The following is a 144,179-nucleotide window of genomic DNA, read 5'->3' as shown; positions in this document are numbered from 1 at the left end:
AAAATCAACTAGGGAGTGGAGACACTATGTTGGAAAAGCGACTAGGGAGTAGAGACCCTATGTCTAAAATATCATCAACTATGGAGTGGAGACCCTGTGTTGGAAAAGAGACTATGGATTGGAGACCCTATGTCTAAAATAACATCAACTCGGTAGTGGAAACCCTATGTTGGAAAAAAGACTAGGGAGTGGCGACCCTCTATCTAAAATATCATTAACTAGGGAGTGGAGACCCAATGTTGGAAAAGAGACTAGGGATTGGAGAACTTATGTCTAAAATATCTTCAACTAGGGAGTGGAGACCCTATGTTGGAAAAAAGACTAGGGAGTGGGGACCCTATGTCAAAAATATCATCAATTAGGGAGAGAAGACCCTACGTTGGAAAAGCGACTAGGAAGTGGAGATCCTATGTGTAAACTATCATCGACTAGGGAGTGAAGACCCTATTTTGGAAAAGAGACTAGGGAGTGGAGACCATATGTCTAAAATATCATCAATTAGGGAGTGGAGACCCTATGCTGGAGAAGAGTCTAGGGAGTGGAGACCCAATGTCCAAAACAAAATCAATCAGAGAGTGGAGACCCTATGTTGGAAAAGCGATTAGGGAGTGGAGACCCTATGTCTAAAAAATAATGAACTAAGGAGTGGATACCCGATGTAGGAAAAGCGACTTGGGAGTAGAGACCCTATGTCTAAAATAAAATCAACTAGAGAGTGGAGACCCTATGTTGGAAAAGCGACTAGGGAGTGGAGACCCTATGTCTAAAATATAATCAACTAAGGAGTGGAGACCCTATGTTGGTAAAGCAACTAGGGAGTGGAGACCCTATGTTGGAAAAGCAACTATGGAGTGGAGACCCTATGTTGGAAAAGCGATTAGGGAGTGGAGACCCTATGTCTTAAAAATAATGAACTAAGGAGTGGATACCCGATGTAGGAAAAGCGACTTGGGAGTAGAGACCCTATGTCTAAAATAAAATCAACTAGAGAGTGGAGACCCTATGTTGGAAAAGCGACTAGGGAGTGGAGACCCTATGTCTAAAATATAATCAACTAAGGAGTGGAGACCCTATGTTGGTAAAGCAACTAGGGAGTGGAGACCCTATGTTGGAAAAGCGACTATGGAGTGGAGACCTTATGTCTAATATAAAATCAACTAAGGAGTGGAGACCCTATGTCCAAAATAAAATCAACTAGTGGATGGAGACCCTTTGTTGGAAAAGCGACTAGGGGGTGGAGACCCTATGTCTAAAATAAAATCAACTAGGGAGAGGAGACCCTTTGTTGAAAAAGCGACTAGAGAGTGGAGACCTTATGTCTAAAATAAAATCAACTAGGGTGTGGAGACCCTATGTTGGAAAAGGAACTAGGGAGTGGAGACCCTATGTCTAAAATAAAATCAACTAGGGAGTGGAGACACTATGTTGGAAAAGCGACTAGGGAGTAGAGACACTATGTCTAAAATAACATCAACTAGGGTGTGGAGACCCTATGTTAGAAAAAAGACTATGGAGTGGCGACCCTCTGTCTAAAATATCATCAACTAGGGAGTGGAGACCCTATGTTTTGAAAATAGACTAGGGATTGGAGTCCTTATGTCTAAAATATCATCAACTAGGGAGTGGAGACCCTATGTTGGAAAAAAGACTAGGGAGTGGCGACCCTATGTCAAAAATATCTTCAACTAGGGAGTGAAGACCCTACGTTGGAAAAGCGACTAGGAAGTGGAGATCCTATGTCTAAAATATCATCAACTAGGGAGTGAAGACCCTATGTTGGAAAAGAGACTAGGGAGTGGAGACCCTATGTTGGAAAAGCGACTATGGAGTGGAGACCCTATGTCTAAAATAAAATCAACAAAGGAGTGGAGACCCTATGTTGGAAAAGCAACTAGGGAGTGGAGACCCTATGTCTAAAATAAAATCAACTAGTGAGTGGAGACCCTATGTCTAAAAATAAAATCAATTAGGGAGTGGAGACACTATGTTGAAAGTGCGACTAGGGAGTGGACACACTATGTCTAAAATAAAATCAACTAGGGAGTGGAGACTATATGTTGGAAAAGCGACTAGGGAGTGGAGACCCTATGTCTTTAATAAAATCAACTAGGGTGTGGAGACCCTATGTTGGAAAAGCGACTATGGAGTAGAGACCCTATGTCTAAAATAAAATCAACTAAGGAGTGGAGACCTTAAGTTGGAAAAGTGACTACGGAGTGGAGACCCTATGTCTAAAATAAAATCAACAAGGGAGAGGAGACCCTATGTTGAAAAAGCGACTAGGGAGTGGAGATCCTATGTCTAAAATAAAATCAACTAGGGAGTGGAGACCCTATGTTGGAAAAGCGACAAGGGAGTGGAGACCCTATGTCTAAAATAAAATCAACTAGGGAGTGGAGACACTATGTTGGAAAAGCGACTAGGGAGTAGAGAACCTATGTCTAAAATATCATCAACAAGGGAGTGGCGATCCTATGTTGAAAAAGAGACTATGTATTGGAGACAGTATGTCTATAATAACATCAACTAGGTAGTGGAGACCCTATGTTGTAAAAAAGACTAGGGAGTGGCGACCCTCTGTCTAAAATATCATCAACTAGGGAGTGGAGACCCTATGTTGGAAAATAGACTAGGGATTTGAGACCTTATGTCTAAAATATCATCAAGTAGGGAGTGGAAACCCTATGTTAGAAAAAAGACTAGGGAGTGGCGACACTATGTCAAAAATATCATCAACTAGGGAGTGAAGACCCTACGTTCGAAAAGCGACTAGGAAGTGAAGATCCTATGTCTAAAATATCATCAACTAGGGAGTGAAGACCCAATGTTGGAAAAGAGACTAGGGAGTGGAGACCCTATGTTGGAAAAGCGACTATGGAGTGGAGACCCTATGTCTAAAATAATATCAACTAAGGAGTGGAGACCCTATATTGGAAAAGCAACTAGGGAGTGGAGACCATATGTCAAAATTAAATCAACTAGTGAGTGGAGACCCTTTGTCTAAAAATAAAATCAACTAGGGAGTGGAGACACTATGTTGAAAAAATGACTAGGGAGTGGAGACACTATGTCTAAAATACAATCAACTAGGGAGTGTAGACCATATGTTGGAAAAGCGACTAGGGAGTAGAGACCCTATGTCTAAAATATCATCAACTATGAAGTGGAGACCCTATGTTGGAAAAAAGACTATGGATTGGAGACCCTATGTCTAAAATAACATCAACTCGGGAGTGGAGACCCTATGTTGGAAAAAAGACTAGGGAGTGGCGACCCTCTATCTAAAATATCATTAACTAGGGAGTGTAGAACCAATGTTGGAAAAGAGACTAGGGATTGGAGAACTTATGTCTAAAATATCATCAACTAGGGAGTTGAGACCCTATGTTGGAAAAAAGAGTAGGGAGTGGCGACCCTATGTCAAAAATATCATCAACTATGGAGAGAAGACCCTATGTTGGAAAAGCGACTAGGAAGTGGAGATTCTATGTCTAAAATAAAATCAACCAGGGAGTGGAGACACTATGTTGGAAAAGCGACTAGGGAGTAGAGACCCTATGTCTAAAATATCATCAACTATGAAGTGGGGACCCTATGTTGGAAAAAAGACTATGGATTGGAGACCCTATGTCTAAAATAACATCAACTCGGGAGTGGAGACCCTATGTTGGAAAAAAGACTAGGGAGTGGTGACCCTCTATCTAAAATATCATTAACTAGGGAGTGTAGAACCAATGTTGGAAAAGAGACTAGGGATTGGAGAACTTATGTCTAAAATATCATCAACTAGGGAGTTGAGACCCTATGTTGGAAAAAAGAGTAGGGAGTGGCGACCCTATGTCAAAAATATCATCAACTATGGAGAGAAGACCCTACGTTGGAAAAGCGACTAGGAAGTGGAGATTCTATGTCTAAAATAAAATCAACCAGGGAGTGGAGACACTATGTTGGAAAAGCGACTAGGGAGTAGAGACCCTATGTCTAAAATATCATCAACTAGGGAGTGGAGACCCTATGTTGGAAAAAAGACTAGGGAGTGGCGACCCTATGTCAAAAATATCATCAATTAGGGAGAGATGACCCTACGTTGGAAAAGCGACTAGGAAGTGGAGATCCTATGTGTAAACTATCATCAACTAGGGAGTGAAGACCCTATGTTGGAAAAGAGACTAGGGAGTGGAGACCCTATGTCTAAAATAACATCAATTAGGGAGTGGAGACCCTATGTTGGAGAAGAGACTAGGGAGTGGAGACCCAATGTCTAAAACAAAATCAACCAGGGAGTGGAGACCCTATGTTGGAAAAGCGATTAGGGAGTGGAGACCCTATGTCTAAAATAAAATGAACTAAGGAGTGGAGACCCTATGTCTAAAATAAAATTAACTATGGAGTGGAGACCCTATGTTGGTAAAGAAACTAGGGAGTGGAGACCCTATATCTAAATAAAATCAACTAGGGAGTGGAGACCCTATGTCGGAAAAGCGACTATGGAGTGGAGACCTTATGTCTAAAATAAAATCAACTAAGGAGTGGAGACCCTATGTTGGAAAAGCGACTAGGGAGTGGAGACCCTATGTCCAAAATAAAATCAACTAGTGGATGGAGACCCTTTGTTGGAAAAGCGACTAGGGAGTGGAGACCCTATGTCTAAAATAAAATCAACTACGGAGAGGAGACCCTATGTTGAAAAAGCGACTAGAGAGTGGAGACCTTATGTCTAAAATAAAATCAACTAGGGTGTGGAGACCCTATGTTGGAAAAGAAACTAGGGAATGGAGACCCTATGTCTAAAATAAAATCAACTAGGGAGTGGAGACGGATCCGTGTTTTGACGGTCTCGGTGAGTCCGTATTTAATTATAGGACCTGGGCGTATGCCCGGAATCAAATTCGGAGGCCCCTAGCTCAAGTTATGAATTTTTGATGAAAATTTAAAGTGTGAAAATCAATTATTTCTAAAAATTGATTGATGTTTGGCATTGTGAGTACCAGGTCCGTATTTTGGTTTCGGAGCCCGGTACAGGTTCATTATGATATTTAAGACTTGTCTGTGAAATTTGGTGAGAAACGGAGTTGATTTGACGTGATTCGGATGTCCAGTTGTGAAGATATGAATTTTAAAGTGTTCTTGAGAATTTTATTCGATTTGGTGCTAAATTCATAGTTCTAGGTGTTATTTTGGTGATTTGATTGCGCGAGCAAGTCCGTATAATTTTTTAGACTTGTGTGCATGTTTGATTTGGAGCCCCGAGGGCTCGGGTGAGTTTCGGATAGGCCACATGATGTTTTGGACTTTGGAAAATCTAATATTTTGCTGCAGCAGGTGTTCTGGCAGGTCCTTCTTCGCGTTCGCGAAGGTACTATCGCGAACGCGAAGAGTAAACTGGGCAGCTGAAGTTTTCTTCTTCGCAAACGCGAAGGCTTTGTCATGAACGCGAAGCGATGGGGGTGTTACCCTTCGCAAACGCGTAGTGTTAGGAACACCTGGGGGAGGGTTGGTCGTTCCTTCATCCCGAACGCAAAGGCCAGGGGGAGTAACCATCGCGAACGCGACAGTGGCCTCGCAAACGCGATGCACACTGTCGCCCAGTGCATAAAACAGAATCAAACACTGGTTTAAGCCATTTCTTCAACATATTTCAAGAACCAAATGGGTAGAGGTGATTTTCAAAAGTCATTTTCTTCCCCAAAGTGTTGGTAAGTGATTCTACACCATTTTCTTTCAATTACCCTTTACATTTCTTGAATTATCAACCTAAAATCTAGAGTTTTCATGGTAGAATTAGGGGTTAGGGTAGAAACTAGAAATTTTGGAAATTTGGGGATTTAGACCTCAATTTGAGGTCGGATTGCAAAACCAACTATATATTTGGGCTCGGGGGTGAATGGGTAAATGAATTTTGGTCCGAACCTCGGGTTTGACCAAGCGGGCTCAGGGTCGATTTTTTGACTTTTTTGAGGAAAAATCGAGAAATTTAATTTATGCAATATAATTGATTTCTTTAGTAATATTTGATATTATTGAGTCATTTTTGAATAGATATGAGTGGTCTGGAGGTGAATTCCAAAGTAAAAGTTGTGATTGAGAATTAAGTGGCCTTCAGATCAAGGTAAGTGTTGTGTCTAACCTTGACTTGAGGGAATTAAGAACCTTAGATTATTTGTTAAGTGAAATTCATATGAGCGGCGTATATGTGAGGTGACGAGTACTTATGCGCTGCCAATTTACCTGTTTTTCCATGTTTCTTCCGTTTTCTTATATTGTCTCTTCCTATGCCTAATTGCTACATGTTTATACTAGTGTTGTTAAATTGATCGTCATTATCATGTTTACGGATTTTCTGTTGGTAATCGAGTATTTATTTAAAAGTTGAGATTTATATTGTGGAACCAAATGTTGAAGTAAGGTTTGTACTTGTTATTCTATCTCCCTGTTGTTATTTATGCATTGCATTATGGTAAGGGAGAGTGTTAATGCACGAAGGGTGATGCCGTGCCATATTATGAGTGTTAATGCACGAAGGGTGATGCCGTTCCATATTGTGAGTGTTAATGCACGAAGGGTGATGCCGTGCCATATTGTGAGTGTAAAAGCACGAAGGGTGATGCCGTGCCATATTGTGAGTGTAAAAGCATGAAGGGTGATGCCGTGCCATGATACGCGAGTTAATGCACGAAGGGTGATGCCGTGCTGTTTCTATTGATTTTATGGTGAGATTGAGAGTAAAAGCACGAAGGGTGATGCCATACATTTTTTCTTATTGTATTCACTATTCCTGTTGATTCATGGTATATTGATTGATCCGGTGATCATTTTGTTGTAGTTCTTTATCTTGTATTCCCCTCAGTATGTTCCCCTCCTGGCATTTCCTATTTAGTTCTTCATTTATGTTATTTGTGTTTACTCATTTAAATTGTACAGGTGGATTTGTAGGTGCCTTGCCTTAGCCTCGTCACTACTTCGTCGAGGTTAGGCTCGACACTTACCAGTACATGGGGTCGGTTGTACTAATACTGCACTCTGCACTTTTTGTGTAGATTTTGGTACCGGCTAGGGTTGATCGAGATTTTTGCTATTGGTCCGCTGTCTGCAGACTCAAGGTAGATCTGTCGGCATTCACAGACCTTGAAGTCCTCGTCTATCTTCTCTGTCCTACTGTTTCTTTCATTCAGACAGTTGTATTTCTTTCAGACTATTACTTGTAGAAAATTCTAGAATGCTCGTGAATTGTGACTCCAGATCCGGGTGGTAGTAATTAATACAGTTTTATAATGTTCCGGACTTATTATATTTTATCTTAGTTAATTATTATTAATTACTGAATGAGAATAAGATATTGGTTTAATGATTCTCTAACGTTGGCTTGCCTAACAAGTAAAATGTTATGCGCCATCACGGTCCCGTCGGTGGAAAATTTCGGGTCGTGACATAGAAAGATGAGAATACATATTTTTTTCTGGTCCGAGAGAATATATATGTTCCAATATAATAAGGAAAGGACAAAATTTATTAAGGGTAAAATATATGGCAAAACTTAGAAGATTTCGGGCTCTAAATATTAGGCAATGATATAAAATTGTTATATATTCAACATAACAATTTTATTTAGTATAAAATTCCTTCAGTATTAGACAATCAATTTTATAGGCTTGGTAGGCTACGTTCAAGATGTACCAAAAGTATTTGACCCAAAATTAACTTTGTAGGCTTGGCGTATATGTAGTTTAATTTAAATCGAAAAAGAGTTTCAGCCTTAAGTGATTTACGATTATATCCTTAAATTATACAAATATTTAAGGGTATAAAAGTCTATCAATATTTGAGGGATATTTTAGTCATTCTACATTTCGCATAAATTATTCGTGCTTTTATAATAATATAGATAGATACTAATCTTTTTTACTTTGTGATCTTTCTTTTTAAATCTCAAACACTCTTTTTATGGAATAAATTTATGTACCCTAAGATATTTTTTAAACTTGAAAAATAATTTTACTCAGATGATGAATTTAAAAAAATAATTTAATTGGATTCTCTTGCTAAATAATCAATTGAAAGATTCGATTATTTGGTTTTACCATAAAATATAATTTATTTTCTGTTTATTTAGATTCTTAATATTAGTTCATCTCATGTCTGAATATTTAATCGTAATTATAATTTTTTATCCACCATAAATTTTATTTTTAAAGAATAAAAAGATCAATCTCACATTCCACTTTTAGATCTTTATGTTTGCAAAATCATTAGTGGTATTGACTTTTACCGACCTTTTTCTTTCTTTTCTCACACATTTATATTCTTAAAAAGTTTCTTAGTTGTGGTTTAATAATTGGGTATATTTTTCTATATTAAACGAAAAATTAATAATAAAAAAATATTATTTGAGTAGGAAAGCAGTTCAAAAATAATATAATAATATATTATCGTGGGGATGTTTTTTCAATTTCAACGCTTTATGCAGTCCGTTTAGCATTACTTTTAATTTTTTGGTATTGAATATTATAGAATGGTAATATATTACCAAATATTGAGGATTCTTATGAAATTGCTTTTATTAAACCTTCCTACATATTTTTTAATAAGAATTCAATAGACAAGATTGTATTAATTTTAAATTTTTAAAAAATTAATATAGAAGTTATTGTAGTCCAAAAAAAAAAAGTTATTACAACTTTGTTATTTCCCTATGAGTTCTTCTGTTTAATATTTTAGGGTTATTTTGGTCTATCAATACTATATTCGTGCTTTTATGATAATATAGACTCTCCTTTTTCTAAATGGATTTGGACAATATAATATGTTTTCAAATTAAATTAGTAATAGAAATTTTTTAAGAAGTATATCCTAAACGTAATAGGATTACATGGCTAAACGTATGTCCATATCCCATAAGTAATTATACTAATAGAAAATATAACATGTTCCTAAAGGTATTAGGTTTACATGCTAACATGTAGCATTATATATTTATGCCCGAAAATAATTATACTAATAGAATTCCTAAAGGTAATCATGTAGGATTCCTAACATGCAGTATTATGTCATAAAACTAATAGAATTATTATGCTAATGTCTAGAATTCCGATTATGTTCTTTTATTGTGAGTTATTATGCTTAATATTAAAAGGTTATTTTTGTAATCCAATATTTTATTCATGCTTTTATAATATTATAGATATAGATTATAGATAATGTAGACTCTCCTTTTTCTAAATGGATTTGGACAATATAATACGTTTTCAAATTAAATTAGTAATAGGAATTTTTAAAGAATTATATCCTAAAAGTAATAGGATTACATAGATAAAAATATGTCCATATCCCGAAAGTAATTATACTAATAGAAAATTTAACATGTTCCTAAATGTATTAGGTTTACATGCTAACATGTAGTATTATATATCTATGCCCGAAAATAATTATACTAATAGGATTCCTAAAGGTAATCATGTAGGATTCCTAACATGTAGTATTATGTCATAAAACTAATAGGATTACAATGCTAATGTTTAGAATTTTGATTATGTCATTTTATTGTGAGTTATTATGCTTAATATTAAAAGGTTATTTTTGTAATCCAACATTTTATTCATGCTTTTAATAGATTAGACAGCCCGAAAGTAATTATACTAATAGGATTCCTAAGGTAATCATGTAGGATTCCTAACGTATAGTATTATATCCTAAAACTGATAGGATTACAAGGCTAATATCTAGAATTCCGGTTATGTCCTTTTATTATGAGTTATTATGCTAAATATTATAAGGTTATTTTTGTAAACCGACATTGTATTCATGCTCTTATATATATATAAAAATACTTTGGTTCCGGACTCCTTTATATTTATACTAATAAAATTATGGGGATCTTTCAGAAATGACTATCTTTTAAGGAACTTTTAACAATCCATAGCTACATTTTATGTATTTACGTTTCGTAGCTAGTTTTCGACAATTCGCTCTATTTAAGTGTATTTGAATACATTGTTAAGCTGTATCTTTTTATTTTTTATTTTTGTGTATTTGAGTGTATTTGAATATACAGTTCAGTTGTATCCTACCTTATTTGATGTCGCAAGGTTGAACGTATTCGACTGTATCTGAATGTACTAGTCTTAATGTACGCGCGTTGCGCGTGTATCTCATATCAATGAATATAAATTTTATAAAAGTTACATGGATATTATTGACAAAAATGTCTGAATTATTAAATAAAAATTATAAAAAATCCAAATTCTTGAAAAACAATGATGAATGTTAATCACATTCAATAGAAGAAGATCTCTACTCTACAAAATACCTTAGTATTTGAACTTTCGTTTGTCACGACCCAAAATCCATTAAGGGTCGTGATGGTGCCGGACACCACTGTCAGGCAAGCTAAAAATAACTACTTAATTTGGTTCTCATTTTAATATTTCTGAAATTATATTTCCTTCAATTAAATAGTAAAAGATGAAATTTACAGAATAAATAATAATATTTTTAACAATTTCAATACAGGACAACCCATACTTACCCCAAAATCCGGTGTCACAAGTGTATGCGCATCAAATAGGAAGTAAAATAAAATACAACATATGTCCGGAATATAAATTGGATAGAAATAATATAAATACTCTGAATGAGACTCTGTTGGCTGCGGATTGTGGTATAGAATGCAGCTCTCTTAAGTCCCCGCAATAACCGTATCTCTGCGCCCACAAGGCCTCTAGACATATATATACTTGCACAAAAAAATGTGCAGCAAGTGTAGCATGAGTACGTAAATCAACGCGTACCCAGTAAGTATCCCGCCTAACCTCGAAGAAGTAGTGACGAGAGGTCGACTTCGACACTTACTATGGGTTATAAATAAAATATCAATGATATAATTAAGCATGGATTACGTAGAACGGCTGTAAGCTCAATATTCATGAAATAAGTAAACAATTCTTTTGTTAATAAGAAATTTCCAAATTTATTTTTCATCGTTTAACATTTTTTTGTATCTCGGGCCAATGAAAGCAACATCAATTATCATAAATTCCAAAGCAACAATTCAATCATGCGCAAATCATGCTGAGGTCGTACGATCCGATCCAACATAAATATCTAAATTGTGCACTGCCGAGGGTCAAACGGCGCGAACCATATATGGATCTATCTGCTACCGAGACGTTCGGCCCGCTCCACAAAAGAGAAAAATATATTAAACAACCAATTCAAGATTTATTAAGGGGCAAATATTCCAAGAATTACAAATTCCCATTTAACGGTCAAGTAAATGAAGTTTAACCTTTCTACAATTTCGTTATTGAGTTTCTAAATGTTTTAAATAATTGAATTACAAGTAGGGTGCAATATCGCAAGTACAACATAATATGGGTCCTAGACTACCCGGACATAAGTATAATAGTAGCTACGCATGGACTCTCATCACCTCGTGCGTACGTAGGCCCCACAAATAAAAGCACATAATGATTTGATTCACTTATGGTGTTAATTCCCTCTTACAAGGTTAGAAAGGAGACTTACCTCGCTCCGAAATTCTATAACCGGCTCCCAAGCCCTTCCAACAACTCAAACCGATGCCCATCGCTCTAAAACTAGTCAATAAAGGTGCAAATCCATAAATATATACTCTAATACTCATTATAAATCAATTTACAATAATTTCAGACTCCGCTCGTAAAGTCGATAAAAATAACCCTCGGACCCACATGCCCGGATTTTAAAAATTTTCGAAGACAAACACTACCCATAGTACTACGAACTTAAATATATAATTTATTCCCAATTCCATGTCCAATTTCGTGGTCAAAATCTAAAAATACCAAATTTCTAGGTTTTTCTTCATAATCCCATATTTCTACAAATTTTCATGTTTAAATCCATATATAAACCAAGTATTTAACTTGAAATAGGTGGGAATCACTTACCTTGTCATAGATGATGAAAATCTCCCCTTGAAACTCTCCAAAATCACCCCAACCAAGTGAAAAATGGGAGAAAAATTAGCCAAATACCGTTCTTAAATCAATTTGCCCAACTGACATTATGCACCTGCGGTACATCAGCCGCATCCGCGGCCTCGCAGGTGCGGCCAAAACCTCGCACCTGCGCATATCCTCTTCCCAACACAGCTCCGCACTTGCGATGCCAAACGCGCCCCTGCGGTCTCGCACATGCAGAGACTTTTCGCTTCTCTGATTCCAGCTGCCAGCTCACATTCCGCTTCTGCGGAGCTTTCCTCGCATCTGCGGGCTCGCAGATGCGGAAACATCCTCGCATCTGCGGCCATCCCAGCTCCGTCCAAATGTCGCTTCTGCGACCACATCGCTGCACCTGCGGGCTCGCACCTGCGGCCCTTTTCACGCAGGTGCGATTGCACCAGATATCAGCTTCCTCAATATTTCTTCCAAGTCCAAACTCGATCTGTTAACCATCCGGAATCCATCTGAGGCCCTCGGGACCTCAACCAAATATACCAACACGTCCCAAAACACATTACGAACTTAGTCGAGCCTTCAGATCACATCAAACAATGCTAAAACAATGAATCGTACCCCAATTCAAGCTTAATGAACTTTAGAACTTCAAACTTCTACCTTCGATGCCGAAACCTATCAAATCACGTCCGATTGACCTCAAAATTTTGCACACAAGTTACATTTGACATTACAGACCTACTCCAACTTTCGGAATCAGAATCCGACCCCGATACTAAAAAGTCCACTCCTGGTCAAACTTCTCAAAACCTTCAAATTCCAACTTTCGCCAAATGACCTCAAAATGGCCTACGGACCTCCAAATCCACATCCGGACGCGCTCCAATACCAGAATAACTATACGGAACTATTTTCAAGCTCGAAATTTCAAATGGACGTCGATAACATTGAAATGCACTTCAACCCAAATTTATGAAATTCTTCCAAAATGCCAACTTCCATAATAGGCGCCGAAATACTCCCGGGTCAACCAAAACCCGATCCGGACATACGCCCAAGTCCAAAATCATCATACAAACCTGTTAGAACCTTTAAATCCCGATTCCGAGGTCGTTTACTAAAAATCAACCCTTAGTCAATTCCTCCAACTTAAAGCTTCTGAATTTAGAATTTTCTCTCCAAATCAACTCTGAACTCCCCAAAATTCAATTTCGATCACACGCACAAGTCATAATACCTGAAGTGAAGCTGCTCATGGCCTCAAACCGTCGAACGACGTGCTAGAGCTCAAAATGACTTGTCGGGTCGTTACATCGTCAGGGATAGATTTAAGTTCTCACGCCATTCTTTCTACGTAAATTCGGTCATTATCATGATAAAGATATTCTATATGCTAATAAACGTTGTTACTTCCTTTAGCTCAATATTGATGGGTAATATTAGTAGCCATATATCGACACTTTGAGAAACTACAAAATTCAATGGCAACACTTTTGAAAGATGTCTTATTAATATTTTCTTTAAAAAGAATAGCTTGAAATAGCTAACATTTTAACATTACCAACCTTAAATATTTAGCAATCTGAAAATAACCCTGAGATTCTGCGTATGATTTCTATACTATTTACTTTAAGTTTTCGTCTCTTGGTATCTTGAAGTGGAACACTTCTAATATCACCTGGATTATTATTGTTCTGGGTGAAATAATAATTTCTAATAAAAAATCCTACTGGATTTACATCCCCAAAAAATTAGGAGTTCCTGTATAGTTTAAATAAGAAAAACATTAATAGTCAAACTTTAGTTAATTTCAATTTCACTAATATTAGAAAATATTAATTAAATGATAATTTTGTATAATGTAAAATTTATTTTTAAATGATAAAAAAGTCAATCAATTTTACTTTGAAGTTTCGAGCTTTTATAATATTCTAGATTGATTGAAGAAGACAAAATTAATAGAAAAGTGGAACATTAATTTCTTTTATATTTAGTAGTTTTTAATTTTAGTCTCACATTATTTATCACATAATTAAAATAAATTAATTTAATTATTTGCAAATATTAAATGAAGTAAAATAGTTCTTAAAAAAGTACTCACTAATATTAAAAAATTATTTTGTTCAGCATAAATACAATTTGATTACCATTAGGATTTCACAATTTAATTTGTTGCAAATATTAAATGAAGTAAAATTGTTCTTAAACAATTACTCACTGATATTACAAAATTATTTTGTTCACCATAAATACAATTTGATTACCATTAGGATTTCACTTTCCAAAGGCCATGTTCAAATCAAACGAACTCTATAAATTTTATATTGATGTTCCAAATAATTGACTTTTTAAGCATTTATTTAAGGTAGTATTTTAATCGATAAAGTCCTAAATTTTAGGTACCTAGTGTAAATAAAGAAAGATTTAATAACGAAATTTCAAGGAATTTATAGGTCCTAAATATTAGAAAATAATTAAATGACTATTTTATCTAGTATGAACTCTATTTTTAAAGTGTAAAAAAGGCGAACGATATTTTACTAATGGGCTTCGTGATTTTAATATAGTATATATTTACACTAAAAAATGACGAAATAAAGAATACAGTCAAATCTCCGAAAAAAATACAAAATACACTGTATTAAAAAAGAAAGAATACAATCATATCCGGTCGGATCTCCGACAAAATATAAAATACCACTGTATTTACACTAAAAATGAAGAATACATTCAAATCCTTTTAAAAATACAATGTATTTACACTAAAAATGAAGAATACAATCAAATCCGGTCAAATCTCCGACGAGAATACAAAATACACTATATTTAAAAATAGAAAATACAATCAAATACCGAGTATCTCCAACGAAAATACAAACTACATTTTAGATCTCTGACAAAATACAAAATATACTGTATTTATACAATAATTTTCTAGCGTGAAAGGCAGTGGAGGGGAAAGAGGCGGCTCCTTTATCCGGCATAAAAAGAAGTGGTGGAAGAATGAGTTTTTGGCCAAACGAATACACTCAGATGTGAGATACAAATAAGGAGAAGAACCCATGAATTCCAGTATCTTCGTCAGATCTAGATCCAGTTGTCACGACCCAATTCTAACTATAGGCCATGATGGCGCCCAACGTCGCCGCTAGGCAAGCCAACGGTGAACTATTCATGTAATTGTTCATTTTAATATTCTTAAAATTATTGGTTTTATCAATAAGAGAACGATTAATCGGTGATTGTAGTAATGTAAAGCATGAAATAAACGAAAGGGCAAAGTAATAAATTTAATAATCAAACAATAAAAATATCTACTATAATCTTTCAAAATTCGGTGTCACAAGTGCACGAGCAAACTAGTAGACTATACAAAACCCTCTATACTATTGTCTGGAGTAAGATAGACAAAAAAATAAATACAACAAGAAGAGACTCGGGGCGCTGCAGAACAGGTATAAAGAGCAGCTCACCACTAAGTCTCCGGGTAGCGGAGGTACGTGCCTGAATGGCCGCCAGATGCACCTGCCTCAGATTCTGCACGATTAGTGCAGAAGTGTAGCGTGAGTACATAAATAATATGTACCCAAGAAATATCTAGTCTAACCTCGAAGAAGTAGTGAATAGGGGTCGACATCTACACTTACTAAGGGTCAATAAATATAGTGCAAAAATTATAAATAGGCATGGAATACATTAGTAGTAACGAATTAATGAACAATAAATAAGTGGTTCTTTAACTAAATATCATTTAGAATCTCCAACTATCACATACTAATTTCAATAAATAAGATCCATCAAGTAATTATAAATTCTCAAGTCATGGAAGAAATATCAAGTATAACCGGACTCCGAGCAATATCACGCATGATTTATGCCGAGGTCGTACGGCCTGATCCAAAATAATGTATACACTGCCGAGGGTCGACCGACGCGAACCATAGATGCATATATTATACTGCCGAGGCGTTCAGCCTGATCCACATGAAGAGAGAATACTATACGAACTCCGATTAATGGCTACTAAAAGAATACTACACAATGAGGCATAATTTCCACTAACGGTCAAGTAACCCGCCAAAAACTCAAAGTAATGAAGCTCAGTCTTTACAAATCCTTTATCTAATATAAAATATAATTTAAATAATTAAACTAACAAGTTGAGTACAAATAATACAAGTAATACATGATAGAGTCTTAAAACTACCCGGACATAAGTATGCTTTTTAGCTACATGCGGACTCTCGTCACATCGTGCGCACGTAACACCCACAATTATTAGCAAGCAATCATTTATAGCATCTACGGGGAAAATTTCCTCTTATAAGGTTAGGCAAGAGACTTACCTCATTTTCAAGTTCTCTTCCCGGTCCACAATTCACACTAAAGCCTCAAATCGGTGCCACACAATCCGAAACTAGCCAAATATCGTATAAATTAATCAATATATGCTCAAAAGTTTATACTTTAACTATTAGAGTAACTACCCAATTCAAAATGGAAGATTCCTAAAATTCACCCCCGATCCCACGTGCCCAGATTCCGAAAACTTTTGTAAATAAAAGTTACCCATAACCTCACGAACACAAATATATAATTTCTATTCAATTCCATAATCATTTTCGTGGTCTAATCCCATTTTTTATCAAAACCTAGGTTTTTCACAAAATACTAATTTTTTTTTACAATTTCCAAGTTAAGATCTACCAATAATCTATGTATTAAACTCACATTGTGTAGAATACACTTACCTCAAGATTCTAGGTGGATATTCCTCTCTAAAAAGCTCCAAAATCGGTCACAAGATGATAGAAATGAACAAAAGAGGCCAAAGTCCCATTTTTAATGAAGTCTCTGCCCAACGATCCTTCTTCGCGATCGCGGAAGAGGCCACGTGATCGCGAAGGTACACTGCCCAGGCCCCAGAAAATATATATCGCGAACGAGAAGAAGGCACCACGATCGCAAAGGCTTGCCTGACCAAAGCTTCACGAACGCGGCCCTACCTTCGTGAACTCGAAGGGCAATTGGCTAGCGACCCCCCAGCCCCAACTTCTTCTACGCGAACGCGGGCACAGGTATGCAAACGCGAAGAATAATGTCCCAAAGCTTCGCGATCGCAAGCTCCTCTTCGTTAACACGTAGAACAAAACCTCCCCCAGTCCCATTCCTTCATCGCGAATGCGAGGCAATCTCCACGTTCGCGAAGAAGGAAACCATAACCAGCAAGTGCAACAGTTTTGGACTTAGCTCCGGGCGGTCCGAAACACACCCGAGCCATCGAGACCCTGTCCAACTACACCAACAAGTCCATAAATATAATACGGACCTGCTCGAACCCTAGGAATGCATAAAATAACGTCCAAACTAAGAATCGTACCCCAAAACCAATTGAATCAAATTATGAACTTCAAGCTTTTCAACTTACTCCGAACGCGCCGAATCATACTTAGATTACTCAGAATGACACCAAATTTTGCGTACAAGTCATAAATCACCATACAAAATTATTCTTAGGCTCGGAATCCCAAATAGACCTCGATAACACCAAAGTCTACTCCAAACCAAATTTAAAGAACTGGAAAACCTTCAATGCACCAACTTTCAACATTAAGCGCCGAAACGCTCCCGGATTATCTGAAACCCGTTTCGAACACACGCCCAAGTCCAAAATCATCATACAAATCTATTGGAATCGTCAAATCTCAGTTCTGAGGTTGTTTACTAAAAATGTTGACTCGAGTCAAACTTGGCCATCTTAGGCCACTATTAAGGAACCAAGTGTTCCGATTTCAACCCGAACCCTTCCAAACCCATGTCAACCATCCCCGCAAGTCATAAAATAGTACATGCACATATGGGGAGTCTGAATTAGGGGACCTAGATAGCAAAATGACCAGTCGGGTCGTTACATTCTCTACCTCTTAAACAAACGTTCATCCTTGAACGGGTCTAGAATCATACCTGGAGTGCTGAATAGGTGTGGATAGCTACTCCGCATGTCCTACTCGGTCTCCCAAGTCCCCTCCTTGACTGGTTGACCCCTCCACTGGACCTTTACCGCAGAAATATTCTTAGACCTCAACTGGCGAACCTGCTTGTCAACAATGGCAACTGACTCATCCTCATAACCCAAGCTCTCATCTAGCTGAACCGTGCTATAGTCTAACACATGCGACCTGCCGGCATGATATTTCCAGAGCATAGATACGTGGAAAATCGGATGAACTCCCGATAGACTGGGAGGAAAAGCAAGCTCATAAGCAACCTCCCCAAATCACCTCAATACCTCAAATAGGCCAATAAACCTTGGGCTCAACTTTCACTTCTTCCCGTACCTCGTGATCCCCTTCATCAGTGAGACTTTCAAGAGAACCTTCTCGCCCACCATAAATGATAAATTACGCACCTTCTGATTCGCTTAACTCTTCTATCTGGACTATGTTGTGTGAAGTCTCTCTTGAATCAACTTTACCTTCTGCAAGGCATCCTTCACTAAATCAGTGCAATATAACCTAGCCTCGACGAGCTCAAACCATCCGATGGGCGAACGACATCGCCGACCATATAAATCCTCAAATGGAGCCATCTCGATGCTGGACTGATAACTATTGTTATAAGCAAACTTGGCCAAAGGCAAGAATTGATCCCACCACACTCTGAAGTCAATCACACATGCTCTAAGCATATCCTGCAGGATCTGAACTGTTCGCTCCGACTGCCCGTCGGTCTGTGGATGAAAGTCTATGCTGAGATCTACCCGGGTACCCAACTCACTCTGTACTACTCTCCAGAAATGCGAAGTGAATTGAGGGCCTCTATCTGAAATGATGGAAATAGGCACACCATGCTACCAGAAAATCTCCTGAATGTAAATCTGGGCCAACCTCTCTGGCGAGTACGTAGTCATCACTGGAATAAAGTGTGCCGACTTAGTCAGCCTGTCGACAATGACCCAAACGGCATTAAACTTCCTCAACGTCCGCGGCAACCTAACTACGAAATCCATAGTGATGCGCTCCCATTTCTACTCCGGTATAACCATCTGCTGAAGTAGGCCACCTGGCCTCTAGTGCTCATACTTAACCTGCTGGAAATTTAGGCATCTCTCAACATACTCAACTATGTCCGTCTTCATCCGCCACCACCAATAATGCTGCCTTAGGTCGCGATACATCTTCGTAGCACCTGGATGAATAGAATACCAAGAACTATGTGCCTCTTCTAGAATTTTCTCCCTCAATCCATCAACATTAGGAACACATAGGTGACCCTGGAGTCACAGAACACCAACCTTACCGATAGTAACCTCCTTGGCACCACCCTGTAGTACCATTTCCCTAAGAACCAGCAAGTGCGGATCATCATACTGACGAGCCTTGATCCACTCCAATAATGAAGACTGAGCCACGACGTATGCAAGAAATCGACTGGGCTCTGAAATATCCAACCTCACAAGTCTGTTAGCCAAGGACTGAATGTCCAAAGCCAATGGCCTCTTCTCTGCTGAAATGAATACCAAACTACCCATACTCTCGGCTTTTCTGCTCAAGGTATCCGCAACCACATTCGCCTTGCCTGGATGATAAGGATGGTAATATCATTGTCCTTTTGTAACTCAAGCCACCTACGCTGCCTAAAATTGAGATCCCTCTGCTTGAATAAATGATGTAAGCTGCGATGATCGGTGTAACCCTCACAGGACACCCCATAAAGATAATGCCTCAAGATCTTGAGAGCATGAACTATCGCGGCCAACTCCAAATTATGTACGGGGTAATTCTTCTCGTAGGGCTTCAGCTGACATGAAGCATACGCAATAACTTGCCCCTTCTGCACAATACACAACCCAGGACAACGCGTGAAGCATCGCAATACACAGTATACATCCCTAAACTGGAAGGCAGCACTAACATCGGTGCTATAGTCAATGCAGTTTGAGCTTCTGAAAGCTCGGCTCGCAATCATCGGACCATCAAAACGGAGCACCCTTTCTGGGTTAATCTAGTCAAAGGTGCCGCAATAGAGGAGAAGCCCTCCACGAACCGATGATAATAACCTGCTAACCCTAAGAAGCTCCTGATCTCGGTTGCTGTGGTAGGACGAGGCCAACTCTGAACTTCCTCGATCTTCCTGGTATCTACCTTAATACCCTCGCCTGATACAACATGCCCCAAGAATACCACAGAATCTAACCAAACTTCTCACTTGGAGAACTTAACATATAGCTTCTGTTCTCGCAAGGTCTGGAGCACAACTCTCAAATGCTGCTCGTGCTCCTCCATACACCCCAGTAGATCAATATGTCATCAATGAAGACAATGAAAAATGAGTCAAGATATGGCCTGAATACCCGGTTCATTAAATCCATAAACGCCGCTGGAGCGTTGGTCAAACCGAAGGACATCATTAGTAACTCATAGTGGCCATATCTAGTCCGAAAAGCCATCTTCTGAACATCCAAAGCAGGAATCTTCAGCTGATGATACCCAGAACTCAAGTCGATCTTAGAGAACACTCTGGCACCCTGTAACTGGTCAAACAAATCATCAATACACGGCAACGAGTAATTGTTCTTAATGGTAGCTTTGTTCAATTGGCGGTAATCAATGCACATCCGCATAGTCCCATCCTTCTTTTTCATAAACAACACCGGTACACCCCAAGGCGACACACTCGGCCTGACGAACCTCTTCGCTAGCAACTCCTCAAACTGTTCTTTCAACTCCTTCAACTCTTTCGGAGCCATGTGGTATGGTGGAATAGAGATAGGCTGGGTACCTGGCGCCAAATCAATACATAAATCGATATCAAGATTTGGTGGCATGCCTGGTAGATCATAAGAAAACACATCGGAGAACTCCCACACCATAGGCACTAAATCAATCGTGGAAGTCTCTGCAGCAGTATCCCGAATGTAAGCCAGATAAGCCAAACAACCCTTCTCGACCATATGTCGAGCCTTCAATAAAGAAAAAACCTGATTGGATGTACTGATAGATGAACCCCTCCACTCCAATCTAGGCAACTCTGGCATTGCCAAGGTAATAGTCTTGGCATGGAAATCAAGAACGACATGGTACAGAGGCAACCGGTCCATGCCCAGGATGACCTCAAAGTCAGTCATGTCGAGCAACAGAAGATCCGCTCTGGTCTCATAACCACAGAAAGTCACAATATAGGACCGATAAATCCGATCCACAATAACAGAATCGCCCACTGGCGTGGATACATATATAGAAGCACCCAAGGACTCACGAGAAACATAAAGAAAATGAGCAAACAGAGATGAAACATATGAATACGTATACCTTGGATCAAATGCGACTGAAGCATCCCTACCGCAGACAGAAATAATACCCGTGATCACGATGTCTGAGGCTACTACATCTAGTCTGGCTGAAAGGCATAGAACCTGGCTAGAGTGCCACCTGACTGGCCTTCACCTCTAGGGTCACCCCTACCCACCCGCCCTCCGCCTTTGGCCAGTCGGCCGGCTGGTGCAGCAGCTGGTGCGATGATCATGGGCTGATGGCCCTATTGTACTGCCTTTCCCCGAAGCCTGGGGAAGAATCTCCTCATATGACTAAGCTCCCCGCACTCATAGCAACGTCTCGGTGTGAAAGATGACTGACCCAAAGTCTGACCCTGGGGACCTGAACACCCACTGAAAGAACCATGAATAGCCGGTGGACGGTAGGAGCTCTCAGGAATGGCGCTGAAATAGGGCCGCACTGGAGCACCCCGAGAAGGTTGTGGTGCTGAATACATAGGCGTGCTAGACTAGCATCTCACAAACTGACCTCTGCCCCAGACAGAGCACCACTGAACCCTCCAGAATATCGAGGCCACTTGTCCCTCGGCACCTGCTCTCGGCCCTACTGACGAATACCCTCGTTCCTTCAGGCTATCTCAACAACATGCTCGTAAGGAGTCCCCATCTCGATCTCTCGGGCCATAGTGACTTGGATACCATAGTGCAAGCCTGCAATAAACCTCCGCACTCTCTTTGTATCGGTGAGGAGTATCATAAGTGCTTGGTGAGACAACTCAAAGAATCTCGCCTCATAATCGGTCACAGACATCTGACCATACTAGAGCCGCTCGAACTAACCCCGTAACCCTTCCCTCTGAGAGGGTGGGATATATCTATCTAGAAAGAGACGTGTGAACTGGTCCCAAGTCAAGGGAGGAGAACCTATTGGTCTGCTGAGAAGATAGGACTTCCACCATCTATGGGCCCTGCCCTCCAACTGAAATGTGGTAAAGTTCACCCCGTGGGACTCCAATACTCTCATGTTGTGCAGTCTGTCCCTACAATGATCAATAAAGTCCTGGGGGTCCTCATGTCACTCACCGCCAAAGGCAAGATGATGTAGCCTGGTCCATTTATCCAATACCCTTTGCGGCTCGTCGGTCATGGCTGGTCTGGGATCTAGTGTAGCAGCTGCAACTGGTTGAGCCCCGCCCGTAGGTAGTGCACTCGGGGTCTGATATACGACAGCAGCATGGCCTGGAGCCTGAGTGGTATGGGTCTGTGCTCCTCCTCCCGCCTGAGATATGGCTGGGTCTGCTGGAAATAAACCAGCGTGCGTCATAGAGTCTATGAACCGCAGCATACGACCCATGACCTCCTGGAATCCCGGTGCGGACATAAAATCACCGGGGTCGACTCAGCTGCAGGTACCTTGCCCTGATCCTCAATAACATGATCTTCCACTAGATCTATTGGTGGTACAACAGGAGAAACTCTAGGATACCAAGCAAGATCTGGAGCCCTCCCTCGGCCTCTAACAATATGGGGAGCAGCTCCTCCACTACCGGGTACATTTGTGGTGCGCGTTCTCACCATCTGTGAGAGAATAAAAGAAAGATACTTAGCATAACATCAACTGCATGATAGGAGATGAAGAAAGAGAAGTTTCCTATCACCCTATCGCCTCTCGAAGATAAGTACGGACGTCTTCGCACTGATCCGCAAGACTCTATTAGGCCCGCTCATGACTTGTGAGATCTATGTGAACCTAGAGCTTTGATACCAAGCTGTCATGACCCAATTCCCAATATAGGCAGTGATGGCGCCCAACATCGCTGCTAGGTAAGCCAATGGTGAATTATCCATGTAATGTTCATTTTAATATTTTTAAAGTCATTGATTTTATTCAATAAGAGAACGATTAATAGGTGATTGTAGTAATGTAAAACATGAAATAAATGAAAGGGCGAAGTAGTAGCTTTAATAATCAAACCATAAAAATACCTACTAGAATCTCCCAAAACCCGATGTCACAAGTGCACGAGCAAACTAGTAGAATATACAAAATCCTCTATAATATTTTCTGGAGTAACATCGACAGAAAAATAAATACAACAAGAAGAGACTCTGAGCGCTGCAGAATAGGCATAGAGAGAAGCTCACCACTAAGTCTCCAGGTAGCGGGGGTATGCGCCTGAATGGCTGCCATATGCACCTGTCTCAGATCCTGCACGATTAGTGCAGAAGTGTAGCGTGAGTACATAAACAACATGTACCCATAAAATATCTAGTCTAACCTCGAAGAAGTAGTGACGAGGGGTTGACATCGACACTTACTAAGGGTCAATAAATATAGTGCAAAAATTATAAATAGGCATGGAATACATTAGTAGTAACGAATTAATGAACAATAAATAAGTGGTTCTTTAACTAAATATCATTTAGAATCTCCAACTATCACATACTAATTTCAATAAATAAGATCCATCAAGTAATTATAAATTCTCAAGTCATGGAAGAAATATCAAGTGTGACCGGACTCCGAGCAATATCAAGCACGATTTATGCCGAGGTCGTACGGTCCGATCCAGAATAATATGTACACCGGCGAGGGTCGACCGGCGCAAACCATAGATGAATCTATTATACTTTCGAGGCGTTCGGCCCGATCCACAGGAAGAGAGAATACTCTACGAACTCCGATTAACGGCTACTACAAGAATACTACACAAGGAGGCATAATTTCTACTAACGGTCAAGTAACCCGCCAAAAACTCAAAGTAATGAAGCTCAATCTTATTATTACAGTAATTATTAATTTAGAACCCAATAACTTAAAATGATTAGATCTTGAAACCAGGGGCGTACACAGGAAGTTTTGTAAGTGGTGTCGAAATTTATAAAAAAAAAGGAATAATAACTTTAATTATCATATTTCTAGACAAGAAATAATCTTAGTCTATTGATTTTGTTGAGTCTTAAGTTAGAAAATGTCCCGAGTTTAATTATATTTCATCACAATTTTTAACCACATAGGCTTTCTTAAATATTTGTAAAAACAAAGTGTTAGTTAAGGTTCGAACCTCTAACCTTTTAGAGAAAAATCAAGCACATAGCCAACAAACCAAGAAATAATTCATGTCAAGTGGGGTCATTTTTTCTTACTTATCCGTTGTCTCACAGTATTAATACATATATTTAGCAAAATATTTTGACGAAGAAGTGTCGTGTGACACCGCTTCGTTAAGCGTGCATCCGCCCCTGCCTGAAACTATAAGAATCAAATTCAGGCTCTGCCTCTATTTATAGAAGAAAAAAAATTCATTCTTTATATTTAATTAGTGATAGTACGTAGATGTCGACAAAAAACTGGTTCAAAATGTCAAAAAATTATGACTATTATTTAAAATGTCATAGTATTAGTCCATAACTACCAATTTTTACATCTAATGTTGGAAATTTTATTACATTTTAATTGTTAATAATTCTTTATAGAAGAAAATAAGTCATTCTTTATATTTAATTAGTGATAATAAATGTCGACAAAAAACTGGTTTAAAATATGACATTTAATGATAATGACAGAATAGTGTAAAAAAACGATAACGCCAGAATAATTTTTACTTTTGATTTTAAATTACAATAAAGTAGAATTTAGCGACGTTTAGAACTAAAAATGAAAATTTTACCGCATTTGTAACTTAAGCTTGATAGACGGATATTAAGAAAATTTTAACTCTTAATACATACCTCACTTTAATTTTTTTCTCTCAAAACCCTAACCGCCTCTTGCCTTTCCTTAATTCTTTCTCACGATTGTTCTTGGATTCCAAGGGAAAGTCCAGATTTCCATATGCAAAGTGAAGAAAATATGGAATTGGTAAAGGACATTGTATTCGATCAAAATTGAGCTCGCCTGCAACATGGTAGGTCAGGCTCGAAATGTGGCAATAAAGAACTGCAAATCGACCCCAAATCTCACCGGGTTAGAACCTGGGGGCAGAACGCCTGCCTTCGAAGAATATCGAGACCGTGATCCCGGAGTCGGTCCTAGTCTCGAATGAGTTCGAAGAAACATTGTTAGCATAGCCAACAGAAGGCCGAAGTATCAGTGACCGGTCGGAAATTATGACGGGAATCACGATACGTATCGATAAAGGATCGTCAATCAGTAAATCAAGAGATTTATTTACCGTTTATAGACTTGTACCTAAAGTAGGACTCCTCTACTATATAAAGGGGATCTTATAATTCATAAGACACATTATAACACACACTCAAAAGCAATTCATTATTATTTTTCTCTTTAAAGCTCTTATTCATCTGGATTTTAAGACCAATCAAAATACATCCGGTTCGAGGGTGACTGGTCTTCCAAGATTGAAATTGTCCAATTCGTGTAGTGTCACGATCTGAAATTTCCCACCGACGGGACCGTGATGATGCCTAACATTTCACTTGCTAGGCAAGCTAACGTTAGAAAAATCGTTAAACCAATTCCTTATTTCCATTCGGTAAATAACAATAATTAACTAAGATGAAATATAATAAGTATGGAATATCATAAAACTGTATTAACTGCTACCACCCGGATCTGGAGTCACAATTCACGAGCATTCTAGAATTTACTACAAGTAATAGTCTGAAAGAAATACAACTGTTTGAATGAAAGAAAACAGTAGGACATAAAAGATAGACGGGGACTTCAAGGTCTGCGAATGCCGACAGATCTACCTTGAGTCTCCGGACAGCGGACAAGTAACAAATCTCGATCAACCTGAGCCGGTATCAAAATCTGCACAGAAAGTGCAGAGTGCAGCATCAGTACAACCGACCCCATGTAGTGGTAAGTGTCGAGCCTAACCTCGGCGAAGTAGTGACGAGGCTATGACAAGACACCCACATATAACCTGAACAGTATAATCATGCTAGTGGCAACAACAGTAAATAAAGCAATAATGCAGAAATAATGGGAATGAGACATACAGTGGGGGAATACAACATAAAGAGTGAGAATAATGAAAAGACAAAATTAAACAGAAAATCCTTGAACGAATTGAGCAATTAAAATACTTGAACGAGTCCTTCTACGCGTTCGCGTAAGGCAGCTCTCCCCAAGCCTCCGCGTTCGTGACACAGTGGACGCGTTCGCGTAGAAGAACATGACCCCTTAAACTATCGCGTTCGTGTGAGACAGATCGCGTTCGCGAAGGGTACCACCCCCAACGCTTCGCGTTCACGACCAGTCCTTCGCCTTCGCGAAGAAGAAAATTCCCCTGCCCCCATTTTACCTTTCGCGTTCGCGACACTACCTACGCGAACGCGAAGAAGGGCACACCAGAACAACTGTTGCAGCAAAAATCTCAGATTTTCTAAGTGCAAATCACCCCGTAGCCTATCCGAAACATATCCGAGCCATCGGGCTCCAAACCGAACATGCACATAAGTCTAAAAATATCATACGGACCTGCTCGCGCGATCAAATCGCCACAATAACACCTAGAACTACGAATTTAGCACCAAATCAAATGAAATTTTCAAGAACACTTTAAAATTTCTATTTTGTCAACTGGACGTACGAATCATGTCAAATCAACTCCGTTTCTCACCAAATTTCATCGATAAGTCTTAAATATCATAATGAACCTGTACCGGGCTCCGAATCTAAAATACGGACCCGATACTAACAATGCAAAATATCAATCAATTCTTAAAAATAAATAATTTTTTAACTTTTAATTTTCATCAAAAATTCATAACTCAAGTTAGGGACCTCTGAATTTGATTCCGGGCATACGCCCAGGTCCCATAATTTGATACGGACCTACCAGGACCGTCAAAGTACGGACCCGGACCCGTTTTCAAAAAATATTGACCGAAATCAACTAAAATCAACTTTTAAGGCAAAAATTCTTATTTTTATTAGTTTTCAACATAAAAGCATTTCGGAAACCTGCCCGGACTGCGCACGCAAATCGAGGAGGGTAAAATGAGATTTTTAAGGCTTAAGAGCGCAGATTCGAGTTCTAAAGTATAAGATGACCTTTTGGTTCATCACATGTAGTTTGAATTTACTTTGTCGTTATCTATTTCAATTGCAACTTAATTTATCATTCTGTATCAAGTTAATCCGCATATCCTTAAAATCACTTACAAATTCAATTGTTATTCGATTTTGAGGGTAAACAGACATCAACAAGATATTATGAATTATTTATCTTTTCATTTGTTTATGTTTTAACTAGTTACAGGTTCAACTAGTTTGGATTTATAGATCAGTGACATAGATTGTGAAACCTGGGTGACGATCTGTTTCAAGGAAGGCCTCCGTTGGCCGATTAATCTGGAGAAGTTGGCCCCTTTCGATGTTTTTCCAGTGAATATGATGAGAAGTTCGATTATTATGGAAGATTTGGTTTCAGAAATAATCTCCAACACTATCTCTGGAGATGGACATGGGCAAGATTGAAAATGTTTGAAACCAAAGATCCTGGCCATTATTATTTTCCTTAGACTAAAGAGGATCTTAACTTGTTTTAGAGATGTATAAAGAAAATTATATTTGCTTGAGAATAATTATGTATTGTTATGTTCCTTACAATATTTTAATAATTATAGTTTGTAGTTCTGTAGAAAAGAGTATGTAAAAGTGGCTACATGTTTTATTTTTGTGGTGTGTGGTGTTCTGAAGTATCAAATAGTAATTTTATCCTTAACGAGGTCTTGGGTTCGAGCCCTGGGTATGGAGTCGCCTTTTTAGGGAGCGCTTTACCCTCAATGTGGGACTTTCCGGCGCGAATCCGGATCTAGTCGGGTCCCAATGCGAGTACCAAACAGCGGGTGGGAAACCCAAAAAAATAATAATTTCATCATGAAAAATTTTAAAATTCATCATACTGTTTTAATATAAAAAACAAAAAATAGAAAAACTATTGACAAGACATATTTTCCGATATTTATGTTTTATGTCGCAAGCATTTATGAGTAGAGAGTACCTGTTATTGACGTTTGATAAAATTTGGTAAAGCAAATGTCACTAATTATTCGCCGACACTAATTTAAATGTCGGAAAATTTCCAACATTGAAATTTTTGATATTTATTTTAAGTGTAAAATAAATATCGTTTAACGATTTTGTGACATTTATGTGATCAATAGTGACGTTTATAAAATGTCGTCGTAGCCAACTAATTTTATGAAGCCTCATATTAAAGTGAGACGGCACCTACCCTACCCAATTAGGTATTCTTATTTTTGTACCAGAAAATGAAAGTGCTTGAGCGTTAGGTATCTTCGACATAATAAAACCTTGCAACTCATTGAGACGAAGTTTTTTTCCCCATTACTTTGAAAAGCTAACCAGTCTTACAACTATGAAAATAGTTACAATTAACATTCAATGTCTATACTCCGTAGTGTAAGTACAATGTAAAATATTTTTTCATACTATTATTCTAGCAACTTCATTTTTTCATTTTTCAATTTTCTTTTTTGGTTTATGTACGTTTGCCCCTTTTTCGAGTTTTTAAGCACACATATTATAGACTTTTTGAGCCATAGTGAACTTTTGAAATCTCATTAGCAGAACATGTTAAAGTATAATGTATTGGTTCCCACTAAAAATAAGGTCTTATGAAATTAATGGTAGATAAAAGCTTTAATCAAGCATGAGAATTGAAATACAATTGAAAAGTTATATACGACACTTAAAAGTGGACGAAGGGCATATTATACATGCACATATATATGTTGTCTATTATATATTATTACGTATATTTTTCAATTCCTCTTGGGATAGAAACATGGAACATGATATTGGTTATAGTGAAGTTCTTCCAAATTATCACGTCTACCTTATTTAATTATGTCTCCTCTAGAAGGGATCCCACGAAGTATTTCTCAATTTCATACTTTGTTATCAAATATTTAACACCATTTTAGTATTAAAAAAGGCACCTCACTAATTTTAATCGAGTAAAAGGACGCATCACATTTTTTTCACACAATTTAATATTGATTAAGTGAGAGACTCTAACTTGTGGTATAACTCAAACTATGATTCTTAATAATCTAATTTAAGTTATATGTGTTTCCTTCTTATTTTCAATTTTTCCAATAGAATAACAAAAAATAGCTCAATGATTAAGTCTTATCTTGACCACGTCGATGCTGGTATGTATTCGGTGCAACTCTGCGATAGCGTTGCACTTGCAGTGAGTACTCGTTTCCTTACGAAATAATTTAATTAAGGAGCAACCTTAATTAAACTTAATTCGTTAGCCTCAAAAAAGATTATACAAATTGAGGTTCTTGTTCCATAATCTTAAATTATCACTAAGATCAATGTGGACATTTGTGACGTGATTAATGAGTACACTAAGTAGAAAGTAAGGGGTTGGGTTGGGAAAGTGGGTCTGTTTGGGGGATGCATATCAGTAAAAGGGTAATTTGGTGAACAGAGCAAATATTTTACGTAGGAGTTACAGTAATTAATTTTTTCAGCCAATAGATTTGCTCAATTTTGTTATAGTTACATAAATGCTCTCATGGGCCCAACTTTTAAGCAAATAGTCTAGGAGAGGTGCCAAGTCATTTCTTCCATTCCCTCTTTATATATATATATATATATATATATATATATATATATATATATATATATATATATATATATAACAAAAAAGCATGATGATTAGTCTAGCCAAGGCTAGCTAAGACTTATGCTGATATTTAGGGGTGTCAAAATAATTTTTAAAACTAACTGAATCGAACCTAAACGTACGATTTATTATGTTTTTATAAGTAAAATTATAGTTTTCAATAAAAATTTACCGTACCAAAAATTAGGATAATATATATATATATATATATATATATATATATATATATTATAAAAGCATGAATACAATATTGATGGACTAAAATAACCTTATGTATAAAATATACTTTATATGTTAAGTTCATTAATATTTTAGACTTGAACCTTGGGCCTTGGGGTAGATTCAGATGGAACAACTATAAGATACAACCTACCTTAGCTACAACTATTAAAACAAGGGTAAACATTGTACATTGTTTAAGCTTCTTCAATTGCAGCAAAAAAGCGAAGGTATATACTTTCTCTTCCTCATTTACTTTTTCAATTTCTTCTCCATTAATTTGTGAACTATCTTGTTGATTTCTTAATATATGATGAATTTTCAATAGTTTGGTCATAATCATGTCACGATCCAAAATCCCACCATGATCATGATGATATCTAACATAACCTACTAGGTAAGCAAATATTCATAATCAACGAAAGCAAGACAAGTAAAGGATAATCTGTTGCCATGATATAGATAAAACATAATTAAGCCTCACATCATCAACCAAATACTAAATATACCACAATAATTTCTCAAACCGTAGATGGGTCATCCAATAGCTCTTCTGTATCTGAGACAAATTTTAGATCTTATTCCGGTTTGCATGCAGAAAGATCAACTTTTGATAATAAATTCAATGAATACTTGCACTGGGTTTCAAAACTCTTTGCGTCCTTATCACTTTAATCGCCAGAAGAGACTTTGAGTCTCCTAAATCTTTCATATCAAACTGGGTTCTTAATCTTCTCTTAAGCTCATTTATCGAAGCTAAGTCATTACTAGAGAAAACAATGTCATCCACATGAAGCAGTACGAAATCATGAGCAACTAAATACTGTAAAAGTGAGTCTCAAATGTAAAAGTACTGCCTGATACAAACAACAATATGATAAATAAGAAGGGGACTCCGTAAGCTGCGAATTAAGTACAACAGCTCACCACGAAGTCTCCAAATTAAGTTGCTAAGCCCTCCTGAATGTCGTCAGAACCAATACCAGGATCTGTACAAAAATATTCAGAAGTAAAGTATGAGTAAGAAATCAATATGTATCCGATAAGTATCATGTCTAATCCCGGTGAAGTAGTGGCAAGGTTTAGACAAAGGTGACATAATGTCATAACCCGTTAAACTCATAACAATGTACCATAAAAGTACAACTACAAAACTATGGATATAAATAGTAAGGTACGCAGCCAATAATCAACTATTAAGTATAATTTCCAGGTAAGTTGATCAAGAATGCAAGTAACGCACAACATAAACATATATGAATGATATGCAAGTAGCATGTATATGCATGTCTTTACATGAGTCTGACGAGCGCAAAACACACACTTAAATATGTTCACTAGTCGAATATAGTATAATATAATATCGTATCCATAGGGATTGAAGTTAAATAATATTATCATAATTTGTAGCTAGATTCCTATCCAAGATGATTAACAATTTAGATTTATGTGATTTAAAACTAAAATTAATTAAGAATCTAAAGCTAATTGATGAATGACACTCGAACAAAAGTAAGCAAGGAAGATATCAATGGGAGAAAATAGGGATTAATTGGATAGGTGCAAGATAAATATCTGGGATTTAACTCTAGTTAATTCACTTCTAATGTTCAAGTGAGTCTCTCGAATTCACTCAATTATTAGTTCAAATATTTAGTAGAAACTTCTCTCTCGATTAAGTCTCAACCTCACAATATGAACCAATTTAAGCTCAGTGAAGATATGCAAGAATTCACAGTGAATTGGTCTTTAGGAGAACCTCTCTCGATTATCCTCCTAACTAGGGTTAAACAATAATTTAACTAGCCTCTTTCAATTACTAAGAAGAATTAATGAACTCAACCAACAAGATAATGTAACGATATCACAAGTTATGCCTCTCTCGATTACATGAATATGTGAATATAGATGCAATAATTAAATCATCCAAAATGATTCAGTACATAAAAACTAGAGTTATAATCCACAAACAAATATCAATACACCAAATCCTTCAAACCCTAAAGAGAACTACTCCATAGATATGGCGTAATTCATCACAAATAAGTTTAAGTTAAAGGAAAGCATAAACGATCCAAACTCTTGTCTTGAGTGAGGATTGAATGATGAAATCCTTGTGCTCTTGCTTCTCCTACTTCTCCTTAGCCTCCTTAGGTCTTAGATGTGTCAAAAGTCCAAAAAATATCGTTTTCTATGTATATATACCAAGTAGGGTCGAGCCCAAGAGAAAACACCTTTACTGACGTCCAGCAGTGATCCTCGGCCCCCGAACACGATCCCGACTTATTCATTTGGGCTTTTACTCAGACTTCAAAGCACAAAATAACTCGAATTAGTTGCACAATATCTATATAACTCGGAATCACTCCTACCAGGCATAAAATATATAATTAGTATAAAACACTAGCAATTGAAAGCTCAACTCAATTAAAGTGCGATAAGCAACTAAAACACGCAATTATAGCCTACTATCAGAGTCTACTATGTCTATGCATGTGAAAGACTCCATCTCTTCCTCAACCAACACCTCCCAGGTGGCTGGCACCTCTTAGGTGTCCCATATCACTGCACACATATGGCCCAATATAGTATGAGTAATCACATAACTCCGAAGAGATGGATTCAAATTCATGCGCCGATCATCATAGCTCCATAATGAATCATCACATCTCAGAAATCGTCAAACCGCACGAAATGTACTATCGTGTCAAACTATAGTATCCACACAGAATGTTCTATCATGCCAACCTCATTCCATAATAGAGTACTATATATAGGGATGCATTCATATGAATAAGAATTAAACATATATGACGTATGGACAGAGAAAATTACCATGCAGATATATGCATGTTTACAAGTATTGACTACGGCTACAACATATAATCCAACATACCAAATAGTCCTTCATATTAAAATAAAGCATCAAAAGCCTAGACATAATATCTAGCATGATTAAAGTTGCTCAAGTAGTCATAAATAAAATAAGGAATAGATAAGAAAAAATATATCCCAAACAAGGCCCAAAGAAGCCTAAATTATATCCCAAATATGGTATAACCTTAGCGCTCGCATATATGCTCGTCATCTCGCATATACATCACCCCCAAACATGTAGTACTTTGCATATAAGTCTATTTTATAAAATTTCCTCAAACCAAGGTTAGCCAAGCTACTTACCTTATTCAAAATACACTTTCAACCTTCCAATATGCCTTTTCATCTATCCTTGCCCTTCAAACGCTCCAAATCTAGCCAAACAATGCTTAATGGGTCAAATACAATCATATAAATCAATTCCAAACAATAAAGCTTCGGTCTTTAATTAAATCTCAAAAGTCAACAAAAGTTAAATTGGACCCACATGATCAAAATCCTAGTCCAAACTCAAATGTTGTTGAACTATAACCCCACGAGTCCAAATATATAATTAGTTTCTAAATTCGAGTCCAGATCAATGTTCAAAATCTCATAATTTATTTTCTTAAGTCTTAGACAAAACCCCAAATTTTACTCTTTGATTCCATATTTTAGGTAAAACAATCCATGGGAAATCAAGTTTTATAAATAAATTCAAGTAATAATTACTTACCCTCAAGATTGTGATGAAATCCCTCTTCAAAATCTCCTCCTCCCACTCTCCAAAAATAAAAAATGGTAAAAATAAGCTAAATCTCGAAATCTAAAAATATATAACCTTGGAGCCCGATCCTTCTATACGATACGCGAAGGCTAACTGGCCTGGCTTCTATGCAATCGCGACATCTTTCAGCGACCACGATGCATAGCTGATGACCCCACTCGATTGCGGGCTACTCCAGCGAAGTGCAAATTTCCTCTGGTCCAATTCCATTTACGCGATCGCGAAACTTGGCTCAATGAGCGTGATGCACTGATGTGCACTAGAAAACCAGCAGCTGTAACATGTTCTAAAATACTTTAAAACCACCTCGAAACTCACCCAAGTCCCCATTCAATCATCCTAACAAGTTCATATATCCTATACAAACTTGTCCAAAGACTTAAAATACTAAAAATATCATCAAAACCAAGAATCAAGCATCAAACCAAAACTTTTAAACTTTCTTATTTTCAAAATTTCAAAACAAGGTGCAACTTTATTATTTCTCTATAGAGTTTCAATCTTGCCAAAGTTTTATTCTTTCACCTTTCTAGTAGATCTTATAGTGAAGTAATACTAACCTAAGCATGTTCTTTAACTTGTACTTATTGCCTCTCGAAGAAGATTAATAAAATACGCGTATAATTTTCTAAGAGGAAAAAAACGGTTAGTTTTATTACTAGGTTTCACTGGGTTTTTAACTGTATTCTGCTTACTTTACGGCGTTATTACATGTTTACTCCTTGTTGCTAATTGTTGGTTCTAGTTTCCATTTGCAAGTATTGTATTGTTTGGCATACCTGCCTAATATGAGCCATAGTTGTACACATGCACATGCATATACTTTAGCATGCTAGCATCCGGCACAGGCAGACGTACCTGGATCTGCACAAAAATGTGCAGAAGTGTAGTATGAGTACACTTCTCATTTTTACACACATCGTTTCCTTTACATGAGAATGCTTCGAGTGTGGGGATACTAGCCACATGGAGAGAGATTGTCCCAGACTCCGGACGGATGTGTCACAACAAGGTATCCAGGCTATGAGTTCCGCCCTTTCGACTAGAAGTGCCCAATCCCAAGTCACTTGAGACTTGATGCGAACATACGTACAAGTCCAAAATTATCATACAAACTTATTTGAACCTTCAAATCACCAATCCGAAGTTGTTGACCTTAGTAAACACTTCCAACCTTAAGCCTCTAGTTAGGAACTAAGCATCCCAAATTACTCCCGAACCTCTCGAAACCCGACCCACCCATCCCTGCAAGGAATAAATCATCAAATAAACCTATAAGAAGTCTAAAATAGGGGAATGTAGTTCTGGGGTGCGGGATCTGGGGTTGACTTTTTGGGTTGACTTTGCATATTTGATTCAAGATTTCAGCTTTATCATTTGGAATTACATCGGAGTATTCATCATTAGAGGTGGCCTTTAGGCTATTATGGGATTGTTTTGCTATCATGCATTGTTTTATCCAGGTTTTCTAAACCTGGATGATTACTTGAGTTCTGATTCATATTAGAAATACGTTATTGGTGATGTGTTGGGGTGACGCACATGCTAGGTGACGGGAGTGTGTGCATGCACTGTAGTAATCATGATCCGAGTTGACTTTTAGACTATTTTGATATCATACCTTGTTATATCTATGTTTTCCCTACTTGTTGGATTATCTTAGATGTGTTTCATGTTAGAAATCATGTTTAGACTATCTGGTTATTGGTTGAGACCTAATGAGGCTATTTCTATTGTTTGAGCTATCTGACTTAATTGTAGTTATACACTCAGTCGTAATTTTTTATTTTCATATCATATCTCAGTCTCTGTACATTATTTATTGTTACATAACATGCTGTTATTGTTTTCCATATGTGATACTATTTGGGCTAAGTGATACGAGATTGTGAGCCCTTTAGATTTGAGAGGTTGGTGACTGAGGTGGGCCTTAGAGCCGTGTTGAGAGTGTTATTTGGATCGGGTTGTACGCCGCATTAGGACATATTGGCTTGTGATTAGCGCTTGGGCAGGATCCACCCCTCTGAAGTTTGGTATGCCATCAGTGAGCGCAGACACAAAAATATTTACACATGCTTTGGTGATGGGCATTGATACCGGGCACCCGTATAGTGCTGAGTGATTGTGTGTGTGATTAAGTGGGCTTGTGAGTCAGGCACCTTGAGTATGCTAAGAGTGAGAGTACTTGAGGATATCACTGTGAAATCATTTAACTTGACATGCAAATTGACATATAGGCATAGAGATGTACTTTCCTCATGCTAACTGATAAATGAAATGTTCTTATCTGTGTTGGGCTGTAACTGTTATACTTGAAAGCATGTCTAGATTCCTGTAATGTAAACAAGTCGAATATGATAATTTCTTTGAGTTATTTATTATTACCGCCATCATTTTATCCTGAATTGTTATTAGTTATTGATATTGGTTTCTGACTATTTCATCCGATCTCGTCACTACTTTCAACCCAAGGTTAGGTTTGTTACTTATTGAGTACATGGGGTCGGTTGTACTCATACTATACTCTACACTTCGTGTGCAGATCCAGGTACTTTCGGAAGTGGTGATTGCTAGAGCTGTGCTGGTACCAGTACTTTAGAGACTATAAGGTAGCTGCTATTACGTCCGCATAACTTGAAGTTCTCTTTCATTTATTTCCTTTTTTACTGTTCGATTATCCAACAGTTGTATTGAGGAATTGGTTTTGTATTTTGATATTCAGTAGTGCTCATGTATTCATTGACACCAGATCATTGGGATGGTTGTAGTAGTTTTGTTGCTGCTTTCTCAGTTATTTTATGATATTTCCGCTGTTGAGTTTATTAAACCAAATTTTATGGAATTTGTAGTTATTGTGTGATTGTTGGCTTTCCTAGTAAGTAGATGTAAGGCACCATCACAGCTCCGGTAGGAGTTGGGTCGTGATAAGTTGGTATCAGATCCCTAGGTTGCTTAGGCCTCACGAGTCATGTGCAAATATAGTAGATTCTTGAGGATCGCTACAGAGACGTCTGTTCTTATCTTCAAGAGGCTACCGAACTATTAGGAAACTTCAATTTCTTGTTTTCCTGTTGTGCGGATTTGTTAATTCCGATGTCCAAATTTATATTCTTTTATTCTCTCACAGATGGTGATGACACGATCAGCTTATCAGGCACCAGTACCACCAGCTAGGGCCGCGAGAGGTCAGGGCGGAGGTTGAGGCCAAGGTGGAGCTCGTACTGCAGCAAGAGCAGCACCTGTGGAGCTACTAGCTGCTCTAGTTAAGGAGCAGGTTCCAGATACTGTGGAGCCGGTGGGACTAGCTCAGGCACCAGTCGTGCCTATTGTTATTCCTGCTCTTCAGGAGGCCTTGGCTTAGATTTTGACTATGTGCACGAACCTGACTCAGGCAGTTTTGATCCTAGTTACCAGCTACCTCACAGGCTGGGGGAGGTGCCCAAACTCCTGCAACCCGTACTCTAGAGCAGCTAGCTCAGGGTCATCAGATGCCGGGGGTGTTACCAGTTCAGTCGGTTGCTGTTGATGGGGCCAAGGTTGGTCCACCTATGAGTGATAAGGATCAGAAGTGGTTAGAACGGTCTGGGAGGCTTAAGCCTCCAGAGTTCAGTGTGGGGGGGGGGGGAGGGTCAGAGGATGCTCAGGATTTTCTAGATAGATATTAATAGATTCTTCACACAACGGGTATTTTGGACACCATTGGGGTTGTATTTACTACATTTTAGCTGACAGGGGCAGCCTACAGATGGTGGGAGGCTTATGAGTTGAGTAGGCCAGCCGGCGCATCACCAATTACATGGCATGAGTTCTCAGTTCTCTTCTTAGAGAAGTTTGCTCCTTTGAGTCGCAGAGAGGAGCTGGTAGAGATTTTGAACAGCTACGCCAGGGAGATATGACTGTGACTTAGTATAAGATAAGATTTGCAGATTTGGCTAGTCATGCAATATGGTTGGTTCCCACTGAGAGAGAGTGAGAGGATCAGGAGGTTCATTGAGGGTCTCAACTGTGGTCTACACTACAGTTTGGCTCTAGATACTGAGACAAATGCTAGGTTTGGACAGGTGGTCAAGATTGCTAGGCGCTTGGACCTGGTTCGCAGGCTTGAGCATGAGGAGTGGGAGGGAAAGAGGCCCCGTGGTTCAGGTGGTTTCAATGGTACCTCATCTGGAGGTCAGTCACATCACAACGAAGGTCGTCCTTTCAGGCTCGCTTAGATGTCTCGTCCGGTTCATCGTGGTGCATCATCTAACCAAAGTTCATAAAACACTTGTCTGGTTCAATCATCTTTTAGTGCGCTTCCAGCTCAGAGTTCGTACCGTGCTCCATCAGTTTAGGGTTCGTTAGTACCCGATTCTTCTAGTGGTTATTCTAGTTCTCAGGGTCCAGTTCAGGCCCCACAGTTATCCCTAGGTCAAGGTTGCTACGAGTGTGGGGAGTTGGGGCATGTGAGGAGGTTTTGCCCCCATTTTATTAGAGGTCCCGTACAACAGAGAGGTCAGGCTATGACTCCCGGACCAATTGCTACACCACCTGCTCAGCCAGCTCGGGGTGGGACTCTGGTAGTTCGAGGTCTCCCTAGAGAGGGAGGTCGATCAAGTGGTGGTCAGGCTCGATGCTATGCTTTTCCCTCCAGGGCAGAGGCAGTTGCTTCCAATGCTGTGATCACAGTTATTGTTTCACTGTGCCATAGAGATGCTTTAGTATTATTTGACCCTGGTTCCACTTATTCATATGTGTCATCGTACATTGCTCGTTATTTGGATATGCCTTATGATTCTTTAGTTATGCCTGTACATATATATATATACACGGGTGGGGGATTTTATTGTTGTGGATCGTGTGTATCGGTCATGTGTGGTGACCATCGGGGGTTGTGAGACCAGAGTTGGATCTTTTACTGCTTAGCATGGTTGATTTTGACGTGATTTTGGGCATGTATTGGTTGTCGCCATGTCACGCTATTCTCGATTCTCACGCTAAGGGGGTGTCGAGGTTAGACTAGAGAGGCTCCCTAGATTATGTCCCTACTAGAGTGATTTCACATTTGAAGGATCAACGAATTGTTGAGAAGGGATGTTTGGTGTACTTGGCCTTTATGAGGGATGTTATTGCTGATACTTCTACCATCGAGTCTGTCCCGATAGTGAGAGACTTCCCAGATGTGTTTCCAGCAGTCCTTCCAGGCATGCCACATAACAAGGATATCAATTTTGGTATTGATCTGGTGCTGGGCACTCAGCCCATATCTATTTCACCGTATCACATAACACCTATAAAGTTGAAGGAGTTGAAAGAGCAGTTGCAGGAGCTACTTGATAAGGGCTACATCAGGCCTAGTGTGTCACCTTGGGGTGCACCGGTTCTATTTGTGAGGAAGAAGGATGGCACATGGGGATGTGTATTGACTATAGGTAGCTGAACAAGGTTACTATTAAGAACAAGTACCCATTGCCGCATATTGACGACTTATTTGATCAACTTCAGGGTGCTAGAGTGTTCTCGAAGATTCCTTTGGGGTCGGGGTATCATCATTTGAAGATCCGTGATTTAGATATTCTAAAGACGACTTTCAGGACCCACTATGGTCACAATGAGTTTCTGGTGATGTCATGTCATACCCCAAACCTGGGGAGGAGTGGCCGGCACCTGGTGCCATATTTGGCCCGAGCGTACCGCTATATAACTCTGAACTCTGGAGAGGTAACCCTCAACTTAGGCCGATGAGGCATACCTTACAAATCAAGGCCGACGAGGTCACCATGAATGTCTATAACCAGCAATAGGAAGTGGAGCTTGCCAACCAAGATGATGTTTGACTCTTTCTACTGGGAAGGTCTATCTAGCTGTCTATCAGGACCTGTAGGCATGAAATGCAGCATCCCCGACAAAAGGGACGTCAATATGAAATAATGTACTAAGTATGTAAGGCAACATATTAACTGAAAGTTGAAACTGAGCTGATAATATAATAAGTAAAAGTAACTAGGAGTCAAAGATAATCTGAAGATATGCTTACCTACTGTTACTGACTCAACTTTCTCAATATAGTAAGTAAAATAGCTGTTCGGCCCTATAAAGCTCGGTACGTATAACTGCTCTACCGTAGTAGGCTCGCTCATAGGCGTTCAGCCATACTAGGCTTTGTATCTTGGCTATTCTGGGCTTGCTCATAGGCGCTCGGCCACAGTAGGCTCGTATATAACTTACCATCTGATCAGAGGGTGTTCAATAGGGGCTGGCTCGATGGTAGTGAAAATACTGTAATACTGTATATATATAGACCCTTTGCTCTCTTGACTGGAAGAAGACAATACTTAACGGAATATAAAGTCCCGATAAATAAGAATACTATAACTTATGAGACTAGGATAATGTACATAAATTCAGGAATATGAACTTCTCTTTATGTCTCGTTATCAAACACATGTAGTTACGGGATCATGCCAAAATGAAGGAAAGGTTTAGTCTTAACATACCTTAACTCCATTGACTCCTTAATACCTTCCAAGCAATTCTTCAAACAACTCAACTCAATCTACCATAGCATAAGGAGATTCAAAATCAGTGGTGAGTAAAGGCTAAGTCCGCAACTTAAACTAGTAGCTCGTTTATGTAAATTTGGGCAGCATCTCCCCTGTAAAAAGGGCCTCCTCCAATACCATATACCAACAACAAAGACCAGAGCAATTCAATAAGAACAACATCAACAATAGGGTACAAAATATTTCATTAACAAATCATCGCCCTTTAGCACCCTTCAACCCCATTATCATTCATTCTTGAACTTTGTAATATATTCAGTATAATAACCAATACCTTTTAAAGGATTTCCAACCTTGTACTCAATTTTACAATTACCCCAAATAGCCCAACACAATATAATATCACTGTCGACAACTTCCAATTGCCATATAGCCATTTCCTTTTCTAGTTACCAATTTCCTCAACAAGATTGACATGTAAACCAACATAATCATACTAACAATATCATAGCCAACTTATCTTCCATAATTTCCAGCCACTTAAAGTTCATAAGAGCAACTTTTAAATCAATCCATCAAGAACAACAACATCTCAAGCTAATCCAAGTATTATCTTGTAGTTTATCATCCTAACACCTTAACCAACATACAAGCAAGCTTAAGTAAAATTAGTAGGCTGTTATACTCACCCTAGGTAGTAGCAAAAACTTGAAATTTCATCCAAACACAGCCCACAATTATTCTCAATGACATCACAACCTCCAGGAGGTGTTGTTCTTCACTAGAACTAACATTTAATGGTGAAATATGGTGTAATCACTTTGGAATCACTTCAAACCCTTATGGTATCTGTTTAGGAGGGTTAGGAGGAGTATAGGGACGAGGTGGGGTCGAAAAATGAGAATTAAAGGTCGTCCAAATCGTTTTTAAAGTGAAGTAGGTCGGCCACCGCCTAAGTGGGTCCCATTGGAAATTGCTTGCACAGTCTCGCAAAAATGCGAATATCACTCTACTCTGATGTCTTATCGATAAATGGTTTAATGCGTTAGAAACTAGACTCGTAGATATTGAATTTGGTAGGTAGATCACCCTATAGTTCCAAGTATATTGGGAGAAAATCTCACCTACATTTGACCTAATATTCAACATATTTATGAATGTAACTTGTGATGACCTTTGCCAACCTTTGTGCCACAACTCTAGTTTGATGATCCTCACTTGTTGGTGTTGAAGGACATGATGCAACATGGTGGTGCTAAGGAGGTTATGATTGGTGATGATGGTGTTATGTGGCTTCAAGGTCGGATTACTGTTCCAAATGTTGATGGGTTGAGAGATTTGATCCTTGAGGAGGCTCATAGCTCGCACTATTCCGTTCACAAAGGTGTCACGAAGATGTATCGTAACTTGAAATAGCACTATTGGTAGCGAAAAATGAAGAAAGATATTGTTGCTTATATCTCTCGGTCTTTGAATTGTCAACAGGTGAAGTATGAGCATCAGAAACCAGGAGGGTTGATTCAGAGATTAGAGATACCGGAGTGGAACTGGGAGCGCGTCACTATGGATTTTGTGGTAGGATTACCACAAAATTAAAAGAAACATAACGCAGTCTGGGTTATTGTGGACCGGTTGACTAAGTCCGCACACTTCATTCCGGTGATGAATTCCTATTCTTCATAGCGGTTGGCTCAGATTTACATCCGGGATATTATCCGCTTGCATGGCATGCCCATTCCCATCATTTCTGACTGAGGTACATAATTCACATTGCAGTTTTGGAGAGCAGTGTAGTGAGTGTTGGGAACATGGGTAGAGCTGAGTAAAACATTCCATCCTCAGATGGACGGGCAGTCCGAATGCACTATTCAAATCTTGGAGGACATGTTACGTGCGTGTGTTATGGATTTTGAAGGTTCATGGGATCAGTTTCTTCTGTTAGCAGAGTTCGCCTACAACAACACCTTTCAGTAGAGTATCCAGGTGGATCCTTATGAGGCCTTGTGCAGGAGGAGTTATCGGTCTCCGGTTGGTTGTTTTGAGCCTGGGGAGGCTAGATTGTTGGGCACTGACTTAGTTCGTGATACCTTGGATAAGGTGAAGTTGATCCACGAACGGCTCCGTACAACACAGTCCAGACATAAGAGTTATGCTGATAGGAAGGTTCGTGATGTTGCATATATGGTGGATGAGAAAGTTCTACTTAGAGTTTCCCCCATGAAGGGTGTGAAAAGGTTCGGGAAGATGGGCAAGTTGAGCTCTAGGTATATTGGTCCTTTCGAGGTGCTTGAGAGAGTTGGAGAGGTGGCCTACAGACTTGCCTTGCCACCTAGTCTATCGGGTGTTCACCCAATATTTCACGTTTTGATGCTCCGAATGTCACGCCCCAACCTCGGGGAGCGCGACCGACACTCAACCGAGATACCCCGATTAAGCAAGCCTGCTAGATGCCTTCTACCCAACCTTGCCCATTAAAATTATAAGAATCAGTACAAGTGATAGACATGAGAAGAGTCAAGTGTTCCACATTCTTTTTCCATTACTAAAGAATATTCAGTTATGATTTCCAAAATATTACAAGTTTATAGATATGATGAAAAACATGTTTGCCCCAATACCAACACTTACTAGTTTAATTCCCAACATCAAACACCACCCACAATCTGTCTACGGAGCCTCTAAGTACAACAAAAGAGTAGTATGGAAGTGCCGGTGACAAGGCCCCGGCTATACCTCAAAACATAAAGTACAACGTCAAATGACATGAAGCCCGGAACAGAGTAGGGCTCACCAAAATTTGCTGAATAGAGAGTAACTGCTAACGAGGATCAAAACCGCTCGCTGACGAACCATCTGCATCCATTAAAGATGCAGCGCCCCCGACAAAAGGGACGTTAGTACATATAGAATAGTACTAGTATGTAAAGCTACATGTCCTCTTTCAAAATAGAATGCCAATATAAGAAAGGGAAAACCATAGAAACAACAAGTCACCATCAACAATATCCAAATGCCCAGTTAAAACATAACAATTTTAAAAATACGAAAATAGTATATATTTTCGTATTTGGGAGATCATTAGCACCGATATACCACCATATTTTTAGCACGGAGTTCGATCACGCCCGATCGGCTAAGCCATCTCCCCACGAACAATGTGGTTTGACATGTGATGCAAAAAAAGGTGTTACCAAGAGTAGTACAAAAGGTGTTACCAAGAGTAGTACCACCATGTGCACAATATGGCGTCCGATCTTCACCCGATCGGCTAGGCCGCCTTCCCACATATGCCGTGTGGGTTGACTTTCTAATTCACAGCTAATATTAATCTCATCCCAATTAAGGGGAATAATCACAATCACACAAATATTTCAATCTCATCCCAAATAAGGAGAATAATCATAATCCACCCCTACACCGACACTTGTAGTTTCGAGTGTGGTCCTTATGACCCAACCCTTCCTCGGTTTGCTAATGATACTCCCAAAAACATCTTTTTTAGTTTTGCACGCAAATTACATTGGAAATATTTATAAAGGAGGGCATGGTGATTTACGATGTAAACACGACTTCAAATCAAATGCACTAGCTACAACAACCATGGCCACGTTTTATATCTCACTTTAGTTCTTTCACTTTCAAGAATATTTATAGGTCATCAACAGCAAGAGCATTTGGGATCAAGTCCTTAAGAATAATTATGAACAATAGGGGTCTTAGGCGCATTGAGTTTTCTTTCACAATTGGGCATAACAATTTTCAATTAAAGACATGATTGAAATCATAACATTCCGACACATTGGTCACATTTGAATACATTCCTGAAGGAGAGAACAATACGATAGGAGCATTCGGTATACATATCTAGTACATATATTTCAACACAAGTTTATTTGGAATAGTAACATTTTTATGAAATAACTCAGAACATGGGAATTAGGAACTTGGCCAACTATACTTGAAACTTACGGGAACATCATGGAATTCGATTCTAAGAGAGAAGTTTAGCCAACATACCTTGTTTGAGCTTTCCTTAAGTTACAACAACGTCCCAACACTTCTATCAATAATAATCTATAGGAAGATAGCGAAAATCAGATAATAATTAGAAGGATTCTCATGGTGTAACTCTCTTAGGAATTTTGTCAAACACCTAGTATGCAAAATAGACTATAAAGCTCTACAATGGTAATTCCTTCCTTCCTCAACCAATTTCAACAAGAAACTAACCAAAATAGTTCATTAATCCCACATACTACAACCTATTGTCACATGCATGGCCTATTTCCAAACCCCACAATATACTTAGACCCTAAAATAACTTGCATGGGTGGTATAGGATAGGAACTTACTCGGATAGATGGTGGTCTAGTGAGTGACTTCCTTGATTCTTGAAGATTGGTGCAAGAATGGGTGCTTAGAATGTTAGGCCTTCCCATTCTCTCTCTAAAATACTCTTACCTCTCTCTAAATTTACCAGACATTTGTTTCAAAATGAGCCCCTAAGGCTATTTATCAAAATGGGGGTCAGATTATAAAAATAGGAAAATGGACCCTCCGAACGCAGGTCTGTGGTCGCAGAATGAACCACATAACAGATGTGCGACCCGCAAAATGGGTCGCAAAAATGATGCTAAGAACTGGGCTGGTTTGGACCGGCCTGCGACAGGTCTGTGGTCCGCAGACCACTTATGCGGCCGTAGAATGGACCGCAGAATCATCCACCAAAATTCTTCATGCCAAATATGTGATGGAAAATGCGGACCGCGAAATGGATATGCGATCGCACAATGGACCGCAAAACGACCATAAAAATCAACCATTATTTTGCTCAACTCTGCGACGGGTTTGCGGACCACTGAGTGGTTTGTGGTCGCGAAACTGACCGCAGAATTGCCTTCTTCTGCCAAAAATTTCTATCAACTCCTCAGTGCATTCTTCAACCCAAAAAGTGCGTACAATTCTCAAACACATAGGCCTACTTCGGCACCACGAAACCTTAAATTCCTTGGCGAAATTTTATGGGGCCTTACACCGAAGGGATTATGATGATCTGTCACATGTTTTGGACTTCAGTACGATGCAATTAGATGGGGATTTGACTTATGATGTAGAGCCGTTGGCCATTTTGCGTTGGCAGGTTCAGAAGTTGAGGTCGAAGAATATAGTGTCAGTGAAGGTGCATTGGAGAGGTCAGCCAGTCGAGGAGGCTACTTGGGAGATCGGTCAGGATATGTGGATAAGATATCCTCTCTTAATTGAGACCCCAGGTATGATTCTAGACCCGTTCGAGGATAAATTTTTGTTTAAGAGGGGGAGAATATAATGATCCGGCCAGTCGTTTTGTGTATTGTAGCCCCATTCCCCTATTTATTGCCTCTTATATATTTATTTGTGGTTATGTGACTTGCCGGGATGGTTGTATTTGTTTCGGAGATGTCTCAGAGTGAATTGGGATACTTAGTCCCAAGGTTAAAAACTTAAGTTGAAAGAGTTGACCGAAATTTGACTTCTATGTAGACAACTCCGGAATGGTATTTTGATGATTCCAATAGCTTTGTATTCTGATTTTGGACTTAAGCGTATGTCCAGATGTTGATTTGATATTTTTGGCAAAAGTTAGAAAGTTAAAAGTTTGGAAGGTTGAGAGGTTTAACCGAGAATTGACTTTGTTGATATCGGGTTTGGATTTTGGTTCCGGGGGTTGGAATAGGTCCGTTGTGATATTTAGGACTAGTGTGAAAAATTTGAGATCATTCAGAGTAGATTTGATATGGTTCGACATGAGTTTTAGAAGTTAGAAGTTCATTAGTTTCATTGGGCTTGAATTGGAGTGCGATTCATGGGTTTGATGTTGTTTGATGTGATTTGAGGCTTCAAGTAGGTCAATATTGTGTTTTAGGACTTGTTAGTATGTTTGGATGGGATTCCAGGGGCCTCGGGTGTGATTCGGATGGTTGGCGGAACATGTTTGCACTATAGGGATGGCTGAAATTTTGGTACTGATGCATTCGTAATTGCGATGGTTTTGCCGCAGGTGCGAGGCCGCAAAAGCGGCAGCTTGAATGCAAAAGCGGAGGAAGGATGGACTAAGTTGGGTTTACAGATGCGAAAGGAGTCCGCAGATGTGCGCAAAGGTTCACAGATATGGAGTTGGATGGAAGTAGGGAAATCGCAGATGCATGCATGTTTCCGCAGAAGCGGAGGCGCTTCTACGAGGAAGGAACTGTAGAAGCGAAATATGGCTGGAGGATCAGGAACCGCCAGTGAGGAAGACTTACTGCAGGAGCGGGTGCACAAATGCGGGAACCTGACCGCAGAAGCGGTATTTCGGGATTTAAGTTGCATTCGTAGAAGCGTGGTTTTGATTAAAAAAAGCGGTATCGCAGGTGCGATTTTGGGGGCCGCAGATGCAGGATCACTGGACAGATTTTATAATCAAGGGTTTCAATGTTTTTTTTATTTTGGGAGTTGTGAAGCTCGACTAAGTGCGATATTTGGAGTACTTTTCACCATAATTAAAGTGGTAAGTAAAGGTTATTCAATTTTAATGATAGATATTGATTACCCATTGATTATTACACCTAGTTTATGTGCATTTGAGGTGAAATTTGGGAATTTTTTGCTATGATATTGGAGAGTGAGATTTGGTGATTTGGGGTCGATTTGTGGATGAAATTAGTATGGTTATTGAATGGGTGTTCGGAATCTATGAATTTTATCGGGTTCCAGGTTGCGAGCCCGGGGTTGACCTTTTGGGTTGACTTTGCATATTTGATTCAAGACCTTAGCTTTATCATTTGCAATTGTTACCGATGGCTTTTATTGATGACATTATATTGTTTTGGCTAGATTCAAGTCGTTCGGAGGCCGATTCACTTGGGAAGGGCATTTTGGATTATTGATTTGCGCATTTTGAGGTAACTAACATATCTAAACTTGGATTTGAGGGTAATTATCCAAGGGAACTATGTTATTGGTGATGTATTGGGGTGGCGCACATGCTAGATAACGACATGTGTGCGTGCACTGGAGTAATCATTATTCGAGTTGACCTTTAGACTTTTTTACTATTATACCTTGTTATATCTGTGTTTTCCCTACTTGTTGGATTATCTGAGCTGTGTTTCATGTTAGAAATCATGTTTAGGCTATGTGGTTACTTGGTTTAGACCTAATGAGACTATTTATGTTGTTTGAGCTATCTGACTTAACTGTAGTTATACACTCAATCGTGATTCTCATTTGCATATCGTATCTCAGTCTCTGTACATTATTCATTGTTACATCACATGCTGTTATGTTTTTCCATATGTGATACTATTTGGGCCAAGTGATACGAGATTGTGAGCCTTTGAGACTTGAGAGGTTGATGAGTGAGTTGGGCCTTAGAGCCGTGTTGAGAGTGTTATTTGGATCGAGTTGTACGCCGCAACAGGCCATATTAGCTTTATTGTTATTTGGATCAGGTTGCACGCTGCAGAAGGCCATATTGGCATATGATTAGTTCTTGGGCAGGATCCACCCCTCCGGAGTCTGACATGCCAGTAGTGAGACCAAGCACAGTGATATATAAACGTGCTTTGGTGAAGGGCATTGATGTCAGACCCCTATACAGTGCATAGTGATTGTGTGTGTGTGATTAAGTGGGCTTGTGAGTCAGGCACCCTGAGTATGCTGAGAGTGAGAGTACTTGATGATATCACTGTGAAATCATTTAACTTTACATGTATATTGACATGTAGCCATAGAGATGTACTTTCCTCATGCTAGCTAATAAATAAAATATTCTTATCCGTGTTGGGATGTAACTGTTATACTTGAAAGCATGTCTAGATTCCTGTAATTGAACAAGTCGAATATGATAATTTCTTTGAGTTATTTATTGTTACTGCCATCATTTTATCCTGAACTATTATTAGTTATTGATACTGGTCTCTGACTATTTCATTTGATCTCGTCAGTGCTTTCAGCCCAAGGTTAGGTTTGTTACTTATTGAGTACATGGGATCGGTTGTACTCATACTACACTCTGCACTTCGTGTGCAGATCCAGGTATTTCCGGGTGTGGTGATTACTAGAGCTGTGCTGGTACCAGTACTTGAGAGACTACAAGGTAGCTGCTATTACGTCCGTAGACCTTGAAGTTCTCTTTCATTTATTTCCTTTTTTACTGTTCGATTATCTAGATAGTTGTATTGAGGAATTGGTTTTGTATTTTGATATTTAATAGTTCTTATGTACTTGTAGACACCAGATCATTGGGATGATTGTAGTAGTTTTGTTGTTGCTATCTTAGTTATTTCATGATATTTCTGCTGTTGAGTTTATTAAATCATGTTTTATCAAATTTGTAATTATTGTGTGACTGTTGGCTTGCCTAGCAAGTAGTGTTCGACGCCGTTGTGGCTTGGGTGGAAGTTGGTCCGTGACAGATAAACTTCCCTCCATAAACATCTCAAATTAATTTAAATGAGTTTTCTCAAAATAAAGTAGTTCAATATTGTGCACATTTTTGTCTTTCTTTTATTCAACTTTCCAGAATATGCCAAAGAATGCACATCCTAGTTCAAAAGTGCAATAACAGAGCAGTCAAAATTTAAGCTTCCATATGTAATCATGCAAATATGAACAAATCATCCTCTAACACTTCCTCATAACCCTCTATATCGCAATCAACAATAACACATTATACCCATCTTTTTCCTTAAACAATATTTAGAATTTTCCTTAATCTCACACCATCAAACTGGCAAGACGATTTAAAGCCGATAAGATCTAATGTAGTTGATGATAGGCATCATAATCTTCTAAGTATGTTTTACATATTTTAAGTGCCAAGAGTAACATCCATTTTTCTTCCTGTTATTGCATTTCTTTAAATTAGCCAAATAGCATTCGTAGTAATACACTTAGTACGTTTTTGATTTTTGTTGCAGTTCTAGTCCAATCTCACATCCATATTGCAAATAATATTGAATATCTCACATTGCAAGTCTATGAAGTTTAGAACATGAAGAATCAATGTTTCCTTCCCAAACAATACCCGCGGGCATTAGAGGCAAAGTCAATCTAGCATATTGTGGACCGCATAACTCATTTGGCGGCCGCAAACCTCCGAAAGGAATTTTTGTCAGAGATTTTGGGAGTCATATAAATAGAACTTTATAGTTATTTAGGGCATATTTTCACTGTAGCAGCTAGGGGTGGGCGTTCGGGCAATCCAGATTGAATATGAAAATTTCGATTTGGATATTCGATTTTCGTATTAAATAAATGACAATCCAAATCCAATCCAAAAAAGCTCGGATTGGATCAGATATTTTATGTTCGATTTTAGAATAATCAGATTGGATACTTCGGATTTTCGGTTTTGAGCCTATAAGTTCAGATGTTTTTTCTTCTTCTTAAAAAAATGAACATCTAAATAAAATATTCATGTTAAGTTATCTAAAATGTTCCTCATTCTCACTGTTTCATCCAAATAAAGTATTCAAGTAATGAAATCATTATCAAGAAAATATAACAAAGACATTAATAAGGCCGAAAGTATTCTGACAGTAAATTATTAATTAGCACTGAATATATGCGATAATATCTAATGGATAAGGTATTGGACTTATTACTATTGGCATATGGATAACAGGATATATATAACGTATGAAAATTTTGAATTTTTGGATATCCAAAAATTTGAAGTACCAAATCCAATATCCAAAGAAAATTAAAAAATAAATTCGAAATCCGAAAATCCAAACCAAAAATCCAAAAAATTCGGATTTCAGTTTGGATTTCGTGTTTTCCCAAACCATGCCCACCCCGAGTAGCAGCTGAGAGTTAGTTACTTTTAGCTATTTTGAGCAAGTTTGAGCTACTGTTGGAGAAGATCTTCTACTCTTTCTTTTATTTTTAGTTTTATGTCTTTAATTTCATCTTATTTTTATCTTTCTATGTCTTGTAGTATAAGTAGCTAGATTTTTATCTATGGTTGTAATCCAACCCTAGTGTATGAATCTTATGGGTTATTAATATTATGCTTGTTTATGATTGGGTTTAAGTGTTATTTATCCATATTTATGCTTTAAAGTTGAAATTAATGGTTGCAAACATTGATTCTTGTATATTTGACCTTGTTCTTACTTGAGAAAGAGGAACTAAGTCTGCGAAAACTTGGCGAACAAGAAACTAAACTAGTTGAGGGATTGATTAATTTAATAATAGATTTGGACTAGGAATAGTGATAATCCAACTTGGAATTGCACTTATAGCTACACATTTAGACTTGGGAGAGCAAAATTGGGCTTAATCACTCTTTAATCGAGAGGTATTGAGTGAGTACTTGAGTTTCGAGTGTCGTAAAAACCCAGATCGAAGCAAGCGTAATTGACTTTACCTATTAGGTTTACACCTAAGTTAGGACTACAACTCTAGGTTTTTCTCCATTTGTTGCAACTTCTTAGAAATATTTCATATCAAGTGTTTGTTAGTTTATTCCTTAGAAACATTCTAGTTTAATTTGTAGATTCGATGCACCACTTTTGTGGAAAGATAATCTGAGCTACATCAAGTTAACTGCTTAAGTGTCTACCTTAACACCCTAATAAACTCCTTGAGCAACTCTTGTTGGGTAATATATATTGCTAACGACCGTTTCATATACCTTTTTAGGGCGTGTCTTGGCCGTGATCAATTTTTGGCACCGTTGCCGGGGAGTTTATGGTGTTAGCTATATACTTGAGTTTGTTTCTTGAGTATCTTCTTTTACTTTCGTGATTCTAGTTTGTTGAAGTGATTGTAGGTTTCCAATAGCGAAAAACGAGCTCGAAAATTTACCATTAGGAGAGGTGGATAGCAATGAGGAACAACTTGATAAAATGCCACATGTACCACAACCGAACTGCCGAGGCCATGGGCAACAAGATAATGTGCCTCTACCTGGCCCACCTCCACAACCACCACCACCACAACCCCAAGTGGCACAACACCGGAATTTGCCCAATGAAAGGTATGCTAGTGCTATAGTGCCCACTCGCATTACGGCGGGAAATGTCCAAATCACAAATGTGATGCTCACTTTGCTCGAGAAATGAGGCTGTTGCACCGGAGTGCCGCATCAAAATGCTTTTAAGCATTTGAAAGTTTTTGTGAATGTGTGTTGGGGAAGCAAACAAACTAATGTTTCAGAAGATGCATTGAGGTTAAGGCTATTTCCTTTTTGACTAAGGGGGAAGGCCTTAACTTCGTTGGAGCGTTTGCCTAATCATTCTATTCATACATGAGATGAGTTGGAAGCAGAGTTCATTTCTATATTCTTCTCCTCCCGGCACATGGCAACTTTAACGGATAAAATATTGGCCTTCAAGTAAGAAACTAATGAACCCTTACATGAGATTTGGGAGCGGTATCGTACTATGGTGAAGGAGTGCCCCAACAATGATATGACCAACATCATGATCCAACAAACCTTCTACCGTGGCATCAATACCATGAATCAATGTATGGTCAATCAATTGGCCGGAGGCAATTTCATGACAACACCTTATATGGAGAACAATACTCCATTAAACAACAACTTCAACTAAAATAGGTTAATGGCTTTCAATAACATCAACTTCAATTAATTGCTTAAGAATAAACTCAATAATGAAGGTATTTTCATGAAATGGCAACTTCGAATCTAGTATATGACATAAGCTGACAATGAAAAAGATGACATGAACTAGCAACTATGTCTAAATGCATGATAATAACTTTACAACGAAGGGATATCATGTAATAGCAACTTCAAATAAGAATAATTTAACAATGAAAGAGGTAACGTGAAAATAAAAAGGTAACAACTTCAAATAAAGCATATATGAGTAAACTTGACAGATAAAAGATAGAACAAGTGCTAACAACTTCAAATAAAGTATGTAAGAATAACTTGACAATGGAATATAGAATATGAAATGACAAATTCAATTAAAAGCATATATGAAGCCTAAGAGTCTAATCCGGTCAATTTCCATATATAAGGCCGTGTACATGCTCGTCACCTCATGTACACGTCTTCCACGTAATCCAAATAGTGCAATAAAACCAAATCCTACGGGATAGTTTCCCCTACACAAAGTTAGGCAAGATACTTATCTCAAAGAAGCTAAATCAATACTCTCTAAAGACATTCCCGTGTGAAAAAACCTCCGGATACTCCATGGTGTTCCGGTGTCCATTATCTTCGATCAAGGCACGCAGTTCATGTCGCATTTCTGGAAAGTTGTGCAGTATGAGTTGGGAACACGGGTTTAGTTGAGTATAACATTTTACCCCCAGACGGACGGGCGGTCCGAGCGCACCATTCAGATCTTGGAGGATATGTTATGTTCCTGTGTTATAGATTTTGGGGTTTCATGGGATCCGTTTCTACCGATTGCAGAGTTAGCCTACAACAATAGATACCAATCGAGTATTCAGATGGCCCCTTATGATGCCTTATATGGGAGACAGTATTGTTCTCCAGTTGGTTGGTTTGAGCTGGGAGAGGCTAGGTTGTTGGGCACTGATTTGGTTCGGGGCGCCTTGGAGAAAGTCAAGTTGATTGTAATAATCTGACCAGTCATTTTGAGCTTTAGCATTTCGTTCGATGGTATAAGGTCTTGAGAAGTTTCGTATTATGTATTAGGACTTGCGTGTATGGTCGGTTTTGGATTTTGAGGAACATAGGTTAATTTGATATTTTTTGGTGAAAGTTGGAAAGTTGAAGGTTTGGAAGGTTGAGTGGTTTGATCGGGGGTTGACTTTGTTGATATTGGGTTTGGATTGTGATTTTGGGAGTTGGTATAGCTTCGTTGCATCATTTTGTACTTGCATGCAAAATTTGAAGTCATTTTGGGTTGATTTGATATGATTCGGCGCGAGTTGTAAAAGTTGAAAGTTCATTAGTTCGTTAGGCTTGAATTGAGGTGTGATTCATAATTTTGATGTTGTTTGATATGATTTGCAGCCTCGAGCAGGTCCACATTATCTTATGGAACAATCTCACAGATATAGATCTGATTCAACTGCTTTGAAGAGTAGGTAGTCACCACCGGAATGAAATGTGCCGAATTGGTCAGCCTATCCACAATAACCCATACTTATTCAAATTTCTTCAATGTATGAGGGAGCCCAACAACGAAATCCATGGTAATACGCTCCCACTTCCACACGGGAATCTCAAGTCTTTAAGGCAAACTGCCCGGCCTTTGATGCTCAAACTTTACCTGCTGACAGTTCAAGCACCGAGCCACATATTCCATTATATCTTTCTTCAGTCTTCTCCACAAATAGTGCTGCCTCAAATCCTGATACATCTTTGCGGCACCCGGATGAATGGAATACCGCAAACTGTGGGCCTCCTCGAGAATCAACTCAAGAAAACCCATCCACATTGGGCACACATATCCGGCCCTACATCCTCAACACCCCATCATATCCAATGGAAACCTCCTTGGCATCGCCATGTTGTACTGTGTCCTTAAGGAAAATAAATGTGGGTAGTCATATTGATGCGCTCTGATGTGCTCATACAAAGAAGTCCAAGAAAACACACAAGCAAGAACTCAGTTAGGCTCCGAAATATCCAATTTCACAAATTGATTGGCCAAAGCCTGAACATTCATGGCTAGTGGTGTCTTTGCTACCGATAAATATGACAAACTACCCATGCTCTCCGCCTTCCTACTTAATGCATCGGCCACCACATGCCTTCCCGCGATTATATAGTATGGTGATATCATAGTCTTTCAATAACTCTAACTATCTCCGCTGCAAATTAATGTCCTTCTACTTGAATAGGTGCTGAAGACTCTGATGGTCGGTATAGACCTCACATGGAACGCCGTACATATAGTGCCTCAAAATCTTCATTGTGTGAAAAATGGCCCCCAACTCTAAGTCCTGCACAAGGTAATTCTTCTCATGAACCTTCAACTATTGAGAAGCATAGTCAATCACCCTACTGTCCGACATCAATACCGAGCCAAGCCCAATATGCGGCGCATTATAATACACGATGTAAGAGCCCGAACCTGTAGGCAACACCAATATTGGGCCTGTAGTTAATGCAGGCTTGAGCTTCTGAAAGCTCTCCTCATACTCCTCAGACCATCTGCAAGGAGCACCCTTTTGGGACAATATAGTCAAAGGTACAGCAATGGACGAGAAACCCTCTACAAGCTGTGGTATAATCCAAACCAAGGAAACTCCGGATCTCAATAGCTAAAGACGGTCTGGGACAACTCTTAACTTCCTCAATATTCTTTGGATCTACCTTGATCCCCTCACTAGACACCACGTGACCCAAAAATGCCACTAAATCAAGCCAAAACTCACACTTGGAGAATTCTGCATATAACTTCTTCTACCTCAAGGTCTGGAGCACGATCCTCAAGTGCTACTCATGATCTTCGCGACTGCGAGAATACACCAAGATGTCATCAATGAACATGATGATGAAATAATTAAGATACGGCTGGAATACACTGTTCATCAAGTGCATAAAGGTTGCTGGGGCATTGGTCAGCTCAAATGATATCACTAGAAACTCGTAGTGACCATACCGAGTTCGAAAAGCAGTCTTCGGAATGTCTGAATCCCGAATCTTCAACTGATCATACCCTGGCCTCAAATCAATCTTTGAGAAGACTCTAGCACCCTGAAGCTAATCAAACAAGTCATCAATACGCAGTAGTGTGTACCTGTTCTTGACTGTCACTTTGTTTAGCTGCCTGTAATCAATACACATTCGCATGGTAGCATGGTACCATCCTTCTTCATCACAAATAGAGCTAGAGCACCACAAGGCGAAAGAATAGGCCGGATGAAACCCTTATCAAGAAATTCCTAAAGATGTTCCTTTAACTCCGTCAACTCCACTGGTGCCATACGATATGGTGGAATAGAAATGGGTTGAGTGCCCAGCACCAGGCCAATACTAAAATCAATATCCCTATCGGGCGGCATGCCTGGTAGGTCTATTGGGAATACATATGGAAAATCTCTCACTACCTGAACTAACTCAACGGTAGGAGTATCAGCACCGACATCCCTCACAAAGGCTAAGTATTCCAAGCACCCTTTCTCAACCATCGGTTGTTCCTTTATAAAGGACACCACCCTGGTAGCAATATAATCCAATGTACCCCTCCACTCCAACCGCAGAAATTATGGCATAGCCAATGTCATAGTCTTGGTGTGACAGTCTAGAATAGCATGATAGGGTGACAACAGTCCATGCCTAAGATCATGTCAAATTCTACCATATTAAGTAGCAATAGATCAAATCTGGTCTCACAACCACCAATAATGACTAAACACGACCGGTAAACACGGTCTATAATAATAGAATCTCCCACAAACGTGGACACATAAGCAGGAGCACTCAAAGAATCATGAGATATATCCAAATATGGAGCAAAGTAAGATGACACATATGAATAAGTGGAACCCGGATCAATTAAAACTCATGCATCCCTATGACAAACCGGAACCATACCTGTGATGATTATATCCGATGCAACTGCCTCCGTCCTACCAGGAAAAACATAGAAACAAGCCTGTTCTTCCCCTCTAGGGACCTCTACCTGCCTGACCTCCCCCTAGATGGCGGTGCAAGTGGAGCGGCAACTGGAGCAGCAACTATGGCCTGTGAACCCTGTGGAATCCGTGGAGCTTGTGTAGTCTGTGGAGGTGCACCCCTTTTGAGTCTGGGGCAGTCCCTTACCATATGTATGGTATCACCACACTCGAAACAATCTCTCGGTGGTCGTGGTTGCTGAAACTGATTCTGGCCTGGTCGGCTAGACTGATCGTTGAAGGCACCCTATATAGGAGGTGCACTGGAAAGTGGCTAAGCATAACGGGTAACTTGAGACCTCAGAATAGGTGGAGCACTGCTAGTAGCTGGAAGTGCTGAATGAACTGGGCATCTCACATAGCCTCTCACATGACAGGGTGCAACTGGAGCGCGTATGATCCAGAATCTCAAGGCCTCTTGGTCTCTCTGTGCTCCCTCTCCTAACCCCTCATACCCTTCTGCCTCCGGGCGATCTCCACAACCTACTGAAACAGAGTATCCATCTCCAACTCTTGAGCCATGCTGAATCTATGACTATAACTGAGCCCCTCAATGAATCTACGAACGCTCTATGACTATAGAAAACAAGGCAGGCGCATGTCGGGACAACTCATTGAATCTGATGGCATACTCTGACACTGACATCGTCCCCTGACATAGCTGCTCAAACTCTGTGCACCATGCATTTCGAAAGGTTTGGGGGATAAACTCTCTTATAAACATTACTGAAAACTGAGCCCAAGTGAGTGGGGTTGCATTAGATGACCTACCCTCCTCGTAAGCCTGCCACCACCTATACTATGCTTCTAACAGCTGAAATGTAGTAAAAGCAGCTCCACTTACCTCCACAATACCCATGGTGCGGAGAATACGGTGGCACTTATCTAGAAAACCCTACGCATCCTTAGTAGTTGTGCCACTAAAAGTAGGAGGACCATACTTCTTGAACCTCTCAAGTCTCATCTGCTCCTCCTCAGATGCCTCTAGCCTAACCTCAGGCTGAACTAGAATAACAGGTTGCGCTAGCAAAACTCCTGGCACCTAATCAGTATGGACCCACTTCTCTAGAGTACGTGCCGCGGGAGTCTGAGCTCCTCCCCCAGCCTGAGATGTAGCTGGTACAAGTGGAATCAATCCTGCCTGAGCTAGACTGCCGAACATGCTCAAAAATTATGCTAGGGTCTCCTAAAGTCCAGCAGTAGCAACATGAGCCTCGGGTGCCTATCTCGCAACCTGAGCTACTGGTGGCTCCTCCGTCGCTGCTCGAGCAGGTGCTCTGGCAACAACATATGCCCCTCCTCTGCCCCGACCCCGACCTCTCACGGCTCTAGCAGGGGGTGCGGGTGTCTGATCATCTGATCCAGTAGTGTGTGTCCTCACCATCTGTGAGAGAATAGAAAGACGAAGACTCATATTTCGAAATCAACAAACACGCACGATAAGGGATCAAAGAAGTGGAATTTTCCTAATAGTTCCGTAACCTCTCGAAGATAAGTACAGGCGTCTCCGTACCGATCCACAAGACTCTACAAAACTTGCTTATGACTCGTAACACCTATGAACATAGAGCTCTTATACCAACTTGTCACGATCCCAAATTCCCACTTTAGGATGTCGTGATGGCACCTGGTCTCTAAGACTAGGTAAGCCTAACATACATTGATAATTAGCAGGAATAACACCTTCAATATCAAACTAAACTATTAAACTATCATAAATAAAACCCAATAGGTAAAACTTTCAATAACTCCCAAAACCCGGTGGAACTGAGTCATAAGCTCTACAAAGAATGCACTAATAATCTCTAAAACAACACTATTTGAAATGAAGATAAACAGTAGTAAAGCAACAAAAGAAGGTGATTTCGAGGCTTGCGAGCGTCGAGCATGTATACCTTGAAGTCTCCAGGTCAAGACACTTACTAGACAAAAGAAACCTGAACAAAATATAATATATTCTAATGATGGAAAGAAAAGAATTAAATGGCAACAATGCAGCACAAGGTGTAAGGCTAAAAATGGATATTAAAGCTATAAAGGACAACAAGTATGAGCATATGATAAGAACGAAGAAATCAAATATAGTCAGATACAAGTAAAACAATGAAGGAATGACAATAACTATTTCGAATCAACAAGTCTTTTCACGTTGAATGTACAACAAGAATCACAACCGAGGCACCACACCTCATTTTCCTTCACATTTCATAAATCATAATCACAATCTTCCTTATATCAGCGCATGAGCATTGCATTTAATTTAAAAAGATTTTTTCTGAAATAGCTACATGCGTTTTAGCCTCTTATCTCACCACGTGGCTTCAAGTAATTCCCTTACTAGTAACACGCGTATAAATCCTATCTTATCTCACCACATGCATTTCAATACCCACCCTTATACCACCGCATATGTATCAATATCACAACACAATAATCAACTCGCACCACATGTGTCCATATGTCACAACATTACCAAATCATCAATAACAATGTCACCATATCACATAGCCTATGGCTCGACCACAATGTTTACAAGAATCTCAATAATAACAAAATGAATAAGAAACAACTCAACAATGAAAGATATTTCAGTAACAAAACCTCAATGTATTAGTAGCTTCCACAAATAAACTTCAATGACTCACAATGAAGGTATTCCCATGAAATGACAACTTCCAAATTCAACTGCATAACATAAACTTAATAATGAAAGAGATAGCATGAACTAACAACTAAGTCTAAATGCATGAGAATAACTCAACAATGGAAAGAATAGCATGTAACAAAAACAACAAATAAAGGCACATAAGGGAAACCTCGACAAAATAATAACTTCAAATAAGGCATGTAGGAATAAATTTGACAATGAAATATAGAACAAACAATAATAACTTCATTTAAGTACTTAAAAGTACCCTAAGAGTCTAAACCAGTCAAATACCATATATAAGCCCGTACACACACTCGTCACCTCGTGTACAAGTCTTCAACATAACTCAATTAGCACAATCAACCCAACTCCTAGGGGTAGTTTTCCCCACACAAAGTTAGATAAGATACTTACCTCAACTAGGCCAGATCAACACTCAAAAATAGCTTTTTCCTTAAAATCCGCCCCCACACGGCTCAAATCTAACCAAAAAAAGACTTAATAACATCAAACAATGCAAGAGAAATCAATTATGATTAATAAAGCTCACAATTCCCCAAAAGTCAATAAATGTCAACCCCGGGTTTGTCCGGTCAAACCCGGATCCAAAGGTAGATCCCGACTATCTATAACCCCACGAGTCCATATATGTATGTTATTTTTCATTCCGAGTCCAATTCGACTCTCAAATCCTAAATTTTTATTTTTCAAAACATAGACACAATTTCCCAAAATTTCTCTTTGATTCTCAAAATTTTGATGTTAAATTTCATATATAATCATATAATATAGTTGAAAATTGATCAAGATCACTTACCTAATGATTGTGTGTGAAAATCCCCTCTCCAAATCGTCTCCTACCGAGTCCAGGGTTCTAAAATGATAGAAATGAGATCAAATCTTGACTTTCCAGTCCTTTTGTTCAGTTGTAGATGTCGCAATTGCAACATTTGGTTTGCAATTGCGAACCCTCACAATTGCGAAGAAAGACTCGCAATTGCGGCTCCTTAAACCTAAGGGTAAGTCGCAAATGCTACAGTGGCTTTGCAATTTCGAAGCCTGCTCCCACTGCAAATGCGACCAAAATGTCGCAATTGCGAAACTACCCAGACTAGCCTACACTTTGCAATAGTGGGTGGGGCATTGGAATTGTGATACCTGCTCCCCTACTGTTCACTTTGCAATTGCAAGGCTGGTGCTCGCAATTGTGATAACTGCAGCACCAGCACACCAGTAACCCAAAAATGAGTTCAATCCAATCCGAAGCACGTTTCAAACTCACCCGAGCGCTCGGGGCTTCAAACCAAACATCTACACAAGTCTAAAAAAATTATACAAACTCACTCACACGATCAAAACACCAAAATAACATCTACAACCATGAATCAGACGTCAAAATGTATGAATCTCAAAAGAAAACTCAAGAACCTCTAGAATTGCAACTAAGCGTACGAATCCTATCAAACCAATTCTGAATTACACCAAATTTTACAGACAAGTTTCAAATAAAATAATGGACCTATTCCAAGTCCCAAAACCAAATTTTGAACCCGATAACCACAAAGTCAACCTATGGTCAAACTTAGGGAAACTTCTAAACCTCAAATTGCCAACTTTCGGGAAAATAAGTCAATTCAATCTAGGGACCTCCGAATTCAATTTCGGGAGGACACCCAAGTCCAAAATCATGATACGAACCTCTCAGAGGCATCAAAACACCATTTTGGAATTGTATTCACAAAAGTCGAACTTCGGTCAACATTTCCAACTTAGACTTCTAAACCACGAACCAAAGGGTCCGAATCAACCCAAAATCTTCTTGGAATGAAACTAACCAACCCCGAAAGTCATAAAACTACAACTACATATGTGTGAATCATCAAAAGAGAAAGCGAGACTCAAATACATAAAATGACCGATCGGGTCGTTACGCCAACCCTAAATTATTTATCCATGTATATTTAACTAACTATTGAAATCAAAGATCAACTAAAACTATTGATCACTAACATGAACAGAATTATATCATCAAACAACATAAAGAATTAAGAGAACTTTATTTGAAATTTAAATTACACCCAAACAAGTTAAAAAAACTGAACGTGGAAGCTACTTTGAAATAAGACCACAATAACAAATTAAAAGAAACTAATATGCAACTCATCATGCTCTCAATCATAAGAACAAAACAAAATATCACACAAAAGACTATATTAGCAAAATAATAAGTGTAGTAAAGAGAAGGAGTGGACATTTAAGCCAAGCAATTTTCCATAACTTGATCTAGTAGAAAACTTCAAGTGAGATTTACAATAGAGTAAAGACGACAAAACTTGAGCGGCGGACAACAAAAATAGCTTAAATGCCTTTGACCAGAAACTCAAACGGCATCCTCGAACGACCTTAGCTAAACCTCAATTGCTGGAGTTGGTTTTCATGCTGGTGTAGCGTGATTTTGGGGCTGATTTGGGGCTTTTTTGGGACAAGCATTTTTGTAATGACCTGACCTGTTGTTTTATATATTTGACCCACATTTTCCCTTTTGATGCTTCACACATGTATATTTATGGCTTTATGACTTGCGGGATTGGTTAGTTTCATTCCGGCAAGGTTTTGGGTTGATTTGGACCCTTTGGTTCTTGGCTTAGAAATCAAAATTAGAAATGTTGACCAAATTATGACTTTTGTGAAAACGACCTCAGAATGGTGTTTTTATGGCACCAATAAGTTCGTATCATGATTTTAGACTTGGGCGTATTCCCGGAATCGAATTCGAAGGTCCGTAGGTTGATTTGTGTTGTTTTGCCGAAAGTTGGCAATTTGAGGTTTAGAAAAATTTTCAAGTTTGATCGTAAGTTGACTTTTAGCTATCAGGTCTTAGAATAGGTCCGTTATGATATTTAGAATTTGTCTGCAAAATTTTGTGTCATTTGGAGTTGATTTGATAGGATTCGGACGCTTGGTTGCAATTTTAAAGGTTCTTGAACTTTTTCTTGAAATTCATGCATTTTGATATCCGATTCGTAGTTCTAAATATTATTTTGAGTTTTGATCGCACGAGCGAGTTTGGTTTAGACTTGTGTGGATATTTGGTTTTGAGCCCGGAGGGCTCGGATGAGTTTCGAACGGATTTCTAAATAGTTTTGAACTAAAACCAGATTTCTGGTGTGCTGGTGCTCTGATGTCGCAATTTTGAGCACCAGCCTCGCAATTGCGAAGTGAGCAGGTGGGGGTCAAGTATCGCAATTGCGATACCTTAATATAGACAGAGTTGGGTAGGGTCACAATTGCGACATATTTTGTCGCATTTGCGATGGGAAAAAGGTTTGAAATTGCGAACCCAATATCGCATTTGCGAAGTACTCTTAGGCTGATAGTAGCCGCATTTATGAGATTTTCTTCGCAATTGCAAGGATCGCAAGTGCGAACCCAGTGTCGCAATTGCGACATCTGCAACTGAACATAAGGGCTGGAAAGTATGGATTAAGTCTCATTTTTCATATTTTAAAACCTTAGACTCGGTAGGCGGCGATTTGGAGTGGGGATTTTCATCTATAAACATTGGGTAAAAAATTTTAATCAATTTCCAACTATATTTCATGATTATATCTTAGATTTAACCTCAAATTTATGAGAATCAATGAGGAAAATTAGGGATTTTTGTCAAAGTTTTGAAAAATGAAGATTTGAGTTTTGAGAGTCGATTTGGACTCGGATTTGAAAACAAAACACATATATGGACTCGTAAGGTTATGCGTAGTCGGAATCTACCCTTGGACCCATGTTTTGACCGAACGGGACCGGGAATTAACATTTGTTGAACTTTGGGAATTTTTTGTAAAGATCAAAGCTTTATCTATTGTAATTGGTTTCCCTTGCATTGTTTGATGATATTAAGTCATTTTTGTTAGCTTTGAGCCACGTGGGGGCTAATTTTAGGGGAAAAACTATTTTCGAGGGTTGATTTGGCCTAGTTGAGGTATGTATCTTGTCTAACTTTGTGTGGGGGAACTATTCCTTAGGATTTGGGTTGTTTGTGCTAATTGTACTATGTGAAAAATGTGTACACGAGGTGATGAGTGTGTACACGGGCTATATGTGATATTTTGACCGGTTTTGAGTTTTGGACTTCTTCCATGTATTTACTTGAATTTGTTATAACGTGATACATCTTTTATTGTTAAATTTACTCTCACATGCTCTAATTGATGTTTTTAGCATTTGTTATACCCTTTATTGTAGTAATTGCTCTTATATGCTTAGTTGAAGTTGCTACCTTCCTTATTGTCTTATACCCCTTTTATTGTTGAAATACTCTTACTTGAAGTTGTTATTTCGTGGAATATCTTCTTGTTGAGTTATTGGTGTTGAAGTTGTGTAAGTCATTATCACATTGAGGTTGAAGTTGGTAATTGTTAAGATATCTTTCTTTGTTGAGAATTCCTCATTCATTTGGTTGTTATTGAGATTCTTGTGCACAATGTGATTGAGCCATGGGCTACATGTTGTGATAACATCGGTATTGTTGATTTTGGCAAGTGTTGCGGCATTTGGGCACATGTGGTATGAGTAGATTATTATGTTGTGATATTGATATATAGTGGTATAAAGATATGGGTTGATACGCATGCGGTGAGATAAGGTGGGAATTTATACGCGTGTTGCTAGTAAGGGAATTACTTGAAGCCACGCGGTGAGATAAGGGGGCTAAAACGCATGTAGCTATTTAAGTAAATGCAAGGCTCACGCTATGATATAAGAAAAGATTGTGATTGAAAATGTGAAATGTGAATATGAGGCGTGGTACCTCGGTTGTGATTTTTGTTGTACATTCCATGCTAAAAGAGGCTTGTTAGTTGAATAGTTCTTGCTGTTTTTTTCATTGCCTTACTTGTAATTGTCTGTGTTTGACTACTTGTTGTCTCATCATGCGTTCACTACTTGTTGCCTTTACCACTTAAATTTCCGCTGTTAGCTTACATTATTTAACTTCTTATCCGTCATTTACTTTTGCTTTTCATTATTAGACTATGCTATATTCTGTTCAGTTTTCTTATCCTAGTAGTTGTCTTGACCTGGCCTCATCACTACTCTACCGAGGTTAGGCTTGATACTTATTTGGTACTGTTGTGGTGTACGCATACTACGCTTCTGCACATTTTTGTGCCGATCCAGTTACATCCGCACGTGCTGGATGCCAGTGATTGACTAGCTATTTTAGGAGACTTCAAGGTACACATGCTCGATGTTCGCAGGCCTCCAAGTCACCTTCCGCTTTTAGATGTTCTACTATTTTATTTTCCTATTCAAACAATATTCGAATTGTAGCGCGCTCATTATAGATCTTATGACTCGGTTCCACTAGATTTTGGGAGTAATTTGTCAGTGATACCTTTTGGGGTTCATTATGATAGTTTAACAGTTTAATTTGATGTTTAAGTAATTGTTTCAGCTATCTTTCAATATATGTTAGGCTTACCTAGTCTTAGAGACTAGGTGCCATCACGACATCCTAAGCTGGGAATTTGGGGTCGTGACAAGTTGGTATTAGAACTCTAGGTTCATAGGTGTTACGAGTCATAATCAAGTTTAGTAGAGTCTTGTGGATCAGTACAGAGACATCTGTACTTATCTTCGAGAGGCTACAGAACTGTTAGGAAATTCCACTCCTTTGATTCCTTATCGTGGGAATTGGTTCGAAATCTGAATCTTTGTCTTTCAATTCTTTCACAGATGGTGAGGACACGCACTGCCGGATCTGATGATCAGACACCCGCGCCCCCTGTTAGAGTCGCGCAAGGCCGGAGCCGGGGCAGAGGCCGAGGAGGGGAACATGCTGCAGCCAGAGCACCTGCCCGAGTAGCTACTAAGGAGCCATCAATAGCTACGATTGGGGGACAGGCACCCGAGGCGCCTGTTATTGCCCTTGGACTTCAGGAGACCCTACCCTAGTTTTTTAGCATGTTCGGTACTCTAGCTCAGGCATATTGATTCCCCTTGCACCAGCTACATCTCAGGCCGGGAAAGAAGCTTGGACTCCCGTGGCCCATACTCCAGAGCAGCGGGTCCATATTGATAAGGTCTCGAGTGTCATGCCAGCACAACCAGTTAATCCGGTTCAGCCTGAGGTCCGGCTAGCGGCTTCTGAGGTGGAGCAAAAGAGACTTGAGAGGTTTAAGAAGTATGATCCTCCTACTTTTGGTGGCGCAGCTACCGAGGATGCACAGGGTTTTCTAGAGAAGTGCCACCATATTCTCCGCACCATGGGTATTGTGGAGGTGAGCTGAGTTGCTTTTACTATATTTTTGTTGTCAGAACCAGTGTATCAGTGGTGGAAAGCTTACGAGGAGGGTAGGCTAGCTAATACAGCCCCACTCACTTGGGCTCAGTTTTTAGAGATGTTTTTGAGAGAGTTTGTTCCCCAGACCCTTTGAGATACATGGCGCATAGAGTTTGAGCAGCTGCGTTAGGGGACTATGATAGTATTAAAGTATGCTATCAGATTCATTGAGTTGTCCCGACATGCACCTACCTTGGCTTTTATAGTCAGAGAACGAGTCCAGAGATTCATTGAGGGGCTCAACTATGGTATTAGATTTAGCATGGCTCGAGAATTGGAGAAGGATACTTTGTATCAGCAGGTGGTGGAGATCATGTGTAGGTTTGAGGGTGTGCGGGGCCTTGAGAGAGAGGACAGGGAGGCCAAGAGGCCTCGAGATTCAGGAGGATATAGTGGTGCCCGCGCTCCAGTTGTAGCCCATTATGGAAGAGGCTCTGTGACCCGCCATGTTGATTCAGTACATCCAGCTACTAACGGTGCTCCTGCTATTCCGAGGTCCCAGGTTGCCCATTTTGCTCAGCCACTTTCTAGTGCTCCTCATCAGCGGCCAGTCTAGTCGACCAGCCAGGGTCAGTTTCAGCAGCTATACCCACTATGAGCTTGTTTTTGAGTGTGGTGATACCAGACATATTGTGAGGGACTACTTGAGACACAGGAGGGGTGCACCTCCACAAACTACACAGGCTCCACTGATTCCACAAGGTTCGCAGGTCACGGTTGCTGCTCTAGTTGCCGCTCCACCAGCCCCACCAGTTAGAGGAGGAGGTCAGGCAGGTAGAGGTCGCCCTAGAGGGGGAGGCCATGCTCGTTTCTATGTTTTTCCTGGTAAGACTGAGGAGGTTGCATCGGATGTTATCATCATAGATAAGGTTTCGATTTGTCATAGGGATGCATCAATCTTATTTTTTCCGGGATCTACTATTCATATGTGTCATCTTACTTTTCTTCATATTTGGATATATCTCATGATTCTTTGAGTTCTCCTATATATGTATCCATGCATGTGGGAGATTCTATTATTATGGACCGTGTTTATCGATTATGTTTAGTTGTTATTGGTGGTTTTGAGACCAAAGTTGATCTATTATTACTCAATATGGTAGAATTTGATGTGATATTAGGCATGGACTGGTTGTCGCCCTATCATGCTATTCTGGATTGTCATGCTAAGACTATGATATTGGCGACGCCAGGCTTTCCACAGTTGGAGTGGAGGGGTATATCGGATTATATTTCTAGCAGGGTTGTGTCCTTCCTTAAGGCACAACAGATGGTTGAGAAGGGGTGTGAAGCATATCTAGCCTTTATGAGGGATGTCAGTGCTGATACTCCTACCATTAAGTCAATTCCGGTAGTGAGATATTTCCCTGGTAGGTTCCCAGCATACCTTCCGAGCATGCCGCCCGATAGGGATATTGATTTTGGTATTGACCTGGTGCCGGGAACTCAGCCCATTTCTATTCCACCATATCGTATGGCACCAGTAAAGTTGAAGGAGTTAAATGAGCAACTGTAAGAGTTTCTTGATAAGGGTTTCATCTGGCCTAGTATGTCACCTTGGGGTGCTCCGATTCTATTTGTTTAGAAGAAGGATTGCTCGATGCGGATGTGTATTGATTATAAGCAGTTGAACAAAGTTACAATGAAGAACAGGCACCCATTACCGCGTATTAATAACTTATTTGACCAGCTTCAGGGTGCCAGCATGTTCTCGAAGATTGATTTGAGGTCAGGGTATCATCAGCTGAAGATTCAAGATTCGAATATCCCGAAGTCTGCTCTCATGACTCGGTATGGTTACTATGAGTTTTTAGTGATGTCATTTGGACTGACAAATGCCTAGCAGCATTCATGCACCTGATGAACAGTGTATTCCAGCCATATCTTGACTCATTCATCACTATGTTTATTGACGACATCTTGGTATATTCTCACAGCCGGGAGGATCATAAGCAACATTTGAGGATCTTGCTCCAGACCTTGAGGGAGAAGAAGTTATATGCAAAATTCTCCAAGTGTGAATTTTGGCTTGATTTGGTGGCTTTTTGGGCAATGTGGTGTCTAGTGAGGATATCAAGGTAGATCTAAAGAAGATTGAGGCAGTGTAGAGTTAGCCCATACAGTCTTCAGCTACTAAGATTCAGAGTTTTCTTAGTTTGGTCGGATATTATTGCCGTTTCGTAGAGGGTTTCTCATCCATTGCTTCACCTTTGACTAGATTAATCTAGAAGGGTGCTCCTTTCATATGGTTTGAGGAGTGTGAGGCGAGCTTTAAAAGGCTCAATACTGCTCTGACTACAGCCCTAGTGTTGGTGTTGCCTACGGGTTTGAGGTCTTACACTGTGTATTATGACTCATCATGTATTGGGCTTGGCACTGTGTTGATGCAAGACAGTAGGGTGATTGCCTATGCGTCTCGGCAGCTGAAGGTTCATGAGAATAATTATCTGGTGCACGACCTAGAATTGGCAGTTATTGTACATGCATTGAAGATTTGAGGCACTATTTTAACGGTGTTCCATTTGAGGTCTATACCGACCACCGGAGTCTCCAGCATCTGTTCAAGAAGAAAGATCTTAATTTTTGGTAGCAGAGATGGTTAGAGTTGCTGAAAGACTATGATATCACTATTCTGTATCATCTCGGGAAGGCCAATGTGGTGGCTGATGCCTTGAGTATAAAGGCGGAGAGTATGGGTAGTTTGGCATGCTTATCGGCAGCTGAGAGACCACTAGCCATGGATGTTCAGGCTTTGGCCAATCAGTTTGTGAGACTAGATATTTTGGAGGCCAACCAGGTTCTTGCTTGCATGGTTTCTTGGTCTTCCTTGTATTAGCGCATCAGAGAGCGTCAATATGACGACCCTCCATTTGCTTGTCCTTAAGGACACGGTGCAGCACAACGATGCCAAGGAGGTTTCTATTGGAGATGATGGGGTGTTATGCAGGGTCGGATATGAGTTGATTCTTGAGGAAGTCTACAGTTCGCGGTACTCCATTCATCCGGGTAGCATTATTGGTGGAAAAGAATGAAAAACTATATAGTGAAGTATGTGGTTCGGTGCTTGAAATATCAGCAGGTGAAGTACGAGCATCAGAGGCCGGGCGGTTTACTTCAAAGACTTGAGATTCCCGAGTGGAAGTGGGAGTGTATTACCATGGACTTCGTTGTTGGGCTCCCACGAACTTTGAAGTAATTTGATGCAGTGTGGGTGATTGTGGATAGGCTGACCAAGTCGGCATATTTCATCCCAGTGGTGACCACCTATTCTTCGGATCAGCTGGCTCAGATCTATATCTGTGAGATTGTTCGTCTCCACGGCGTGTCGGAGTACATTATCTCCGATCAAGACACACAGTTCACATCACATTTCTGGAGAGCCGTGCAACATGAGTTAGGAATACGGGTTGAGTTGAGTACAACATTTCACCCCTAGACGGACAGATAGTCCGAGTGCACCATTCAAATTTTGAAGGATATGCTACGCGCCTGTGTTATGGATTTCGGGGTTTCATGGGATCACCTCCTACAGTTTGCAGTGTTCGCGTACAATAACAATTATCAATCAAGTATTCAGATTGTTTCTTATGAGGCCCTATATGGGAGACGATGCCATTTTCCAGTTGGTTGGTTTGAGCCAGGTGAGGCCAGGTTGTTGGGCACTGATTTGGTTCAGGATGCCTTGGAGAAAGTCAAGTTGATTCAGGATCGCCTTCTTACAGCACAATCTAGACAGAAGAGTTTTGTCGATCGGAGGGCTCATGATGTAGCATTTATGATGGGAGAGAGGGTTTTTCTTCGGGTGTCACCCATGAAGGGTGTGATGAGGTTCGGGAAGAATAAAAATTTGAGCCCTAGGTATATCGGTTCTTTTGAGATCCTTGAGAGAGTTGGTGAGGTGGCCTACAAGCTTGCATTGCCACCCAGCCTATCGGCGGTCTACCCAGTGTTCCATGTTTCCATGCTCCGGAAGTAATAGTGATCCTTCACATGTATTAGATTTCAGCTCAGTCCAATTTGACAAGGATTTGACTTATGTTGAGGAGCCGGTGGCCATCTTAGATAGGTAGGTCCGAAAGTTGAGGTCAAGGAACATTGCTTCAGGAAAGGTTCAATGGAGGGGTCATCCGGTCGAGGAGGTGACCTAGGAGATCGAGCACGACATGCGGAGTCGTTATCCTCACCATTTCATCACTTCAGGTAAGTCTCTATGCACGTTAGAGGGCGACCATTTATTTTAAGAGGGGGAAAGCGTAACGACCCGACCAGTCATTTTGTGTATTTGAGCCCTATTTCCCCTTTTAGTGCTTCACACATGTGTATTTGTGGCTTTATGACTTGCAGGGTTGGTTAGTTTTGTTCCGGGAAGGTTTTGGGTTGATTTGGACCCTTTGGTTCTTGGCTTAGAAACCTAAGTTATGTTGACCAAGGGTTCGTATCTTGATTTTGGACTTGGGCGTTTGCCCGGAATTAAATTCAGAGCTCTGTAGGTTGATTTGTGTTGTTTTGCCGAAAGTTGGCAATTTGGGGTTAAGAAGAATTTCCAAGTTTGGCCATAGATTGAATTTTGTCTATTGGGTTTGGAATTTTATTTTGGGGCTTGGAGTTATGCTATTTAGAACTTGTCTACAAAATTTGGTATCATTTGGAGTTGATTTGATAGGATGCGGACGCTTGGTTGCAATTCTAGAGGTTCTTGAACTTTTCTTTGAAATTCATGCATTTTGATATCCGATTCATAGTTCTAGATGTTATTTTTGTGTTATGATCACACGAACGAGTTCGTATGATGTTTTTAGACTTGTGTGGATTTTTGGTTTGCAACCCCGAGGGCTCGGATGAGTTTCAACCGTATTTCAGAATTGTTTTGAACTGAAACAAGATTTTTGGTGTGCTGGTGCTCTGATGTCACAATTGCGAGCACCAGCCCTTCAATTGCGAAGTGAACATGTGAGGGTCAGGTATCATAATTGCGATGCTTCACTCGCAATTGCGAATATAAGCAGACTTGGGAAGGGTCGCAATTGCGACATAATTTTCGAGCATTTGCGATAGGAACAGGGTTCAAAATTTGTGAACCCAATGTCGCATTTGCAAAGTGTGATGACCCAAAAGATCATCTTATATTTTAGAACTCGAATCTGCGCTCTTAAGCCTTAAAAATCTCATTTTTTACCCTCCTCGATTTGCGTGCGCAGTCCGGGCAGGTTTCCAGAAAGCTTTTATGTTGAAAACTAATGAAAATAAGAATTTTTGCCTTAAAAATTGATTTTAGTTGACTTCGGTCAAAATTTTTGGTAAACGGGTCCGTATCGAATTATGGGACCTGGGCGTATGCCCGGAATCGAATTCGGAGGTCCCTAGCTCAAGTTATGAATTTTTGATGAAAATTAAAAGTCTGAAAATTAATTGTTTTTAAGAATTGATTGATGTTTGGCGTTGTTAGTACCGGGTCCGTATTTTGGTTTCGGAGCCCGGTACAGGTTCATTATGATATTTAAGACCTGTCTGTGAAATTTGGTGAGAAACGGAGTTGATTTGACGTGATTCAGACGTCCAGTTGAGAAAATAGAAATATTAAAGTGTTCTTAAGAATCTCATTTGATTTGGTGCTAAATTCGTAGTTCTAGGTGTTATTCTGGAAATTTGATCGCGCGAGCAGGTTCGTATGATGTTTTTAGACTTGTGTGCATGGTTGGTTTGGATCCCCGAGGGCTCGGGTGAGTTTTGGATAGGCCACGGGATGTTTTGGACTTTGGAAATCTGGTTTTTCTGTAGAGTCTGTGTTCTGGCATTTCTTTCTTCGTGTTCGCGAAGGTACTCTCACGAACGCGAAGAGTAAACTGGGCAGCTGACGTTTTCTTCTTCGCGAATGCAAAGGCCGGGTCGTGAACGCGAAGTGATGGGGGACTTACCCTTCGCGAACGCGACCAGCTCAATGCGAACGCAAAGCATATGGGGACCTGGGGGGGGGAGGGGGTTGATCGTTCCTTCATCGCGAACGCGAGCCATGCCTCGCGAACGCGAAGGCCAAGGGGAGTAATCATCGCAAACGTGAGCTGGGTCTCGCGAACGCGAAGGCTATGCAGCCAGTACCCTTCGCGAACGCGATAGTGCTCTCGCGAATGCGATGAACACTGTCGCCCAGCACTTAACAGAATCCAAAAACGGGATTTTAGCCAAAACTCATTTTTCTCAATAACTAAACGGTGAGAGGCGATTTTTCAAGAGTCATTTCTTCCCCAAATTGTTGGTAAGTGATTCTAAACCATTTTCTTTCAATTACCCATTACATTTCTTGAATTTTCAACCTAAAATCTAGAGTTTTCATAGTAGAATTAGGGAGTTAGGGTAGAAACTAGGGATTTCGGGAATTTGGGGATTTAGATCTCAATTTGAGGTCGGATTCCAAAACTAATTACATATTCGGGCTCGGGGGTGAATGGGTAAAAGGATTTTGGTTTGAACCTCGGGTTTTGACCAAGCGGGCCCGAGGTCGATTTTTTCACTTTTTGGAGGAAAATTTGGGAAATTTAATTTATGCAATATAATTGATTCCTTTAGCAATATTTGATATTATTGACTCATTTTTGAATAGATACGAGAGGTTTGGAGGTGAATTCCAAAGGAAAAGCGGTGATTGAGAATTAAGTGGCCTTCGGAACGAGGTAAGTGTTGTGTCTAACCCTGACTTGAGGGAATTAGGAACCTTAGATTACTTTCTAAGTGAAATTCATGTGAGCGGAATATATGTGAGGTGACGAGTACTTATGCGCCGCCAATTTACCTGTTTTCCATGTTTCTCTGTTTTTCTTACATTGTCTCATCCCTATGCCAAATTGCTACATGTTATACTAGTGTTGTTCAATTTATCGTTCTTATCATGTTTACGGATTCTCTGGTGATAATTGAGTTTTTATTTCAAAGTTGAGATTGATATTATGGAACCAAATATTGAAGTAAGGTTTGTACTTGTTATTTTATCTCCCTGTTGTTATTTATGCATTGCATTATGGTAAGGGAGAGTGTTAATGCACGAAGAGTGATGCTGTGACATATTGCGAGTGTTAATGCACGAAGGGTGATGCCGTGCCATATTGTGAGTGTTAATGCACGAAGAGTGATGCCGTACCATATTGTGAGTGTTAATGCACGAAGGGTGATGTCGTACCGTTTCTATTAATTTTATGGTGAGATTGAGAGTAAAAGCACGAAGGGTGATGCTGTGCATTTTTCCTTATATATTCACCATTCTTGTTGATTCATGGTATATTGACTGCTCCCGTGATCATTCTGTTGTAGTTCTTTATCTTGTATTCCCCTCAGTATGTTCCCCTCCTGACATTTCCTATTTAGTTCTTCATTTATGTTATTTGCAAATACACTGTTAAATTGTACAGGTTGATTTGTAGGTGCCTTGCCTTATCCTCGTCACTACTTCGTCGAGGTTAGGCTCGATACTTACCAGTACATGGGGTCGGTTGTACTGATGCTGCACTCTGGACTTTCTGTGCAGATTTTGATACCTACTAGTGTTGATCGAGATTTTGCAATTGGTCCGCTTTCCGGAGACTCAAGGTATATCTGTCGGCGTTCACAGACCTTGATGTCCCCGTCTATCTTTTCTGTTCTACTGTTTCTGTCATTCAGACAGTTGTATTTCTTTCAGACTATTACTTGTAGTAAATTCTAGAATGCTTGTGAATTGTGACTCCAGATCCGGGTGGTAGTAATTAATATAGTTTTGTGATATTCTGCACTTATTATATTTCATTTTAGTTAATTATTGTTATTTACTGAATGGAAATAAGGAATTGGTTTAATGATTCTCTAACGTTGGCTTGCCTAGCAAGTGAAATGTTACGCGCCATCACCGTCCCGTCAGTGGGAAATTTTGGGTCGTGACAGTTGGTATCAGAGCACTAGGTTGCCTAGGTCTCATGATTGACGAGCATGCTTAGTAGAGTCTGGAGGATCGGTATGGATACGTCTGTGCTTATCTTCCAGAGGCTATGAAGTTTAGGAACAAGTTTCACTTCTTTTCTTCTCTATCGAGCGATTTTGCTTTCTCAATGCTGATTGAACTCTTATACTCTTAATCTCTCACAGATGGAGAGAACACGTACCGCTTCCTCAGCTGAGCAACAGCCAGAGCCTCCAGTGGCAGCTCCTACGCGGGGCAGAGGTCGAGGCCGAGGCCGTGCCAGAGGCCAAGGCAGGGGCAGGGCGCAGCCTAGAGCCCGAGCAGCAGCCCCAACAGTGGATCCTTAGATAGAGCTTGACGAGGAGGTTCCAGCCCAGACTGTTCCTGCTGGACCAGCTCAGGTTCCGGAGGGGTTCATCTCTACCCTAGTACTTCAGGATGCTTTGATCCGTTTGGTGGGACTTATGGAGAGTGTGGTCCAGACTGGCGTATTTCCCATGGCACCAGCAGTCTCTCAGGCTGAAGGAGGAGCCCAGACTCCCACCACTCCCGCTCCGGAGCAGATAGCTCCCCAGTATCAGGCTCCAGCAGCTCAGCCAGCCGGATTAGTTCAGCCGGTTATTGCGGCACAGGTAGGAGATGGGCCAGCTATGTCTTCTGAGGCTTTATGGAGATTGGACAGGTTTACCAAGCTCTTTCTTGTTCACTTCAGTGGTGCTCCTTCAGAGGACCCCCAGGAGTATCTTGACAGCTGTCACGAGGTTCTACGAAATATGGGTATAGTGGAGACCAATGTGGTCAATTTTGCTGCATTTTAGATGACTGGTTCCACCAAGAAATGGTGGAGAGATTAGTTGTTGACCAGACCAGCTGGGTCGCCTGCTCTTACTTGGGACCAGTTCTCTCAGCTCTTCATAGAGAAGTTTCTGCCTATCACATTGAGAGAGGAGCGTCACCGTCAGTTTGAGCATCTTCAGCACGGCAGTATGATTGTTACTCAGTATGAGACACCGTTTTGTGGATTTGGCCCGTCATTCCATTCTTCTGCTTCCCACCGAGAGAGAGAGGGTGAGGAGGTTTATTGATGGACTTGCTCAGCCTATCAGATTGCAGATGGCTAAGGAGACAGGGAGTGAGATTTCTTTTCAGGCGGCTGCTAATATTGCCAGACGAATCGAAATAGTTCTTACTCAGGGAGGTCAGGGGTCTGACAAGAGGCCTCGTTATTCCGGTGAGTTTAGCGGTGCCTCATCTAGAGGCAGGAGTACTTTTGGTAGAGGCCATCCTCCCAGGCCATTTTATTCAATGCTCCAGGCATCCCACGGTGCCTCAGGTGGATGTGACCCTCAGATACATTATTCCGACCAGCTAGCCTGCAGTGCACCACCAGCTCCTATTAGTGCACCTCCACTCCAGAGTTATCAGGGTGGTAATTTAGGTCGACAGGGTCAATAGTCACCGCAGCCGAGGTTATGTTATACTTGTAGTGATCCGAGGCACATTGCTAGATTTTGCCCTCAGGCAACGGGTAGCTCACAACATCAGAGTTCTCCTGCCATGGTCCCGGCATCGGTTACTGCACCACCTGCTCAGCCAGCTAGAGGTAGGGGTTAGGCAAGCAGAGGTAGGGGCCAGACAGTTAGAGGTGGAGGTCAGGCCGTTAGAGGTGGAGACCAGCCAACTAGAGGCCGTCCCAGGGATGTAGTTCAGGGGGGGTGGGGCCCAGCCCCAGTGTTATGCTTTCCCAGCCAGGCCTGAGGCTGAGTCATCTAACGCTGTTATCACATGTACTGTTTCAGTTTGCAGTAGAGATGCTTCAGTTCTATTTGATCTGGGATCTACTTACTCCTATGTGTCATCCTATTTTGCTTCATATTTGGTTGTGCCCAGTGATTCTTTGAGTGCTTCTGTGTATGTGTCCACACCAGTGGGAGATGCTATTATTGTAGATCGTGTTTATTATTCATGTGTGGTCACCATTGGGAGTCTTGAGACTCGCGTAGATCTTTTACTTCTCGACATGGTTGATTTTGATGTCATACTGGGTATGGATTGGCTGTCACCTTATCATGCTATATTATATTGTCACGCCAAGACGGTGACCTTAGCCTTGCAGGGGTTTCCTCGATTAGAGTGGAGAGGGAATTTTGGCCATTCTACCAGCAGGGTTATCTCTTATATGAAGGCTCGTCATATGGTCGAGAAGGGGTGTCTAGCTTATCTGGCTTATGTCCGCGATTCTAGTGCGGAGGTGCCTTCCAAAGATTAGGTGCCGGTTATTCGCGAGTTTCCAGAGGTGTTCCCTACAGATCTGCCGGGGATGCCACCCGACAGGGATATTGATTTCTGCATTGATTTGGCTCCGGGCACTCAGCCCATTTCCATTCCGCCATATCACATGGACCCGCCAGAGTTGAAAGAATTAAAGGAGTAGTTGCAAGATTTGCTTGATAAGGGCTTCATTAGACCTAGTATCTCGCCCTGGGGTGTACCGGTGTTGTTTGTGAAGAAGAAAGATGGATCGATGAGGATGTGTATAGATTATCGGCAGTTGAACAAAGTCACCACCAAGAACAAATATCCATTGCCGAGGATTGATGATTTATTTGATCAGCTTCAGGGTGCCAAGGTGTTTTCAGAGATTGATTTGAGATCTGGCTGCCATTAGTTGAGGATTAGGGCATCAGATGTTCCTAAGATAGCTTTTCGGACTCGGTACGGGCATTATGAATTTCTAGTGATGTCATTTGGGCTGACAAATGCCCCAGCAGCATTCATGGATTTGATGAATCGGGTGTTCAAACCCTAGTTGGATTCCTTTGTAGTTGTGTTTATTGATGATATCTTGATCTACTCCCACAGTCGAGAGGAGCATGAGGAGCACCTTCGGATCGTTATTCAGACTCTGAAAGACAGTCAGTTATATGCCAAGTTCTCGAAATGTGAGTTTTGGTTGAGTTCAGTTGCTTTCTTGGGTCACGTTGTATCAGCAGAGGGTATTCAGGTGGATCCTAAGAAGATTGAGGCAGTCCAGAACTGGCCTAGACCCACATTAGCTACAGAGATCTGTTGTTTCCTGGGTTTGGCGGGCTATTACCGTTGATTTGTGGAGGAGTTTTCATCCATAGCAGCCCCGTTGACCAGATTGACCCAGAAGGGTGCCCCGTTCAGGTGGTCAAACGAGTGTGAAGCGAGCTTTCAGAAGCTCAAGACAGCTTTGACTACGGCACAGGTATTGGTGTTACTCACAGGTTCAGGATCTTATACAGTATATTGTGACGCATCTCGTATTGGTCTGGGTGCGGTATTAATGCAGGGTGGCAAGGTTATTGCATATGCTTCGCGGCAGCTGAAGGTTCATGAGAAGAATTACCCTGTTCATGATCTAGAGCTGGCAACCATTGTTCACGCGCTGAAGATTTGGAGGCACTATCTTTACGGCGTGCCATGTGAGGTATTCACTGATCATCAAAGCTTGCAGTATTTGTTCAAGCAGAAGGAACTCAATTTCAGGCAGAGAAGGTGGCTGGAGCTATTGAAGGACTATGATATCACCATATTGTATCATCCCGGGAAGGCCAATGTGGTGGCCGATGCTTTGAGTAAAAAGTCAGCTAGTATGGGCAGCCTAGCTTATATTCCAGTTGATAGGGTCTCCACTCCGTAGTTGCTTTTCCAACATAGGGTCTCCACACCCTAGTTGATTTTATTTTAGACATAAGGTCTCCACTCCCTAGTCGCTTTTTCAACAAAGGGTCTCCTCTCCCTAGTTGATTTTATTTTAGACATAGGGTCTCCACTCCCTAGTCGCTTTTCCAACAAAGGGTCTCCATCCACTAGTTGATTTTATTTTGGACATAGGGTCTCCACTCCCTAGTCGCTTTTCCAACATAGGGTCTCCACTCCTTAGTTGATTTTATATTAGACATAAGGTCTCCACTCCATAGTCGCTTTTCCAACATAGGGTCTCCACTCCCTAGTCGCTTTTCCAACATAGGGTCTCCACACCCTAGTTGATTTTATTAAAGACATAGGGTCTCCACTCCCTAGTCGCTTTTCCAACATATAGTCTCCACTCCCTAATTGATTTTATTTTAGACATAGTGTCTCCACTCCCTAGTCGCTCTTTCAACATAGTGTCTCCACTCCCTAGTTGATTTTCTTTTTAGACATAGGGTCTCCACTCACTAGTTGATTTTATTTTAGACATAGGGTCTCCACTCCCTAGTTACTTTTCCAACATAGGGTCTCCACTCCTTTGTTGATTTTATTTTAGACATAGCGTCTCCACTCCATAGTCGTTTTTCCAACAGAGGGTCTCCACTCCCTAGTCTCTTTTCCAACATAGGGTCTTCACTCCCTAGTTGATGATATTTTAGACATAGGATCTCCACTTCCTAGTCGCTTTTCCAACGTAGGGTCTTCACTCCCTAGTTGAAGATATTTTTGACATAGGGTCGCCACTCCCTAGTCTTTTTTCCAACATAGGGTCTCCACTCCCTAGTTGATGATATTTTAGACATAAGGACTCCAATCCCTAGTCTATTTTCAAAACATAGGGTCTCCACTCCCTAGTTGATGATATTTTAGACAGAGGGTCGCCACTCCATAGTCTTTTTTCTAACATAGGGTCTCCACTCCCTAGTTGATGTTATTTTAGACATAGTGTCTCTACTCCCTAGTCGCTTTTCCAACATAGTGACTCCACTCCCTAGTTGATTTTATTTTAGACATAGGGTCTCCACTCCCTAGTTCCTTTTCCAACATAGGGTCTCCACACCCTATTTGATTTTATTTTAGACATAAGGTCTCCACTCCCTAGTCGCTTTTTCAACAAAGGGTCTCCTCTCCCTAGTTGATTTTATTTTAGACATAGGGTCTCCACTCCCTAGTCGCTTTTCCAACAAAGGGTCTCCATCCACTAGTTGATTTTATTTTGGACATAGGTTCTCCACTCCCTAGTCGCTTTTCCAACATAGGGTCTCCACTCCTTAGTTGATTTTATATTAGACATAAGGTCTCCACTCCATAGTCGTTTTTCCAACATAGGGTCTCCACTCCCTAGTTGCTTTACCAACATAGGGTCTCCACTCCTTCGTTGATTATATTTTAGACATAGGGTCTCCATTCCCTAGTCGCTTTTCCAACATAGGGTCTCCACTCTCTAGTTGATTTTATTTTAGACATAGGGTCTCTACTCCCAAGTCGCTTTTCCTACATAGGGTCTCCACTCCTTAGTTCATTATTTTTTAGACAAAGGGTCTCCACTCCCTAATCGCTTTACCAACATAGGGTCTCCACTCTCTGGTTGATTTTTTTTAGACATTGGGTCTCCACTCCCTAATTGATGATATTTTAGACATATGGTCTCCACTCCCTAGTCTCTTTTCCAACATAGGGTCTTCACTCCCTAGTTGATGATAGTTTACACATAGGATCTCCACTTCCTAGTCGCTTTTCCAACGTAGGGTCTTCTCTCCCTAATTGATGATATTTTTGACATAGGGTCCCCACTCCCTAGTCTTTTTTCCAACATAGGGTCTCCACTCCCTAGTTGATGATATTTTAGACATAAGTTCTCCAATCCCTAGTCTCTTTTCCAACATTGGGTCTCCACTCCCTAGTTAATGATATTTTAGATAGAGGGTCGCCACTCCCTAGTCTTTTTTCCAACATAGGGTCTCCACTCCCGAGTTGATGTTATTTTAGACATAGGGTCTCCAATCCATAGTCTCTTTTCCAACACAGGGTCTCCACTCCATAGTTGATGATATTTTAGACATAGGGTCTCTACTCCCTAGTCGCTTTTTCAACATAGTGTCTCCACTCCCTAGTTGATTTTATTTTAGACATAGGGTCTCCACTCCCTTGTCGGTTTTCCAACATAGGGTCTCCACTCCCTTGTCGGTTTTCCAACATAGGGTCTCCACTCCCTAGTTGATTTTATTTTAGACATAGGGTCTCCACTCCCTAGTCGCTTTTTCAACATAGGGTCTCCTCTCCCTTGTTGATTTTATTTTAGACATAGGGTCTCCACTCCGTAGTCACTTTTCCAACTTAGGGTCTCCACTCCTTAGTTGATTTTATTTTCGACATAGGGTCTCCACTCCATAGTCGCTTTTCCAACATAGGGTCTCCACACCCTAGTTGATTTTATTAAAGACATAGGGTCTCCACTCCCTAGTCGCTTTTCCAACATATAGTCTCCACTCCCTAGTTGATTTTATTTTAGACATAGTGTGTCCACTCCCTAGTCGCACTTTCAACATAGTGTCTCCACTCCCTAATTGATTTTATTTTTAGACATAGGGTCTCCACTCACTAGTTGATTTTATTTTAGACATAGGGTCTCCACTCCCTAGTTGCTTTTCCAACATAGGGTCTCCACTCCTTTGTTGATTTTATTTTAGACATAGGGTCTCCACTCCATAGTCGCTTTTCCAACATAGGGTCTCCACTCCCTAGTCTCTTTTCCAACATAGGGTCTTCACTCCCTAGTTGATGATATTTTAGACATAGGATCTCCACTTCCTAGTCGCTTTTCCAACGTAGGGTCTTCACTCCCTAGTTGAAGATATTTTTGACATAGGGTCGCCACTCCCTAGTCTTTTTTCCAACATAGGGTCTCCACTCCCTAGTTGATGATATTTTAGACATAAGGACTCCAATCCCTAGTCTATTTTCAAAACATAGGGTCTCCACTCCCTAGTTGATGATATTTTAGACAGAGGGTCACCACTCCATAGTCTTTTTTCTAACATAGTGTCTCCACTCCCTAGTTGATGTTATTTTAGACATAGTGTCTCTACTCCCTAGTCGCTTTTCCAACATAGTGTCTCCACTCCCTAGTTGATTTTATTTTAGACATAGGGTCTCCACTCCGTAGTTGCTTTTCCAACATAGGGTCTCCACACCCTAGTTGATTTTATTTTAGACATAAGGTCTCCACTCCCTAGTCGCTTTTTCAACAAAGGGTCTCCTCTCCCTAGTTGATTTTATTTTAGACATAGGGTCTCCACTCCCTTGTCGCTTTTCCAACAAAGGGTCTCCATCCACTAGTTGATTTTATTTTGGACATAGGGTCTCCACTCCCTAGTCCCTTTTCCAACATAGGGTCTCCACTCCTTAGTTGATTTTATATTAGACATAAGGTCTCCACTCCATTTTCGCTTTTCCAACATAGGGTCTCCACTCCCTAGTTGCTTTACCAACATAGGGTCTCCACTCCTTAGTTGATTATATTTTAGACATAGGGTCTCCACTCCCTAGTCGCTTTTCCAACATAGGGTCTCCACTCTCTAGTTGATTTTATTTTAGACATAGGGTCTCTACTCCCAAGTCGCTTTTCCTACATCGGGTATCCACTCCTTAGTTCATTATTTTTAAGACATAGGGTCTCCACTCCCTAATCGCTTTTCCAACATAGGGTCTCCACTCTCTGGTTGATTTTGTTTTAGACATTGGGTCTCCACTCCCTAGACTCTTCTCCAGCATAGGGTCTCCACTCCCTAATTGATGATATTTTAGACATATGGTCTCCACTCCCTAGTCTCTTTTCTAACATAGGGTCTTCACTCCCTAGTTGATGATAGTTTACACATAGCATCTCCACTTCCTAGTCGCTTTTCCAATGTAGGGTCTTCTCTCCCTAATTGATGATATTTTTGACATAGGGTCCCCACTCCCTAGTCTTTTTTCCAACATAGGGTCTCCACTCCCTAGTTGATGATATTTTAGACATAAGTTCTCCAATCCCTAGTCTCTTTTCCAACATTGGGTCTCCACTCCCTAGTTAATGATATTTTAGATAGAGGGTCGCCACTCCCTAGTCTTTTTTCCAACATAGGGTCTCCATTCCCGAGTTGATGTTATTTTAGACCTAGGGTCTCCAATCCATAGTCTCTTTTCCAACACAGGGTCTCCACTCCATAGTTGATGATATTTTAGACATAGGGTCTCTACTCCCTAGTCGCTTTTCCAACATAGTGTCTCCACTCCCTAGTTGATTTTATTTTAGACATAGGGTCTCCACTCCCTTGTCGGTTTTCCAACATAGGGTCTCCACTCCCTTGTCGGTTTTCCAACATAGGGTCTCCACTCCCTAGTTGATTTTATTTTAGACATAGGGTCTCCACTCCCTAGTCGCTTTTTCAACATAGGGTCTCCTCTCCCTTGTTGATTTTATTTTAGACATAGGGTCTCCACTCCGTAGTCACTTTTCCAACTTAGGGTCTCCACTCCTTAGTTGATTTTATTTTCGACATAGGGTCTCCACTCCATAGTCGCTTTTCCAACATAGGGTCTCCACACCCTAGTTGATTTTATTAAAGACATAGGGTCTCCACTCCCTAGTCGCTTTTCCAACATATAGTCTCCACTCCCTAGTTGATTTTATTTTAGACATAGTGTGTCCACTCCCTAGTCGCACTTTCAACATAGTGTCTCCACTCCCTAATTGATTTTATTTTTAGACAGAGGGTCTCCACTCACTAGTTGATTTTATTTTAGACATAGGTCTCCACTCCCTAGTTGCTTTTCCAACATAGGGTCTCCACTCCTCTGTTGATTTTATTTTAGACATAGGGTCTCCACTCCATAGTCGCTTTTCCAACATAGGGTCTCCACTCCCTAGTCTCTTTTCCAACATAGGGTCTTCACTCCCTAGTTGATGATATTTTAGACATAGGATCTCCACTTCCTAGTCGCTATTCCAACGTAGGGTCTACACTCCCTAGTTGAAGATATTTTTGACATAGGGTCGCCACTCCCTAGTCTTTTTTCCAACATAGGGTCTCCACTCCCTAGTTGATGATATTTTAGACATAAGGACTCCAATCCCTAGTCTATTTTCAAAACATAGGGTCTCCACTCCCTAGTTGATGATATTTTAGACAGAGGGTCACCACTCCATAGTCTTTTTTCTAACATAGGGTCTCCACTCCCTAGTTGATGTTATTTTAGACATAGTGTCTCTACTCCCTAGTCGCTTTTCCAACATAGTGTCTCCACTCCCTAGTTGATTTTATTTTAGACATAGGGTCTCCACTCCGCAGTTGCTTTTCCAACATAGGGTCTCCACACCCTAGTTGATTTTATTTTAGACATAAGGTCTCCACTCCCTAGTCGCTTTTTCAACAAAGGGTCTCCTCTCCCTAGTTGATTTTATTTTAGACATAGGGTCTCCACTCCCTTGTCGCTTTTCCAACAAAGGGTCTCCATCCACTAGTTGATTTTATTTTGGACATAGGGTCTCCACTCCCTAGTCCCTTTTCCAACATAGGGTCTCCACTCCTTAGTTGATTTTATATTAGACATAAGGTCTCCACTCCATTTTCGCTTTTCCAACATAGGGTCTCCACTCCCTAGTTGCTTTACCAACATAGGGTCTCCACTCCTTAGTTGATTATATTTTAGACATAGGGTCTCCACTCCCTAGTCGCTTTTCCAACATAGGGTCTCCACTCTCTAGTTGATTTTATTTTAGACATAGGGTCTCTACTCCCAAGTCGCTTTTCCTACATCGGGTATCCACTCCTTAGTTCATTATTTTTAAGACATAGGGTCTCCACTCCCTAATCGCTTTTCCAACATAGGGTCTCCACTCTCTGGTTGATTTTGTTTTAGACATTGGGTCTCCACTCCCTAGACTCTTCTCCAGCATAGGGTCTCTACTCCCTAATTGATGATATTTTAGACATATGGTCTCCACTCCCTAGTCTCTTTTCCAACATAGGGTCTTCACTCCCTAGTTGATGATAGTTTACACATAGCATCTCCACTTCCTAGTCGCTTTTCCAATGTAGGGTATTCTCTCCCTAATTGATGATATTTTTGACATAGGGTCCCCACTCCCTAGTCTTTTTTCCAACATAGGGTCTCCACTCCCTAGTTGATGATATTTTAGACATAAGTTCTCCAATCCCTAGTCTCTTTTCCAACATTGGGTCTCCACTCCCTAGTTAATGATATTTTAGATAGAGGGTCGCCACTCCCTAGTCTTTTTTCCAACATAGGGTCTCCATTCCCGAGTTGATGTTATTTTAGACCTAGGGTCTCCAATCCATAGTCTCTTTTCCAACACAGGGTCTCCACTCCATAGTTGATGATATTTTAGACATAGGGTCTCTACTCCCTAGTCGCTTTTCCAACATAGTGTCTCCACTCCCTAGTTGATTTTATTTTAGACATAGGGTCTCCACTCCCTTGTCGGTTTTCCAACATAGGGTCTCCACTCCCTTGTCGGTTTTCCAACATAGGGTCTCCACTCCCTAGTTGATTTTATTTTAGACATAGGGTCTCCACTCCCTAGTCGCTTTTTCAACATAGGGTCTCCTCTCCCTTGTTGATTTTATTTTAGACATAGGGTCTCCACTCCGTAGTCACTTTTCCAACTTAGGGTCTCCACTCCTTAGTTGATTTTATTTTCGACATAGGGTCTCCACTCCATAGTCGCTTTTCCAACATAGGGTCTCCACACCCTAGTTGATTTTATTAAAGACATAGGGTCTCCACTCCCTAGTCGCTTTTCCAACATATAGTCTCCACTCCCTAGTTGATTTTATTTTAGACATAGTGTGTCCACTCCCTAGTCGCACTTTCAACATAGTGTCTCCACTCCCTAATTGATTTTATTTTTAGACATAGGGTCTCCACTCACTAGTTGATTTTATTTTAGACATAGGGTCTCCACTCCCTAGTTGCTTTTCCAACATAGGGTCTCCACTCCTTTGTTGATTTTATTTTAGACATAGGGTCTCCACTCCATAGTCGCTTTTCCAACATAGGGTCTCCACTCCCTAGTCTCTTTTCCAACATAGGGTCTTCACTCCCTAGTTGATGATATTTTAGACATAGGATCTCCACTTCCTAGTCGCTTTTCCAACGTAGGGTCTTCACTCCCTAGTTGAAGATATTTTTGACATAGGGTCGCCACTCCCTAGTCTTTTTTCCAACATAGGGTCTCCACTCCCTAGTTGATGATATTTTAGACATAAGGACTCCAATCCCTAGTCCATTTTCAAAACATAGGGTCTCCACTCCCTAGTTGATGATATTTTAGACAGAGGGTCACCACTCCATAGTCTTTTTTCTAACATAGGGTCTCCACTCCCTAGTTGATGTTATTTTAGACATAGTGTCTCTACTCCCTAGTCGCTTTTCCAACATAGTGTCTCCACTCCCTAGTTGATTTTATTTTAGACATAGGGTCTCCACTCCGCAGTTGCTTTTCCAACATAGGGTCTCCACACCCTAGTTGATTTTATTTTAGACATAAGGTCTCCACTCCCTAGTCGCTTTTTCAACAAAGGGTCTCCTCTCCCTAGTTGATTTTATTTTAGACATAGGGTCTCCACTCCCTTGTCGCTTTTCCAACAAAGGGTCTCCATCCACTAGTTGATTTTATTTTGGACATAGGGTCTCCACTCCCTAGTCCCTTTTCCAACATAGGGTCTCCACTCCTTAGTTGATTTTATATTAGACATAAGGTCTCCACTCCATTGTCGCTTTTCCAACATAGGGTCTCCACTCCCTAGTTGCTTTACCAACATAGGGTCTACACTCCTTAGTTGATTATATTTTAGACATAGGGTCTCCACTCCCTAGTCGCTTTTCCAACATAGGGTCTCCACTCTCTAGTTGATTTTATTTTAGACATAGGGTCTCTACTCCCAAGTCGCTTTTCCTACATCGGGTATCCACTCCTTAGTTCATTATTTTTAAGACATAGGGTCTCCACTCCCTAATCGCTTTTCCAACATAGGGTCTCCACTCTCTGGTTGATTTTGTTTTAGACATTGGGTCTCCACTCCCTAGACTCTTCTCCAGCATAGGGTCTCTACTCCCTAATTGATGATATTTTAGACATATGGTCTCCACTCCCTAGTCTCTTTTCCAACATAGGGTCTTCACTCCCTAGTTGATGATAGTTTATACATAGCATCTCCACTTCCTAGTCGCTTTTCCAATGTAGGGTCTTCTCTCCCTAATTGATGATATTTTTGACATAGGGTCCCCACACCCTGGTCTTTTTTCCAACATAGGTTCTCCACTCCCTAGTTGATGATATTTTAGACATAAGTTCTCCAATCCCTAGTCTCTTTTCCAACATTGGGTCTCTACTCCCTAGTTAATGATATTTTAGATAGAGGGTCGCCACTCCCTAGTCTTTTTTCCAACATAGGGTCTTCATTCCCGAGTTGATGTTATTTTAGACCTAGGGTCTCCAATCCATAGTCTCTTTTCCAACACAGGGTCTCCACTCCATAGTTGATGATATTTTAGACATAGTGTCTGTACTCCCTAGTCGCTTTTACAACATAGTGTCTCCACTCCCTAGTTGATTTTATTTTAGACATAGGGTCTCCACTCACTAGACGCTTTTCCAACGTAGGGTCTCCACTCCCTAGTTGATTTTATTTTAGACATAGGGTCTCCACTCACTAGTCTCTTTTTCAACATAGGGTCTCCTCTCCCTAGTTGATTTTATTTTAGACATAGGGTCTCCACTCCGTAGTCGCTTTTCCGAATTAATGTCTCCACTCCATAGTCGCTTTTCCAACATAGGGTCTCCACTCCCAAGTTGATTTTATTAAAGACATAGGGTCTCCACTCCCTAGTCAGTTTTCCAACATATGGTCTACACTCCCTAGTTGATTATATTTTAGACATAGTGTCTCCACTCCCTAGTCGCTTTTTCAACATAGTGTCTCCACTCCCTAGTTGATTTTATTTTAGACATAGGGTCTCCACTCCTTAGTTGCTTTTCCAACATAGGGTCTCCACACCCTAGTTGATTTTATTTTAGACATAAGGTCTCCACTCCCTAGTCGCTTTTTCAACATAGGGTCTCCTCTCCCTAGTTGATTTTATTTTAGACATAGGGTCTCCACTCCCTAGTCGCTTTTCCAACAAAGGGTCTCCATCCACTAGTTGATTTTATTTTGGACATAGGGTCTCCACTCCCTAGTCGCTTTTCCAACATAGGGTCTCCACTCCTTAGTTGATTTTATATTAGACATAAGGTCTCCACTCCATAGTCGCTTTTCCAACATAGGGTCTCCACTCCCTAGTTGATTTTATTTTAGATATAGGGTCTCCACTCCCTAGTCGCTTTTCCAACATAGGGTCTCCACTCCTTAGTTGATTTTATTTTAGACATAGGGTCTCCACTCCCTAGTCGCTTTTCCAACATAGGGTCTCCACTCCTTAAGTCATTTTTTTTAGACATAGGGTCTCCACTCCCTAATCGCTTTTCCAACATAGGGTCTCCACTCCCTGGTTGATTTTGTTTTAGACATTGGGTCTCCACTCCCTAGACTCTTCTCCAGCATAGGGTCTCCACTCCCTAATTGATGATATTTTAGACATAGGGTCTCCACTTCCTAGTCACTTTTCCAACATAGGGTCTTCACTCCCTATTTGATGATAGTTTACACATAGGATCCCCACTTCCTAGTCGCTTTTCCAACGTAGGGTCTTCTCTCCCTAATTGATGATATTTTTGACACAGGGTCCCCACTCCCTAGTCTTTTTTCCAACATAGGGTCTCCACTCCCTAGTTGATAATATTTTAGACATAAGTTCTCCAATCCCTAGTCTCTTTTCCAACATTGGGTCTCCACTCCCTAGTTAATGATATTTTAGATAGGGTGTCGCCACTCCCTAGTCATTTTTCCAACATAGGGTCTCCACTCCCGAGTTGATGTTATTTTAGACATAGGGCTCCAATCCATAGTCTCTTTTCCAACATAGGGTCTCCACTCCCTAGTTGATGATATTTTAGACATAGTGTCTGTACTCCCTAGTCGCTTTTACAACATAGTGTCTCCACTCCCTAGTTGATTTTATTTTAGACATAGGGTCTCCACTCACTAGTCGCTTTTCCAACGTAGGGTCTCCACTCCCTAGTTGATTTTATTTTAGACATAGGGTCTCCACTCACTAGTCTCTTTTTCAACATAGGGTCTCCTCTCCCTAGTTGATTTTATTTTAGACATAGGGTCTCCACTCCGTAGTCGCTTTTCCAACTTAGGGTCTCCACTCCATAGTCGCTTTTCCAACATAGGGTCTCCACTCCCAAGTTGATTTTATTAAAGACATAGGGTCTCCACTCCCTAGTCAGTTTTCCAACATATGGTCTACACTCCCTAGTTGATTATATTTTAGACATAGTGTCTCCACTCCCTAGTCGCTTTTTCAACATAGTGTCTCCACTCCCTAGTTGATTTTATTTTTAGACATAGGGTCTCCACTCACTAGTTGATTTTATTTTAGACATAGGGTCTCCAATCCCTAGTTGCTTTACCAACATAGGGTCTCCACTCCCTAGTTGCTTTTCCAACATAGGGTCTCCACTCCTTAGTTGATTTTATTTTAGACATAGGGTCTCCACTCCATAGTCGCTTTTCCAACATAGGGTCTCCACTCCCTAGTTGATGATATTTTAGACAGAGGGTCGCCACTCCCTAGTCTTTTTTCCAACATAGGGTCTCCACTCCCTAGTTGATGATATTTTAGACATAGGGTCTCTACTCCCTAGTCGTTTTTCAAACATAGGGTCTTCACTCCCTAGTTGATGATATTTTAGACATAGGATCTTCACTTCCTAGTCGCTTTTCGAACATTGGGTCTTCACTCCCTAGTTGATGATATTTTTGACATAGTGTCGCCACTCCCTAGTCTTTTTTCCAACATAGGGTCTCCACTCCCTACATGATAATATTTTAGACATAAGGTCTCAAATCCCTAGTCTATTTTCCAACATAGGGTCTCCACTCCCTAGTTGATGATATTTTAGACAGAGGGTCGCCACTCCCTCATCTTTTTTCCAACATAGGGTCTCCACTCCCTAGTTGATGTTATTTTAGACATAGTGTCTCCAATACATAGTCTCTTTTCCAACATAGGGTCTCCACTCGCTGGTTGATGATATTTTAGACATAGGGTCTCCACTCCCTAGTCTCTTTTCCAAAATAGTGTCTCCACTCCCTAGTTGATTTTATTTTAGACATATGGTCTCCACTCCCTAGTAGCTTTTTCAACATATGGTCTCCTCTCCCTAGTTCATTTTATTTTAGACATTGGGTCTCCACTCCATAGTAACTTTTCCAACTTAGGGTCTCCACTCCTTAGTTGATTTTATTTTAGACATAGGGTCTCCACTCCATAGTCCCTTTTCCAACATTGGGTCTCCACACCCTAGTTGATTTTATTAAAGACATAGGGTCTCCACTCCCTAGTCTCTTTTCCAACATATAGTCTCCACTCCCTAGTTGATTTTATTTTAGACATAGTGTCTCCACTCCCTAGTCGCTCTTTCAACATAGTGTCTCCACTCCCTAGTCGCTCTATCAACATAGTGTCTCCAGTCCCTAGTTGATTTTATTTTTAGACATAGGGTCTCCACTCACTAGTTGATTTTATTTTAGACATAGGGTCTCCACTCCCTAGTTGCTTTTCCAACATAGGGTCTCCACTCCTTTGTTGATTTTATTTTAGACATAGGGTCTCCACTCCATAGTCGCTTTTCCAACATAGGGTCTCTACTCCCTTTTTTTTTTCCAACATAGGGTCTTCACTCCCTATTTGATGATATTTTAGACATAGGATCTCCACTTCCTAGTCGCTTTTCCAACATAGGGTCTTCACTCCCTAGTTGATTATATTTTTGACATAGAGTCACCACTCCCTTGTCTTTTTTCCAACATAGGGTCTCCACTCCCCAGTTGATAATATTTTAGACATAGTGTCTGTACTCCCTAGTCGCTTTTCCAACATAGTGTCTCCACTCCCTTGTTGATTTTATTTTAGACATAGGGTCTCCACTCCCTAGTCGCTTTTCCAACGTAGGGTCTCCACTCCCTAGTTGATTTTATTTTAGACATAGGGTCTCCACTCCCTAGTCTCTTTTTCAACATAGGGTCTCCTCTCCCTAGTTGATTTTATTTTAGACATAGGGTCTCCACTCTGTAGTCGCTTTTCCAACTTAGGGTCTCCACTCCATAGTCGCTTTTCCAACATAGGGTCTCCACTCCCTAGTTGATTTTATTAAAGACATAGGGACTCCACTCCCTAGTCGGTTTTCTAACATATGGTCTACACTCCCTAGTTGATTTTATTTTAGACATAGGGTCTCCACTCCCTTGTCGGTTTTCCAACATAGGGTCTCCACTCCCTTGTCGGTTTTCCAACATAGGGTCTCCACTCCCTAGTTGATTTTATTTTAGACATAGGGTCTCCACTCCCTAGTCGCTTTTTCAACATAGGGTCTCCTCTCCCTTGTTGATTTTATTTTAGACATAGGGTCTCCACTCCCTAGTCTCTTTTTCAACATAGGGTCTCCTCTCCCTAGTTGATTTTATTTTAGACATAGGGTCTCCACTCCCTAGTCGCTTTTCCAACGTAGGGTCTCCACTCCCTAGTTGATTTTATTTTAGACATAGGGTCTCCACTCCCTAGTCTCTTTTTCAACATAGGGTCTCCTCTCCCTAGTTGATTTTATTTTAGACATAGGGTCTCCACTCCGTAGTCGCTTTTCCAACTTAGGGTCTCCACTCCATAGTCGCTTTTCCAACATAGGGTCTCCACTCCCTAGTTGATTTTATTAAAGACATAGGGTCTCCACTCCCAAGTCGGTTTTCCAACATATGGTCTACACTCCCTAGTTGATTGTATTTTAGACATAGTGTCTCCACTCCCTAGTCGCTTTTTCAACATAGTGTCTCCACTCCCTAGTTGATTTTATTTTTAGACATAGGGTCTCCACTCACTAGTTGATTTTATTTTAGACATAGGGTCTCCAATCCCTAGTTGCTTTACCAACATAGGGTCTCCACTCCCTAGTTGCTTTTCCAACATTGGGTCTCCACTCCTTAGTTGATTTTATTTTAGACATAGGGTCTCCACTCCATAGTCGCTTTTCAGACATAGGGTCTCCACTCCCTAGTTGATGATATTTTAGACAGAGGGTCACCACTCCCTAGTCCTTTTTCCAACATAGGGTCTCCACTCCCTAGTTGATGATATTTTAGACATAGGGTCTCCAATCCATAATGTCTTTTCAAACAAAGGGTCTCCACTCCCTAGTTGATGATATTTAAGACATAGGGTCGCCACTCCCTAGTCATTTTTCCAACATAGGGTCTTCACTCCCTAGTTGATGATATTTTAGACATAGGGTCTTCACTTCCTAGTCGCTTTTCGAACATTGGGTCTTCCCTCCCTAGTTGATGATATTTTTGACATTGTGTCGCCACTCCCTAGTCTTTTTTCCAACATAGGGTCTCCACTCCCTACATGATGATATTTTAGACATAATGTCTCAAATCCCTAGTCTATTTTCCAACATAGGGTCTCCACTCCCTAGTTGATGATATTTTAGACAGAGGGTCGCCACTCCCTCGTCTTTTTTCCAACATAGGGTCTCCACTCCCTAGTTGATGTTATTTTAGACATAGTGTCTCCAATACATAGTCTCTTTTCCAACATAGGGTCTCCACTCGCTTGTTGATGATATTTTAGACATAGGGTCTCCACTCCCTAGTCTCTTTTCCAACATAGTGTCTCCACTCCCTAGTTGATTTTATTTTAGACATAGGGTCTCCACTCCCTAGTAGCTTTTTCAACATATGGTCTCCTCTCCCCAGTTGATTTTATTTTAGACATAGGGTCCCCACTACCTAGTAGCTTTTTCAACATATGGTCTCCTCTCCCTAGTTGATTTTATTTTAGACATAGGGTCTCCACTCCATAGTAACTTTTCAAACTTAGGGTCTCCACTCCTTAGTTGATTTTATTTTAGACATAGGGTCTCCACTCCATAGTCCCTTTTCCAACATTGGGTCTCCACACCCTAGTTGATTTTATTAAAGACATAGGCTCTCCACTCCCTAGTCTCTTTTCCAACATATAGTCTCCACTCCCTAGTTGATTTTATTTTAGACATAGTGTCTCCACTCCCTAGTCGCTCTTTCAACATAGTGTCTCCACTCCGTAGTTGATTTTATTTTTAGACATAGGGTCTCCACTCACTAGTTGATTTTATTTTAGACATAGGGTCTCCACTCCCTAGTTGCTTTTCCAACATAGGGTCTCCACTCCTTTGTTGATTTTATTTTAGACATAGGGTCTCCACTCCATAGTCGCTTTTCCAACATAGGGTCTCCACTCCCTAGTCTTTTTTCCAACATAGGGTCTTCACTCCCTATTTGATGATATTTTAGACATAGGATCTCCACTTCCTAGTCGCTTTTCCAACGTAGGGTCTTCACTCCCTAGTTGATTATATTTTTGACATAGAGTCACCACTCCCTAGTCTTTTTTCCAACATAGGGTCTCCACTCCCTAGTTGATGATATTTCAGACATAAGGACTCCAATCCCTAGTCTATTTTCAAAACATAAGGTCTCCACTCCCTAGTTGATAATATTTTAGACAGAGGGTCGCCACTTCATAGTCGTTTTTCCAACATAGGGTCTCCACTCCCTAGTTGATGTTATTTTAGACATAGTGTCTCTACTCCCTAGTCGCTTTTCCAACATAGTGTCTCCACTCCCTTGTTGATTTTATTTTAGACATAGGGTCTCCACTCCCTAGTCCCTTTTCCAACGTAGGGTCTCCACTCCCTAGTTGATTTTATTTTTGACATAGGGTCTCCACTCCCTAGTCTCTTTTTCAACATAGGGTCTCCTCTCCCTAGTTGATTTTATTTTAGACATAGGGTCTCCACTCTGTAGTCGCTTTTCCAACTTAGGGTCTCCACTCCATAGACGCTTTTCCAACATAGGGTCTCCACTCCCTAGTTGATTTTATTAAAGACATAGGGTCTCCACTCCCTAGTCGGTTTTCCAACATATGGTCTACACTCCCTAGTTGATTGTGTTTTAGACATAGTGTCTCCACTCCCTAGTCGCTTTTTCAACATAGTGTCTCCACTCCCTAGTTGATTTTATTTTTAGACATAGGGTCTCCAGTCACTAGTTGATTTTATTTTAGACATAGGGTCTCCAATCCCTAGTTGCTTTACCAACATAGGGTCTCCACTCCCTAGTTGCTTTTCCAACATAGGGTCTCCACTCCTTAGTTGATTTTATTTTAGACATAGGGTCTCCACTCCATAGTCGCTTTTCCAACATAGGGTCTCCACTCCCTAGTTGATGATATTTTAGACAGAGGGTCGCCACTCCCTAGTCTTTTTTCCAACATAGGGTCTCCACTCCCTAGTTGATGATATTTTAGACATAGGGTCTCTACTCCCTAGTCGCTTTTACAACATAGTGTCTCCACTCCCTAGTTGATTTTATTTTAGACATAGGGTCTCCACTCCCTAGTCGCTTTTCCAACATAGGGTCTCCACTCCCTAGTTGATTTTATTTTTAGACATAGGGTCTCCACTCACTAGTTGATTTTATTTTAGACATAGGGTCTCTAATCCCTAGTTGCTTTACCAACATAGGGTCTCCACTCCCTAGTTGCTTTTCCAACATAGGGTCTCCACTCCTTAGTTGATTTTATTTTAGACATAGGGTCTCCACTCCATAGTCGCTTTTCCAACATAGGGTCTCCACTCCCTAGTTGATGATATTTTAGACAGAAGGTCGCCACTCCCTAGTCTTTTTTCCAACATAGGGTCTCCACTCCCTAGTTGATGTTATTTTAGACATAGTGTCTCTACTCCCTAGTCGCTTTTCAAACATAGAGTCTCCACTCCCTTGTTGATTTTATTTTAGACATAGGGTCTCCACTCCCTAGTCGCTTTTCCAACGTAGGATCTCCACTCCCTAGTTGATTTTATTTTTAGACATAGGGTCTCCACTCACTAGTTGATTTTATTTTAGACATAGGGTCTCTAATCCCTAGTTGCTTTACCAACATAGGGTCTCCACTCCCTAGTTGCTTTTCCAACATAGGGTCTCCACTCCTTAGTTGATTTTATTTTAGACATAGGGTCTCCAATCCATAATGTCTTTTCAAACAAAGGGTCTCCACTCCCTAGTTGATGATATTTAAGACATAGGGTCGCCACTCCCTAGTCGTTTTTCCAACATAGGGTCTTCACTCCCTAGTTGATGATATTTTAGACATAGGATCTTCACTTCCTAGTCGCTTTTCGAACATTGGGTCTTCACTCCCTAGTTGATGATATTTTTGACATAGTGTCGCCACTCCCTAGTCTTTTTTCCAACATAGGGTCTCCACTCCCTAGTCTTTTTTCCAACATAGGGTCTCCACTCCCTAGTTGATGATATTTCAGACATAAGGACTCCAATCCCTAGTCTATTTTCAAAACATAAGGTCTCCACTCCCTAGTTGATAATATTTTAGACAGAGGGTCGCCACTTCATAGTCGTTTTTCCAACATAGGGTCTCCACTCCCTAGTTGATGTTATTTTAGACATAGTGTCTCTACTCCCTAGTCGCTTTTCCAACATAGTGTCTCCACTCCCTTGTTGATTTTATTTTAGACATAGGGTCTCCACTCCCTAGTCCCTTTTCCAACGTAGGGTCTCCACTCCCTAGTTGATTTTATTTTTGACATAGGGTCTCCACTCCCTAGTCTCTTTTTCAACATAGGGTCTCCTCTCCCTAGTTGATTTTATTTTAGACATAGGGTCTCCACTCTGTAGTCGCTTTTCCAACTTAGGGTCTCCACTCCATAGACGCTTTTCCAACATAGGGTCTCCACTCCCTAGTTGATTTTATTAAAGACATAGGGTCTCCACTCCCTAGTCGGTTTTCCAACATATGGTCTACACTCCCTAGTTGATTGTGTTTTAGACATAGTGTCTCCACTCCCTAGTCGCTTTTTCAACATAGTGTCTCCACTCCCTAGTTGATTTTATTTTTAGACATAGGGTCTCCACTCACTAGTTGATTTTATTTTAGACATAGGGTCTCCAATCCCTAGTTGCTTTACCAACATAGGGTCTCCACTCCCTAGTTGCTTTTCCAACATAGGGTCTCCACTCCTTAGTTGATTTTATTTTAGACATAGGGTCTCCACTCCATAGTCGCTTTTCCAACATAGGGTCTCCACTCCCTAGTTGATGATATTTTAGACAGAGGGTCGCCACTCCCTAGTCTTTTTTCCAACATAGGGTCTCCACTCCCTAGTTGATGATATTTTAGACATAGGGTCTCTACTCCCTAGTCGCTTTTACAACATAGTGTCTCCACTCCCTAGTTGATTTTATTTTAGACATAGGGTCTCCACTCCCTAGTCACTTTTCCAACGTAGGGTCTCCACTCCCTAGTTGATTTTATTTTTAGACATAGGGTCTCCACTCACTAGTTGATTTTATTTTAGACATAGGGTCTCTAATCCCTAGTTGCTTTACCAACATAGGGTCTCCACTCCCTAGTTGCTTTTCCAACATAGGGTCTCCACTCCTTAGTTGATTTTATTTTAGACATAGGGTCTCCACTCCATAGTCGCTTTTCCAACATAGGGTCTCCACTCCCTAGTTGATGATATTTTAGACAGAGGGTCGCCACTCCCTAGTCTTTTTTCCAACATAGGGTCTCCACTCCCTAGTTGATGTTATTTTAGACATAGTGTCTCTACTCCCTAGTCGCTTTTCCAACATAGAGTCTCCACTCCCTTGTTGATTTTATTTTAGACATAGGGTCTCCACTCCCTAGTCGCTTTTCAAACGTAGGGTCTCCACTCCCTAGTTGATTTTATTTTTAGACATAGGGTCTCCACTTACTAGTTGATTTTATTTTAGAAATAGGGTCTCTAATCCCTAGTTGCTTTACCAACATAGGGTCTCCACTCCCTAGTTGCTTTTCCAACATAGGGTCTCCACTCCTTAGTTGATTTTATTTTTGACATAGGGTCTCCAATCCATAATGTCTTTTCAAACAAAGGGTCTCCACTCCCTAGTTGATGATATTTAAGACATAGGGTCGCCACTCCCTAGTCGTTTTTCCAACATAGGGTCTTCACTCCCTAGTTGATGATATTTTAGACATAGGATCTTCACTTCCTAGTCGCTTTTCGAATATTGGGTCTTCACTCCCTAGTTGATGATATTTTTGACATAGTGTCGCCACTCCCTAGTCTTTTTTCCAACATAGGGACTCCACTCCCTACATGATGATTTTTTAGACATAAGGTCTCAAATCCCTAGTCTATTTTAGAACATAGGGTCTCCACTCCCTAGTTGATGATATTTTAGACAGAGGGTCGCCACTCCCTCGTCTTTTTTCCAACATAGGGTCTCCACTCCCCAGTTGATAATATTTTAGACATAGTGTCTGTACTCCCTAGTCGCTTTTCCAACATAGTGTCTCCACTCCCTTGTTGATTTTATTTTAGACATAGGGTCTCCACTCCCTAGTCGCTTTTCCAACGTAGGGTCTCCACTCCCTAGTTGATTTTATTTTAGACATAGGGTCTCCACTCCCTAGTCTCTTTTTCAACATAGGGTCTCCTCTCCCTAGTTGATTTTATTTTAGACATAGGGTCTCCACTCTGTAGTCGCTTTTCCAACTTAGGGTCTCCACTCCATAGTCGCTTTTCCAACATAGGGTCTCCACTCCCTAGTTGATTTTATTAAAGACATAGGGTCTCCACTCCCTAGTCGGTTTTCCAACATATGGTCTACACTCCCTAGTTGATTGTGTTTTAGACATAGTGTCTCCACTCCCTAGTCGCTTTTTCAACATAGTGTCTCCACTCCCTAGTTGATTTTATTTTTAGACATAGGGTCTCCACTCACTAGTTGATTTTATTTTAGACATAGGGTCTCCAATCCCTAGTTGCTTTACCAACATAGGGTTTCCACTCTCTAGTTGATTTTATTTTAGACATAGGGTCTCCACTCCCTAGTCTCTTTTTCAACATAGGGTCTCCTCTCCCTAGTTGATTTTATTTTAGACATAGGGTCTCCACTCCCTAGTCGCTTTTCCAACGTAGGGTCTCCACTCCCTAGTTGATTTTATTTTAGACATAGGGTCTCCACTCCCTAGTCTCTTTTTCAACATAGGGTCTCCTCTCCCTAGTTGATTTTATTTTAGACATAGGGTCTCCACTCCGTAGTCGCTTTTCCAACTTAGGGTCTCCACTCCATAGTCGCTTTTCCAACATAGGGTCTCCACTCCCTAGTTGATTTTATTAAAGACATAGGGTCTCCACTCCCAAGTCGGTTTTCCAACATATGGTCTACACTCCCTAGTTGATTGTATTTTAGACATAGTGTCTCCACTCCCTAGTCGCTTTTTCAACATAGTGTCTCCACTCCCTAGTTGATTTTATTTTTAGACATAGGGTCTCCACTCACTAGTTGATTTTATTTTAGACATAGGGTCTCCAATCCCTAGTTGCTTTACCAACATAGGGTCTCCACTCCCTAGTTGCTTTTCCAACATTGGGTCTCCACTCCTTAGTTGATTTTATTTTAGACATAGGGTCTCCACTCCATAGTCGCTTTTCAGACATAGGGTCTCCACTCCCTAGTTGATGATATTTTAGACAGAGGGTCACCACTCCCTAGTCCTTTTTCCAACATAGGGTCTCCACTCCCTAGTTGAAGATATTTTAGACATAGGGTCTCCAATCCATAATGTCTTTTCAAACAAAGGGTCTCCACTCCCTAGTTGATGATATTTAAGACATAGGGTCGCCACTCCCTAGTCATTTTTCCAACATAGGGTCTTCACTCCCTAGTTGATGATATTTTAGACATAGGGTCTTCACTTCCTAGTCGCTTTTCGAACATTGGGTCTTCCCTCCCTAGTTGATGATATTTTTGACATTGTGTCGCCACTCCCTAGTCTTTTTTCCAACATAGGGTCTCCACTCCCTACATGATGATATTTTAGACATAATGTCTCAAATCCCTAGTCTATTTTCCAACATAGGGTCTCCACTCCCTAGTTGATGATATTTTAGACAGAGGGTCGCCACTCCCTCGTCTTTTTTCCAACATAGGGTCTCCACTCCCTAGTTGATGTTATTTTAGACATAGTGTCTCCAATACATAGTCTCTTTTCCAACATAGGGTCTCCACTCGCTTGTTGATGATATTTTAGACATAGGGTCTCCACTCCCTAGTCTCTTTTCCAACATAGTGTCTCCACTCCCTAGTTGATTTTATTTTAGACATAGGGTCTCCACTCCCTAGTAGCTTTTTCAACATATGGTCTCCTCTCCCCAGTTGATTTTATTTTAGACATAGGGTCCCCACTACCTAGTAGCTTTTTCAACATATGGTCTCCTCTCCCTAGTTGATTTTATTTTAGACATAGGGTCTCCACTCCATAGTAACTTTTCAAACTTAGGGTCTCCACTCCTTAGTTGATTTTATTTTAGACATAGGGTCTCCACTCCATAGTCCCTTTTCCAACATTGGGTCTCCACACCCTAGTTGATTTTATTAAAGACATAGGCTCTCCACTCCCTAGTCTCTTTTCCAACATATAGTCTCCACTCCCTAGTTGATTTTATTTTAGACATAGTGTCTCCACTCCCTAGTCGCTCTTTCAACATAGTGTCTCCACTCCGTAGTTGATTTTATTTTTAGACATAGGGTCTCCACTCACTAGTTGATTTTATTTTAGACATAGGGTCTCCACTCCCTAGTTGCTTTTCCAACATAGGGTCTCCACTCCTTTGTTGATTTTATTTTAGACATAGGGTCTCCACTCCATAGTCGCTTTTCCAACATAGGGTCTCCACTCCCTAGTCTTTTTTCCAACATAGGGTCTTCACTCCCTATTTGATGATATTTTAGACATAGGATCTCCACTTCCTAGTCGCTTTTCCAACGTAGGGTCTTCACTCCCTAGTTGATTATATTTTTGACATAGAGTCACCACTCCCTAGTCTTTTTTCCAACATAGGGTCTCCACTCCCTAGTTGATGATATTTCAGACATAAGGACTCCAATCCCTAGTCTATTTTCAAAACATAAGGTCTCCACTCCCTAGTTGATAATATTTTAGACAGAGGGTCGCCACTTCATAGTCGTTTTTCCAACATAGGGTCTCCACTCCCTAGTTGATGTTATTTTAGACATAGTGTCTCTACTCCCTAGTCGCTTTTCCAACATAGTGTCTCCACTCCCTTGTTGATTTTATTTTAGACATAGGGTCTCCACTCCCTAGTCCCTTTTCCAACGTAGGGTCTCCACTCCCTAGTTGATTTTATTTTTGACATAGGGTCTCCACTCCCTAGTCTCTTTTTCAACATAGGGTCTCCTCTCCCTAGTTGATTTTATTTTAGACATAGGGTCTCCACTCTGTAGTCGCTTTTCCAACTTAGGGTCTCCACTCCATAGACGCTTTTCCAACATAGGGTCTCCACTCCCTAGTTGATTTTATTAAAGACATAGGGTCTCCACTCCCTAGTCGGTTTTCCAACATATGGTCTACACTCCCTAGTTGATTGTGTTTTAGACATAGTGTCTCCACTCCCTAGTCGCTTTTTCAACATAGTGTCTCCACTCCCTAGTTGATTTTATTTTTAGACATAGGGTCTCCAGTCACTAGTTGATTTTATTTTAGACATAGGGTCTCCAATCCCTAGTTGCTTTACCAACATAGGGTCTCCACTCCCTAGTTGCTTTTCCAACATAGGGTCTCCACTCCTTAGTTGATTTTATTTTAGACATAGGGTCTCCACTCCATAGTCGCTTTTCCAACATAGGGTCTCCACTCCCTAGTTGATGATATTTTAGACAGAGGGTCGCCACTCCCTAGTCTTTTTTCCAACATAGGGTCTCCACTCCCTAGTTGATGATATTTTAGACATAGGGTCTCTACTCCCTAGTCGCTTTTACAACATAGTGTCTCCACTCCCTAGTTGATTTTATTTTAGACATAGGGTCTCCACTCCCTAGTCGCTTTTCCAACATAGGGTCTCCACTCCCTAGTTGATTTTATTTTTAGACATAGGGTCTCCACTCACTAGTTGATTTTATTTTAGACATAGGGTCTCTAATCCCTAGTTGCTTTACCAACATAGGGTCTCCACTCCCTAGTTGCTTTTCCAACATAGGGTCTCCACTCCTTAGTTGATTTTATTTTAGACATAGGGTCTCCACTCCATAGTCGCTTTTCCAACATAGGGTCTCCACTCCCTAGTTGATGATATTTTAGACAGAAGGTCGCCACTCCCTAGTCTTTTTTCCAACATAGGGTCTCCACTCCCTAGTTGATGTTATTTTAGACATAGTGTCTCTACTCCCTAGTCGCTTTTCAAACATAGAGTCTCCACTCCCTTGTTGATTTTATTTTAGACATAGGGTCTCCACTCCCTAGTCGCTTTTCCAACGTAGGATCTCCACTCCCTAGTTGATTTTATTTTTAGACATAGGGTCTCCACTCACTAGTTGATTTTATTTTAGACATAGGGTCTCTAATCCCTAGTTGCTTTACCAACATAGGGTCTCCACTCCCTAGTTGCTTTTCCAACATAGGGTCTCCACTCCTTAGTTGATTTTATTTTAGACATAGGGTCTCCAATCCATAATGTCTTTTCAAACAAAGGGTCTCCACTCCCTAGTTGATGATATTTAAGACATAGGGTCGCCACTCCCTAGTCGTTTTTCCAACATAGGGTCTTCACTCCCTAGTTGATGATATTTTAGACATAGGATCTTCACTTCCTAGTCGCTTTTCGAACATTGGGTCTTCACTCCCTAGTTGATGATATTTTTGACATAGTGTCGCCACTCCCTAGTCTTTTTTCCAACATAGGGTCTCCACTCCCTAGTCTTTTTTCCAACATAGGGTCTCCACTCCCTAGTTGATGATATTTCAGACATAAGGACTCCAATCCCTAGTCTATTTTCAAAACATAAGGTCTCCACTCCCTAGTTGATAATATTTTAGACAGAGGGTCGCCACTTCATAGTCGTTTTTCCAACATAGGGTCTCCACTCCCTAGTTGATGTTATTTTAGACATAGTGTCTCTACTCCCTAGTCGCTTTTCCAACATAGTGTCTCCACTCCCTTGTTGATTTTATTTTAGACATAGGGTCTCCACTCCCTAGTCCCTTTTCCAACGTAGGGTCTCCACTCCCTAGTTGATTTTATTTTTGACATAGGGTCTCCACTCCCTAGTCTCTTTTTCAACATAGGGTCTCCTCTCCCTAGTTGATTTTATTTTAGACATAGGGTCTCCACTCTGTAGTCGCTTTTCCAACTTAGGGTCTCCACTCCATAGACGCTTTTCCAACATAGGGTCTCCACTCCCTAGTTGATTTTATTAAAGACATAGGGTCTCCACTCCCTAGTCGGTTTTCCAACATATGGTCTACACTCCCTAGTTGATTGTGTTTTAGACATAGTGTCTCCACTCCCTAGTCGCTTTTTCAACATAGTGTCTCCACTCCCTAGTTGATTTTATTTTTAGACATAGGGTCTCCACTCACTAGTTGATTTTATTTTAGACATAGGGTCTCCAATCCCTAGTTGCTTTACCAACATAGGGTCTCCACTCCCTAGTTGCTTTTCCAACATAGGGTCTCCACTCCTTAGTTGATTTTATTTTAGACATAGGGTCTCCACTCCATAGTCGCTTTTCCAACATAGGGTCTCCACTCCCTAGTTGATGATATTTTAGACAGAGGGTCGCCACTCCCTAGTCTTTTTTCCAACATAGGGTCTCCACTCCCTAGTTGATGATATTTTAGACATAGGGTCTCTACTCCCTAGTCGCTTTTACAACATAGTGTCTCCACTCCCTAGTTGATTTTATTTTAGACATAGGGTCTCCACTCCCTAGTCGCTTTTCCAACATAGGGTCTCCACTCCCTAGTTGATTTTATTTTTAGACATAGGGTCTCCACTCACTAGTTGATTTTATTTTAGACATAGGGTCTCTAATCCCTAGTTGCTTTACCAACATAGGGTCTCCACTCCCTAGTTGCTTTTCCAACATAGGGTCTCCACTCCTTAGTTGATTTTATTTTAGACATAGGGTCTCCACTCCATAGTCGCTTTTCCAACATAGGGTCTCCACTCCCTAGTTGATGATATTTTAGACAGAAGGTCGCCACTCCCTAGTCTTTTTTCCAACATAGGGTCTCCACTCCCTAGTTGATGTTATTTTAGACATAGTGTCTCTACTCCCTAGTCGCTTTTCAAACATAGAGTCTCCACTCCCTTGTTGATTTTATTTTAGACATAGGGTCTCCACTCCCTAGTCGCTTTTCCAACGTAGGATCTCCACTCCCTAGTTGATTTTATTTTTAGACATAGGGTCTCCACTCACTAGTTGATTTTATTTTAGACATAGGGTCTCTAATCCCTAGTTGCTTTACCAACATAGGGTCTCCACTCCCTAGTTGCTTTTCCAACATAGGGTCTCCACTCCTTAGTTGATTTTATTTTAGACATAGGGTCTCCAATCCATAATGTCTTTTCAAACAAAGGGTCTCCACTCCCTAGTTGATGATATTTAAGACATAGGGTCGCCACTCCCTAGTCGTTTTTCCAACATAGGGTCTTCACTCCCTAGTTGATGATATTTTAGACATAGGATCTTCACTTCCTAGTCGCTTTTCGAACATTGGGTCTTCACTCCCTAGTTGATGATATTTTTGACATAGTGTCGCCACTCCCTAGTCTTTTTTCCAACATAGGGTCTCCACTCCCTAGTCTTTTTTCCAACATAGGGTCTCCACTCCCTAGTTGATGATATTTCAGACATAAGGACTCCAATCCCTAGTCTATTTTCAAAACATAAGGTCTCCACTCCCTAGTTGATAATATTTTAGACAGAGGGTCGCCACTTCATAGTCGTTTTTCCAACATAGGGTCTCCACTCCCTAGTTGATGTTATTTTAGACATAGTGTCTCTACTCCCTAGTCGCTTTTCCAACATAGTGTCTCCACTCCCTTGTTGATTTTATTTTAGACATAGGGTCTCCACTCCCTAGTCCCTTTTCCAACGTAGGGTCTCCACTCCCTAGTTGATTTTATTTTTGACATAGGGTCTCCACTCCCTAGTCTCTTTTTCAACATAGGGTCTCCTCTCCCTAGTTGATTTTATTTTAGACATAGGGTCTCCACTCTGTAGTCGCTTTTCCAACTTAGGGTCTCCACTCCATAGACGCTTTTCCAACATAGGGTCTCCACTCCCTAGTTGATTTTATTAAAGACATAGGGTCTCCACTCCCTAGTCGGTTTTCCAACATATGGTCTACACTCCCTAGTTGATTGTGTTTTAGACATAGTGTCTCCACTCCCTAGTCGCTTTTTCAACATAGTGTCTCCACTCCCTAGTTGATTTTATTTTTAGACATAGGGTCTCCAGTCACTAGTTGATTTTATTTTAGACATAGGGTCTCCAATCCCTAGTTGCTTTACCAACATAGGGTCTCCACTCCCTAGTTGCTTTTCCAACATAGGGTCTCCACTCCTTAGTTGATTTTATTTTAGACATAGGGTCTCCACTCCATAGTCGCTTTTCCAACATAGGGTCTCCACTCCCTAGTTGATGATATTTTAGACAGAGGGTCGCCACTCCCTAGTCTTTTTTCCAACATAGGGTCTCCACTCCCTAGTTGATGATATTTTAGACATAGGGTCTCTACTCCCTAGTCGCTTTTACAACATAGTGTCTCCACTCCCTAGTTGATTTTATTTTAGACATAGGGTCTCCACTCCCTAGTCGCTTTTCCAACATAGGGTCTCCACTCCCTAGTTGATTTTATTTTTAGACATAGGGTCTCCACTCACTAGTTGATTTTATTTTAGACATAGGGTCTCTAATCCCTAGTTGCTTTACCAACATAGGGTCTCCACTCCCTAGTTGCTTTTCCAACATAGGGTCTCCACTCCTTAGTTGATTTTATTTTAGACATAGGGTCTCCACTCCATAGTCGCTTTTCCAACATAGGGTCTCCACTCCCTAGTTGATGATATTTTAGACAGAAGGTCGCCACTCCCTAGTCTTTTTTCCAACATAGGGTCTCCACTCCCTAGTTGATGTTATTTTAGACATAGTGTCTCTACTCCCTAGTCGCTTTTCAAACATAGAGTCTCCACTCCCTTGTTGATTTTATTTTAGACATAGGGTCTCCACTCCCTAGTCGCTTTTCCAACGTAGGATCTCCACTCCCTAGTTGATTTTATTTTTAGACATAGGGTCTCCACTCACTAGTTGATTTTATTTTAGACATAGGGTCTCTAATCCCTAGTTGCTTTACCAACATAGGGTCTCCACTCCCTAGTTGCTTTTCCAACATAGGGTCTCCACTCCTTAGTTGATTTTATTTTAGACATAGGGTCTCCAATCCATAATGTCTTTTCAAACAAAGGGTCTCCACTCCCTAGTTGATGATATTTAAGACATAGGGTCGCCACTCCCTAGTCGTTTTTCCAACATAGGGTCTTCACTCCCTAGTTGATGATATTTTAGACATAGGATCTTCACTTCCTAGTCGCTTTTCGAACATTGGGTCTTCACTCCCTAGTTGATGATATTTTTGACATAGTGTCGCCACTCCCTAGTCTTTTTTCCAACATAGGGTCTCCACTCCCTAGTCTTTTTTCCAACATAGGGTCTCCACTCCCTAGTTGATGATATTTCAGACATAAGGACTCCAATCCCTAGTCTATTTTCAAAACATAAGGTCTCCACTCCCTAGTTGATAATATTTTAGACAGAGGGTCGCCACTTCATAGTCGTTTTTCCAACATAGGGTCTCCACTCCCTAGTTGATGTTATTTTAGACATAGTGTCTCTACTCCCTAGTCGCTTTTCCAACATAGTGTCTCCACTCCCTTGTTGATTTTATTTTAGACATAGGGTCTCCACTCCCTAGTCCCTTTTCCAACGTAGGGTCTCCACTCCCTAGTTGATTTTATTTTTGACATAGGGTCTCCACTCCCTAGTCTCTTTTTCAACATAGGGTCTCCTCTCCCTAGTTGATTTTATTTTAGACATAGGGTCTCCACTCTGTAGTCGCTTTTCCAACTTAGGGTCTCCACTCCATAGACGCTTTTCCAACATAGGGTCTCCACTCCCTAGTTGATTTTATTAAAGACATAGGGTCTCCACTCCCTAGTCGGTTTTCCAACATATGGTCTACACTCCCTAGTTGATTGTGTTTTAGACATAGTGTCTCCACTCCCTAGTCGCTTTTTCAACATAGTGTCTCCACTCCCTAGTTGATTTTATTTTTAGACATAGGGTCTCCACTCACTAGTTGATTTTATTTTAGACATAGGGTCTCCAATCCCTAGTTGCTTTACCAACATAGGGTCTCCACTCCCTAGTTGCTTTTCCAACATAGGGTCTCCACTCCTTAGTTGATTTTATTTTAGACATAGGGTCTCCACTCCATAGTCGCTTTTCCAACATAGGGTCTCCACTCCCTAGTTGATGATATTTTAGACAGAGGGTCGCCACTCCCTAGTCTTTTTTCCAACATAGGGTCTCCACTCCCTAGTTGATGATATTTTAGACATAGGGTCTCTACTCCCTAGTCGCTTTTACAACATAGTGTCTCCACTCCCTAGTTGATTTTATTTTAGACATAGGGTCTCCACTCCCTAGTCACTTTTCCAACGTAGGGTCTCCACTCCCTAGTTGATTTTATTTTTAGACATAGGGTCTCCACTCACTAGTTGATTTTATTTTAGACATAGGGTCTCTAATCCCTAGTTGCTTTACCAACATAGGGTCTCCACTCCCTAGTTGCTTTTCCAACATAGGGTCTCCACTCCTTAGTTGATTTTATTTTAGACATAGGGTCTCCACTCCATAGTCGCTTTTCCAACATAGGGTCTCCACTCCCTAGTTGATGATATTTTAGACAGAGGGTCGCCACTCCCTAGTCTTTTTTCCAACATAGGGTCTCCACTCCCTAGTTGATGTTATTTTAGACATAGTGTCTCTACTCCCTAGTCGCTTTTCCAACATAGAGTCTCCACTCCCTTGTTGATTTTATTTTAGACATAGGGTCTCCACTCCCTAGTCGCTTTTCAAACGTAGGGTCTCCACTCCCTAGTTGATTTTATTTTTAGACATAGGGTCTCCACTTACTAGTTGATTTTATTTTAGAAATAGGGTCTCTAATCCCTAGTTGCTTTACCAACATAGGGTCTCCACTCCCTAGTTGCTTTTCCAACATAGGGTCTCCACTCCTTAGTTGATTTTATTTTTGACATAGGGTCTCCAATCCATAATGTCTTTTCAAACAAAGGGTCTCCACTCCCTAGTTGATGATATTTAAGACATAGGGTCGCCACTCCCTAGTCGTTTTTCCAACATAGGGTCTTCACTCCCTAGTTGATGATATTTTAGACATAGGATCTTCACTTCCTAGTCGCTTTTCGAATATTGGGTCTTCACTCCCTAGTTGATGATATTTTTGACATAGTGTCGCCACTCCCTAGTCTTTTTTCCAACATAGGGACTCCACTCCCTACATGATGATTTTTTAGACATAAGGTCTCAAATCCCTAGTCTATTTTAGAACATAGGGTCTCCACTCCCTAGTTGATGATATTTTAGACAGAGGGTCGCCACTCCCTCGTCTTTTTTCCAACATAGGGTCTCCACTCCCTAGTTGATGTTATTTTAGACATAGTGTCTCCAATACATAGTCTCTTTTCCAACATAGGGTCTCCACTCGCTTGTTGATGATATTTTAGACATAGGGTCTCCACTCCCTAGTCTCTTTTCCAACATAGTGTCTCCACTCCCTAGTTAATTTTATTTTAGACATAGGGTCTCCACTCCCTAGTAGCTTTTTCAACATATGGTCTCCTCTCCCTAGTTGATTTTATTTTAGACATAGGGTCTCCACTCCATAGTAACTTTTCCAACTTAGGGTCTCCACACCTTAGTTGATTTTATTTTAGACATAGGGTCTCCACTCCATAGTCCCTTTTCCAACATAGGGTCTCCACACCCTAGTTGATTTTATTAAAGACATAGGGTCTCCACTCCCTAGTCTCTTTTCCAACATATAGTCTCCACTCCCTAGTTGATTTTATTTTAGACATAGTGTCTCCACTCCCTAGTCGCTCTTTCAACATAGTGTCTCCACTCCCTAGTCGCTCTTTCAACATAGTGTCTCCACTCCCTAGTTGATTTTATTTTTAGACATAGGGTCTCCACTCACTAGTTAATTTTATTTTAGACATAGGATCTCCACTCCCTAGTTGCTTTTTCAACATAGGGTCTCCACTCCTTTGTTGATTTTATTTTAGACATAGGGTCTCCACTCCATAGTCGCTTTTCCAACATAGGGTCTCCACTCCCTAGTCTTTTTTCCAACATAGGGTCTTCACTCCCTATTTGATGATATTTTAGACATAGGATCTCCACTTCCTAGTCGCTTTTCCAACGTAGGGTCTTCACTCCCTAGTTGATTATATTTTTGACATAGAGTCACCACTCCCTAGTCTTTTTTCCAACATAGGGTCTCCACTCCCTAGTTGATGATATTTTAGACATAAGGACTCCAATCCCTAGTCTATTTTCAAAACATAAGGTCTCCACTCCCTAGTTGATAATATTTTAGGTAGAGGGTTGCCACTCCATAGTCGTTTTTCCAACATAGGGTCTCCACTCCCTAGTTGATGTTATTTTAGACATAGTGTCTCTACTCCCTAGTCGCTTTTCCAACATAGTGTCTCCACTCCCTTGTTGATTTTATTTTAGACATAGGGTCTCCACTCCCTAGTCCCTTTTTTATATATAGGGTCTCCACTCCCTAGTTGATTTTATTTTAGACATAGGGTCTCCACTCCCTAGTCTCTTTTTCAACATAGGGTCTCCTCTCCCTAGTTGATTTTATTTTAGACATAGGGTCTCCACTCCGTAGTCGCTTTTCCAACTTAGGGTCTCCACTCCATAGTCGCTTTTCCAACATAGGGCCTCCACTCCCTAGTTGATTTTATTAAAGACATAGGGTCTCCACTCCCTTGTCGGTTTTCCAACATATGGTCTACACTCCCTAGTTGATTGTGTTTTAGACATAGTGTCTCCACTCCCTAGTTGCTTTTTCAACATAGTGTCTCCACTCCCTAGTGGATTTTATTTTTAGATAGAGGGTCTCCACTCACTAGTTGATTTTATTTTAGACATAGGGTCTCCAATCCCTAGTTGCTTTACCAACATAGGGTCTCCACTCCCTAGTTGCTTTTCCAACATAGGGTCTCCACTCCTTAGTTGATTTTATTTTAGACATAGGGTCTCCACTCCATAGTCGCTTTTCCAACATAGGGTCTCCACTCCCTAGTTGATGATATTTTAGACAGAGGGTCGCCACTCCCTAGTCTTTTTTCCAACATAGGGTCTCCACTCCCTAGTTGATGATATTTTAGACATAGGGTCTCCAATCCATAATGTCTTTTCAAACAAAGGGTCTCCACTCCCTAGTTGATGGTATTTAAGACATAGGGTCGCCACTCCCTAGTCGTTTTTCCAACATAGGGTCTTCACTCCCTAGTTGATGATATTTTAGACATAGGATCTTCACTTCCTAGTCGCTTTTCGAACATCGGGTCTTTACTCCCTAGTTGATGATATTTTTGACATAGTGTCGCCACTCCCTAGTCTTTTTTCCAACATAGGGTCTCCACTCCCTACATGATGATATTTTAGACATAAGGTCTCAAATCCCTAGTCTATTTTCCAGCATAGGGTCTCCACTCCCTAGTTGATGATATTTTAGACAGAGGGTCGCCACTCCCTCGTCTTTTTTCCAACATAGGGTCTCCACTCCCTAGTTGATGTTATTTTAGAGTTGGTGTTATTTTAGACATAGTGTCTCCAATACATAGCCTCTTTTCCAAGATAGGGTCTCCACTCGCTTGTTGATGATATTTTAGACATAGGGTCTCCACTCCCTAGTCTCTTTTCCAACATAGTGTCTCCACTCCCTAGTTGATTTTATTTTAGACATAGGGTCTCCATTCCCTAGTAGCTTTTTCAATATACGGTCTCCTCTCCCTAGTTGATTTTATTTTAGACATAGGGTCTCCACTCCATAGTAAGTTTTCCAACTTAGGGTCTCCACTCCTTAGTTGATTTTATTTTAGACATAGGGTCTCCACTCCCTAGTCTCTTTTCCAACATATAGTCTCCACTCCCTAGTTGATTTTATTTTAGACATAGTGTCTCCACTCCCTAGTCGCTCTTTCAAAATAGTGTCTCCACTCCCTAGTCGCTCTTTCAACATAGTGTCTCCACTCCCTAGTTGATTTTATTTTTAGACATAGGGTCTCCACTCACTAGTTGATTTTATTTTAGACATAGGGTCTCCACTCCCTAGTTGCTTTTCCAACATAGGGTCTCCACTTCTTTGTTGATTTTATTTTAGACATAGGGTCTCCACTCCATAGTCGCTTTTCCAACATAGGGTTTCCACTCCCTAGTCTATTTTCCAACATAGGGTCTTCACTCCCTATTTGATGATATTTTAGACATAGGATCTCCACTTCCTAGTCGTTTTTCCAACGTAGGGTCTTCACTCCCTAGTTGATTATATTTTTGACATAGAGTCACCACTCCCTAGTCTTTTTTCCAACATAGGGTCTCCACTCCCTAGTTGATGATATTTTAGACATAAGGACTCCAATTCCTAGTCTATTTTCAAAACATAATGTCTCCACTCCCTAGTTGATAATATTTTAGACAGAGGGTCGCCACTCCATAGTCGTTTTTCCAACATAGGGTCTCCACTCCCTAGTTGATGTTATTTTAGACATAGTGTCTCTACTCCCTAGTCGCTTTTCCAACAATGAGTCTCCACTCCCTTGTTGATTTTATTTTAGACATAGGGTCTCCACCCCTTAGTTGCTTTTTCAACATAGGGTCTCCACACCCTAGTTGATTTTATTTTAGACATAAGGTCTCCACTCCCTAGTCGCTTTTTCAACATAGGGTCTCCTCTCCCTAGTTGATTTTATTTTAGACATAGGGTCTCCACTCCCTAGTCGCTTTTCCAACAAAGGGTCTCCATCTACTAGTTGATTTTATTTTGGACATAGGGTCTCCACTCCCTAGTCACTTTTCCAACATAGGGTCTCCACTCCTTAGTTGATTTTATATTAGACATAAGGTCTCCAGTCCATAGTTGCTTTTCCAATACAGGGTCTCCACTCCCTAGTTTATTTTATTTAGATATAGGGTCTCCACTCCCTAGTTGCTTTACCAACATAGGGTCTTCTCTCCCTAATTGATGATATTTTTGACATAGGGTCTCCACTCCATAGTAACTTTTTCAAACATAGGGTCTCCCCTCCCTAGTTGATGATATTTTAGACATAAGTTCTCCAATCCCTAGTCTCTTTTCCAACATTGGGTCCCACTCCCTAGTTAATGATATTTTAGATAGAGGGTCGCCACTCCTTAGACTTTTTTCCAACATAGGGTCTCCACTCCCGAGTTTATGTTATTTTAGACATAGGGTCTCCAATCCATAGTCTCTTTTCCAACACAGCGTCTCCACTCCCTAATTGATGATATTTTAGACATGTGGTCTCCACTCCCTAGTCTCTTTTCTAACATAGGGTCTTCACTCCCTAGTTGATGATAGTTTACACATAGGATCTCCACTTCCTAGTCGCTTTTCCAACGTAGGGTCTTCTCTCCCTAATTGATGATATTTTTGACATAGGGTCACCACTCCCTAGTCTTTTTCCCAACATAGGGTCTCCACTCAAGAGTTGATGATATTTTAGACATAAGTTCTCCAATCCCTAGTCTATTTTCCAACATTGGGTCTCCACTCCCTAGTTAATGATATTTTAGATAGAGGGTCGCCACTCCCTAGTCTTTTTTCCAACATAGGGTGTCCACCCCCGAGTTGATGTTATTTTAGACATAGGGTCTCCAATCCATAGTCTCTTTTCCAACACAGGGTCTCCACTCCATAGTTGATGATATTTTAGACATAGGGTCTCTACTCCCTAGTCGCTTTTCCAACATAGTGTCTCCACTCCCTAGTTGATTTTATATTAGACATAGGGTCTCCACTCCCTAGTCGCTTTTTCAACATAGGGTCTCCTCTCCCTAGTTGATTTTATTTTAGACATAGGGTCTCCACTCCGTAGTCGCTTTTCCAACTTAGGGTCTCCACTCCATTGTCGCTTTTCCAACATAGGGTCTCCACTCCCTAGTTGATTTTATTAAAGACATAGGGTCTCCACTCCCTAGTCGCTTTTCCAACATATGGTCTACATTCCCTAGTTGATTGTATTTTAGATATAGTGTCTCCACTCCGTAGTCGCTTTTTCAACATAGTGTCTCCATTCCCTAGTTGATTTTATTTTTAGACATAGGGTCTCCACTCACTAGTTGATTTTATTTTAGACATAGGGTCTCCAATCCCTAGTTGCTTTTCCAACATAGGGTCTCCACTCCCTAGTTGCTTTTCCAACATAGGGTCTCCACTCCTTAGTTGATTTTATTTTAGACATAGGGTCTCCACTCCATAGTCGCTTTTCCAACATAGGGTCTCCACTCCCTAGTCTCTTTTCCAACATAGGGTCTTTACTCCCTAGTTGATGATATTTTAGATATAGAATCTTCACATCCTAGTCGCTTTTCCAACGTAGGGTCTTCACTCCCTAGTTGATGATATCTTTCACATAGTGTCGCCACTCCCTAGTCTTTTTTCAAACATAGGGTCTCCACACCCTACATGATGATATTTTAGACATAAGGTCTCAAATCCCTAGTCTATTTTCCAACATTGGGTCTCCACTCCCTAGTTGATGATATTTTAGACAGAGGGTCGCCACTCCCTCATTTTTTTTTTAACTTAGGGTCCCCACTCCCTAGTTGATGTTATTTTAGACATAGTATCTTTTTAGACAGTGTCTCCAATCCATAGTCTCTTTTCCAACATAGGGTCTCCACTCCCTTGTTGATGATATTTTAGACATAGGGTCTATACTCCCTAGTCGCTTTTTCAACATAGTGTCTGCACTACCTAGTTGATTTTATTTTAGACATAGGGTCTCCACTCCCTAGTCGCTTTTCCAACATAGGGTCTCCACTCCCTAGTTGATATTATTTTAGACATAGGGTCTCCACTCCCTAGTCGCTTTTTCAACATAGGGTCTCCTCTCCCTAGTTGATTTTATTTTAGACATAGGGTCTCCACTCCGTAGTCGCTTTTCCAACTTAAGGTCTCCACTCCTTATTTGATTTTATTTAAGACATAGGGTCTCCACTCCATAGTCGCTTTTCCAACATAGGGTCTTCACTCCCTAGTTGATTTTATTAAATACATAGGGTCTCCAATCCATAGTCTCTTTTCCAACATATGGTCTCCACTCCCTAGTTGATTTTATTTTAGACATAGGGTCTCCATTCCCTAGTCGATTTTTCAACATAGTGTCTCCACTCCCTAGTTGATTTTATTAAAGACATAGGGTCTCCAATCCATAGTCTCATTTCCAACATATGGTCTCCAATCCCTAGTTGATTTTATTTTAGACATAGGGTGTCCACTCCCTAGTCGATTTTTCAACATAGTGTCTCCATTCGCTGGTTGATTTAATTTTTAGACATAGGGTCTCCACTCACTAGTCTCTTTTCCAACATAGGGTCTCCACTCCCTAATTGATGATATTTTAGACTTAGGGTCTCCACTCCGTAGTCACTTTTCCAACTTAGGGTCTCCACTCCTTAGTTGATTTTATTTTAGACATAGGGTCTCCACTCCATAGTCGCTTCTCCAACATAGGGTCTCCACTCCCTAGTCGCTTTTCCAACATATGGTCTCCACTCCATAGTTGATTTTCTTTTAGACATAGTGTCTCCACTCCCTAGTCGCTCTTTCAACATAGTGTCTCCACTCCCTAGTTAATTTTATTTTTAGTCATAGGGTCTCCACTCACTAGTTGATTTTATTTTACACATAGGGTCTCCACTACCTAGTTGCTTTTCCAACATAGGGTCTCCACTCCTTATTTGATTTTATTTTAGACATAGAATCTCCACTCCATAGTCGCTTTTCCAGCATAGGGTCTACACTCCCTAGTCTCTTTTCCAACGTAGGGTCTTCAGTCCCTAGTTGATGATATTTTAGACATAGGATCTCCACTTCCTAGTCGCTTTTCCAACGTAGGGTCTTCACTCCCTAGTTGATGATATTTTTGACATAGGATCGCCACTCCCTAGTCTTTTTTCCAACATAGAGTCTCCACTCCCTAGTTGATGATATTTTAGACATAAGGACTCCAATCCCTAGTATATTTTCAAAACATAGGGTCTCCACTCCCTGGTTGATGATATTTTAGACATAGGGTCTCCACTCCCTAGTCGCTTTTTCAACATAGGGTCTCCTCTCCCTAGTTGATTTTATTTTAGACATAGGGTCTCCACTCCGTAGTCGATTTTCCAACTTATGGTCACCACTCCTTATTTGATTTTATTTAAGATATAGAGTCTCCACTCCACAGTCGCTTTTCCAACATAGGGTCTCCACTCCTTATTTAATTTTATTTAAGACATAGAGTCTCCACTCCATAGTCGCTTTTCCAACATAGGGTCTCCACTCCGTAGTTTATTTTATTAAAGACATAGGGACTCCAATCCATAGTCTCTTTTCAGACATATGGTCTCCACTCCCTAGTTGATTTTATTTTATATATAGGGTCTCCACTCCCTAGTTGATTTTATTTTAGACATAGGGTCTCCACTCCCTAGTCTCTTTTTCAACATAGGGTCTCCTCTCCCTAGTTGATTTTATTTTAGACATAGGGTCTCCACTCCGTAGTCGCTTTTCCAACTTAGGGTCTCCACTCCATAGTCGCTTTTCCAACATAGGGCCTCCACTCCCTAGTTGATTTTATTAAAGACATAGGGTCTCCACTCCCTTGTCGGTTTTCCAACATATGGTCTACACTCCCTAGTTGATTGTGTTTTAGACATAGTGTCTCCACTCCCTAGTTGCTTTTTCAACATAGTGTCTCCACTCCCTAGTGGATTTTATTTTTAGATAGAGGGTCTCCACTCACTAGTTGATTTTATTTTAGACATAGGGTCTCCAATCCCTAGTTGCTTTACCAACATAGGGTCTCCACTCCCTAGTTGCTTTTCCAACATAGGGTCTCCACTCCTTAGTTGATTTTATTTTAGACATAGGGTCTCCACTCCATAGTCGCTTTTCCAACATAGGGTCTCCACTCCCTAGTTGATGATATTTTAGACAGAGGGTCGCCACTCCCTAGTCTTTTTTCCAACATAGGGTCTCCACTCCCTAGTTGATGATATTTTAGACATAGGGTCTCCAATCCATAATGTCTTTTCAAACAAAGGGTCTCCACTCCCTAGTTGATGGTATTTAAGACATAGGGTCGCCACTCCCTAGTCGTTTTTCCAACATAGGGTCTTCACTCCCTAGTTGATGATATTTTAGACATAGGATCTTCACTTCCTAGTCGCTTTTCGAACATCGGGTCTTTACTCCCTAGTTGATGATATTTTTGACATAGTGTCGCCACTCCCTAGTCTTTTTTCCAACATAGGGTCTCCACTCCCTACATGATGATATTTTAGACATAAGGTCTCAAATCCCTAGTCTATTTTCCAGCATAGGGTCTCCACTCCCTAGTTGATGATATTTTAGACAGAGGGTCGCCACTCCCTCGTCTTTTTTCCAACATAGGGTCTCCACTCCCTAGTTGATGTTATTTTAGAGTTGGTGTTATTTTAGACATAGTGTCTCCAATACATAGCCTCTTTTCCAAGATAGGGTCTCCACTCGCTTGTTGATGATATTTTAGACATAGGGTCTCCACTCCCTAGTCTCTTTTCCAACATAGTGTCTCCACTCCCTAGTTGATTTTATTTTAGACATAGGGTCTCCATTCCCTAGTAGCTTTTTCAATATACGGTCTCCTCTCCCTAGTTGATTTTATTTTAGACATAGGGTCTCCACTCCATAGTAAGTTTTCCAACTTAGGGTCTCCACTCCTTAGTTGATTTTATTTTAGACATAGGGTCTCCACTCCCTAGTCTCTTTTCCAACATATAGTCTCCACTCCCTAGTTGATTTTATTTTAGACATAGTGTCTCCACTCCCTAGTCGCTCTTTCAAAATAGTGTCTCCACTCCCTAGTCGCTCTTTCAACATAGTGTCTCCACTCCCTAGTTGATTTTATTTTTAGACATAGGGTCTCCACTCACTAGTTGATTTTATTTTAGACATAGGGTCTCCACTCCCTAGTTGCTTTTCCAACATAGGGTCTCCACTTCTTTGTTGATTTTATTTTAGACATAGGGTCTCCACTCCATAGTCGCTTTTCCAACATAGGGTTTCCACTCCCTAGTCTATTTTCCAACATAGGGTCTTCACTCCCTATTTGATGATATTTTAGACATAGGATCTCCACTTCCTAGTCGTTTTTCCAACGTAGGGTCTTCACTCCCTAGTTGATTATATTTTTGACATAGAGTCACCACTCCCTAGTCTTTTTTCCAACATAGGGTCTCCACTCCCTAGTTGATGATATTTTAGACATAAGGACTCCAATTCCTAGTCTATTTTCAAAACATAATGTCTCCACTCCCTAGTTGATAATATTTTAGACAGAGGGTCGCCACTCCATAGTCGTTTTTCCAACATAGGGTCTCCACTCCCTAGTTGATGTTATTTTAGACATAGTGTCTCTACTCCCTAGTCGCTTTTCCAACAATGAGTCTCCACTCCCTTGTTGATTTTATTTTAGACATAGGGTCTCCACCCCTTAGTTGCTTTTTCAACATAGGGTCTCCACACCCTAGTTGATTTTATTTTAGACATAAGGTCTCCACTCCCTAGTCGCTTTTTCAACATAGGGTCTCCTCTCCCTAGTTGATTTTATTTTAGACATAGGGTCTCCACTCCCTAGTCGCTTTTCCAACAAAGGGTCTCCATCTACTAGTTGATTTTATTTTGGACATAGGGTCTCCACTCCCTAGTCACTTTTCCAACATAGGGTCTCCACTCCTTAGTTGATTTTATATTAGACATAAGGTCTCCAGTCCATAGTTGCTTTTCCAATACAGGGTCTCCACTCCCTAGTTTATTTTATTTAGATATAGGGTCTCCACTCCCTAGTTGCTTTACCAACATAGGGTCTTCTCTCCCTAATTGATGATATTTTTGACATAGGGTCTCCACTCCATAGTAACTTTTTCAAACATAGGGTCTCCCCTCCCTAGTTGATGATATTTTAGACATAAGTTCTCCAATCCCTAGTCTCTTTTCCAACATTGGGTCCCACTCCCTAGTTAATGATATTTTAGATAGAGGGTCGCCACTCCTTAGACTTTTTTCCAACATAGGGTCTCCACTCCCGAGTTTATGTTATTTTAGACATAGGGTCTCCAATCCATAGTCTCTTTTCCAACACAGCGTCTCCACTCCCTAATTGATGATATTTTAGACATGTGGTCTCCACTCCCTAGTCTCTTTTCTAACATAGGGTCTTCACTCCCTAGTTGATGATAGTTTACACATAGGATCTCCACTTCCTAGTCGCTTTTCCAACGTAGGGTCTTCTCTCCCTAATTGATGATATTTTTGACATAGGGTCACCACTCCCTAGTCTTTTTCCCAACATAGGGTCTCCACTCAAGAGTTGATGATATTTTAGACATAAGTTCTCCAATCCCTAGTCTATTTTCCAACATTGGGTCTCCACTCCCTAGTTAATGATATTTTAGATAGAGGGTCGCCACTCCCTAGTCTTTTTTCCAACATAGGGTGTCCACCCCCGAGTTGATGTTATTTTAGACATAGGGTCTCCAATCCATAGTCTCTTTTCCAACACAGGGTCTCCACTCCATAGTTGATGATATTTTAGACATAGGGTCTCTACTCCCTAGTCGCTTTTCCAACATAGTGTCTCCACTCCCTAGTTGATTTTATATTAGACATAGGGTCTCCACTCCCTAGTCGCTTTTTCAACATAGGGTCTCCTCTCCCTAGTTGATTTTATTTTAGACATAGGGTCTCCACTCCGTAGTCGCTTTTCCAACTTAGGGTCTCCACTCCATTGTCGCTTTTCCAACATAGGGTCTCCACTCCCTAGTTGATTTTATTAAAGACATAGGGTCTCCACTCCCTAGTCGCTTTTCCAACATATGGTCTACATTCCCTAGTTGATTGTATTTTAGATATAGTGTCTCCACTCCGTAGTCGCTTTTTCAACATAGTGTCTCCATTCCCTAGTTGATTTTATTTTTAGACATAGGGTCTCCACTCACTAGTTGATTTTATTTTAGACATAGGGTCTCCAATCCCTAGTTGCTTTTCCAACATAGGGTCTCCACTCCCTAGTTGCTTTTCCAACATAGGGTCTCCACTCCTTAGTTGATTTTATTTTAGACATAGGGTCTCCACTCCATAGTCGCTTTTCCAACATAGGGTCTCCACTCCCTAGTCTCTTTTCCAACATAGGGTCTTTACTCCCTAGTTGATGATATTTTAGATATAGAATCTTCACATCCTAGTCGCTTTTCCAACGTAGGGTCTTCACTCCCTAGTTGATGATATCTTTCACATAGTGTCGCCACTCCCTAGTCTTTTTTCAAACATAGGGTCTCCACACCCTACATGATGATATTTTAGACATAAGGTCTCAAATCCCTAGTCTATTTTCCAACATTGGGTCTCCACTCCCTAGTTGATGATATTTTAGACAGAGGGTCGCCACTCCCTCATTTTTTTTTTAACTTAGGGTCCCCACTCCCTAGTTGATGTTATTTTAGACATAGTATCTTTTTAGACAGTGTCTCCAATCCATAGTCTCTTTTCCAACATAGGGTCTCCACTCCCTTGTTGATGATATTTTAGACATAGGGTCTATACTCCCTAGTCGCTTTTTCAACATAGTGTCTGCACTACCTAGTTGATTTTATTTTAGACATAGGGTCTCCACTCCCTAGTCGCTTTTCCAACATAGGGTCTCCACTCCCTAGTTGATATTATTTTAGACATAGGGTCTCCACTCCCTAGTCGCTTTTTCAACATAGGGTCTCCTCTCCCTAGTTGATTTTATTTTAGACATAGGGTCTCCACTCCGTAGTCGCTTTTCCAACTTAAGGTCTCCACTCCTTATTTGATTTTATTTAAGACATAGGGTCTCCACTCCATAGTCGCTTTTCCAACATAGGGTCTTCACTCCCTAGTTGATTTTATTAAATACATAGGGTCTCCAATCCATAGTCTCTTTTCCAACATATGGTCTCCACTCCCTAGTTGATTTTATTTTAGACATAGGGTCTCCATTCCCTAGTCGATTTTTCAACATAGTGTCTCCACTCCCTAGTTGATTTTATTAAAGACATAGGGTCTCCAATCCATAGTCTCATTTCCAACATATGGTCTCCAATCCCTAGTTGATTTTATTTTAGACATAGGGTGTCCACTCCCTAGTCGATTTTTCAACATAGTGTCTCCATTCGCTGGTTGATTTAATTTTTAGACATAGGGTCTCCACTCACTAGTCTCTTTTCCAACATAGGGTCTCCACTCCCTAATTGATGATATTTTAGACTTAGGGTCTCCACTCCGTAGTCACTTTTCCAACTTAGGGTCTCCACTCCTTAGTTGATTTTATTTTAGACATAGGGTCTCCACTCCATAGTCGCTTCTCCAACATAGGGTCTCCACTCCCTAGTCGCTTTTCCAACATATGGTCTCCACTCCATAGTTGATTTTCTTTTAGACATAGTGTCTCCACTCCCTAGTCGCTCTTTCAACATAGTGTCTCCACTCCCTAGTTAATTTTATTTTTAGTCATAGGGTCTCCACTCACTAGTTGATTTTATTTTACACATAGGGTCTCCACTACCTAGTTGCTTTTCCAACATAGGGTCTCCACTCCTTATTTGATTTTATTTTAGACATAGAATCTCCACTCCATAGTCGCTTTTCCAGCATAGGGTCTACACTCCCTAGTCTCTTTTCCAACGTAGGGTCTTCAGTCCCTAGTTGATGATATTTTAGACATAGGATCTCCACTTCCTAGTCGCTTTTCCAACGTAGGGTCTTCACTCCCTAGTTGATGATATTTTTGACATAGGATCGCCACTCCCTAGTCTTTTTTCCAACATAGAGTCTCCACTCCCTAGTTGATGATATTTTAGACATAAGGACTCCAATCCCTAGTATATTTTCAAAACATAGGGTCTCCACTCCCTGGTTGATGATATTTTAGACATAGGGTCTCCACTCCCTAGTCGCTTTTTCAACATAGGGTCTCCTCTCCCTAGTTGATTTTATTTTAGACATAGGGTCTCCACTCCGTAGTCGATTTTCCAACTTATGGTCACCACTCCTTATTTGATTTTATTTAAGATATAGAGTCTCCACTCCACAGTCGCTTTTCCAACATAGGGTCTCCACTCCTTATTTAATTTTATTTAAGACATAGAGTCTCCACTCCATAGTCGCTTTTCCAACATAGGGTCTCCACTCCGTAGTTTATTTTATTAAAGACATAGGGACTCCAATCCATAGTCTCTTTTCAGACATATGGTCTCCACTCCCTAGTTGATTTTATTTTATATATAGGGTCTCCACTCCCTAGTCGACTTTTCAACATTGTGTCTCCACTCCCTAGTTGATTTTATTTTTAGACATAGGGTCTCCACTCACTAGTCTCTTTTCCAACATAGGGTCTCCACTCCCTAATTGATGATATTTTAGACATAGGGTCTCCACTCCCTAGTCTCATTTCCATCATAGGGTCTTCACTCACCTAGTTGATGATATTTTAGACATAGGGTCTCCACTCCCTAGTCTCTTTTCCAATATAGTGTCTCCACTCCCTAGTTGATTTTTATTAGACATAGGGTCTCCACTCCCTAGTCGCTTTACCAATATAGGGTCTCCACTCCCTAGTTGATTTTATTTTAGACATAGGGTCTCCACTCCCTAGTCGCTTTTTCAAAATAGGGTCTCCTCTCCCTAGTTGATTTTATTTTCAGTCATCGGGTATCCATCTCCACTCCCTAGTTGATTTTGTTTTAGACATTTGGCCTCCACTCCCTAGTCCCTTTTCCAACATAGGGTCTCCACTCCATAGTCTCTTTTCCAACATAGGGTCTCCACTCCCTAGTTGTTTATATTTTAGACATAGAGTCTACTCTCCCTATTCTCTTTTTTAACATAGGGTCTCCACTCCCTAGTTGATTTTATTTTAGACATAGGGTCTCCACACCCTAGTTGCTTTACCAACATAGGGTCTCTACTCCTTAGTTGATTTTCTTTTAGACATAGGGTCTCCACTCCCTAGTCCTTTTTCCAACATAGGATCTCCACTCCGTAGTCTCTTTTCCAACATCGGGTCTCTACTCCTTAGTTGATTTTATTTTAGACATAAGGTCTACACTCCATAGTCGCTTTTCCAACATAGGGTCTCCACTCCCTAGTTGATTTTATTTTAGACATAGGGTCTCCACTCCCTAGTTGCTTTACCAACATAGGGTCTCCACTCCTTAGTTGATTTTATTTTAGACATAGGGTCTCCACACCCTAGTTGTTTTACCAACATAGGGTCTCCACTCCTTAGTTGATTTTCTTTTAGACATAGGGTCTCCACTCCCTAGTCACTTTTCCAACATAGTATCTCCACTCCCTAGTTGATGATATATTAGACATAGGGTCGCCACTCCCTAGTCTTTTTTCCAACATAGGGTCTCCACTCCCTAGTTGATGATATTTTAGACATTGGGTCTCCACTCCCGAGTTACTTTTCCAACATAGTGTCTTCACACCCTAGTAGATTTTATTTTTAGACATAGGGTCTCAACTCCCTAGTCACTTTTCCAACATAGGGTCTTCACTCCCTAGTTGATGATATTTTAGACATAGGATCTCCACTTCCTAGTCGCATTTCCAACGTAGGGTCTTCTCTCCCTAGTTGTTGATATTTTTGACATAGGGTCACCACTCCCTAGTCTTTTTTCCAAAATAGGGTATCCACTCACTTGTTGATGATATTTTAGACATAAGTTCTCCAATCCTTAGTCACTTTTCCAACATAGGGTCTCCACTCCCTAGTTGATGCTATTTTAGACAGAGGGTCGCCACATCCTAGTCTTTTTTCCATCATAGGATCTCCACTCCCTAGTTGATGATATTTTAGACATGGTGTCTCCAATTTATAGTGTCTTTTCAAACAAAGGGTCTCCACTCCCTAGTTGATGATATTTTAGACATAGGGTCTCTACTCCCTAGTCGCTTTTCCAACATAGTGTCTCCACTCCCTAGTTGATGATATATTAGAAATAGGGTCGCCACTACCTATTCTTTTTTTCCAACATAGGGGCTCCACTCCCTAGTTGATGATATTTTAGACATTTGGTCTCCACTCCCTAGACTCTTTTCCAACATAGTGTCTCCACTCCCTAGTTGATTTTATTTTCAGACATAGGGTCTCAACTCCCAAGTCACTTTTCCAACATAGGATCTCCACTCCCTAGTTGATTTTATTTTAGAAATAGGGTCTCCTCTCCCTAGTCGCTTTTTCAACATAAGGTCTCCACTCCCTAGTTGATTTTATTTTAGACATAGGGTCTCCACTCCCTAGTTACTTTACCAGCATAGGGTCTCCATTCCTTAGTTGATTTTATTTTAGACATAGGGTCTCCACTCCCTAGTCGCTTTTCCAACATAGAGTCTCCACACTCTAGTTGATTATACATAGGGTCTCCACTCCCTAGTCGCTTTTTCAACATAGGGTCTCCACTCCTTAGTTGATGATATTTAAGACATAGGGTCGCCACTCCCTAGTCTTTTTTCCAACATAGGGTCTCCACTCCCTAGTTGATGAGATTTTAGACATCGGGTCTCTAATCCCTAGTCTCTTTCCCAACATAGGGTCTCCACTCCCTAGTTGGTGATATTTTAGACAGAGGGTCACCACACCCTAGTCTTTTTTCCAACATAGGATCTCCACTCCCTTGTTGATGATATTTCAGACATAGGGTCTCCAATCCATAGTGTCTTTTCTAACATAGGGTCTCCACTCCCTAGTTGATGATATTTTAGACATAGTGTCTCCAATTTATAGTGTCTTTTCAAACAAAGGGTCTCCACTCCCTAGTTGATGATATTTTAGACATAGGGTCTCTACTCCCTAGTCGCTTTTCCAACATAGTGTCTCCACTCCCTAGTTGATGATATATAAGACATAGGGTCGCCACTACCTATTCTTTTTTCCAACATAGGGGCTCCACTCCCTAGTTGATGATATTTTAGACATTTGGTCTCCACTCCCTAGACTCTTTTCCAACATAGTGTCTCCACTCCCTAGTTGATTTTATTTTCAGACATAGGGTCTCAACTCCCAAGTCACTTTTCCAACATAGGATCTCCACTCCCTAGTTGATTTTATTTTAGAAATAGGGTCTCCTCTCCCTAGTCGCTTTTTCAACATAAGGTCTCCACTCCCTAGTTGATTTTATTTTAGACATAGGGTCTCCACTCCCTAGTTACTTTACCAGCATAGGGTCTCCATTCCTTAGTTGATTTTATTTTAGACATAGGGTCTCCACTCCCTAGTCGCTTTTCCAACATAGAGTCTCCACACTCTAGTTGATTATACATAGGGTCTCCACTCCCTAGTCGCTTTTTCAACATAGGGTCTCCACTCCTTAGTTGATGATATTTAAGACATAGGGTCGCCACTCCCTAGTCTTTTTTCCAACATAGGGTCTCCACTCCCTAGTTGATGAGATTTTAGACATCGGGTCTCTAATCCCTAGTCTCTTTCCCAACATAGGGTCTCCACTCCCTAGTTGGTGATATTTTAGACAGAGGGTCACCACACCCTAGTCTTTTTTCCAACATAGGATCTCCACTCCCTTGTTGATGATATTTCAGACATAGGGTCTCCAATCCATAGTGTCTTTTCTAACATAGGGTCTCCACTCCCTAGTTGATGATATTTTAGACATAGTGTCTCCAATTTATAGTGTCTTTTCAAACAAAGGGTCTCCACTCCCTAGTTGATGATATTTTAGACATAGGGTCTCTACTCCCTAGTCGCTTTTCCAACATAGTGTCTCCACTCCCTAGTTGATGATATATAAGACATAGGGTCGCCACTACCTATTCTTTTTTCCAACATAGGGGCTCCACTCCCTAGTTGATGATATTTTAGACATTTGGTCTCCACTCCCTAGACTCTTTTCCAACATAGTGTCTCCACTCCCTAGTTGATTTTATTTTCAGACATAGGGTCTCAACTCCCAAGTCACTTTTCCAACATAGGATCTCCACTCCCTAGTTGATTTTATTTTAGAAATAGGGTCTCCTCTCCCTTGTCGCTTTTTCAACATAAGGTCTCCACTCCCTAGTTGATTTTATTTTAGACATAGGGTCTCCACTCCCTAGTTACTTTACCAGCATAGGGTCTCCATTCCTTAGTTAATTTTATTTTAGACATAGGGTCTCCACTCCCTAGTCGCTTTTCCAACATAGAGTCTCCACACTCTAGTTGATTATACATAGGGTCTCCACTCCCTAGTCGCTTTTTCAACATAGGGTCTCCACTCCTTAGTTGATGATATTTAAGACATAGGGTCGCCACTCCTAGTCTTTTTTCCAACATAGGGTCTCCACTCCCTAGTTGATGAGATTTTAGACACAGGGTCTCTAATCCCTAGTCTCTTTTCCAACATAGGGTCTCCACTCCCTAGTTGGTGATATTTTAGACAGAGGGTCGCCACACCCTAGTCTTTTTTCCAACATAGGGTCTCCACTCCCTTGTTGATGATATTTCAGACATAGGGTCTCCAATCCATAGTGTCTTTTCTAACATAGGGTCTCCACTCCCAAGTTGATGATATTTTAGACATAGTGTCTCCAATTTATAGTGTCTTTTCAAAAAAAGGGTCTCCACTCCCTAGTTGATGATATTTTAGACATACGGTCTCTACTCCCTAGTCGCTTTTCCAACATAGTGTCTCCACTCCCTAGTTGATGATATATAAGACATAGGGTCGCCACTACCTATTCTTTTTTCCAACATAGGGGCTCCACTCCCTAGTTGATGATATTTTAGACATTTGGTCTCCACTCCCTAGACTCTTTTCCAACATAGTGTCTCCACTCCCTAGTTGATTTTATTTTCAGACATAGGGTCTCAACTCCCAAGTCACTTTTCCAACATAGGATCTCCACTCCCTAGTTGATTTTATTTTAGAAATAGGGTCTCCTCTCCCTTGTCGCTTTTTCAACATAAGGTCTCCACTCCCTAGTTGATTTTATTTTAGACATAGGGTCTCCACTCCCTAGTTACTTTACCAGCATAGGGTCTCCATTCCTTAGTTAATTTTATTTTAGACATAGGGTCTCCACTCCCTAGTCGCTTTTCCAACATAGAGTCTCCACACTCTAGTTGATTATACATAGGGTCTCCACTCCCTAGTCGCTTTTTCAACATAGGGTCTCCACTCCTTAGTTGATGATATTTAAGACATAGGGTCGCCACTCCTAGTCTTTTTTCCAACATAGGGTCTCCACTCCCTAGTTGATGAGATTTTAGACACAGGGTCTCTAATCCCTAGTCTCTTTTCCAACATAGGGTCTCCACTCCCTAGTTGGTGATATTTTAGACAGAGGGTCGCCACACCCTAGTCTTTTTTCCAACATAGGGTCTCCACTCCCTTGTTGATGATATTTCAGACATAGGGTCTCCAATCCATAGTGTCTTTTCTAACATAGGGTCTCCACTCCCAAGTTGATGATATTTTAGACATAGTGTCTCCAATTTATAGTGTCTTTTCAAAAAAAGGGTCTCCACTCCCTAGTTGATGATATTTTAGACATACGGTCTCTACTCCCTAGTCGCTTTTCCAACATAGTGTCTCCACTCCCTAGTTGATGATATATAAGACATAGGGTCGCCACTACCTATTCTTTTTTCCAACATAGGGGCTCCACTCCCTAGTTGATGATATTTTAGACATTTGGTCTCCACTCCCTAGACTCTTTTCCAACATAGTGTCTCCACTCCCTAGTTGATTTTATTTTCAGACATAGGGTCTCAACTCCCAAGTCACTTTTCCAACATAGGATCTCCACTCCCTAGTTGATTTTATTTTAGAAATAGGGTCTCCTCTCCCTAGTCGCTTTTTCAACATAAGGTCTCCACTCACTAGTTGATTTTATTTTAGACATAGGGTCTCCACTCCCTAGTTGCTTTACCAACATAGGGTCTCCACTCCTTAGTTGATTTTATTTTAGACATAGGGTCTCCACTCCCTAGTCGCTTTTTCAACATAGGGTCTCCACTCCTTAGTTGATGATATTTAAGACATAGGGTCGCCACTCCCTAGTCTTTTTTCCAACATAGGGTCTCCACTCCCTAGTTGATGAGATTTTAGACATAGGGTCTCTAATCCCTAGTCTCTTTTCCAACATAGGATCTCCACTCCCTAGTTGGTGATATTTTAGACAGAGGGTCTCTAATCCCTAGTCACTTTTCCAACATAGGGTCTCCACTCCCTAGTTGGTGATATTTTAGACAGAGGGTCGCCACACCCTAGTCTTTTTTCCAACATAGGGTCTCCACTCCCTTGTTGATGATATTTCAGACATAGGGTCTCCAATCCATAGTGTCTTTTCTAACATAGGGTCTCCACTCCCTAGTTGATGATATTTTAGACATAGGGTCTCTATTCCCTAGTCGCTTTTCCAACATAGTGTCTCCACTCTCTAGTTGATGATATATTAGACATAGGGTCGCCACTACCTATTCTTTTTTCCAAAATAGGGGCTCCACTCCCTAGTTGATTATATTTTAGACATTTGGTCTCCACTCCCTAGTTACTTTTCCAACATAGTGTCTCCACACCCTAGTTGATTTTATTTTTAGACATAGGGTCCCAACTCCCTAGTCACTTTTCCAACATAGGGTCTTCACTCCCTAGTTGATGATATTTTAGACATAGGATCTCACTTCCTAGTCGCATTTCCAACGTAGGGTCTTCTCTCCCTAGTTGTTGATATTTTTGACATAGGGTCACAACTCCCTAGTCTTTTTTCCAAAATAGGGTCTCCACTCCCTAGTTGATGATATTTTAGACATAAGTTCTCCAATCCTTAGTCACTTTTCCAACATAGGGTCTCCACTCCCTAGTTGATGCTATTTTAGACAGAGGGTCGCCACATCCTAGTCTTTTTTCCTAACATAGGGTCTCCACTCCCTAGTTGATGATATTTTAGACATAGTGTCTCCAATTTATAGTGTCTTTTCAAACAAAGGGTCTCCACTCCCTAGTTGATGATATTTTAGACATAGGGTCTCTACTCCCTAGTCGCTTTTCCAACATAGTGTCTCCACTCCCTAGTTGATGATATATTAGACATAGGGTCGCCACTACCTATTCTTTTTTCCAACATAGGGGCTCCACTCCCTAGTTGATGATATTTTAGACATTTGGTCTCCACTCCCTAGACTCTTTTCCAACATAGTGTCTCCACTCCCAAGTTGATTTTATTTTCAGACATAGGGTCTCAAATCCCAAGTCACTTTTCCAACTTAGGATCTCCACTCACTAGTTGATTTTATTTTAGAAATAGGGTCTCCTCTCCCTAGTCGCTTTTTCAACATAAGGTCTCCACTCCCTAGTTGATTTTATTTTAGACATAGGGTCTCCACTCCCTAGTTACTTTACCAGCATAGGGTCTCCATTCCTTAGTTGATTTTATTTTAGACATAGGGTCTCCACTCCCTAGTCGCTTTTCCAACATAGAGTCTCCACACTCTAGTTGATTATACATAGGGTCTCCACTCCCTAGTCGCTTTTTCAACATAGGGTCTCCACTCCTTAGTTGATGATATTTAAGACATAGGGTCGCCACTCCCTAGTCTTTTTTCCAACATAGGGTCTCCACTCCCTAGTTGATGAGATTTTAGACATAGGGTCTCCAATCCATAGTGTCTTTTCTAACATAGGGTCTCCACTCCCTAGTTTATGATATTTTAGACATAGGGTCTCTACTCCCTAGTCGCTTTTCCAACATAGTGTCTCCACTGCCTAGTCTCTGTTCCAACAAAGGGTCTCCACCCCCTAGTTGATTTTATTTTAGACATAGGGTCGCCACTCCATAGTCTTTTTTCCAACATAGGGTCTCCACACCCTAGTTGATGATATTTTAGACATTTGGTCTCCACTCCCTAGTTACTTTTCCAACATAGTGTCTCCACTCCCTAGTTGATTTTATTTTTAGACATAGGGTCTCAACTCCCTAGTCACTTTTCCAACATAGGGTCTTCACTCCCTAGTTGATGATATTGTAGACATAGGATCTCCACTTCCTAGTCGCATTTCCAACGTAGGGTCTTCTCTCCCTAGTTGTTAATATTTTTGACATAGGGTCACCACTCCCTAGTCTTTTTTCCAAAATAGGGTATCCACTCCCTAGTTGATGATATTTTAGACATAAGTTTTCCAATCCTTAGTCACTTTTCCAACATAGGGTCTCCACTCCCTAGTTGATGCTATTTTAGACAGAGGGTCGCCACATCCTAGTCTTTTTTCCATCATAGGGTCTCCACTCCCTAGTTGATGATATTTTAGACATAGTGTCTCCAATTTATAGTGTCTTTTCAAACAAAGGGTCTCCACTCCCTAGTTGATGATATTTTAGACATAGGGTCTCTACTCCCTAGTCGCTTTTCCAACATAGTGTCTCCACTCCCTAGTTGATGATATATTAGAAATAGGGTCGCCACTACCTATTCTTTTTTCCAACATAGGGGCTCCACTCCCTAGTTGATGATATTTTAGACATTTGGTCTCCACTCCCCCGACTCTTTTCCAACATAGTGTCTCCACTCCCTAGTTGATTTTATTTTCAGACATAGGGTCTCAACTCCCAAGTCACTTTTCCAACATAGGATCTCCACTCCCTAGTTGATTTTATTTTAGAAATAGGGTCTCCTCTCCCTAGTCGCTTTTTCAACATAAGGTCTCCACTCCCTAGTTGATTTTATTTTAGACATAGGGTCTCTACTCCCTAGTTGCTTTACCAGCATAGGGTCTCCATTCCTTGGTTGATTTTATTTTAGACATAGGATCTCCACTCCCTAGTCGCTTTTCCAACATAGACTCTCCACACTCTAGTTGATTTTACATAGGGTCTCCACTCCCTAGTCTCTTTTTCAACATAGGGTCTCCACTCCTTAGTTGATGATATTTAAGACATAGGGTCGCCACTCCCTAGTCTTTTTTCAAACATAGGGTCTCCACTCCCTAGTTGATGAGATTTTAGACATCGGGTCTCTAATCCCTAGTCTCTTTCCCAACATAGGGTCTCCACTCCCTAGTTGGTGATATTTTAGACAGAGGGTCGCCACACCCTAGTCTTTTTTCCAACATAGGGTCTCCACTCCCTTGTTGATGATATTTCAGACATAGGGTCTCCAATCCATAGTGTCTTTTCTAACATAGGGTCTCCACTCCCTAGTTGATGATATTTTAGACATAGTGTCTCCAATTTATAGTGTCTTTTCAAACAAAGGGTCTCCACTCCCTAGTTGATGATATTTTAGACATAGGGTCTCTACTCCCTAGTCGCTTTTCCAACATAGTGTCTCCACTCCCTAGTTGATGATATATTAGACATAGGGTCGCCACTACCTATTCTTTTTTCCAACATAGGGGCTCCACTCTCTAGTTGATGATATTTTAGACATTTGGTCTCCACTCCCTAGACTCTTTTCCAACATAGTGTCTCCACTCCCTAGTTGATTTTATTTTCAGACATAGGGTCTCAACTCCCAAGTCACTTTTCCAACATAAGATCTCCACTCTCTAGTTGATTTTATTTTAGAAATAGGGTCTCCTCTCCCTAGTCGCTTTTTCAACATAAGGTCTCCACTCCCTAGTTGATTTTATTTTAGACATAGGGTCTCCACTCCCTAGTTACTTTACCAGCATAGGGTCTCCATTCCTTAGTTGATTTTATTTTAGACATAGGGTCTCCACTCCCTAGTCGCTTTTCCAACATAGAGTCTCCACACTCTAGTTGATTATACATAGGGTCTCCACTCCCTAGTCGCTTTTTCAACATAGGGTCTCCACTCCTTAGTTGATGATATTTAAGACATAGGGTCGCCACTCCTAGTCTTTTTTCCAACATAGGGTCTCCACTCCCTAGTTGATGAGATTTTAGACACAGGGTCTCTAATCCCTAGTCTCTTTTCCAACATAGGGTCTCCACTCCCTAGTTGGTGATATTTTAGACAGAGGGTCGCCACACCCTAGTCTTTTTTCCAACATAGGGTCTCCACTCCCTTGTTGATGATATTTCAGACATAGGGTCTCCAATCCATAGTGTCTTTTCTAACATAGGGTCTCCACTCCCTAGTTGATGATATTTTAGACATAGTGTCTCCAATTTATAGTGTCTTTTCAAACAAAGGGTCTCCACTCCCTAGTTGATGATATTTTAGACATAGGGTCTCTACTCCCTAGTCGCTTTTCCAACATAGTGTCTCCACTCCCTAGTTGATGATATATTAGACATAGGGTCGCCACTACCTATTCTTTTTTCCAACATAGGGGCTCCACTCCCTAGTTGATGATATTTTAGACATTTGGTCTCCACTCCCTAGACTTTTTTCCAACATAGTGTCTCCACTCCCTAGTTGATTTTATTTTCAGACATAGGGTCTCAACTCCCAAGTCACTTTTCCAACATAGGATCTCCACTCCCTAGTTGATTTTATTTTAGAAATAGGGTCTCCTCTCCCTAGTCGCTTTTTCAACATAAGGTCTCCACTCACTAGTTGATTTTATTTTAGACATAGGGTCTCCACTCCCTAGTTGCTTTACCAACATAGGGTCTCCACTCCTTAGTTGATTTTATTTTAGACATAGGGTCTCCACTCCCTAGTCGCTTTTTCAACATAGGGTCTCCACTCCTTAGTTGATGATATTTAAGACATAGGGTCGCCACTCCTAGTCTTTTTTCCAACATAGGGTCTCCACTCCCTAGTTGATGAGATTTTAGACATAGGGTCTCTAATCCCTAGTCTCTTTTCCAACATAGAGTCTCCACTCCCTAGTTGGTGATATTTTAGACAGAGGGTCTCTAATCCCTAGTCTCTTTTCCAACATAGGGTCTCCACTCCCTAGTTGGTGATATTTTAGACAGAGGGTCGCCACACCCTAGTCTTTTTTCCAACATAGGGTCTCCACTCCCTTGTTGATGATATTTCAGACATAGGGTCTCCAATCCATAGCGTCTTTTCTAACATAGGGTCTCCACTCCCTAGTTGATGATATTTTAGACATAGGGTCCTTATTCCCTAGTCGCTTTTCCAACATAGTGTCTCCACTCCCTAGTTGATGATATATTAGACATAGGGTCGCCACTACCTATTCTTTTTTCCAACATAGGGGCTCCACTCCCTAGTTGATTATATTTTAGACATTTGGTCTCCACTCCCTAGTTACTTTTCCAACATAGTGTCTTCACACCCTAGTAGATTTTATTTTTAGACATAGGGTCTCAACTCCCTAGTCACTTTTCCAACATAGGGTCTTCACTCCCTAGTTGATGATATTTTAGACATAGGATCTCCACTTCCTAGTCGCATTTCCAACGTAGGGTCTTCTCTCCCTAGTTGTTGATATTTTTGACATAGGGTCACAACTCCCTAGTCTTTTTTCCAAAATAGGGTCTCCACTCCCTAGTTGATGATATTTTAGACATAAGTTCTCCAATCCTTAGTCACTTTTCCAACATAGGGTCTCCACTCCCTAGTTGATGCTATTTTAGACAGAGGGTCGCCACATCCTAGTCTTTTTTCCTAACATAGGGTCTCCACTCCCTAGTTGATGATATTTTAGACATAGTGTCTCCAATTTATAGTGTCTTTTCAAACAAAGGGTCTCCACTCCCTAGTTGATGATATTTTAGACATAGGGTCTCTACTCCCTAGTCGCTTTTCCAACATAGTGTCTCCACTCCCTAGTTGATGATATATTAGACATAGGGTCGCCACTACCTATTCTTTTTTCCAACATAGGGGCTCCACTCCCTAGTTGATGATATTTTAGACATTTGGTCTCCACTACCTTGTTACTTTTCCAACATAGTGTCTCCACTCCCTAGTTGATTTTATTTTTAGACATAGGGTCTCAACTCCCTAGTCACTTTTCCATCATAGGGTCTTCACTCCCTAGTTGATGATATTTTAGACATAGGATCTCCACTACCTAGTCGCATTTCCAACGTAGGGTCTTCTCTTCTTAGTTGTTGATATGTTTCACATAGGGTCACCACTCCCTAGTCTTTTTTCCAAAATAGGGTCTCCACTCCCTAGTTGATGATATTTTAGACATAAGTTCTCCAATCCTTAGTCACTTTTCCAACATAGGGTCTCCACTCCCTAGTTGATGCTATTTTAGACAGAGGGTCGCCACATCCTAGTCTTTTTTCCATCATAGGGTCTCCACTACCTAGTTGATGATATTTTAGACATAGTGTCACCAATTTATAGTGTCTTTTCAAACAAAGGGTCTCCACTCCCTAGTTGATGATATTTTAGACATAGGGTCTCTACTCCCTAGTCGCTTTTCCAACATAGTGTCTCCACTCCCTAGTTGATGATATATTAGAAATAGGGTCGCCACTACCTATTCTTTTTTCCAACATAGGGGCTCCACTCCCTAGTTGATGATATTTTAGACATTTGGTCTCCACTCCCCCGACTCTTTTCCAACATAGTGTCTCCACTCCCTAGTTGATTTTATTTTCAGACATAGGGTCTCAACTCCCAAGTCACTTTTCCAACATAGGATCTCCACTCCCTAGTTGATTTTATTTTAGAAATAGGGTCTCCTCTCCCTAGTCGCTTTTTCAACATAAGGTCTCCACTCCCTAGTTGATTTTATTTTAGACATAGGGTCTCCACTCCCTAGTTACTTTACCAGCATAGGGTCTCCATTCCTTAGTTGATTTTATTTTAGACATAGGGTCTCCACTCCCTAGTCGGCTTTTCCAACATAGAGTCTCCACACTCTAGTTGATTATACATAGGGTCTCCACTCCCTAGTCGCTTTTTCAACATAGGGTCTCCACTCCTTAGTTGATGATATTTAAGACATAGGGTCGCCACTCCCTAGTTTTTTTTCCAACATAGGGTCTCCACTCCCTAGTTGATGAGATTTTAGACATAGGGTCTCCAATCCCTAGTCTCTTTTCCAACATAGGGTCTCCACTCCCTAGTTGGTGATATTTTAGACAGAGGGTCGCCACACCCTAGTCTTTTTTCCAATATAGGGTCTCCACTCCCTTGTTGATGATATTTCAGACATAGGGTCTCCAATCCATAGTGTCTTTTCTAACATAGGGTCTCCACTCCCTAGTTGATGATATTTTAGACATAGGGTCTCTACTCCTTAGTCCCTTTTCCAACATAGTGTCTCCACTGCCTAGTCTCTGTTCCAACAAAGGGTCTCCACCCCCTAGTTGATTTTATTTGAGACATAGGGTCTTCATTCCCTAGTCTCTTTTTCAACATAGGGTCTCCACTCCCTAGTTGATTTTATTTTGTACATAGGGTCGCCACTCCATAGTCGTTTTTCCAACATAGGGTCTCCACTCCCTGGTTGATTTTATTTTAGACATAGGGTCTCCACACCCTAGTTGCTTTACCAACATAGGGTCTCCACTCCTTAGTTGATTTTCTTTTAGACATAGGGTCTCCACTCCCTAGTCACTTTTCCGACATAGGGTCTCCACTCCGTAGTCGCTTTTCTAACATTGGGTCTCCACTCCCTAGTTGATTTTATTTTAGACATAGGGTCTCCTCTCCGTAGTCGCTTTTCCAACATAGGGTCTTCACTCCCTAGTTGATTTTATTTTAGACATAGAGTCTAATCTCCCTAGTCGCTTTTTTAACATAGGGTCTCCACTCCCTAGTTGATTTTATTTTAGACATGGGGTCTCCACACCCTAGTTGCTTTACCAACGTAGGGTCTCCACTCCTTAGTTGATTTTCTTATAGACATAGGGTCTCCACTCCCTAGTCACTTTTCCAACATAGGGTCTCCACTACCTAGTTGATGATATTTTATACATCGGGTCTCCACTCCCTAGTCACTTTTCCAACATTGTGTCTCCCCTCCCTAGTTGATTTTATTTTTAGACATAGGGTGTCCACTCCCTAGTCGCTTTTCCAATATAGGGTCTCCACTCCCTAGTTGATTTCATTTTAGTCATAGGATCTCCACTCCCTAGTCGCTTATTCAACATAGGGTCTCCACTCCCTAGTTGATTTTATTTTGTACATAGGGTCGCCACTCCATAGTCGTTTTTCCAACATAGGGTCTCCACTCCCTGGTTGATTTTATTTTAGACATAGGGTCTCCACACCCTAGTTGCTTTACCAACATAGGGTCTCCACTCCTTAGTTGATTTTCTTTTAGACATAGGGTCTCCACTCCCTAGTCACTTTTCCGACATAGGGTCTCCACTCCGTAGTCGCTTTTCTAACATTGGGTCTCCACTCCCTAGTTGATTTTATTTTAGACATAGGGTCTCCTCTCCGTAGTCGCTTTTCCAACATAGGGTCTTCACTCCCTAGTTGATTTTATTTTAGACATAGAGTCTAATCTCCCTAGTCGCTTTTTTAACATAGGGTCTCCACTCCCTAGTTGATTTTATTTTAGACATGGGGTCTCCACACCCTAGTTGCTTTACCAACGTAGGGTCTCCATTCCTTAGTTGATTTTCTTATAGGCATAGGGTCTCCACTCCCTAGTCACTTTTCCAACATAGGGTCTCCACTACCTAGTTGATGATATTTTATACATAGGGTCTCCACTCCCTAGTCACTTTTCCAACATTGTGTCTCCCCTCCCTAGTTGATTTTATTTTTAGACATAGGGTGTCCACTCCCTAGTCGCTTTTCCAATATAGGGTCTCCACTCCCTAGTTGATTTCATTTTAGTCATAGGATCTCCACTCCCTAGTCGCTTATTCAACATAGGGTCTCCACTCCCTAGTTGATTTTATTTTAGACATAGGGTCTCTACTCCCTAGTCGCTTTTCCAACATAGGGTCTCCACTCCTTAGTTGATGTTTTTAAACATAGGGTCTCCACTCCCTAGTCGTTTTTCCAACATAGGGTCTCCACTCCCTAGATGATGAGATTTTAGACCTAGGGTATCCAATGCCTAGTCTTTTTTCCAACATAGGGTCTCCACTCCCTAGTTGACGATATTTTAGACATAGGGTCTCCAACCCCTAGTCGCTTTTCCAACATAGTGTCTCCACTCCCTAGTCTCTTTTCCAACAAAGGTTCTCCACCCCCTAGTTGATTTTATTTTAGACATAGGGTCTCCAATCCCTAGTCACTTTTCCAACATAGGGTCTCCGCTCCCTAGTTGATGATATTTTAGATAGAGGGTCGCCATTCCCTAGTCTTTTTTCAAACATAGGGTCTCCACTCCCCAGTTGATCATATTTTAGACAAAGGGTCGCCACTCCCTAGTCTTTTTTCCAACATAGGGTCTCCACTCCCTAGTTGATTATATTTTAGACATAAGGTCTCCAATCCATAGTGTCTTTTTAAACAAAGGGTCTCCACTCCCTAGTTGATGATATTTTAGACATAAGGTCTCTACTCCCTAGTCGGTTTTCCAACATAGTATCTCCACTCCCTAGTTGATGATATATTAGACATAGGGTCGCCACTCCCTAGTCTTTTTTCCAACATAGGGTCTCCACTCCCTAGTTGATGATATTTTAGACATTGGGTCTCCACTCCCGAGTTGCTTTACCAACATAGGGTCTCCACTCCCTAGTTGATTTTATTTTAGACATAGGGTCTCCTCTCCCTAGTCGCCTTTTCAACATATGGTCTCCACTCCCTAGTTGCTTTACCAACATAGGGTCTCCACTCCTTAGTTGATTTTATTTTAGACATAGGATCTCCACACCCTAGTCACTTTTCCAACATAGGGTCTCCACTCTCTAGTTGATTTTATTTTAGACATAGGGTCTCTAATCCCTAGTCACTTTTCCAACATTGGGTCTCCACTCCCTAGTTGATCATAGTTTAGACAGAGGGTCGCCACTCTCTAGTCTTTTTTCCAGCATAGGGTCTCCACTCCCTAGTTGATGATATTTTAGACATAGGGTCTCGAATCCATAGTGTCTTTCCAAACAAAGGGTCTCCACTACCTAGTTGATGATATTTTAGACATAGTGTCTCCACTCCCTAGTCGGTTTTCATACATATTGTCTCCACTCCCTAGTTGATGATATATTAGACAAAGGGTCGCCACTCCCTAGTCCTTTTTCCAACATAGGGTCTCCACTCCCTAGTCTCTTTTCCAACATAGTGTCTTCACTCCCTAGTTGATTTTATTTTGAGACATAGGGTCTCCACTCCCTAGTCACTTTTCCAACATAGGGTCTCCACTCCCTAGTTGATGAATTTTTAGGCATAGGGTCTCCACTCCGTAGTCCCTTTTCCAACATAGGGTCTCCACTCCCTAGTTGAATTTATTTTAGACATAGGGACTCCTCTCCCTAGTCGCATTTTTAACATAGGGTCTCCACTCCCTAGTTGATTTTATTTTAGACATAGGGTCTCCACTCGCTAGTTGATTTACCAACATAGAGTTTCCCTTCCTTAGTAGATTTTATTTTAGACATATGGTCTCCACTCCCTCGTCGCTTTTCCAACATAGGGTCTCCACTCCATAGTTTATTTTTTTTAGACATAGGGTCTCCACTCCCTAGTCGCTTTTCCAACATAGGGTCTCCACTCCTTAGTTGATGATATTTTTGACATAGGGTCGCCACTCCCTAGTCATTTTTCCAACATAGGGTCTCCACTCCCTAGTTGGATGTTTTTGGACAAAGGGTCGCCACTCCCTAGTCTTTTTTCCAACATAGGGTCTCCACTCCCTAGTTGATTATATTTTAGACATAAGGTCTCCAATCCATAGTGTCTTTTTAAACAAAGGGTCTCCACTCCCTAGTTGATGATATTTTAGACATAAGGTCTCTACTCCCTAGTCGGTTTTCCAACATAGTATCTCCACTCCCTAGTTGATGATATATTAGACATAGGGTCGCCTCTCCCTAGTCTTTTTTCCAAAATAGGGTCTCCACTCCATAGTTGATGATATTTTAGACATTGGGTCTCCACTCCCTAGTTGCTTTACCAACATAGGGTCTCCACTCCCTAGTTGATTTTATTTTAGATATAGGGTCTCCTCTCACTAGTCGCCTTTTCAACATAGGATCTCCACTCCCTAGTTGATTTTATTTTAGACATAGGGTCTCCACTCCCTAGTTGCTTTACCAACATCGGGTCTCCACTCCTTAGTTGATTTTATTTTAGACATAGGGTCTCCACACCCTAGTCACTTTTCCAACATAGGGTCTCCACTCTCTAGTTGATTTTATTTTAGACATAGGGTCTCCAATCCCTAGTCACTTTTCCAACATAGGGTCTTCACTCCCTAGTTGATGAAATTTTAGATAGAGGGTCGCCACTCCCTAGTCTTTTTTCCAGCATAGGGTCTCCACTCCCTAGTTGATGATATTTTAGACATAGAGTCTCCAATCCATAGTGTCTTTTCAAACAAAGGGAATCCACTCCCTAGTTGATGATATTTTAGACATAGGGTCTCTGCTCCCTAGTCGGTTTTCATACATAGTGTCTCCACTCCCTAGTTGATGATATATTAGACATAGGGTCACCACTCCCTAGTCCTTTTTCCAAGATATGGTCTCTACTCCCTAGTCTCTTTTCCAACATAGTGTCTTCACTCCCTAGTTGATTTTAGTTTTAGATATAGGGTCTCCACTCCCTAGTCACTTTTCCAACATAGGGTCTCCACTCCCTAGTTGATGATTTTTTAGACATAGGGTCTCCACTCTGTAGTCCCTTTTCCAAAATAGGGTCTCCACTCCCTAGTTGATTTTACTTTAGACATAGGGACTCCTCTCCCTATTCGCATTTTCAACATATGGTCTCCACTCCCTAGTTGATTTTTTTTTAGACATAGGGTCTCCACTCGCTAGTTGATTTACCAACATAGAGTTTCCCTTAGTAAATTTTATTTTAGACATAGGGTCTCCACTCCCTCGTCGCTTTTCCAACATAGGGTCTCCACTCCCTAGTTGATTTTATTTTAGACATAGGGTCTCCACTCCCTAGTCGCTTTTCCAACATAGGGTCTCCACTCCTTAGTTGATGATATTTTTGAAATAGCGTCGCCACTCCCTAGTCTTTTTTCCAACATAAGGTCTCCACTCCCTAGTAGATCATATTTTAGACAGAGGGTTGCCACTCCCTAGTCTTTTTTCCAACATAGGGTCTCCACTCCATAGTTGATGATATTTTAGACATAAGGTCTCCAATCCATAGTGTCTTATCAAACAAAGGGTCTCCACTCCCTAGTTTATGATATTTTAGACATAAGGTCTCTACTCCCTAGTCGGTTTTCCAACATAGTATCTCCACTCCCTAGTTGATGATATATTAGACATAGGGTTGCCACACCCTAGTCTTTTTTCCAACATAGGGTTTCCACTCCCTAGTATCTTTTCCAACATAGTGTCTCCACTCCCTAGTTGATTTTATTTTTAGACATAGGGTCTCCACTCCCTAGTCACTTTTCCAACATAGGGTCTCCACTCCCTAGTTGATGATATTTTAGACATAGGGTCTCCACTTCGTAGTCCTTTTTCCAACATAGGGTCTCCACTCCCTGGTTGATGATATTTTAGACATAGGGTCTCCACTCCCTAGTCGCTTTTGTAACATAGGGTCTCCACTCCCTAGTTGATTTTATTTTAGACATCGAATCTCCACTCCCTAGTTGCTTTACCAACATAGGGTCTCCAATCCTTAGTTGATTTTATTTTAGACATAGGGTCTCCACACCCTAGTCGCTTTTCCAACATAGGGTCTCCACTCTCTAGTTGATTTTATTTTAGACATAGGGTCTCCAATCCCTAGTCACTTTTCCAACATAGGGTCTCCACTCCCTAGTTGATGATATTTTAGACAGAGGGTCGCCACTCCCCAGTCTTTTTTCCAACATAGGGTCTCCACTCCCTAGTTGATGATATTTTAGACATAGGGTCTCCAATCCATAATGTCTTTTCAAACAAAGGGTCTCCACTCCCTAGTTGCTGATATTTTAGACATAGGGTCTCTACTCCCTAGTCGGTTTTCCAGCATAATGTCTCCACTCCCTAGTTGATGATATATTAGACATAGGGTCGCCACTCCCTAGTCTTTATTCCAACATAGGGTCTCCACTCCCTAGTTGATGATATTTTAGACATATGGTCTCCACTCCCTAGTCTCTTTTCCAACATAGTGTCTTCACACCCTAGTTGATTTTATTTTTAGACATAGGTTCTCCACTCCCTAGTCACTTTTCCAACATAGTGTCTCCACTCCCTTGTTGATTTTATTTTAGACAAAGGGTCTCCTCTCCCAAGTCGCTTTTTCAACATAGGGTCTCCACTCCATAGTTGATTTTATTTTAGACATAGCGTCTCCACTCGCTAGTTGCTGTACCAACATAGAGTTTCAATTCCTTAGTTGATTTTATTTTAGACATAGGGTCTCCACTCCCTCGTCGCTTTTCCAACATAGGGTCCCCACTCCCTACGTGATGAGATTTTAGACCTAGGGTCTCCAAAGCCTAGTCTTTTTTCCGACATAGGGTCTCCACTCCCTAGTTGATGATATTTTAGACATAGGGTCTCCAATCCCTAGTCACTTTTCCAACATAGGGTCTCCACTCCCTAGTAGATGATATTTTAGATAGAGGGTCGCCACTCCCTAATCTTTTTTCCAACATAGGGTCTCCACTCCATAGTTGATGATATTTTAGACATAGGGTCTTTAATCCATAGTGCCTTCTCAAACAAAGGGTCTCCACTCCCTAGTTGATGATATTTTAGACATAGGGTCTCTACTCCCATGTCGCTTTTCCAACATAGTGTCTCCACTCCCTAGTTGATGATATATTAAACATAGGGTCGCCACTCCCTAGTCTTTTTTCCAACATAGGGTCTCCACTCCCTAGTTGATGATATTTTACACGTAGGGTCTCCACTCCCTAGTCGCTTTTCCAACATAGTGTCTCCACTCCCTAGTTGATTTTATTTTTAGACATAGGGTCTCCACTCCCTAGTCACTTTTCCAACATAGGGTCTCCACTCCCTAGTTGATGATATTTTAGACATAGGGTCTCCACTCCGTAGTCCCTTTTCCAACATAGGGTCTCCACTCCTTAGTTGATTTTATTTTAGACATAGGGTCTCCTCTCCCTAGTCGCTTTTTCAACATAGGGTCTCCACTCCCTAGTTGATTTTATTTTAGACAAAGGGTCTCCACTCGCTAATTGCTTTACCAACATAGAGTTTCAACTCCTTAGTTGATTTTATTTTAGACATAGGGTCTCCACTCCCTCGTCGCTTTTCCAACATAGGGTCTCCACTCCCTAGTTGATTTTATTTTAGACATAGGGTCTCCACTACCTAGTCTCTTTTCCCACATAGGGTCTCCACTCCTTAGTTGATGATACTTTTGAAATAGCATCGCCACTCCCTAGTCGTTTTTCCAACATAGGGTCTCCACTCCCTAGTTGATGATATTTTCGACATAGGGTCTCCACTCCCTAGTTAATGATATTTTAGACATAGGGTCTCCACTCCCTAATCCCTTTTCCAACATAGGGTCTCCACTCCCTAGTTGATGATATTTTAGTCAGAGGGTCGCCACTCCCTAGTCTTTTTTCAAACATAGGGTTTCCACACCCTAGTTGATAATATTTTAGACATAGGGTCTCCACTCCCTAGTCGCTTTTCCAACATAGGGTCTCCACTCCTTAGTTGATGATACTTTTGAAATAGCGTCGCCACTCCCTAGTCTTTTCTCCAACATAGGGTCTCCACTCCCTAGTTGATAATATTTTAGACATAGGGTCTCCACTCCCTAGTTGATGATATATTAGACATAGGGTCGCCACTCCCAAGTCTTTTTTCCAACATAGGGTCTCCACTCCCTAGTTGATGATATTTTAGACATATGGTCTCCACTCTCTAGTCTCTTTTCCTACATAGTGTCTTCACTCCCTAGTTGATTTTATTTTTAGACATAGGGTCTCCATTCCCTAGTCACTTTTCCAACATAGGGTCTCCACTCCCTAGTTGATGATATTTTATACATAGGGTCTCCACTCCGTAGTCCCTTTTTCAACATAGGGTCTCCACTCCCTAGTTGATTTTATTTTAGACATAGGGTCTCCTCTCCCTAGTCATTTTTGCAACAAAGGGTCTCCACTCCCTACGTGATGAGATTTTAGACCTAGGGTCTCCAAAGCCTAGTCTTTTTTCCAACATAGGGTCTCCAATCCCTAATCACGTTTCCAACATAGGGTCTCCACTCCCTAGTTGATGATATTTTAGACAGAGGGTCGCCACTCCCTAATCTTATTTCGAACATAGGGTCTCCACTCCATAGTTGATGATATTTTAGACATAGGGTTTTCAATCCATAGTGTCTTCTAAAACAAAGGGTCTCCACTCCCTAGTTGATGATATTTTAGACATAGGGTCTCTACTCCCTAGTCGCTTCTTCAACATAGTGTCTCTACTCCCTAGTTGATGATATATTAGACATATGGTCGCCACTCCCTAGTCTTTTTTCCAACATAGGGTCTCCACTCCCTAGTTGATAATATTTTAGACATATGGTCTCCACTCCCTAGTCTCTTTTCCAACATAGTGTCTTCACTCCCTAATTGATTTTATTTTTAGATATAGCGTCTCCACTCCCTAGTCACTTTTCCAACATAGGGTCTCCACTCCCTAGTTGATGATATTTTAGACATAAGGTCTCCACTCCGTAGTCCCTTTTCCAACATAGGGTCTCCACTCCCTAGTTGATTTTATTTTAGACATAGGGTCTCCTCTCCCTAGTCGCTTTTTCAACATATGGTCTCCACCCCCTAGTTGATTTTATTTTAGACATAGGATCTCCACTCGCTAGTTGTTGTACCAGCATCGAGTTTTAACTCCTTAGTTGATTTTATTTTAGACATAAGGTCTCCACTCCCTCATCGCTTTTCCAACATTGGGTCTCCACTCCTTAGTTGATGATATTTAAGACATAGGGTCTCCACTCCCTAGCCGTTTTTGCAACATAGGGTCCCCACTCCCTACGTGATGAGATTTTAGACCTAGGGTCTCCAAAGCCTAGTCTTTTTTCCGACATAGGGTCTCCACTCCCTAGTTGATGATATTTTAGACATAGGGTCTCCAATCCCTAGTCACTTTTCCAACATAGGGTCTCCACTCCCTAGTAGATGATATTTTAGACAGAGGGTCGCCACTCCCTAATCTTTTTTTGAACATAGGGTCTCCACTCCATAGTTGATGATATTTTAGACATAGGGTCTTCAATCCATAGTGTCTTCTCAAACAAAGGTCTCCACTCCCTAGTTGATTTTATTTTAGACATAGGGTCTCCACTCGCTAGTTGCTTTACCAACATAGAGTTTCAACTCCGTAGTTGATTTTATTTTAGACATAGGGTCTCCACTCCCTCGTCGCTTTTCCAACATAGTATATCCACTCCATAGTTGATTTTATTTTAGACATAGGGTCTCCACTACCTAGTCGCTTTTCCAACATACGGTCTCCACTCCTTAGTTGATGATACTTTTGAAATAGCATCGCCACTCCCTAGTCTTTTTCCCAACATAGGGTCTCCACTCCCTAGTTGATGATATTTTCGACATAGGGTCTCCACTCCCTAGTTGATGATATTTTAGACATAGGGTCTCCACTCTCTCGTCCCTTTTCCAACATAGGGTCTCCACTCCCTAGTTGATGATATTTTAGTCAGAGGGTCGCCACTCCCTAGTCTTTTTTCAAACATAGGGTCTCCACACCCTAGTTGATGATATTTTAGACATAGGGTCTTCAATCCATAGTGTCTTTTCAAACAAAGGGTCTACATTCCCTACTTGATGATACTTTAGACATAGGGTCTCTACTCCCTATTCGCTTTTCCAACATAGTGTCTCCACTCCCTAGTTGATGATATATTAGACATAGGGTCGCCACTCCCTAGACTTTTTTCCAACATAGGGTCTCCACTCCCTAGTTGATGATATTTTAGACATATGGTCTCCACTCCCTAGTCTCTTTTCCAACATAGTGTCTCCACTCCCTAGTGGATTTTATTTTTAGACATAGGGTCTCCACTCCCTAGTCACTTTTCCAACATAGGGTCTCCACTCCCTAGTTGATGATATTTTAGACATATGGTCTCCACTCCTTACTCCCTTTTCCAACATATGGTCTCCACTCCTTAGTCCCTTTTCCAACAAAGGGTCTCCACTCCCTAGTTGATGATATTTTTGACATAGGGTCTCTACTCCCTTGTCGCTTTCCTAACATAGTGTCTCCACTCCTTAGTTGATGATACTTTTGAAATAGCGTCGCCACTCCCGAGTCTTTTTTCCAACATAGGGTCTCCACTCCCTAGTTGATGATATTTTAGACATAGGGTCTCTAATCCCTAGTCACTTTACCAACATAGGGTCTCCACTCCCTAGTTGATGATATTTTAGACAGAGGGTCACCACTCCCTAATCTTTTTTCGAACATAGGGTCTACACTCCATAGTTGATGATATTTTAGACATAGGGTCTTCAATCCATAGAGTCTTCTCAAACAAAGGGTCTCCACTCCCTAGTTGATGATATTTTAGACATAGGGTTTCTACTCCCTAGTCGCTTTTTCAACATAGTGTCTCCACTCCCTAGTTGATGATATATTAGACATATGGTTGCCACTCCCTAGTCTTTTTTCCAACATAGGGTCTCCACTCCCTAGTTGATAATATTTTAGACATATGGTCTATACTCCCTAGTCTCTTTTCCAACATAGTGTCTTCACTCTCTAACTGATTTTATTTTTAGACATAGGGTCTTCACTCCCTTGTCACTTTTCCAACATAGGGTCTCCACTCCCTAGTTGATTTTATTTTAGACATAGGGTCTCCTCTCCCTAGTCGCTTTTTCAACATAGGGTCTCGACTCCCAAGTAGATTTTATTTTAGACATAGGATCTCTACTCGCTAGTTGCTTTACCAACATAGAGTTTCAACTCCTTAGTTGATTTTATTTTAGACATAGGGTCTCCACTCCCTCGTCGCTTTTCCAACATAGTGTATCCACTCCCTAGTTGATTTTATTTTAGACATAGGGTCTCCATTACCTAGTCGCTTTTCCAACATCGGGTCTCCACTCCTTAGTTGATGATACTTTTGAAATAGCATCGCCACTCCCTAGTTGATGATATTTTTGACATAGGGTCTCCACTCCCTAGTTGATGATATTTTAGACATAGGGTCTCCACTCCCTCGTCCCTTTTCCAACATAGGGTCTCCACTCCCTAGTTGATGATATTTTAGTCACAGGGTCGCCATTCCCTAGTATTGTTTCAAACATAGGGTCTCCACACCCCAGTTGATGATATTTTAGACATAAGGTCTTCAATCCATAGTGTCTTTTAGACATAGGGTCTGTACTCCCTATTCTCTTTTCCAACATAGTGTCTCCACTCCCTAGTTAATGATTTATTAGACATAGGGTCGCCACTCCCTAGACTTTTTTCCATCATAGGGTCTCCACTCCCTAGTTGATGATATTTTAGACATATGGTCTCCATTCCTTAGTCTCTTTTCCAACATAGTGTCTCCACTCCATAATTGATTTTATTTTTAGACATAGGGTCTCCACTCCCTAGTCACTTTTCCATCATAGGGTCTCCACTCCCTAGTTGTTGATATTTTAGACATATGGTCTCCACTCCTTAGTCCCTTTTCCAACATATGGTCTCCACTCCTTAGTCCCTTTTCCAACAAAGGGTCTCCACTCCCTAGTTGATGTTATTTTAGACATAGGGTCTCTACTCCCTAGAAGCTTTTCCAACATAGTGTCTCCACTCCATAGTTGATGATACTTTTGAAATAGCGTCGCCACTCCCTAGTCTTTTTTCCAACATAGGGTCTCCACTCGCTAGTTGATGATATTTTAGACATAGGGTCTCCACTCCCTAGTTGAGGATATTTTAGACATAGGGTCTCTACTCCCTAGTCACTTTTCCAAAATAGTGTCTCCACTCCCTAGTTGATGATATTTTAGTCAGAGGGTCGCCACTCCCGAGTCTTTTTTCAAACATAGGGTCTCCAAAACCTAGTTGATGATATTTTAGACATAGGGTCTTTAATCCATAGTGTCTTTTCAAACAAAGGGTCTCCACTCCCTAGTTGATGATATTTTAGACATACGGTCTCTACTCCCTAGTCGCTTTTCCAACATAGTGTCTCCACTCCCTAGTAGATGATATATTAGACATAGGGTCGCCACTCCCTAGACTTTTTTCCAACATAGGGTCTCCACTCTCTAGTTGATGATATTTTAGACATATGGTCTCCACTCCCTAGTCTCTTTTCCAACATAGTGTCTCCACTCCATAGTTGATTTTATTTTTAGACATAGTGTCTACACTCCCTAGTCACTTTTCCAACATAGGGTCTCCACTCTCTAGTTGATGATATTTTAGACATATGGTCTCCACTCCCTAGTCTCTTTTCCAACATAGTGTCTCCACTCCATAGTTGATTTTATTTTTAGACATAGTGTCTCCACTCCCTAGTCACTTTTCCAACATAGGGTCTCCACTCCCTAGTTGATGATATTTTAGACATAGGGTCTCCACTCCCTAGTCACTTTTCCAACATAGGGTCTCCACTCCCTAGTTGATGATATTTTAGACATACGGTCTCCACTCCGTAGTCCCTTTTCCAATATAGGGTCTCCACTCCCTAGTTGATTTTATTTTAGAAATAGGGTCTCCTCTCCCTAGTCGCTTTTTCAACATAGGGTCTCCACTCCCTAGTTGATTTTATTTTAGACATAGGGTCTCCCCTCCTTAGTTGATTTTATTTTAGACATAGGGTCTCCACTCCCTAGTCGCTTTTCCAACATAGGGTCTCCACTATCTAGTTGATTTTATTTTAGACATTGGGTCTCCAATCCCTAGCCACTTTTCCAACAGAGGGTCTCCACTCTCTAGTTGATGATATTTTAGACCGAGGGTCGCCACTCCCTAGTCTTTTTTCCCAACATAGGGTCTCCACTCCCTAGTTGACGATATTTTAGACATAGGGTCTCTACTCCCTAGTCGGTTTTCCAATATAGTTTCTCCACTCCTTAGTTGATGATATATTAGACATAGGGTTGCCACTCCCTAGACTTTTTTCCAACATAGGGTCTCCACTCCCTAGTTGATAATATTTTAGACATAGGGTCTCCACTCCCTAGTTGATGATATATTAGACATAGGGTCGCCACTCCCAAGTCTTTTTTCCAACATAGGGTCTCCACTCCCTAGTTGATGATATTTTAGACATATGGTCTCCACTCTCTAGTCTCTTTTCCTACATAGTGTCTTCACTCCCTAGTTGATTTTATTTTT

This window comes from Nicotiana tabacum, chromosome 15, assembly GCF_000715075.1.
Source record: "Nicotiana tabacum cultivar K326 chromosome 15, ASM71507v2, whole genome shotgun sequence".
In the NCBI taxonomy this organism is placed as follows: Eukaryota; Viridiplantae; Streptophyta; class Magnoliopsida; order Solanales; family Solanaceae; genus Nicotiana; species Nicotiana tabacum.
Note: the sequence above shows the minus strand (reverse complement) of the source record.